General features: G+C 43.1%; 1 protein-coding gene and 1 long non-coding RNA gene across 15 annotated transcripts; one reads left to right on the top strand and one right to left on the bottom strand.

Moving 5' to 3' along the window:
- Positions 1–23,140: 23,140 nt before the first annotated feature.
- HIC2 (HIC ZBTB transcriptional repressor 2) lies at positions 23,141–95,539 on the top strand. Of its 14 annotated transcripts, XM_085593107.1 has the most exons (5): positions 23,141–23,276; positions 62,719–62,788; positions 85,783–85,926; positions 87,355–87,487; positions 92,036–95,539. In XM_085593107.1, exon 5 carries the CDS (start codon positions 92,072–92,074, stop codon positions 93,782–93,784), a length of 1,713 nt encoding a protein of 570 aa, XP_085449233.1. In that variant the 5' UTR covers positions 23,141–23,276; positions 62,719–62,788; positions 85,783–85,926; positions 87,355–87,487; positions 92,036–92,071; the 3' UTR covers positions 93,785–95,539. The 14 variants fall into 14 exon arrangements, with proteins under 14 accessions (XP_085449233.1, XP_085449232.1, XP_021405675.1 ...); XM_085593106.1 differs by lacking the exon at positions 62,719–62,788; XM_021550000.4 differs by lacking the exon at positions 87,355–87,487.
- Positions 95,540–105,900: 10,361 nt separating this feature from the next.
- LOC146766003 (uncharacterized) lies at positions 105,901–121,470 on the bottom strand. Its single transcript, XR_014958660.1, has 3 exons — positions 121,347–121,470; positions 109,328–109,489; positions 105,901–107,434 (listed from the first exon to the last, which is right to left on the bottom strand). It is a non-coding gene; the product is annotated as an uncharacterized LOC146766003 (long non-coding RNA).
- Positions 121,471–144,179: the final 22,709 nt, after the last annotated feature.

Below are 144,179 nucleotides of genomic sequence, written 5' to 3'. Positions count from 1 at the left end.
GGGTGGTTAAATTCTCAGGTTTTGAATTCTTGCAGGTGACTCAAGGAAATAAGATTTAGTGGCTTTAAAAAAATTATTACTTTTAAGAGACAGATTGCAAACAAAGGGCTGGTTCCTGCTCCTGTTGAAGGCATGGAGTTTAGGCACTGGAGTTCATTCCTGACTGCCTTAGGTGTTCAGGGAGAAAGAAAGAAGTAAGAGAGAACTGTAAGGCTAAGAGCAAGCACTGACTTGCTGTAAGACCTTCATGATTACCTCTGAGGGGAGAAACACAGCTTGTAAAAAAAATTATAAGAGGATAACTGCACCTTTTTCATGAAAATGAGCAAATTCCAGAGAGTTTCTTCTCCCTGCTATGCGATTTGCTTCAGCTTTATTTCACGTGCTGTCTCACACAATAGCCTCTGGGGATTCTCAGGGAAAAAAATTTAGCTGCCTCACCTTCTATGCCCAACTCCTGCCTTCCTGCAAGGAAATTATTTGCTGCTTCCCTAACAAACCTGCTTCAGTTGTCACTGTAGGTAAGGTTATGTCAACACTTATATTATAAACTCCTCTTGTCAGGAATTTACAAGTTGGCTGTAAAAATTCCCTTTGCACTTAATTCTGGCAGAGATGAAAAATCCCCAGGAGCACATTAAAAAAAAAAAAAAAAAATCAACATTTACATATTAGATTTTAACACTTTCCAAGAAATGAATACTTCAGTGTTAATGCAGACATTGCATGACCAGGCAAAGATCTAAACAAATGGGTTCAGTCAGGAAGGGAATCCTTTACTGAAATAAGTCACCTTGGAGTGCCCTGCACACCAGTGCTGCAAATATGGAAATGTCACTCTGAGTGCCACCAGAGGAATAAGAACAAAAGTGCTCTGGAAAAAAACATTACACTATAATGACAAAACGCAAGCCATCCTGTTATTGAGGGATACATCCTGTCTGTCTCACCAAGAAGCTGAGTTTAATGTTTGAAGGTTTCACTGGAGTAGAGGAAGGATTTTTTTAAAATCTGTCTCAAGTATTTATCTCACCTTCATCCTCATCTGAGCCCCTCGTAATCACCACCACATTTAGCTTTCCTGGTGCATTACTGCCGTTTATTTTCATTTCAGAAACAGAACAGTGATACGGAGAAAGGTTAAATGATTTGCCCAAGGTCACAGAGGACAAGCCTCTGCTCTGGGAAAGGCACTCGCCCATGTCTGGGATCCACCCCAGCAGACTGTCCATCCTCTCATGGCTTGCTAAGGGGTAAGGGCAATTTATTGTGCTTAATACAGCTCTGAGCCGGCAGTTTCTTTTCTCTTCCTCAGGCTACTCCTCGGCAGGATTTAACAGCTACTGGCTTCATTCTCCCTCTCCACTCCCACCCTTCTTTCTTATGGGTCTAAGAGGAACCTGAAAAGGTCTGATTTTGGATCTGAGGAAGTGTAGAGAGCCTGAATTCTTTGCATATAAGAAGTGTTGCTGTGTAGAGGCTGAAACAGAGACAGGGCAGGATTTGCTGTATGCAGAGAGGTGTGTGCTTTTACATTCTGTCCAGTTCCATATTGAAAAGGAGGACTACATGGCACTAAGCTAAACTCTGGAAGTCCTGAGAGAAAAAAAAGGGGAAGGCCAGGAAAAGGAAAAAGAAAATAATAAGCAGTAAGTGTTTTTGATACAGTCTTTAGTTCATTTTCAAATGCTATAGGGAATCAACAACTGAAAGAAATTATAATAATCCAGTTAGAACTAGTGCAGCTTCAATAAGACCACATTTTTAAAAGTATGATTCCAGCTCTCTAAACTCTTCCACATATTTAATGCATGCAAATATCTACACTCATGTGTATGACTCTGCAAAGTTATGTTTGCAGCCTTGCAAACCACATTTTAAACAAAGCCTCAGATCTCCATCTTTTTCCTCCCCTCAACTGTTCAGGACACACACAAGGAGTGCTGCTTCCTCCAGTGACACCAAACAGGACATGCACTAAGCTGGGACATCCCAGGCCCAGCTCTGAGTGAACAACAGTGTCAGTCTGCCAAGGAAGGGACCAAATTCTGTGGAACAGAACAGGCCCAAGAAGCACAAAAGGAATTTACAATGCAAGATTTTGGTAATATGGTCCATTGGCTTTTGATAATAAAAACCACATTGTAAATGGCCAAGAAATTATTCTTTAAAAGGCAGCTGTAGCCCATGTGTATTAACTATTTTTCAAAGACATTTCCTCTGGATTTTTGTTACCTTCTTTAATACATGTTTCCAGCCAGAAGAGATGTTATGCTCTGTGGGTGAAACATAATATGCATTTTTAAAACATTTATAAATATGTATACACCCTATGGATTCACATGGCACTGTAGGAGCTGTGTTCTGGTCTGCAGTCTTTAAAAATTAATTACAAATATACCAAGGTGTATATTCAACACAATGCATGGGGATTTAGTCACATAAATTTCATTAAGGCTGATGAGAGGTGTGCAGTTAAAGCCCTGCATATCAAGACATCATGCATAAAGAAAAGCCTGTCTAATTATGTATTTACTTATTAAACCGGAACAGCTCTGAAGGGCATGCATGTTTATCTAATTTTATTTATTCCTTTTCAAAACAAATGAAATGCACACATAAGCACACATGTGTGCACACACACACCTTATATTCTACAGAATATGGAATTTTAAAATTTAATATGTTAATATGTTGAAAAATCAATTAAAATTATTCTTCAGCTATTGTTATTTTTTGTAACAAGCAAGATTAAAACATCCCTTGAGGTCACAAACTAGGAATGTGTAAATAACCTGACTATGTGAAATGTCATTTTCATGGTATTAAAGGCATTGGTGGCACATTTTAGTAGAGTTGCAATTATGACACACAGTACTCAAAACTGGGAAATTCTCAGTTCCCCTACCTGGTTTCCTCAGGTCATCCTTTTATCACCATAAAACTTCTTTTATTAACAGTGGGGCATGTAGATGGCACACAGCCTGCATTAAGGTAAAGCCTTGGGTTTAGCACATGCATGTGGGTAGAAACATGAATGTTGCTGATTTCTGAACATGAAGGAATGAGTTTCATACAACTGTTTAGTTTCTTCTCTAGATTACTGAATGGCTCCAACATGTGCTTGCTGCCAAGTTCAGGATCCGAAGATGTTGCTCCAATGTCTCTTCTGAACACTTTGATGCCATCTACTAGATCATTGTGTTAGGGGCCAAGTTAAGGCCAGCAGGGTAAAGGCAATTTATAACCCACATAGTGACATCAGTCTAACCTAGCAACCTCCCTAGCAACACTGCCAAAGCATCACAATGTGGCCCCCATAGCTCAGATGATATGAAGATAGCAGCATTGTTAGGGTGGGAGGTTGCCACTTTGGCCTAGCAACAAATAACAGCCTGACCTTGGGATCTATTGAAAGCTGAGAAGCCAAGCAGAACAGAGGGAGAACCATCAAATGAAAGCCCAAGGGTTCCTGTCTATTTATTTTATGTAACCTAAACAAATTCTTCAGAAAAAAATATGGCAATGCGTGCTTATATATTCAACATTGCTTTTCAACATGGCTTGTTAAGAGATTTTACATTGTGATTTGGAAATCACAAAACCTGTGTGCAGAGAAAGGATGAATAAAGAAACCACTACAGCCAGTTCAGAGTGGTGACAAACAGGCTGCATGTTGCTGTAAAAGTGTGCTGATGTGAGGGTTCCCACCCCCAGGTATCACATGGGGTGATCTGGGAGCCAGTCACACACACACTGGGCTTTGGGCTCACCCAAGAAATCCAGCTATAACCAGCTTATTTGCAGCATTTTGTCACTGAAAATAATGAAATGGATATAAATCACATCCTCCCCTTCTCTTTCTTTTAGCTGTCCATTCAAATAAGCCCCTTGTCCAAGCCATTGTGCCAGCTCTGAACAGGCAGCTGCTGAAGCAAGGTAACACCTCTCTCTCCCAGATACACATCAAGAGTAGGGCATCCTCTAAAGACACCCTGAGGAGCTGGACCTGATCTGCTTGATGTTTCTAGTTTCTAGCAATGACCCCATACTCCTGATGTTTGTAAGTGAGTACCACATACAGCATCTTGACAGTGACTCAAAGACAACTGAGAGATACAAATGGCAAGTATGGAAAAAGCAAGAAATGCATTTGTTTCTGTACTGGTGGCCCTGAGCCAGGGTGTGGTGCTGGAGGTTGCCTGATGCTGAGCTTACAGACACCATTTGGCTTTAAGAAAATATAAAACAATATTAGCCTAACAGTTCCTAGAAGAATCATAACCCATGGAATTTCAAAGCTATCCTGTACAGTGACCACTTCTAAGACAAACTAGTGGGGACAATTCACCTCCCCCTTCTGGTTTGCTGGCTTTAAGCTACAGCTGGCTAGTGCAGAGAAGCTCAAATTGCAGCTGCCTTCACCCTCTTTAGCTGTCAAATAAACAGATGACTTTGGTTTGCAGCAATGGAACATTGAATATATATTTTCAAAAATGCAATTTCTTTTGAAATTTCAATGAAACATGCATTCACATATGTGTAGTTTTGCATGTGGGTGTATGAATACACACATTTTTATATAAGTACATTTTAAAGTAGGTATTTTTCAACAAAAATTTAATTCCTTCAATTTTTGTGTGTTGTATAACACTTGGTATAACTTTCAGTTTATAACTTCTCTTGAGAGAAGAGCCACAAGCCACAGATAGGCAATTGTCTACTTGTAGCAGCCTTTTACAAAGGGACTGATGGAGCTGAACTGGACATGGTCTGTCTGTCCTGATGTCACTGCTGCAGTAACCATAATTGTCGTGTGGGTAACATGAAGTCAGGGGCAATTTATCTTATAAAACCTTAGTGCAAGTTTCATCACAGAGCACAGCATCTGCTCATTAGCTCAGTTTCTGTTTCCAGCCAAGACTGTGACACATTCAAAGGCATTGTATGAAGTGTGTGAAAGTTTACTCCTTTGGATCTTTCTTAAATTACAAGCTTTAAGTATATTGAAAAATAGAGAATAGTGGGAGAAACCTCTTGTGTTAGTGCCACTTTCTCCATTCCACACTTTTCCAAACCAACCAGCTGAAGCTTTTTTAACTCCTTGGCTTTCCCATAACAGCCCTTGCTGGAATTGTGTGTATTCAAATGGTGAAGAAGAGGCTGCAGTGGTATCCAAACAGGTGTGCCTACCTCCCTACAATGCAGAAGTGCTGGAAATCCCACAGACATGAGGGAAAAGGAGATTTCAGCTTTTCACAGTGCTTCCCAGCCACACTGCTCTGTCTCCTTCTGCTGCCATCTCTGCACGAGGGTGTCCTCAGAGGTTAACTGCCAAACTGTAAAAGAATGTGAGGAGAACGGGAAGGGGGATGAATTCTTACAAACTGACCATATTACTTTCTCCATGTATTTCCTGCTAAGCATCTTGGAAAGTGCTGATAATCTTTCTCAAGTCCTAATGCTGGCTACAGGTTTCCCCCACAGGGCTCCACATCAGCCTGAGCCCTCTCTCCCTTTTCCATGTAGTTTCCCTCCCTCTTTGAGCCATGCTTCCTAGACAAGGGAAGGGAGCAGGGTGGGGAAGCATCTCCTCCACACAGGGCTGCCAGGGAACCAATGGTCAAAGTGTCTTTCCCTCAGCATCATATTTTGCCAATCTGTAGAATAAAATGTGTGAAATACACTTGCAAAAAATAGCTGAGAAGTTAATTTCCTCCTCATTCCTCATCACTCAACAGCTCTGTAACTCCAGCCTGAGCTTTCACCAGTCCCAGCCATGGTGTTCAAAAGCTCCAGCCCCAGCGCTGGCTGTTCTCTGCCCTCCCACTGCAAATCAAGCCCTGAGTAAGAGCCTGGTGTAATGAGTAACCCAGAGGAGATTCATTGGGACCAACACCAGGAAAATTACATTATTTCTCTGCTTACACAATTCATCATTTTGCCAGTTCTGAAACTGAGTAACTTTGGCAAATATCAGAGTGAGTCTCAGTTCCTTAGAGGAGACAAAAGACTTTACCATCAATATTTCCAGAGCCAGCTGTATTTTTAGACAATGGAGGCTAGGACTGCATTGTGTGGGTTTCTGTATGTGTATAAATTTAACATTCTAGATATCCATGTTTTTTTAAAAATGTAATCAATGTCTAAAAATAAGTGCACCTTATTAAATAGTTAAAATTCCTATCCTTCCCTCTAGAGACCATGCATGACTGGCATTGAAGCTGGGTCACTGCAACCAAAAGAAATGAACAATTCTGATCAGCAGACCCTGATTGCATCAGTGAGCTGGTGGAGCTGAAGAGATTACACCAAAACTGGGATGTTTGGATCTGGGTTTTGTTCCACCACTTAATGGCAGATGTAGAATCTGGGATCCTGTTTAGGTAGACTTTGTCTGCCAATTTAGGTGCCTCTTTGGTGTAAATCTGAGTAAGCATCATGCACAACTGCTGGGGAAAACTCCTTCATTCTAGCCCAGGAGGGAAAAGCAGTGGCCCGGTATTTGTGAGAGGAATGCAGGGATATATAAGGCTCTCCAGTGGCTGCAGTTAATGCCAAGGTCAGCTCCAGCTGACACCCGTGCCTGGGGATGTGGGGGAAGGGATGGCTGTGCTCTGCGGCCAAGCCACAAGATGTCAGGAGACTGCTGTGCTGTGCTGTGCTGAGCTGTGCTGAGCTGTGCTGTGTTACAGCTGTGCTGTGCTGAGCTATGTTGGGCTGTGCTGGGCTGTGCTGAGCTGTGCTGAGCTGTGCTGGGCTGTGCTGAGCTGAGCTGTGCTGGGCTGTGCCACTGATGTGCTAACGCTGTGCTGGGCTGTGCTGAGCTGTGCTGGGCTGTGCTGTGTTACAGCTGTGCTGGGCTGAGCTGTGCTGGGCTGTGCCACTGATGTGCTAACGCTGTGCTGGGCTGTGCTGGGCTGTGCTGAGCTGTGCTGGGCTGTGCTGAGCTGTGCTGAGCTGTGCTGGGCTGTGCTGAGCTGAGCTGTGCTGGGCTGTGCCACTGATGTGCTAACGCTGTGCTGGGCTGTGCTGAGCTGTGCTGGGCTGTGCTGTGTTACAGCTGTGCTGGGCTGAGCTGTGCTGTGCTAACACTGTGCTGTGCTGTGCTTTGCTGTGCTGAGCTGCCCTGTTGTACTGTTGCACTGCTGCCCTGGCAAGGCATTCTGCACCGGGGCCTGGGAGCAGTCTGGAAGCTCCTGCCATCATTTTTCATCCCTCCATGCTATTCTGCATCCTTTCCCACTGCCACTCTGCTTGATGAAAAGATGTGAGCAAGAAAATGAGGAATTTCTCCTTTTTCACGACTTTCCCCAAGTCCCTATTTTACAGCTTGCCAACTCCTTTGCTGTATATCTACATGCAGGTTCCTCTCTTATATCTCACTTTACATGGTTAATTGTGTTTGTATTCTCCACAGGGTTCCTGGCATTTACAGCACACTGTGAGGTCACTGATTCGCCACTGTGTTTTCACAAACCTGCCTCACCATCCCCATGTAAAACTGAAAACGAGCTGAAAGTGAGAAAGCAGCAGTTTGCAGGAACGCTCACGATGAAAGGGTAAACAAGATCTTAGTCAGGACTGTGCCTGGGCTTGCATCCAAACACAGTGTGTTACAGCTTTAATATAAAGGGATGGCTGTAAGATGCATTTCATTCTCGCTGCATGCACTCTGCTAGTGAATACTCTGATCACCAGACACTAACTGTGTGTTGTGCACAAATTCTGCTGGTGGAATAAATCCTCTTCCCACAATTACAGTACACCCCTGTGCCGGTTTTTGCATGTCAAGCTGCCATGTGTGTTTCTAAAGCAGCAATGGCAATTCCATGAGGTCCAGTTCCAGCAGGTGGCATTGGGGGTGTGCACAGTTGCAAGGAAATTTCATCTAATTTAACTTCTTCGAAATATTCCTTCAGCTCTAGTCTGGTTCCTAATGAATATCTATCTCATGGATTGATAGAGCACTGTCCAAGTGACTCCCATTTTGTTGCCACTGTTAGATCAATCCCCAAATGGTGTCCGGCTGCATCCCTCTCCCTCTCACGCCAACACACTGCCACATACTTGCCTATTCTTCTAGAATGAAACTCTTTTATGGAGAGGTAATTATTCCAAGTGCAAAGCTGCTATACACAGAGGATATGTGTGGCCAAGATCTGCACAATTCACAAACAAAACTGGAAATTTCAGGGCCCAGTTCTTTATTATTCTTTTCATACCCTTGCTTTGGCTGTAAGGTATCAGCCAGCTGAATTGGTAACTCTGATCACTCTCTGTGTGAAGGTGTAAACAGAAACACAAGTCAGTTACATGCAGGGAAGAGTCAGTCCCTTATTTTTCCACACTAGAAACTGTAGTGCCCTACATGGAAAGTGCTGCAAAAGCTCAATGGCTTTAGACAGCTCCAGGTTTAAGACACTTCCTAGAATATGTTATGCCAGATTTCCCAAATGGTTGCATCACTCCCCACCAGCCAATCTCCACTGACTTTGTTGAGACCTGCTAATCTAAGCTGCATGCCAGCATCAGAGGTGCCTTGAGAGCTGAAGCAGGGCCACCCAGAGTCTGGAAGCTGCTGTGAAGCTGAAGGTGCTGTGTCTGGCCATCCTTATGAAACCTGGTGTTCTGCTTAGGAGTCTGTGCAGCCAGGGATTCACTGTTTGTTCAGCACTGCATCACCTGTGCCATGCCATCACTTCTCCTTGGGTTACAGAAGTTGTGAAAAACACATTTTAAAAACTTTGCTATTGTCCTGTACTGCTATTAATATATGAAAAATAGCTTTCAGAGTCTCCTTGCTGCTGAGCTCAGCTCTGGTCTAGCAGGAATCCCATCCTGTTCAACATCTTATTTTGCTTCTGTATTCAAGTCCCTGAGTTTCTGGATAATGAATGGATACAGTGTAGCCCCCTTTTTGATATTAAGTGGCATCTGCACACCCAGGTCTTGGATGTTATGCTAAGAGCTCAAAAAATCACAAGACACCAGAAAAAAAAAAAAAAAAAGATCACCAATATTGTTAGGGTGATAGCTCATTTGCCAGTGACATAAAGAAAAACAACACACCCCTCAGTGTGTCATGCTCCAGTTTCAAGAAGATTCAGTGCCATGGGTGTTGAGGCAGAACGCAGAAAAGGGGGTCAGATACAAAACACAGGTATCATCACATACACAGGGCGTTTGTACACATTAAACATTGAAATGTTCCGTTTGGAAGTGACTGGAAGTTTTCATTCCACAGATTTGGAGTAGCTGTATGAAATGACAGGAAACCCACCAAGTTCATGTTCATATAAAAAAAAATACATGGACAGATGGCACCTTGTCTTTCTGGCAGTGTCAGCAGTTGGACAAGGATGAAGCAGGTAAAATGAGTGGAACACAGGCTCCATGGCTGCCACTTGTAGAGCTCCCCTGCTAGAAGTGACTTGAACAGAATTATGATTCTTTCTGAATAAACTGCAGCCCTGTCCTGTCCCCTCCATGCCCCCCCTCTCCATCAGGCCTGCAGCTCTTTAGTGGGACAGCATGGGATCCCTGCATTGTCACTCTACATTTGGCACTTGGAACTAGAAAATTTCTTCATTCAGCTCTGTGAGCCCAGTGCCCAACTGGGCAGTCATGAAAATGAGTGCTTTTGGAAACACAGTGTGGGGATGAGGGGAGGCAGGAAGTTAATAAGTAGTGAACACTGCAATTGAGGAAGGAAGATGTTCACAGGTAGGATCCCACAACCCTGTAAATCAAGTTCTCTGTCCAACCTGCTACTGTAGCTGTGCATTTGGTGTTGAGCACTGATGTGTAAGAATGAGCACAAGCTCTGCAAGGCAAAGCTGCGAATCCTGAGCTTCTGTGCAATGGCTCTTACCCTGCATTTGATATCATCATCAAGTAATCATATTTTAATGAGGGGCTAGAACGTGCTAATTGTTTTTCTTCTGCTATTCTACATGGTTGCAAATTAAAGGGACACCAGGAAAGCAAGAATTACAGCCCTGTGTTTTAGGATGATGTACACTTGCTCTACACAGCTTGATGTACACTTGCTCTACACAGCTTGAGTGTTTTGTCACAGCCACTTTATCTGTACTATGTGCTTTGTAGCCTGTGGCTCATAACAAAAAACTAGATGGATTGCTTTTGTCATTGTGGCACCAGATTGGTGAGGAAAATACTTATGGATTTGGTAGCTTAAAGTGAGTGTACATCAGGAAGTTATGGCATTTTAAATTTATCTTAAGAGCACATTTCCTGAGACTATCTGGAGAAAAGCTGCTACATACCAACTACACTCTCATATTTTAAAAAGAATTGCAAGAAAGTGAATATAATTCCAAGAGGAGTTGCTAGGTACAATTCTGGTGCATAACCAATGTAAATTTGTCTTATGTTATAAATGAAATATTTGGTTTTGTAAATTCTGGCCCCTGTTTCAAAAAATCTATAACTGATATTCTGGGACACATTTTAGAATCTTCCACCAAAAACTGCTAGGAGTTTGGTAAATTCTGACAATTAAATTCTTGTATTTCAACTAAGACCTTCCTCTCATGCACTGAGTCCTCAGCACACCTCAGGCACTGCAATACCTTCCTGTCAGAGCTCTCTGGCATTTGCAGAGCTCTTAGAAATGGATTCCAACTTGAAGCAAAATTTCTGTTGACTGGTAACTGGTCACCAGCACATGGTGGTGGTACCTTGTGTGAACAACAAACTGAGGGCTGGCTGCTTGCAGGGCTGCAAGCAAGCAAAAATAACATTAATTTCTGTGATATTTATTTCTGTGTCCAGGATAAGACAAGGGAATGAGACACCAGGTTTGAAAAAGCTTCCCTATAATTATTGGCAATTAATAAAAAAAAAATTCTTATCACCCTGTAAAACCTTGCTGTCATATATGACACTAAACATTTGAACAAGGGAATTTTCACACTGCACAGAATGATTTAGCACTTTCTTACTTTTTGGGAAAGTTTTTTAGCAAAGCCAGCAGTCTGGGGCTGAGTACTGGCATGATGGATCTTTTTAGAAATAACTGTTAAAAGAAACTGTGTTCTGCAAGTCCAACCCTTTTACAGGGGAACAAGGACAGCAATGTGTGAGCACTGCTGTGTGCTGTAGTGTGGTTTTGTGCCTCGTGTTGGCGGAAAAAACAAGTCGATGGTGGCACAATTTGTAAAGCAATTACTGCTCCTGGAATTGATAGTCTGGCGCTGCTAACTGGGTCTAACGGAATCAGGTGTTTGATGGCAGCACTGCCCAAACTAGGACAGACAGCAAATTAAGTGCTGTCCTGAACAGCAAAGAAAACATGACTTTTTTTTGCTCTAAATTAGCAACACTGTAGTTTTTATTTGTATTTTGAAGGCTTAGATAGAGAACAAAGCAGTGTATTGCTCTGTGGTCAGTTTACCTTAAAAAAAAAAAAAAGCAACAATGCTAGATTGAAAAGAAAATAAAAAGTCACTGAATTTGCTCTTGCATGGAAAAGACCACAAACTCTGGGAGCTCACTGTGCCATGTGACCGACCTTCCCCTGCCCATGGATGGTGGATTATCATCAAAGCTATTTGGGCATATGCACATGACCTCCCAAAAATGTGCACTAGCAAAATATACCTTTTCTCAAGCCAAAAAGGGAACAATTTTTTTTCATAAAAGAGACCTAAGACTTGTTCTTGTGCTAGTGATTGGATTAGGTAATGACTAATTAGATGAGGTCATCACTTTCTATGTCATATATATACAGTATTTATGGAGAATTTACTCATTCTAATTAACAGAGTAGAAATAGTTTCTTGACAAACTTCATTTTCCTGAAACTAAGTGCCTTAAATTTGTTCCACTTTTGATCTTTCTTTGGTGGCTATGTTTGCTTTACATTAAAATAACTTCTAACATTCCCATTAAGGATAATCCCTCCAGCAGCCACAGTATGACATTTCTATATTAATCTTTTAAGCATTTTAGAAAAGCAAGGTTTCATGTTTTAATAATCACAGATTTTTCCTCTGAGGAGTTGTAAAAATTTATGGGGCTTTTCTATCCTATTTGACTTCCACATCTTTAGAGTTTGGTGCTAATGGCCCATTCAGCCCGCTTACTCTTTGACTCCTTCTTTATTTCTTTTTCATCTTCTTACAAAAGAAAAATTGCTTCCGTGCCTTACGCTGTTGCAGATGCTGTTCAAATGGTAAGTAATTTCAATTCAACTGACTGAAAAAACCTCAGTTCACCCTCATCTCAGAATCACTTGGGGTCTCCAATGTAGACATGTGCTTACAAATACTTTAATTCGTAATTAAGAACACAATGTAGCCAGTTGTTTAAAGCAGAAAGAGCAGCAACATCAATATAACTACACACATTTTTAACAGTGTATCATCTCGTCTTAAAAATATTTTCCTGCTTTGATATTTTATTTCATTCTTGCTTTTTTAGAAGAAAAATAAAAGATGAAATGAAGTAATAGGTGAGCTATCTTTATTGTAATTATAAGATTACCATTAAAATGGCTTGCCAGTGCCCCTGGAAGCATTTTTGTCCCACACTACTCATACTTTGTTCTATGCAGAGCATAGACATTGCAACTAATAAAAATCCAGCCATGCAATCACATTTACAAAACAAGCAAATTCCTCACTCTGTCACTGAGATCTCTCACTGCTCATGCCTTCACTTCCTGCAAGCCAAAAAATCTCTGCCCTTTTGGACAAAGTAATTTCCGAAGAAGAGAGAAAACATGCCTGCCTTAAGTCAAGATTGCCTCTGGTGATTTCCATTGCTAAAATCCCTGCAGAAAAGGAGCTGTAGCATCTCAATTAGGCAAGTCTCAAAGCATTTGTGGTTACAGAAAATAAAACAATATTCTCAGCTCCAATGCAAGTGGAGACAGTGAGATCAATTTCGTGTGAGATGTTTCACTTGATTTGCTCAAGCAACAAACCGTCAGAAACAGGAGCTTACTCCTTACTGAAGCCACCCCCTTGTCTGCCCCATAGAGAACCAAGGGGTCAAAAAGGACTGAGAGGATAAAGAACAGAGCAGTCAGCAGCACATCAGAATGTTTGATAATGGAAGAAACAGGAGTTTCAGGGGCTGGGAACACCCACAAAGGAGAGTGTAGTAACTACAGAGGAGTGGGAAAATGTAGTTTCTAGTGCATATTCAAGACAGTAATTGAAGAGATAAGTGCCAAAAGATCTGCAGCATCCAGAAATTGTCAGAGTTATCTTGCTACGGGTTCCTCACTGATCTTATCCTGAGTGTTTCATAACAGATGAAAGGATAGCTGCAATGCCTGTTTAAGAATAGACAAGGAAAAAGCAACTCTGTTTTGTACCAGAAGACTCAAGCCCTGTTCAAAACCAGCAAGGGCATGGTGGCAGCTCAGTCACCACCAGCAGCATCAGCCCTGCTCAATGCCCTGGCAGCCAGCAGGCAGATGGGTCTCCCCTCTGTGATTTACTGCACACACACAAAGCTGGAGTAACTTGAGTGCCTCCTGGATGATTTATAGAAGCGTGGGTTGCTCATCTAAGCAGAGAAGTGGGATGCAGAAATGCTTGTGCTCTAACCAGTTTCCGATGTGGAATCCTGCAGCCCAAGGCACGTCAGGTTGTTTCTCAGCCTCTGTGCAAGTTCCCAAATCTCAAAGTAAAGCCCAAGCCTTTTTAGATGTGCTGTTAAAGATTCCAAGAGAAGGGAAAGAGCTTGCAGAAGGGCCCAGCTGTTCCAGTCTCTTTTCTCCTGTGCATGCAGCTCTCCCCTAATGCAGACCCTAGGAGCGAGCGAGTACTTGCTATGCATGGAGGTGCAGGGGTTTCCTTCAGGAGCCTCTGGGAGAGCCAGTGCAGCGTGTCTGTTGTGCAGGATACAAAGGGCAGGCTTGCTGTTGTTCACTGGTTTCACAACCACACAATTCTGGTCCTTCATCACTCCAGAATCTTCCTTCAGCCCTTGCTTGTCTGAGCACTTGGAACAAATATTTACTCCTTTGTTTCTTTATTTGTACAATTATAAGTGTAATATTTCTTGCTTTGCATCCTTTTCTAGTGTTTGCAAAGCCACTGGAAAATGCTATATTTTTACTGACAAGGTAAAGATATTTTTCAGCAAATAGTGTTGATGATGTCTATTGTTTTGCTTTCTATGTCAAGGTTGATCTTCAGTGCACATTTGGATAAGTAGACTTGTTACTTGGCAAATGTTATACCAAGGAGTAGGGTCAGCATTAGGGTTTAGAACATTGAATTTGTCAGTAAAATTTAAGCAAAAGTTGAAAATATTTTCCTCTGATTCATCCCAGAGACCTGCTAGGGACACTTTCAGCCTGTGAACATCATATGGGTGGTACTAGGTAGCCACTGTGGTGTCTTTTGTGTTCCCAGTCAATGATATCTGCACTTGCCTGTCCCTGCACTATCCTGTCACCCATCACTGGTTAGAGCAGGCTAAAAGCTGCTATAAATGATGCACTGGCCCAAGGGCAAAAGAAGAACATCAGGAATTCCACCTTTAACTGGGATTCTAGTATGCTGCTTTTTTACTTGCATTGTCTTTAAGCTAAAACAAGAATGCTGCTGGAGAATTGTGCCTCCAAGAGAAACAGAAAGAAAAGAAACCAATGCAAATACTAAAAAGAGGGAGCAGCAGAGAGCTGGTGAGCAGAGAGCTCCCCATTCCCATGCAAAACCTCTGAACTGGTACTGGAGATCTGGAAGAAAGCACCACTCAGCCCTTGGTGCTGTTGCAGGAGATGAAACTAAAGTGCCCCAAACATTCATAACCAGCCCTCTGTCTGTCCCTGAAAAAACCCCAATCTCATGTTCTTTGTCCCCTGAACTATAGTCACCTTGCATTACACGGTAGGAAATGACTGGCCAGGCTTTCCATTGCCGCTGGCACTAATCACAGAAGATGAATATGAACTGACCAATGGTGTTTATAACCTTGTTTAACAATGTCAGGCAGTGGGCTGGAGTCTCTCTCTCTTTCACCCATATCATTCCAGTGGCTTCAGTGCAGTAATTTCAGACAACTTACCCCAGCACCACTGAAGTCAGACTCAAAAAGAAAAGTGCTTTTAAGACAGAAAAATCCAACCACATTTTTGAAGAGTAAAAAGAATGAGAACTATCAGAACCCTGAGTCAGAAGTATAAATAGTGAATTTCTTTGCTTTGCATCTCAGGTGTACTCATGAAAACAGCATAGTGTATATTAGAGTGAGAGTGTCTGGTCTCTGAAGCAGATCCCCTTGTCAGCATCAAGCAAAACATGTTTCCCCGCTGTACATTTTCATGAACACTTGAAAAATCACAGTAAATATGGTTCATATAGGTAGCAAACATGAAAATATATCTCTGGTGGTAGAGAACCTTTTATCTTGGGTCACCAGTGCCCTGCTGGCACTGTAATATATTTATTTTTTAGCATTCAGTGACCTTTGATATCAGTAACTACTGAGGCTGCCAATCTGCCCATGGGCTCTTCCATGCCAGTCTTTATCTGCTTTGTATGCTGGGCAGTCTGGAACTGAACTCTGCCTGTTTGTGAAGAGGTGGCAGGGGAGGGAGCAAACCCTCTGGGGACTCTGCCCTGTCAGTGTGTGCCTGCATGTTCTGTGTGTGCCTGAGTGTGTGGCACTGATTCTGAGGCCCCTGACACTCAGCTAATACACACCAGTGTCTGTGTGCATATATTCAAGGGCTCTGCAGTTTCTTTCTCTCATACAGTATGAAGAATGGTATTTGCATGGCTGTTGGATTTAAAGGGCAGCCTTCAGCTGGACTACAACATACCCAGTATTCTGGTGTCCACTTTGGATGGAAAAGAGTCTTTTTGTAGTTCTTGTGATTATCTTCTCTGCCATACTAATTAAAAACACTGCTGTGACCTGTCCAAAATCAGAGTGCTCCCTGGGTTTGTACCTTACCCTGGGCAGTGCCAGTTTTTGGGGAGTTTGCACCGCCCAGTTCATTTTTTTCAGCTAAATTCCCAGGTGGAGAGGCACCTGTCACCCTGATCCAGCTGTCCCAGCAACAACAGGACGTGGCTCACGTTCATCTAGAACATGTTCTCACTCACTGAGAAAATGCCAAGCTAGGAGGGAGGAAAAGGTGCTTTTTAGTTAGACTTCCACCCACTAAATCAAGCTAAAATTATGTCTGCCCTTTGCTTAAGTGCCACTGCTTGAGAAGCAATCTCATTACGTGTGGTAACGTGTAAGCTTTAAAGCATTTAGCTAAAACCAATCCTTCTGCTGTCCCCTGGTCACCAACTGGCAACACAGCTCCACACTGACACCACTCTGGCAACCTGTAGAGTTTGCCCTCTATTACATTTTGCTTCTATAAGCACAGCTATTATTGGAACTGCTTACTTGACCATATTGCATGCTTTACCTCCATCTGACAATAATTCATTCTTCCAGCTTGCAATATTAATTACTTATGCATACTATACACACTGCCTCTCTAAGTACATACACATGAAGAAAGGAAAAAGATTTTATGTACAGCTGAATTTGGTGGTGGTTTTCCTATTATTTTCGCCTAACATGAAGACAAGAAGAGATTTCTATGACCTGAAAGTCATAGAAATACTCAGAAATGCAGCATACCAACAAATACTGGCTGGCCCTGTGGGTTATTACAGAAAATACAAAATATACCTCTGTGTTTCTGTGCTTCCCAATAAAGAATAGAAGAAAAACTTCATCTAAATATATATTTTTGGGTATTTATGTGTGTACACGCACATATATGTACTTACACGTTAAACAAAAAAACCAAACCAAACCAGACAAAACCGGAAAAAGACAAAAAACAAAACAAAGCCAAAAAACCAAAACCCAAAAACAACAAGAACAATAAACTTAAAACCAGAAAACCACAAAAAAAAAAAAAAGAAAAAAAGAAAAAAAGAAAAACCCCACTGCTATTCAGAACTTTCTCCTGCTGCATGAAGTTCTGAATAGTTAATAGAGAGACTGACATATCCACACAACAATCCCTCTTATCCTAAATCAAGAACCCAAAAGAGGCAGGATAGCCCTCCACTCTCAGGGAATCTTCCTCTTTTCAGTGCCTGCAGAAGAAGCCCTGGATTAGATTAGCTTGAAGAAGATGCTTAATTTTCAATTGTTAATTGTGAAGCATATTCCAAATGTATGTTTATTTCTGTATGGAATTGCATCCCATTTCTATGACTTTCACCTTCTTCCAGCTCACCACAATACTCTGATGCTGTTAATGATGTTGCCTCTTGACTCTTTCATCAGAACATTTATTTTCCATTCTCCATCCTAAATGACAATAGATCATTAGAGTGGATATTAAACAAGTTCAATCTTGAATTACTAGAAATCTCTATCCCAATAGCAATTTATTGGCATCTCTCCTTCAGTACAAATTCTTACACATTTTTCTGCTCTTGTACTAATCCCCATCTTCTCCATCTTAATGAATAACTTCCCATGTGGCATCATATCAAATGTTTGACTAAAATCCATATAGATAAGAACTACTGCATTTCCCCTTGCTTAGACAATCAGTTATCTCTGCAAAGATAAATTGTCTAGGACACTTGGCAAAATCAGCATCCTGCTTGCATTTTATCCTGTTTATCTTCTCTTGCCATTTTAAAAAATATATATATTAAACATGTTAAATACATATTTATAAAGTCTGAGGTGATCTCAAAACCAATAAACTCAGTGGCTTCTTAGAAATCTTTCTAATCCTTTTAAAAATTAAAGTATTATATCTACTATTTTCAAAGCATGGAAGAACAACCTCCAACTCAAAAAATTATTTCAAATGGTTGCTATCAATTTGGTACTAGTTCCATTGGAGTTCTGGGAAAAAAAATACTGGTCTCTCTCACTTGAAAATGTTAAGGTATTTTAGATTTGTTTTTACTTTTATTGTGATAACTTCAATTTTCATCGCCTCATTCCAACTAATGATGTCAGTTTTACTCCCTTATTCAAATCCACTGTTTCTCTTAAAAGCTATGACAAAACTTCATTTAGATCTTGGGTACAAAAGTATTTTTAATAATTTTCTTGTCCACTCTTCAAAGTAGCACCAGTTCTTTTCCTGTTCCCTGTTTATACATGGCTGAAGAAATGTTTCTTTTTTGTTTTAATCTCCTTTGACATCTATTTGAGACTTATTTTCAGCAAATCTCTACTCTGAACACTCACAGGTGGTGAGTTTGTTCATCACTTGTTTCCCTTACTCTTACTACTCTCCCACAGCCCAGTGTAGTGATGCTGTTGCACAGACTACATTAACTAGCAGGGTAGACACAGTTTAATACAGATGTTTTGGAGATAGGTACAGAGTGAACATACTTGCAATGAAATTCACAGGCCAACAGAAATCAAAGATCTTGTTATAATGGAAGGAGTGTTTTTATCTGATTAGAGTTGCAAAACCCCTTGTCTCAGCCCTGACTATGCCAGAAAGCTTCAGCTTCTAGCAACAAAAATAGTGCAAGTTTCTTCTTTTCCAAGGAAATGAAAACTTCTATCAGAATGAACAGAGGCAGAATTGGACAAAATAGTACCTTGTACAAGCACTAAACCACTAGCCTAGATTTTTAAACTGCTACCTTCTATTGTAATTTTTGTTTGTTTCTTTGTTTTTGTTATTGGGTTCTAAGCTCAAGATTTTGAGCAGAACTCTCACAAGGCAAACCAGTGCAGAGCTGAGGGAACCTGTGACCAGCCACAGCATAAAACTAGCTCTGAAGTGGGGACCTTTGTGGCAATTTTTGATACTAAGTAACCGTCTTACATTTACTATTTCTGATTTTTCTTCATTATAAATGTATTTCCAAAAATATTTTCTTTCCCTTTTCAGATGTGGAAAAATTACTTCTCAAATTAGTGTTCTATCAAGTTCTGCATTAGTAAAGCCAGGTACAGATAGGATAAATTAAGATATAATTACACAAAGGTCGTAATATAATGCTCCGTGCAGCATCCGCTGACAGCAGTCAAAGACCAGAAGTAGCAGAGTGGGGAACCCAACTAATCCAGTGAATGATGAAGGAGATTTACTGAGGATGGACACTCAAGCACAGCACACTTGCAGGTTAAGATAGAAAAGATTTTCCAAACCCATCTTAGCATAAAGTTGGAATCCCCTCCATGGGCACTTCTAAGTTTGTCAGACAAGACCTTCCAGACACATCTGTCTGACTATAGAGGAATATTGCTATGGAAGGGACAGTGAAATAACTTCTTCATTTCATGAGCTATCCCCAGCTGTTCTGATACTATTCAAGCACAGTTTCCTGGGTCATTGCACTGCCTTTCACGATGCCTCGTTCAGTTCCAGACTGACATTCTGGCCCTCAGCGTTTTTCGTGGAGCTGTCAGGACTCCCCCACTGTAGAGAAAATGAGTGCAAACCCCTGCTAGGAAACTTTGTTTCAATATATTTTGAGAGGTAAAACATTATCTATTGTTGAGGAGTAGGCTGGCTACCTTTTGCTTTGACCTTGCTTTAAGACCTAAGCCCTAAACTGGCATTCTCTGCCATGTATATTTTGCTTAGTTCCTTGAACTGCAGTTTTTTCTTTTCCTGTGAGCTTTTCTGCCCAGCTTTACCCATCGGTTCGCTACTGTAAACAACAGTTTGCCTGCTAGATGGCACTGGCCATCCACCAGCGCTGGGACTGAAGGCAGGTGGCACTGAAGAGCCGTAAGGGCACACGGCCACCCTTTGGTCGTTATTCTGTTTACTTTCTGCAATGGCATTTATTTTTTGCTCAGATTACTTCACTCCTCACCCACAGCACTCCCTTGACACTACAATAATTCTATCCATGTCCTCTTTCTGTTCTAGGATGAGTATAAACTTGCTGTTAGCACTGCTACAAAGGGCTGGAGCCGCTTCTGAACCCATCAGTTTATTGAAAACTGAAATGAAACCAAAGCCCTGAAGTTCCTCTGGGTTTCAGTCACTGACTTCAGACTAAGTATTTTGCAAAGAATAACTTATTGGGGGGGCGATACAAGTAATTAAACTTGTCTGCTTGAAAACAGCATTACAGAGCTATTATGAACAGATACTAAGGACAAAGATACAAGAATGGTGTGGAGTCTCCTTGTTCTTTGGATTCTGTTCTTAATTCTTCATATGGTGTTAGGGCAAAAATCTGTTTGTTATAGCTACCTTGGATGTGTTGCATTCAATATACTCATCAACACACCAAGGAGGAAGTTGAAGCTTTCAACTGTGTCTGCAGAGCACCCAGTACAATTCACTGCTGCCACCCTCTCCATGCTCTTTTTAGTAAAGTACTAAAAAACTCACAAACAAAACTAGACAACAAAGTTAATGACAAGTGTCCAGCAATAGAAAAGCCTCTTTCTTCAAAGTATTCACAAGCCCAAATCATCCTCCAGAACATGCCCATTGTGCCAGAGTGTCTGCAAGCAGAGTGCCACCATCATCCTTCTAATCCAGCCCTTCATCTGAGCATGCTGTTCTCTGCACCTGAGCAACCCATTTGCTTTTCACACACAGGGGCACGTTTTACCAGCACCAGATGTGCCCACAGTGGGTGTGATTTCTCAGAACTTGAGGGTGTACCCTCTGTTTGGATGGCAAATTCCCTGGCTGTGGTTGCTTGGAGACATTACAGGTATCACGGTATCTGCCTTGCGTGCCTGTAGATGTTTTCCAGGTAGGTGTGGCCATACTTCAACTTGGCTCATCAGATTCTCCACAGATGTCCCTGGTTCTAGTGACAGTGCCAGGTCTAACTTTCTCATTAGTTTTTTTCCAACCTTATAATTATCACCTATATATGAAGCTGAATGCAGTGCTGCATCATACCATATCATTTCCAGGTGCCAGACACCTAATTTCTATCTTTTTTTTTTTTTTTTTTTTGGCTCCTCTCTACTGAAAATATGTCCATCTCTCCATTTCCTGAGGGATGCTGCAAACTGATCATTCCCAAACCTAGAGAAGATTTAAATACAAGTAAGGTTTTTTTTTTTTTTTTAACCTTCTGGTCACATTTTAGGATGTTTCTGTCCATCTTCCCAACCTTCTTTCTCCCCTTCACTCTCAAAAGTTAACACCTGCCTAGCAAAGTTGGCAGACAGGCTGAAATGCTTGTGCCTCAAGCCATTCCTGTGAAAAACCTGGCACCTTTGTTCAAATGTCTGATGAAAGCGGGTTTGAACAAAGATGTTGGTTTGTGAACTGGCAGAGGCACACAGATTGCACTGGGGTGGAAAACTTCAGCGGAAGGAAGGAAGATGAGGGCAGATGGTGGCATTGTTGAGGTCTTGAAATGCCACACAAAAATTCACAAAAGTGGGTCTTTCTGAACTTACCTGAAAAAATACCTATGATGATTTAGCCCCTGTTTAGATAGTGCAAGGACTTCTGTGTATTTGCCTACCAATTCCTCTGGCACAGCATGAAACAAATGGTGTGAAACACCTCCCTAGGTATTTGCAAGGCCACTTAGCTTTAAAATACAGCTCTGACCAGCACCACCGATCTTAAATTAACTTTCCCGGTGGGGGAAGAGTCTTGAATTGATCCTTATCTACTTCACTGGGCCTTGTGCTGACAGTCAGGTTTGCTGTTCTCACCACTTTAGTGTTCTGCTCTTTATTGGGTGTACTGTGAACAAACCACCAGTCCAGACCCTTCTGATATGGCTGTTGTGATTTGCCTTATCTTTATTTGCTCCTCAAGCCACTTTGGTAAAGCTGAAGAAACCATGTCCTGCAAAAACTTTGAACTCTGGATGAGCAACCAGAAAATATCTTTATTATCAGGGATGGAGAGCTTAGGCTGCAGCTGGGATCCAGCTGAAGGGCATGCAGACTGCAGGGATCTGCACAGGAAGTGGCTGAGAGAGTCACTGGCATTGTGGCTATTAGGGAATTATTAGACATGTGTTAAACGTAGGCTTAGCTTCACTAATGAGTCGCCTTGCTGAGGCTACAGAGAATTTTGGTTATGGGTGGCTGTGAGGACACAGAAGGAAAGGAAATATCAGCTCATACTTGGAGCTGCTACAGTGATTCCTACATGGGATAGTGGAAGTACTCCTGTGCATGATTACAATAAAAATGTTTATATATTTCTCCTGTTATTACAGATTAATTAGCTGTGGAAGGGAGAGAGGGGTAACTCAGATTTCTGCTCAGTTATACTTTGTGGCAATGGTCAGTAAGATTAAGATGTAAAACATTAAGTGAACTTATAATTTTACAAAGTAATAGGTTGAGTTTGCAGGCTGGGCACACTCAGTGTAAGCATCTGAGTAGCCCTTCTTACTCAGTGTGATCACTGATGTGTTTTAAGTTAAACGTGCATGGAAATGTTGCAGGATCAGGGACGCATAACACAAATAACTCTTCCCTCCAATATACTTCCATAATTGTTATAGAAATGCACAAACCAAAACTTCAGATTCTGTGGGTGCAAAGGCCATGTCTGTATCTGTGCCCTGAATGATGCCAAATGCAGTGACAGTCCTTAACGCACAAATATGAGCGACAAAAAACTAATATGCAAATAGTGCTATGTGTGATGTTTCCTAAATTTGTGTGTAAAACTCATTTCAGATTCCAACACATGTACAAGCTATAATCTATATGATTTCTCTTAACACACACTTAAGAGCTCATCACTGATGGGAGAAATAATCTTAATAAATGCGTTTTTCATTGCTCAAAACCTGGGAAGGAGCAGCAATATTTGGGTTACCGAGAGGCAGTGGTCAGGCTGCGGGCTGGGTTTCGGGGTGTGGGTGGCAGGGAAGGGGGGGCGGCTCGGGGTGGGGGAAGCCCTGGTCCCTCGATGGGAATTACTCAGATCCCCGTCCCTTTCCCAGCCCCGCCGCCGCAACATTTATTGCAAAAGCAGGAAATTGCTTATTACTAAACTAGCTGGCAAGGGAGCAGAGCCGATGCTGTTCCACACTGGCACAGCACTTGCTTAGCTGCTGCTTTCCCTGCTTCTCCTTGTTCCGCTCTTTCTTCTTCTTCTTTTCCCTCTTTCTCTCCTCTCTCCCTCGCTCTCTCCTCTTCTTTTTTTCATTTTGGCTTCTATTCAAATGTGGGTCAGGGGTGAGCGGCTCCCAACGTCACAAGCTTGCAAGATGGCGCTGGGAGGAAGGCTGTGAGATGAGGAACAGGCTGGTATAAACCGAGAGGACAGGAGAGGGAGAGGAGGAGAGGGGAAGGGGAAGAAAAGCTGCTGCTCCAGATGCAATAAGAAGGTAACGCGGCGCGGGGCGCGGGCGGGGGCGCGGGTCCCGCGGGGCGGCCGGGCGCTGCCGGGCTCCGCGCTGCAGCCCAGCCCCGCTCCCCCGCTCTTTATTTGCAGCCCCGGTGATTTGCCCATCTGCACGGGTCCGCTCGGGAGAGTCGCCGGGGTGGCGGGGGTGTCCCCTTGTTCCCTGCCCTGCATCAGCCGTGCCCGGCACCGGCGGTACTTCCATTGAAAAGACCCGAGATGGTTTCTCTGCTCCTGCCCCCCTCTCTCCGTGCCCCGGGCCCCCTCCCCTCGCTCTCCGGGCGCGCTGCCCCGTTGCTTCGGGGCCCGGGGCGTGCATCGGTGTGCTGGCCACCGTGCCTGTCTGGAGCCGCAAATGTTGGTTATTTGGTTGAAGCGGCTGGAAACTTTCCCCCCCTCTCGTGCCATTTGTGTGTGTGCGCACGGGTGTGCGCTGCCCCTTCCCCGGCGGCAGTGGGGTCGGGGCGGGGGCCGCAGCTGCTGCCCGCCGGGGCCGGCCAGCGTGGGGCTGACCGGCGGGGCGCGCAGGCAGCCCCGGAGCAGTCGGCTGTTCCCCATCCCCATTCGTCCCTTCAAGTGAGCCGTATTGTATTTTATTTGATTTCATTTTTTTCCCGAAAGGAGGGAGCGGAGCCCCGGGGTGCCGGGGGGCGTGTTTGTGCCGGGGATCTGGCCGCATTGTGGAGAAGAGGGCAGGAAAGGGGCTCCCGGGACTTGCATCGCCTCCTTCCCGCCCCCCGCGGTCCATCCGCCGGGCTGCGAGGCGACGAGCCAGGCCGGCATCCCCCAACCCCAGCGCCGGCCCCAGCCCCACCGAGCACCCCCTGCCCTACCGGGACCGCGGTGAACTTTTGCCCTGGCTCCCCCCTTCCCCGCCGCCCCCCTCGGCTGCTCGGGATCGCGGAGGGAAGGACCCGCCGGCCCCGCTCGCTCTGCCCGTCGCTGCGGGTCTCTGGCTTTTGTTACGGCCCCATCTCGGACGCAATGGACGGAGCAGGATCGCGCACCCTCCCGCGGCCAGGGGCTCCCCGGACCCTGCCCGCCGGCTTTGTGCCCCGCAGGAAATGCACGTTCCCCGGCCGCGCTAGGCAGCGTAGAGCTGTCCACCCGATTAAAAAAAAAAAAAAAAAAAAAAAAAGAAAGAAAAAAAAACAAAAAAAGAAATTGTACGTCCAGGCTGGCAATATTATTGCCGAGGCGCTCGACATCGCAATTGAGGGAACCGAGAAGGCTGGTTGTACCCGCGGCTGCCCGGTCCCGGGAGCACGGCGCCGCGAAACTGGACCGGGCTCTGCATCTCCCGGCGCGCCGGTGCCGGTGCCAGCTCGGCGGCGGGGGGAGACGGGCTTTTTGTGTTTTTCTGGTTGCATTTAAAAGCAAAGCAAAGCCGGCGGGGGAGTGGGGGCGGGGGAGGCTGCGTGCCGGCCCCCTGCGCGGTGCGCGGCCCGGGGAGCCCCGCGGTGCCCGCAGCGCCCAGCCCGTGCCCGGCCCCCTTGGTACGGGGCGAGAGCCGACGGAGAAGTCAATTATTGACTTCTGCTTGGCCGGGTCCCAGGTGGAAGTGGGCACGGCGGCGGCGGGCGGCTCTCGGCGCGCCCCCCGTTATCGGGGCCGCCAGCCGCGCTCCTCCCGGGGGCTCCGCGGCCGCCGGACACCGCGCCCGGCCCCGCCGCCGCCCGGGGAACGCGGATGTACACACGGGGTCTGGGCACTCGAATCTTTCTGCTGCGAAATCTGCAACCTTTGAGAACTCGGGTGGTCTGGGCACTTCCAGAGACGGGTAACTTTGGCGTTAGAATGTGTGAGTGGGGCGGGGGTATACACGCATTTACACAGAATTAATGAATTATATATGGAACCCAGTGTTTTAGCAGACGGTTACCGAAATCACTCAGGGTATTACTTAGTTGTTAGAATAAATCTGAGAGAGCAGCCAAAAACCAGTTAAGAGCATCAGAATTACATTCTGCTAATGAACTGTCCTGTGACTAAAACTGGTTTAAATTTGTTGTGGAATGCTGTTTATATTTGAATAGCTCCCATGTTTTTCCAGAAATTAAGGGGAAAACAATATGCAATAGTCACTTTCATTGGAAAATGTCAGAACTATGAGCAGATGTTTGCTATGCTTGATAAATACAGTGTATAAACAATGAATATTTCAAGATGAATTATTGCTATTTTGTATTACTCAGAACTATTGTATATACTATAGCAGCTCTGGAGAGAAAGCTGTAAATGACTCCTTAAGATTTCATAGCAAATCTTCGTGAGGAAAATGACATACGGAAAGAAAATTGACTTATTTCCACAACTGCAAATGGCCTCCTTTTTTCGCCTTTTCATTAGCAATCTAATCCTAAAAGCATTAGGAGCAATTATTTGCAGTGATGCCTGACATTCTAGGTCTAATTATTTAAATCAGTTTAACTTTTGATGGTTGACCCATTAGGTCAAATCTGTGTGCCCTTTGTTATATTTATTTAAGAAAAAAAAAAAAAAAAGAAGGGGAGGGGGGGTCTTCAAACTTGACACCTGCTACTGACATATCATTTTAGCTCTGGAGGAGATCAGCATTAAGAATAAGCAACCTCTTACATTTGTTACTTTCCATTCTAACATGGGTAAGGATACCCTGTGTAAGTGCCTTGTTCTTTGACATCTAAAATCCATTGCTTAATCATGACAGACTTGTGTGGCCACAGGAGCACAAGCAGGAGTAATGGGAGAGTATGAGGATGTGGCAGGTTTTCCTTATGTCATGCTTCCTAATCTACGTGAAATGCAGATGAGACGCACACATAAAAGGGATGGTTTTTCAGTTTTGTGGGGACAAGCTTCTTCCAAGGATGTGGGAGAGCTCTAAATCTTTAATGCATAAGGAAGTAGCTCACGTTAGTATTCACATACGTTTCTGGGGGGAATGACTTATGGATGTGTAGATAGTAATAAGTATTGCAAGATGCTTGAAGCACTTGGTATCACGTGATGTGCTGTAGTGTCAGTGCTGAATTGTTTGGCAGAAGCTGATGTGTGACAAGGGGTGGGGGGAGAGAGGAGAGAAAGAGAAGGTGAGAGGCCTTGTTCCAGAAGGGTACATGTTCAATTTATTTTGATTAGTTGTTTAAAATAACTGGAAAACAACATAATGCTAAGCAGTTTGGCTATGTAATGGATTAAAACTCTCTAAAACAGCCACCACAGCCCAAAATTGGTGGTCACAGCATGAAATTGGAAGTTGTGAACAGCAGATCTTGCAATGAGAGTTGTCGTTTTCTAGCATCTTTACAGCCCATAGTAATTAAGAGCTTCCAAACATAAACTGTATGTTATGCATTCCTCTGACCTTGCAGAAAATAGTATGTGGCTATTCTTTGAGCTCCTCCTGCCTTCTTTGATGATAGATGTAGGGAAATGGGATGATGTTTGAAAAGCGAGGTGCATTTGCCTTCCTATCAGAACTGTTTGTGCTGACTGCAGCATTTAACCCTGTCATCCAGTCTGATGAACATATCACAGCTTGACAGCCAGAGGTATTGGTAGGAAGAGGTTGCCATGTTTTCTCTACAGAAAACCAAGTTTCCCATACCCTGACCAAATCGGACTGATAAAGCACATGAACAACACTGCAGCTTCTGCCAACAGCCAGGGAAGAACATTGCCACAAAGTGACATTTCAGTGCTGCAGCAAATGTGGTGTTGGAGTGGAAGAAAGCAGAATCACATTTGTGCCATAGCCATTATATTGGCTGTATTGTGACAGGCGAAGCTCAATGGGAAGGGCCCATTTCAGCATCAGCAGAAATGCCTTCCCTGCTGGGCTTGGAGAAAAATTAACTGGGCTCAGCTGTGGCATTGTAACAACAGAGTGTCAACCCAACCATAAGCAGGAGAATATATTTTAAAAAAATAAAGATGACTTCTTTGGTTTGGTGTGTATTGAACACCAGTGACTGAGCCATTAGGCCTTCTTATTTTGGTTTTTGCCTTGCTGTACTATCAGGAGCAAGGACAATGCGTTGCAAGAGGGATTTCACTCTGCTGTGCAGTAGCTCATTGGCAAAGAAACTGCATTGGTTTGTTCAGGTCTCTTGCAATCAGCAGTGACAGTGTGCTTACTTCTCTCAAAAGCAGCAGGACAGTGTTAAAAAGATGTTTCTGAGAGTTATATTTTCTTGTTCAGTTAGCTTCTTCAGGTTCCCATAGGATGCTAGATTTAAGCTGGGTTTCTTTCCTTAAAGCATACGTGTATTGTGCTAGCTGTCCAAACTTGTAAGTTACTCACGCTTGTTTGTAATTCCTGGAAAGAAATTTCACCCTCCAGTGCTGGCTCCCACAAAACAAGGAAGAAATGAAACAGTAAAGTCAATCTTGAATTTTAAGCTGATACAAAATGAGTTGTTACAATAGCTGTAAAGGATGAGGATACAACACAGCAATAGCTGTACCTGCTGTAAGTGACAGGTGGGAGAAATTCTGTTCTTTTTCATCTGTGTTTGGATGATGGCCCAGTGCTGGCTACAGACTGCAATCCAGGATTAATCCTCACATAGTGTTTTCTTTCTATGTATCAGATTTCTCATTTTGTTAATAAGCACAGCCTAGCATGCACTTCAAGTCAGCTGTTCTGGAGTGGAAGCAACAGGGTTTTGCGTTATTGAAATGATGGCTCTCATGCTTTCCTGGAGCCCGTATTGTTTGACTAGGGTAGGGTGGACAGTGATCCTTGTAATCACAAATCCTAAACAGGGATTCTAGTTACTGATTTTACTTAATGGAAAGGGCTGGGGAGTGTAGTTTATCTAGGATTACATATGTATTATATCACATTTTCGGATGCGCACCCTGCGGATTTGAAGGGGCTAAAGAGTGATCTTTTAAACTGAAAACCTTAAGCGGGCATTTGGAAATGGACCAATTGTAGGAAGCTTCCTTCACTTTACTCTCTCTAATGGAGAAAAGACAAACTGAGCTGTCCTGCAGAAACAGCCAGAAGAAATGCACTGACAGCTAAGTTGGGAGAAGGGTCTGAGTCTTCAACTGGCAGAAAGAAGAGTTTAAAGAAGTGCAGAGATTGGTTTCCTGCTCAAAACAATCACCAGGGAACCCTCCCAGTAAAAGCATCCCTGAATACAGGGCAAACTTCTTGCTTCTGTTGCTAGGTGTTCTGAGAGCTCTGTGCAGGAGTTAGGAACAACTCCCTTGTGTTGTTCCAGCTTTAGATACTGGATGGAAAAACGTGTCAGTGTTGTCCTCACCTAGGTTCTGGATGGGAAGTAGGAAACATTTCATGTCAGTACGCTGGCCTGAGGCATTTGCTGTCCTTCAGTCCCCTGGGTAAAAGAACAGGGGATGGCTTTCCATAATATATCAGTTTGCCCTATTCGCTCCCTTCCCCCACTGAACCAAACACTGCAAGATAAATTGTCTTCAAATCAGTCCTTTGCCACGAGTGTAAAAAGAGATACACGATGGAGTGACTGGGATAAACAACCTGACTGCTCTTCATGCTGGGCTAGTCCCATTCATTCCTGGACCTGTTTAAGATGATAGGGGTGTGCAGCAGATTCCTTCCCCTAAATGTGTGCTCATTTCCTGTTGTATAAAGAGCCATTCAGTGAGGGGATTCAGTTTTCTAGGAGTCACATAAAGACACTGCCATGTAGTGGCAGTAGACACTGCCATACTTACTGCGTTTCCATCTGCTGTCAAGATACCACTGGCCTGTTTGACAGTTTGGAAATCTTTTCTATTGTTCAATAAAGAACAGAATAGAGTAATTTGTATTGCCAGTTTTAACTGAGAATTGAAATCAGCCAACAAGAAACCTTATTTTAAAGCTTGCTTGTTTGTCTTTTTGCTAGTTACTCTCCTGCAGAAAGACTGGATCTTGCTGGTCTGTACCTATTAAAACATGTTGATGTGCAACTAAAATAACTTTAAAGTAAATGTCATGTTAGGCAGAAGGACAGGGTTAACACATTCAGGCTATGATTCAACATGCAAATCAGAAACAAAATTAATTTACTATGTTATTGTTTCTGAGAAGTGACTCAAGAAACTTCTTATATAGCATTAAATTCAATGAAATGTTAAACTTGAAGGTTTTAAAGTGTTAAATATAAATATTTGTAAAATATTTTCTTATCAAAATACTTTCAGATCAAAATACTTTCTGATGACCTCCTGAGGTCGCTTCCTGTGTGACTTATTCTGTGATTTTTATTCAGCTCCAATTTAAATGCAAAGCAAAATAAGTGTTATTTGAGCAAAAGTGAACTGATTATTCTCTATTTTTGCTGCTCTTTCCTGAGTTTGAAACTAGCAGATACTAGTTTCTAACACCTAGTTTTCATTTGGAGGGAAGTCAGCTTTCCCGCTCTTCTGCCCCTCCTCAAATCTCAGTTGCTTTCTGCAGTCTGAAATAAGTGGTTATTGAACTAAACTGAAAAAACAGCTTCTCTGTCCCTTTGCAAGAGGCTCCTGGTGAGAAGGGCTAGAGTGCCCAGAGTGGATGGAGCAGTGAAGTAGTGGCTTTTCCGTGGAGGGACAAATTGTCCACAAAACTTCACTAGGAAAGACATACAATTGAATAATGCTTTTTTAAAACAAGGTCTGTTTGAAAGAAGGTTTGAAATTATGACAGTGAGACAAACTTGTGCTATTTTTATTTAATGTTGTTTCCTCTATCCCTGGAAGGGTGAGGTGCTTTGTTATTCCTAGTTTCTGTTTACCCTTATAAAGTATCCAGAACAGTCCTCATGTGGAACTTTTTGCATCAAACTCATCAAGTCCTTGAAAAAAGCTCTTTGTTCTTTTCTAGGCAGCTCAAATGTTCTTTGATAATGTGATATTAATGACATGATTAAGTCCAGTCTTCAAAGAAAAACATGGATGTCCTTCTAGGCGGGGAAAATATCTACCAAAGTTGTAGATGGCAAGGAATCCACTAAAAATTATAAATATGTGTGCATAGCTATGAAGTGTACATAGCTAGAACCATAGAAATGCTTCAAATGTTAGCAGAGTGATGTTTGGCTGAGTGTTTTTTAAAAGTAATGTAAATTATGACTTGAAAAATTTTACCCAGAAAGCTTGGTTATAAGCATTTGCTTTTATGAATTGATGCAGTGGTTGAATATTTGCCCACATTTAATTCTTTTGGGTGAGCTTGTGGTCCAAGGAATTCTGTTTCCCTCTCTGATTTAAACTTTCCATGCTATGGTCATGAAGGAAGTTAAGCAAGTTTTTTTCTTCATCTTTAAAGTATCGAGAATATAATGTCCTTGGGTTTTTTTGTGTATTTATCTTATAAATGCTCATCATATTTAAAAGTTTGCATAATGGGACCCTGACCTTAGCAACACTCTGTAAATGCTGTCATCATGCACATAATTCTAATAACTCTTCAAAATGGTAAAGTAGCCAAAGGACTAATGCTTTAGGATTATGCAAAACCCCTGACGGGGGAGGGAGGCTAGAGAAGAAGTCATGCTACATTTCTTAGTCTCCACTGCACCTTATCAAACAAGGTTTCAAAATTGCAATGAAAATTGAAACATGCCAGCTATAAAAATTACTCTCTTTTTGCTACAGCAATGGAAGTATTAACGAGACTACGTTCCCCTGCAGTGAGCACTGGGAGTTTTTGGAAGGTCTGTTCTGCACTATCAGTCTCTTCCTGAAAATAAGTAAATGCCTCTACATAATCCCCTTCAGGATGCACCAAGCAGCAGCTTGTATTTTTGTGTCTTCCCTCCCTGGGTTGCATGGTGCAATGCCAGCACATGGTGTGATGCAAGAGTCTTGGAAATTCTTGGAAAAGCACTTCCGTTTGCTCTAGGTAGAAATTGTGTTGGCAGCAAAACTGACTCTGCTGTTTACAAGCTGGCAGCATTCTTAAATGAACTCCAAGAAAAGCAGTTTAATGTATGCGGTTCTGCATATCCATCCAAATGCAGAGGTGTTTGAGACTGTTGGCCTGTTATTATGGGTGGTGCCTTGGAGAAGGAATGTCTTGAGTATTTGCCCAAGTGTGGACCTCTTTTTAGCAGCTGTAGTCAGCTGGTTTATTCCAGTCAGGCTGGGTCTCCCAGTTTCTGGTAGCTGCTTGCAAGGTGATAGGTTTAATTGTTGTATTGATATTCCTCAGGTCATGAGTGAGGGAAAAAGTGACCTAAGTCTGGAGAGAGGACCATCAACTTCATTCTGATAGCCTCTATATTGGTGGCTAAAACAGAGCTGAGTATGAAAATTTGTTTGCCACAGATAGGTTGTTTGAATCTGGAAAAATAATTTCATATGTCTGTACCTCTTCACCTCTGCCTGTGTAAAGCCATGGTATTTTGAAGATGGGCTGAATTTCCATTAGCATTTAATGAACAGAAAATAACAATAGTAACTGCTATTTTCTAATATTGCACCCTGTTAGTTGTGCAAGAGGATTTCAAACTGAATGCTGTACTAATAATTCAGAGTCTTGTAAGTGGAACCAAATGCAGAGAAAACTAGTACTTTTGATAGAGCTGTAGTACTTGAAATCATGCATGGAGGTGTAACTAACCATAGAGGACAGTCATGGAAGGAAAATATATTTTAAGACTCCTGCTGAAACACTGATCATTGTAGTATGGAATTAAAATATTTGCCTATCCAGAAAAGAGATCCTTTCAACTCAAAGATCTCACAATGCTTTCATAATTAGTAATCTGTGACTTACAGTTTTGTCTCTGGCATATTCAGTTAACCTTTTCTGAGATGTTGATATGGCTTTCTGAAAGCTGCAGAAGAGTTCTTCCTTAACGGAACACAAGCCACAGCCATAGCCCAGCAAACCAGCTTCCACTCCAATTAGAGCCAAATGACTGATAATGCACCTCAGTTTCTCTGCTTCATTTGTAATAAATAAAACCTCCGTCTCCTTTCCAAATTTTGAGAGTTCATATGAAGTGGGACCTGTGCTACATGACACCAACTGTTCCATTTCAAAAGACTTATCAGTTTTCTACCTAATGCCCAGAGCATCCAATGCCATATGCCAGAGGCCAGGGATGTTCCCTATCCTTTAACTGGTTGGACGAGAAAGGGGGAAAGGAGTCCAGGTGAGTTCAAGCAAGTTTCCATGTGCATCTGTGCTGCCATTATTCAGAACATTTGCTTATTTGTGCTCGCTTCCTCTGTGGTTACACATGGACTTCTGCTACCTCTGTGTTTATCTAAAACAGCTTGGGTTGTACTCTCACCAAAAACTGAAAAACCCAAAGCACCCTCCCTAAAACTTCCTGGAGCAAAAGCAAAGCGCATGCCCTTTTGAGGTGGAGGGGAAGTCACTGCATTTCAATGGTTTTGACCATCAAAAGTGGTGAGTGGGAGGGTATCTCACAGCATTAGTGCTGTAGATTGACTGGCTGGGGTCACATTTTTCTAAGTGAGAAGGTAGCAGCTGTCCTTTGAGGCATGCAGGATGCAGCATTTCAGGGGAACTTGCAATATTTTTTCCCATAAGTGGGAAAAAAAACTGCTCCATGCTGTGCCAGGCTGCTGTCCCTTGCCCCTCTGTGTCAGGGCAGGGGGAAAGGGGCTGGGTGCCCATCAAGAATGCTTCTGATGGCACAGAGAAAACAAGCCTCTTCTAAACTTACACATTACTGGAGACTAACCAGTCAAGTTTGGTGCTTTAACTTTAACCTCCCTGTTTTGTAAATCGTCTGGGAAGGAAGGATGGCAGCATCTCAGGTGAAGTCCATGTAATGCCAGGGTGTGGGATTTCTGTAATTCAGTGTCTGTTGTACTGTATTTTAAGAAAATGCTTGAAATTAGAGAAGTGGAAAGATAATATGAACATAGTAGTTTTGTAATAAAACAAAAATATGAACAGTGCAAACTGGTTGTTGTTCAGATCACAGTCTCCAGGGAAAAATGTCTTTAATAGATGTCATTGTAAAGGTAATGCTGCACTTGGCACCAAAAATTAGATTTAATGCTATAAATGGAGATAAAGCCCATTGCAGCTTACAATATACTTCCAGACAATGTCCCCAGCTAAAGAGCTTGCAGTGCAAGGCCCAAATAGGTGCTGTATAGATAACTGGCTGGGGGGGTCAGATTCTGCAAACGCTTACTCAGGCACTTTGCTTGAACTCAGTGTGACTGCTGGAGTAAGAGCTTGCACAATCCAGCCCTAGGAGTGGGGCTGGAACCTTAAAGCTGTTGGGTAAAACAGAACTGCTTGGGGGAGTTTATTTATTTTCCAAATGCCTGGTGAGGCAGGCTCTAAGTAGAAGCCCACTTCCGACCCTGACTTGCATGTCTGTTTATTTGCTGTAATCACCTGTAACCTGAAATTGCAAAACTCCTGTGGATACACTGATGATGCCTTTGTAAAGTTTCCCTAGCAAAAATTCAACTGGATTTTAAAAGCATATGATTCTTTCAAAACACTTAGCTATAAAGTTCAGTCCTGCCAGCCTGGTGGGCTAAGAACATTTTGGTAAAGGTCAGAGGGCCACATTGAATGCTATGGGTCCAATTTCCCAGGATGATTGTTGCCTGTGCTCTTTGAAGGGAGTGGAGCACCTGCAAATCCCCTTCTGGGGATTCCCTTAAAATGTGGGGAAGCCTCCAACAGGTGTGTAGAGCTGGCATGGCCTTGGCCCAAGGTGGGAGAGGTGTGGCTGGGACACGTCTGAACCTGCACTTGGACTGGAGCAGGGAATCAAAGAGGCTGTTAGTGGTAGCTGTTCTCAGCTCCTCTCATTCCCCTGAGCCCAGGGAAGGGATGCTAACCTTCACCAGCTGGAATTCAGAAGCTGTTCTCCGTGGTTCTGCAGCCCACTTGGAAGTAGCAGTGGGCAAGGGAGTTGCAGCTGCTTGTCCCCCCTCGGAGAGGCAGCGGGTTGGCTGCCGGGGCAGATGCTGACTAATTGTATCAGGAAAGAAGTGGGAGGCGATACAGCTGATTCAGATCCCCGCTTTAAAAACCCAGAGCCTGGCTCAGTGAATGCCTGATTAATGTATTTTCTTCTCAGATTCATTTGCTTTGAGGTCACAGTTCAGAGACTCAAGAGAAAACAGGCAAGAAGTTACGAGCCTCGCTGGATGTGTGACACACTTGCTGCCTAAGTGCTCTCTGTAAAAGGCTCTGACACAGGGAAGTCCCAGATAGACTGTGGTGTCAGAGAAGGCTCTGGCTAGCAAGTCTGCTTGGGTAGGGGTTTGAATCTTTATTTTTCTTAGGACGCAGTTCCCTGGCTGGTTTTAAGAAGTTATTCCTTCTGATGGGTCATTGGATCTTCTTCATAAGATCTTTCTGGCTTATTTTAAACTTAAGGTTAACAAGGCATTTCTTTTCCTTTCATCTGAGTAGGAAAAAAAAGCATGGTCATTCATAGTAAGTCAGTCTCTACAGTGAATAACTGAACCAAAAAAAGTCCAACTGGAAGAGTACATCAGTGCTACTGAGGACAGCAGACTTTTAAATTCTGCTCATCCCCAGAAGTCATAGAGAAAAAAAATGTTTTCTCTGTCCTGCTTCTTGTCAGCAGATTTGTCAGAAAGAAATCTACCTCCTTCCCAATCTAGTTTGTAGAGTGTATTTGTTCTTCAAGAACAAGTCAGCACAGTAATCCTGTTTCACGTTAAATGTTATGAAATATAGTGTTAACATTTTAGCCCTATACTGTCAGGAAATGGGATTTAAGATTTTTTTTTCTTTGAGTAAAAAAGAGTTCAGGAGTAGGATTTAAAAATAAGAGATCCTTACAATCCTCTCTCTGAGTCAATTTTCATAGCTTAATCTTTAAATTAATCTGATTTACCTATTAAGCAATTTGGTTTATGATTTTAACTATGACAGTCTTTAAATATAAGTTGACACTTCAGATTCCTATGCTGGCATTGCCTCCTAGTCCATAGTATCTGCTTATTGAAATTTTGGTTATCTAATCTGTGGGATTCTTTTCTTCTTCCCAAGTTGTGCACATACTTGTTTTTCCCAACCATTCCTACATATTTGCTGTATCACTATAATCTCCTTGTTCCCTGGGCTGTGTTTATTCCTATCTGTTTTCTGTGTCTCTTTCCACACAAATTTTACACCGTGCTTTGGGCTGTCCTTCATAAATCCAACAGTAATTTCTTCACTGTAAGCTACTGCAGAACTTCAGAGACCCACCAAAATAGTTGCAAGTTACATTCAAGCAAGTGGCATCTGTTTGTGCATGGAGACTCTTTAAAACAGGATCTGTCTTTAAAAACTCTCTGCAAATGCTCTTTCTTACTATAATACTTCAAGGCTACTTGCCACAAGTATTTTTTTCCTGACTTGTATGAAATTGAAATCCCAGTAAATGAAGTATCAATGCAGATGCATTTAGGAACAGGGAAAATGAAGAATTTTCACTGTTAATTGCAGGAAAATCTGGGTGTTCTATTGACAATGGCCTTCAGCTTAGTATTAGACTTTTTAATATTTGATTAATTCTTCTGGAGCAGAAGAGTCATATGACAGAGTTTTAAGGAATAATTCAAAAGAGACAGACTTTACTGTATTGCTGATTTGTTTTGCCAAATACCAGTGGTTAGATTGAAGCTCCTGATTGTACAATTCCCACTTACTCTTGACATCAAACATCCAGCCTATGTCAAAGTCTTGCTTTCTAGAACTGAATGTCCTTACATCTAGGGGAAACTTGTGACTGATGGAAGGTTTGATATCAAATGCTCTCAAATCCCACTGAAATCAGTAAGCTGAGAGTGCTGATTCCTAAGATCAGGCCCAAGATCAAAAATGCAATTTGGAGATCATATCCCTCCTGCAGCTGGGTCACAGAGCCTTGGAGAGATGCAGTAGATAGTTTTGTTCCCTGCCAGGGACAGTCGTGAGCCCTCTCATTAAATTGTTCATTATTTGTTTTACACATATGTGTATTCTTTCTTTGCTCAAAATACATACATGTACAATACCAGACATGAGTGTGCAATAGCTGTCAAGGTACACTTGACATTCAGTTACCACAGGAAAAAATGGGTTTCGGTACTTAGTGCTGAATAGCAGAGGCCAATTTATTGAGTTTTTCTATTGCAAAAATGCTAGGTCTGAATTTCTTGAACAGTGTGTCTCTAATGGCCCAGAGACATGACAGCACATGTGAAGCACATGAAGGGGAAGACACAGGACATGAATTTTTCTACAGGTTTTAACAAAGCCAGAATCTTCCATGCCCTCTCTGCTCTGCCACACAGAACAAAAGCCCCAGGGGTTTTGTTTCTGAAGTCATTTGAGAGCTGCCAGCACAAAATGAAAGCCCCAAGGGTTTCTCCAGTCATTGAAGGGGCACCCACCACCTATAAATGTGAAAATGCAACTGAGCTGCACTTTGAAAGTGAGAGGGCAGTGGCCTGGCACAGTCACTGTGGGAGTCACTGAACTAGCAAGACTGTCACAGTATGGAACTCCTGAACTTGTGCTTAAAGTAATTTGTTTAAGCAGTATGTGACTTACTGCATGCTGCTGGCTCGTGGGCCCCACATCCTTAATGTTCCCCTCCCACCTTCCCCATATCTGTGCCTAAGTCAGCTCCCCTTTGGGGACTCTTGATGTGGCACAAAACTTGCTGGAAAATCCTGAAGTCAGGCTTAACTTCAGACCCGGGCATGTAAGATGCCTGGCTCTAACAAGAAACGTGAGCTTTCCTCCACTGATTTTTAGGTGGGACTGCCACCACGGGGTCTGGAGGTGGGGGCTACATGGCTCCGTGAGCGCAGGGCTGGTCCCAGCATGAGCTCCATGAACAGATGTGCCTTGGGAGGGAGCAGCTGCTTTCCCAGAGACCTCAGCTGCAGCTCCCCTTGAGCAAGCAGGGCTAAGGCACCATGGCAGGAATGGGAGGGAATCCTGGGTAGTGCCAGGGCTCTCAGAAGAGCAGTGTGGGCAATGCTGGGGCACTCAGGAGGGCAGCATGGGCAATGCTGGGGTTCTTGCTTCAGCCCTTGGCTGCCTGAATTCCTGGCAGGCAGAGCTGCTGCGTGGTTGCTGTCACGGACAGTTGCACCTGATGTGTGGGAGTTACTTGGCACATGGTGGATGTAGTTTCCCATTGATTTTTGGTGGAATTGATTTATAGAGCTATTTAATGGAATTGATTCTTTTTACAACTTTTTTCCCCTCTTAAAGACCAATTGTTTTTCTTGAGTGATGGCTGCAGGTTTGTGTTTATGTATTAATATGCTTGTGCATCCACAGTCCCAACTGTGTTCTCTGTACTCAAACTGCAAAAGAAAGTCTGAATCTGAAATGCCATCTTAAATTTTAATATTACGTTTGATGTATGACCTGGGATAAATTAAAACGTGCTAGAACTTGCAAGATGGAATCCTAGTGGTGGGTATAACCACAAAGCAGTGTTCTATTAAGCCAAGGACTGTCGAGAATGTCTGTTGTGGTTGTGTCTGGGTTACGAGTGGCTCCCTTTGGTTTAGTGTAGGTGGATATTTTTATTCCGCCTGGCTTGTGAACAAGGGGATGAAACTTCAGAATTTACCTACAAGAGGAGCAAGGCTCTGCTGACTTTTCCTTTACAAGCCCATAGGTAGGAACCACATTTTTATCCTAAACTCAGTATTTTTATTGTATTTTAATGTATTTCATTGATTGTTACTCCAGAGTGTTTTGTATTAAGGAAACATTATATATTATACCTGGAGTAGTACTATGAGAAAGTGTGAATACCATCATTCTCTGTTACTGTTTGTACTTTGCAGGTCAGTTCTGTCAGTAAGCTTAAGTGGCAAATTTGAGTTGTGGTTTTGGGATTCTTTCTTATTCCTTTTCTTTCTGTCTTTCCTGTTTCAAGAACACTGAAATAAACATGGGCAGGAACCTTACTCTGGGTGGGACTCCTGAGCAGATATGCCACTCAGATTTCCAGATCAGAGAGATTTTAAATCTCTCTCTGTGTGCTGAGGGCTTAGGGTCCAGCTAAGAACTCCCTGTCAGGATACAACAAAATAATTTCTGAACCAGCCAGCACCCAAGTCATAAAAGAAATTAGTAATCCAAAAGTACCTCCTTGAATGGCAAAGTAAAACAAACATCAACTGTCACTGTTGTTGTGTGTGATCCCTGTGTGAAATTTAGCTAAACAATTTGGCAGCTGAATGTAGCACTAACTGGATCTTCCAAGTGGTCCGATGTGAGCCCAGTACATTGAGTAACCTAGTTATTACCACAGATGTCAAAGGGATAGAGACAGCAGTAGTCAACATCCTATTTGAATAGAAAAGCTCTGAACTTCATTACTACTTATGAAAACTTCCACCCATGGCCAGCTGTAATCTGGAGCCATCTAAAAACTGCTGAGAATCCAGCAGGGCTCACTCCTGTGCACCTACCTTACACTGAGTTTAACAGGATAGCCAAGAATAATATCATTAGGACGCTGAGTGTGCAACTGCTGCAGGAGTGGGCTGTCCATGTGAACAAAGATTAGCAGGAAAACTGTAGATGGGAGATACATGATGCAGAGCAGATAATAGCAGGGTATCCGGTTGTCTTGTATCTGCAGCTCCAAATACCACGCACCATTAATTTTGGAAAAGGACTCCAAATGTAAGCAAATTGCTTTGACCCAGATTTTAAACTGGTAAAGGAACCTGAATTCACAGGCAAGGCAATATGGGCCCTTTAGCAAAACATGGTATTTAAATGTGGCTTGCTTAGAGAAACTTCCAACAATAATCAACCTTCATGCTGTGTCCCAGAAGACCACCAAGACTTTATTCAATGTCAGAGTGATCCTAAATGCCAGTCTTTGAGAGGGAAAACTGTAACCTTGCTTTGTAAATGAAACTGCAGCAGTCGAATTATACTGTAGTTTTACAGAGGAGTTTTATATACCACAACCACATTGTAAACTAGATTTTGTTTGCTTGGAATCATCCTAGTGATTTGTACTCTGTCTCTGGCAGATGTGTCTCTCTAACCATCACATGCCCTAAGCAATTACGCAGAGTTAACAAAACCTAGAGAAGGCAACTGCTCTTATCTGTCTTGCCCCATGCCAAGTCTTTGCCTCTACTCTCTGCTGGGAAATAGTACAAATTCCAGGCATTCTTTGGAAGGGAGAGGGTTAAATTTAAAGAGAAGGGTATCTTGTCTTTCACCATTAGTGGGGTGGAAAGATTTTAACTCTGCCTGTTCCTCAGAGGTGCTCTGTGTGATGATATGTCCTTGTGGGATAGGTTGGATGGTAAGGATCTGTACTGCAAAGTTTCTTCATTGTCATATGGTCAGATTCAGGACATGAGAAGAAGCATTTACATGAGAATAAATGATTTCATAGTTGGTGTTATGTAAATTTGACTATGTTTGGCTTAGGGACTGCAGAACCCTAAGGCTGTCACTGGGCTATACCAGCACAATCTCTTCCCTGAAGAATGTTCCAGTCTAAATAGTAGGTGGTAGTAGATAGTAGATAATAGTAGATAGTAATAGAGGATAATAGTAGATAGTAGATAGTACAGCTAAAGGGTAGAGAGGAAGCAGTGACACAAACAGATGCATTATTTGGCCAAGGTGGTGTGACAGATGTAGAGAACTGGGAGGAGAACCTAAACTCTTTCAGTTACAGTTTACTTTGTTGCCAGAATAGGCTGCTGTTATTATAGCACTCTCTTTTTCATCCTTACTTTTCCAACTAAATTAACTTTCCTTGCCTCAAGGACTGACACAGTCCCTGTACAGTCTTCTGGCTATCTTAGCTATTCCAGAGAACTGGAACTACAAGAACATAAATAAGTCACTGCACATTGACTGATCATTGCTTACTCTCTGTTCTTGGGGCTTTAGCTCATGGCAGTGAGAGGTAACCAGTTACAACCTAGGACAAAGCCAGCCACACAAGTAGCAGTTGCTTCTGGATTTGCACAGCTACTCATCAATCCTGCTTGTTCTAGAGATGCCTACCTTGCATTTTGGTCTGCAGGTTCCTGGTGCCAGCCCGCATGGGGTGAGGCCAGGTAGCTCCAACACCACCTCAGGCTGCTCTGGCTCCACTTCAGATCTTCATGGGCGCCTTGCTAGTGTTAAAAATGCTTTGCCAAACTTCTACTATACAAAGTGTTTGAGGGACTGCATTTCTGTAATGCCTGGATTTGGAAAGTTGTGAGATGGAAACAAATATTCTCCAGAAGATGATAAACAGGACTGAACAGTTACTTACTCTTTGTGTGTTGCCTTGGTAAATTTAAAGACTTCCAAGTCTTAAATGATGCAATAGCAAATTCCTTACAAAAAATAAAATGTCTGTAATCAGATAATGGTTGCTCTGGTGCTAGTGGTAATATGGCATTGAATATCTCTTGGTTTGGCTTCCACAATTCAGGAGTGAGGGAAACTGGAATGGTGTTTACTGAGCCAATAAACTTCTCACTAAACATAATTCATGAGCTCTAGCTGGCTAATAACCAGGACCTCAATGCTCTAACAGTTGGCCCCATACATCTTAAAACAAAGCTTTATTTGAAGTGAAAACTTTTAGAAAAATAAACTTCAGGATTTAGTGGCCTCTAATATTGTCAGCCTCCACAGGCCATGAGAGATCTCATAACTAGAGAGTAGGTTTTAAAATATTTCTATTGCAGTCTCTTTGACCAATGATGAAAGACTGCTTGCTCCAGAGATTGCCTCGGCATAATTTTTTGTTTGCTGTTTTCAAACTTAGAGGAATCCATATTCTTCATTTAAAATAGCACTGTGCAGGCAACTTTCTTCTCCATTTATGTTAGAAAGAGTTTCTGTGGCCATTTGAGTGCTCTAAGTAGTCAGCATTCTTCAGCTCTATCAAAAAGGTGAAGAGCTGAAAGGTTTACTCTCTCTTAGATGGCATTTTAAAACCTACTTCCGTAACCTTTCCTGCAGTCCTAGTTTTTCTCTGGAGAGATCTTCATCTGTATAGGTTTATTTAAACACTTGGTAGAGTATGTATCAGGATTTCCCTTCCTCTCCTCATGAATGAAAACCTGTGCTTCTGCAGGTTCACTCAAGGAGTGCTCCTCCTTGGAGCACTACAGAACTTCAGATCTGGATTGGTTTCAGATGCCCATCATTTCCCTCTGTGTAGAAGAATATTCCTGTGTTCTGTGTTTGTTTAGTTTCTCATGAATTAAATTTACATTCTTAAAGAATCCTGAGCAGTGCTCAGAGGGGTGTGCGTGAATGGTGGCTCTGCTCTCTGGGGCACGTGTAATTTGTACTGGGGCAGAGTAGTTAATTTTTAAGGACTGGGAATCACTTCATTTAGATTTCTGCTAATGGTTTTACCTTCTGGGGAAGCCTTGCCACTCTGTGCTGCAGCTTCTTTCTTGGATGGAAGACGGAACAAGGTCTGCCTGCCTCCTGTCAGATACTTTGAAGTCTGTAGATGAAAGATACCATATGAATGCAAAATACTTGCCAGTTAATGTCAGCAAAGTCATTTTGCTTGTACCTTTATGAAAAAAGCTTTATTGTCAGCTTACAATGAATTGATCTGCATATGTACCAGTAGTTCTTTCCCTTTTATTTAAGTATTTTGGAAAATTATATTGACTACCTCTCAGAAACATACAGAGAGGTTAAATAACAAGCAATAAAAATTATCAAAGAAATTTCTCATCATGTGATACCTTGAAGATAATAATATTTTGAAAGGGAAAGAAAATAACAACTATGCACAAGGAGTTTCTGCTAAATACTGTTTCATTGCTGTCTTTCAGGGATTATTTTTTCATGCAGAGCTAAACCTAGTTCCATCAATGCATAGAGAAGTTCTAATGTTATACACTGATTTGATAATATAATTAGTGTCTTGGTCCATTGATGCAGACCTCTACTGTCCAAAACCAACATTAGGTTATTAAATCAATTCTCGTATTTGTTACAGTAATAAGATAAAATAGCATTATTTAGATACCGCTTGTCTAAACTTAGATAAGTTGTTCAACCATATCTCTGTTTGCTTATCCACATTCTTCTTCTGCTTTTAAAAACCAGCACAAATTCATGAGGCAGTTGCAGGCTTTAGATTTCCTGGTCTTTATTGTTTGGTGTGGCAAGGTCTTCCCTGTCAGTTTTTTGTGTCTTGTCTGTGTGGCTCTGCCTCCCCTGTAGCAGATGGGCTCTGAGGAAATGAGGGCTCCCGTGGATAAATGCAGCAGCAGCAGCTGCTTTCAAGAAAGGTATCCATGAGCAGGCCACAAGTGAGATGGTGTCCAGGCAGCTAATCTGGACAGATATCTACTGGCAATTTCTGCTGACACACAAATCAGGAGACCTGGAATTGATGGCTAAACTGGCACAGAGCCAAAGTCAACAGAGAAGAAGTTTTAGGCAGAAAGGCAGGTCTGAGTTTCCCAAATTACAGTTGTCTTGGGAAGCTTGGGAGCCTTATGGCTCCAGAGCAGGAAGAAAGAGGCTTTGCCAAATGCCCATTTTAAGTATAAATGCCCTCTCAAGCCCTTAGTCCATAGACTGATACAGTTATTTAATATTCTGGTGAGTTGACTTACTCATAGTTTGTACAAATTGGTTTTGTAGATAACCTCTGATGAGTTTTATTTCCTGGTTGGTTTCTCTTTTTTTAGGTCTAGAGGCACAGATCCTGTAGGACAATGATCGATCCAACCTGATGTTAAGGGACCATGGTGTCTAGTGAGATCTGTTGTTTTAAAATACTATATTTTGTATCAATTTGTGCTGCAGACCACAATTCTGCAATGTCCCTTTGTTTTGGAACACATTTATTTGCCTGGGAACATCCTGCTTCTTGCACGTGTGAGGACTTCCAGGATGAGGGCTGAGCCCTGCTTAGCTTTGTTCCCAAATTCTGCAGTGGAACACAGGACTCTTTGAGAGTGCAAAGGGCCAAGTTGTGCTGCTGTGTGCTCCTGGTGTGCTGCTGGCATGACTGTGCAGGGCCAGACAGGGAGGGAAGGCTGTTTAATGGGGCCATGTGTTATTGGAACTTGCCATCTAACATTCCTCTCTTTCCCCAGTGTGTTCTCCCCCTTCCAAGCTGGAATGCAGTAATTGCCATACCAGAAAGAAGCCATGATCTGTCTGTCTAGCCTGGCATCCTTTCTCTAAGACAGGCAAACACCAGATGCTTGAGGGAAAGGTACAAGAACTCCTAAAACAAACAAATATGGTATAACTTGTGCATAGAGGAAGTTGGTGGTTGGTTTATGCCCTGAGGTGGGGGAGTTTCTAGCCTTTACATGAGCATGTAGCTGGGTATTCTCTTCATATATGACAGACTTGCACTCAAGCCACTCCCTGCCTCTGGAGTTGGGTGCCAAGGAGCAGCACAGATCAGCTGCACCACTGCACTGTGCTGGTGTGGTCCTCAGTCCCCAGCTTTTGCAGCAAGGGGTCTGAGCTCCCATGGTGTGTCGCTGGTATCATGGTCTGCAGAGGATTCCAAGAGAAACTGTGTTCCAGGCAGTATTACCAAGTGACAGGATTTACTCTGTTCAGTAAAGTGTGACCTGAGCTCTGTCCTGCTCCTGTCTTCTAAACACGAGAGCAGGACAGTTGGCTCCATTGGTGCTCAGTCAAGGCCACCATAAGAGACCACTGAACCTCTGTCACGAGTCACGATAACGCTGCTATCTGGCTCCCTCCCTCCTGGTGCTCTCCAGTGGCCAAATCTTTCATCACAAGCTGCACATGCAAACAGCGTGTCCTGCCACACAGGGACCTTGGCAGGATCTGGTGTGAAACAGCCTCCAGCAACTGAAAGCATGTGGAAGAGAGGCCTGGGGAGAAAGGAGAAAGACCTCAAGTGATGGCTTCATTGTCTGGTGCTGATGTATCAGTCAGTAATATGCAGGACTTGTGCTCACCTCAGGGATGAGGAAGGAGAGAGTGCTTTTTTAAATTATATATTGCTAATTCTTTCCCAACCAACGAGCCTGGGATTTCCTTCCATTCTGAGGCAATACTTTCATCTGTCTCCTGTTTAACAATCAGAACTTGCTTGAGAAGTTGTTTTTCTTTCTTGTGGAAGATTGCATTGGAGCCAGAGCGTTGTTTACCCAAGATCTATAATAAAAATTCTTTATCCTTATTTTGCTTCCTCTCCAGCTCAAAAAGGGGTGGCATGGAAGGTAGTACATATTCCATAGATAAGATCTTCCAGGTTCAGCCTATTTGGTAACCACAGTTACCAGACAGCTCTGACTTCAAGCAGTTGGTCAGTCTCCCTTGTGCTACCTGGACTTCTATAGTCTATGGATTTGATTTGCTGCAAGCTCTCCCAGTGGTCCCAGGTAAACTGAAGCAGAGAGGTTGTGTCTGTTCCCAAACAGCAGTTAGGGATTGAAAATTACCTGTCATTTCTCCTCTGTGAAGTGATTTTCACAGAGCTGTTTGATGAAGAAATGTTCTGTCCAAGCCACTATCGTGGTTGTGGTATTTTATAGATGAAGCTATAAGAGGTCCATACTACTTAGTAAGCTGGAAACTTACCTAGCTACTAACAAACAACATAACAATCTCAATTCTAAAACTTGAGAATTATCCTTTCTGTTAGGTAGTCAACTCAGTAGCTCATGGTCTGGTTTAGATCCAGGTCCATTGGCAGACTGCAGTTGATGTGGCTTGAGTCTTGTCTGGCTTTTTAAAATTCATGCTGTGAATTTTTTCTTATGTGCTGTTGTCTTTTCCCATTTTTTTATTATATCAGTATTTATTTTTCTTCTGATACTTTAAACAATGCATATGGTCTGATAGATTGAAACAAAAGACAGATGCAGAGCCAGATGCAAGTTTTTTCTAAATGCAGCTTTAGATTTGCAGACATGGGTAATTAGAAAAAGAAAATGTATCATTTTAGTTAGCTTATTTTTAAGTGGTGGGAAATGAGCATTTTTTAGCATGGAAGTGGAGAGCCTTCCTATGCCACATTCAGCTCCAGCATAGCATGTAACTTCATCATTTGTGCAACCCACTAATCCCTGTGTGGACATTCTTATAATTAAAATGCTTTTAATTTAGTAGAACAAGATAAATGAAATTAAAGTTCCTTTTAACATGGAATGAGGGTGTCTGTACAGAGATACAATGTGGTTTAGCTAATTCACTTTGAATTCACAACTTTAGTTAATCTGAATTAAGTTTCCCAAGTCCTGCGTGTGAAGATATCTTTATTTAGAAAAAGCTGCTGTTGTGGAAAGAGCAATGGGCTCAGCCCTGTCCCGAGGCATTCTGGCATGCAGCTTGCTTGTTCCGAGACGGAGAGTTTCTGGGCATTAGCAAATTGTCTACCACATCCTTTTCTTCTCCTCTCAGAATGCCTCTGTGCCACCTCCTAAAATTGTGGTTTCTGAGCCATTACTCTGAGTAACTTGCTCTGGTTGTATTTGCTGTGCAGCTGAGGAAACAATATTTCAGCAAGTTGTACCATTTTGGAGCAGGGAAAGTGAAACTTGTCCCAAAACCAGTCATGAACACATCCTTTGATCTGAAGGGCCTGTCCAGTGGATATTCCCTACCCAGGCCAGGTACAGAGCAGGGAGCAGGATGGGGGATCTCTTGTGCACAGCAAAGGTTTGTGCCATAAATCCAGAACTTGTGTTGCATATAATTTAGAAGCATGAGAACAACTGTCTTCTAGGGCCAGAACGTAGCTGAGAAGCTTGCTCCTGAAAATTTGCTTTTCTGCTTGGAAATGATCTTGTGGTCATGTTATATTTTTCTTATGAAAAGAGAAACTGGTCACATGGGTCAAATACAACCATTTAGGACAAAGCCCTAAATGAAACTTACTGTTTGCCACATGCAAGGAGTGCTGGACCATGTAACTCTCACTGCAAGATTCACCCAGTTCACTTTCTTATAAAGTTTGTTTTCCAACCCTTGTCTTGATGGGAAATTGTTCATAGAATAGTTGCATTGTTTCACAAGCTGCTGGTTTTGGTAAGAGATCAACTGGAGGGGGATCACTTGGCTTTCTCTAAATTTTTTCAGTTGGAATTTCTAGTATGTTGATCACAGATATAATGAATAATGGGTAGGAGATAACAGAGTAAAAATTATTTTATCGCACTCTGTCTTCGAGTTGGGGTACATGGATGGACACAGTGAGGAGGAGGTGGTTTTCCATGGCCCAGCTGATGAATTCAAGTTCCTTCTACCTGGCAAAGTTCTTCCTGACACACTGAAGTCTCCAGAAGTCCTGAAAGCATCATGCACTGTGCGTGTGTACTATAAATAAACTTTTAAAAACATAATTTAAAAACACCTTTGGCAAAGCACATGTTTAACTGAAACCTGTCTGGTCAAGGTTGACTCAGTGGTGTAGGATGAAGATGGGGAAAGAGCAAGTGGGAGCACATAAATGAAACCTGCTGTCAGAGAAAAGCCACTTGTTTGTCATTTTCAGGCTGTCCAAGCTCTTGGCATGTGAGCTGTGGGAGATCCCTAGTGGCTTTCTGGATATTTGCCCTTGGCATGCATGTTTGTGAGTGATCTGAGATTTCATTAACAAAGCTGCACGAACAAAGTTAGTTAACCTGTTAGAAAAAGATCAGATGGCTGGGAATCATAGTTGATTCTCCAGTTCTAAAAATCCAAACAGCTCTGGCTGCAGGTCTCCAATCTATTAGATAAAATAATGTCAAGAAGTCCTCTTAATGAATTTTTATGTGTTCCACCCACAGTTCGTATAGCTGCATCCCTTTATTTTGAATGGACAATTCTTTTGATCTGTACAGAACCAGAGGTTTGGGGAGATGAAACTCTCTCAGGGTAAATTGCTCTGATAGTATCTGTGGAGGTATATAATCTATATAATCTGCACTGCTGCTGTCTCAAAGCAGGTCTGACTTACCTGCTTGTTTTTTAAGTTGTATGAAAACATGATGTGTCTTCAAGCAAGAAAAAGAAGTCTATACTAAGGCTTCTGTAGATGGGGCATTAAGGGGTTAAAGGCATTGCCCAGTCCCAAGGAAGCCTGTTTCAAGGCAGGCATCCACTGGAATAAGGTTTTGCTGCAGACACAGGCTGATGTGCTTGCAGCAAGGATTGCAGCCTTATCAGTAAAGATAAACATGCAAAGGCTTCCAAACCCCTGTGTCCCTGCCACTTGTTTGGGATCCTTTTCCAGAGACCAAGAGAAAATAGAAGATCTTCACCAAGATAGATGCTACTTTCAAAGGGGGCAGCCAGCAGACTTTGTAGACAGAGACCATGTATTACTCTGTGGTTTGGAACAGGTACAGGAGATATTAGTTTACCTGATTCAAAATAGTACTTGAGACCTGGCAGTGTCATGTGGGGTTGGCCCTTTCCCCTCACCCATCAGTCTTTTGCAGAGTGTCCAAATGCTGAACAACTCTGAGTTTTGTTGCCCTCACTGAGTTACTTGCCATAGCTAATTTCTGCTGCCAAGCAACCTCCAGGCTTTACTATCCATTTGTTTGCCATTTCCAGCAAATACTTTGAATGTTACTTTATTTTAATCCTGGTGCTGAGAGGAGGGGAGTGGAGATAGTGTTTCTGTTAAAAATGCACAGGATCAGCTACAGAATTTTTGGGCACAGAAGAGGCCATTTGAGTTGCCTGAAAAAGCAATCACTATGGTAATATTACGTGCAATTAAGGTGTAGCCTTGAAAATAATACACTTTTCTTACTTCTCTCTCCTGTTCTGTCACAAAACACAGTAAAGCAGGAGATGCAGAAATCAAGCACCTGGCTTCTTGAGGTCAAATTCCAAAAGTCTGCATTCAGAAATGCAGAGATTATTCCAGATGGGTGAGAACTGGCACTCTTTTTCTGTCCAGGAAAGTTTGTGCCATTCTGCAGGCTCAGCCTGGGTCCCTCTGTTCTGCCACTGAGCCTGATTGACACTTACATGTGTGTGGCCTTTTTAAACAGTGGTGGACTTAAGTTTGAAAATCCAGACATTTTTGGACTGTGACAACAGTTGGTATGGTGTTTCAATGTGTATTTTATTTTTTAAAAATTATATATACTATTTTAAAAGGGAGCGTGGTAACTTACTGCAAAAATAAGAGAGGAGCGCAGTTTACAGAAACAATTTAAAAGTTCTCCCAGCTGAGTGAATCTTTGAGTGTGGAAAAAGAGACTTATTTCAAAAATTTCTCTTAAACTTGCAGTGTGATAGATAAAGCTAGTTCTGAGAACGTGAAAATGTGGGCTCCATGTGCTAAAGCTATTTGAAAAGAGGTGTGAGTGAAGGGGCTGAGGTTGGTGTGAACGTCAGACTTCCTGCCTTCTGCACTTTCTGTGTCGCAGCTGTAGCACGTTCATAGTGTGGCACTTCTTTTAAAAGGGACTCTGACTAGCCCAGCATTTCAGGGAAAGACAAGCTGCAGCCAGAAATTCTGGCCCATCGCAGGATGACAAGAGGAAGAGCTTTTTTACTAGCTTGTGTTTGATCTTAGCTGCTTTTTTTCTGCTCTCAGTAGCATGCTAATGATACCTGTGGGAGGTGAAAAATGGGTGAATTCCTGCTAGGGTGCGGACAGGTTCGCAGTTTAGTTCTTGTCCTCTTCTTCCCCTCTGGTAAAAATTTTGGGGGCTGTCCCAATTACATAAAAAGGAACTTTTTCCTAGAATAATTTCTGTCCTATATCTGCTGAGGAGTCTGAATCAGAAAGGCAGTAAGCAGTTGACTCAGTTTGTTTTGTCTCCTCTCCCCGCTTCTTATGTTTGAAATTATGAGTATTTATGGGAAATGACTGGCTTGAAAGTCTAGGACAAGTCTGAGCTGCCCATAAGCCATTCCTTTTCTACAGTTCAGTTTTGCCTCGTTTATCCTAAACTTTGAAGCTGAAATGTCAAGTGCATTCTAAATCCTCTTTTGTTTCAAACGCCAGTGTTGCCAGTTTCACATTTCTTACTCGTGATTCTCTACGTATTATGTCCTTCTGGGTATCAGAGGACCCAGCGGGGTTGGCAGGCTGCACCCTGGGTCAGAAGGACAGGGAGATGGTGAAACAGAAGAGTGCCAAACCTGGAGGCAAATACACCCCAGACGCTGCTGCTGCCCAGGGAGAGGGTCTGCAAGTCTGAGATAAGGGATGGAAGGGGATCAAGAGGGATGGGTGGGCCCCCAAAAGCGGCAGTGATCTGGATGCCAACATATCTTGCTCCAGCTTTGCAAGGAGCAGCATGCAAATGCTTCAGAGGGAGGGCTAGTTGTGGTCTGTGGTTTAGGGAGTTGACACAAATAGTCTCTGAACCCTTTTTTTATGGGCCTGCAAAGGAGTGCTCTCTCTGGGGAACTGGAGCCTGTTGTCCTTGGTGTAATCCTTTCTTGCTTAGCAGGTTCGAGGCTGTGCTCAGAGCAAGCAGCCATGGCTGGTTGACAGAAGAGGGGGGTTTAGTATCCTACACGTTTTGTGTTAGATTAGAATGGGAATGTTGGTAATTAAACTCTTGGGTCTTGGTTTCTGTTCCTAAACTACTGCTGTAAATCAGCAATTGAGTTCTGTGGCAGGCAACCTTTGACAAAATTTCTGTGCCCAATAACCGTGTGGGCTAGGCTATTTTTAAACCTCTTTCAGTAAGTGCACTGTGTAACATTTTTGTGGACAGAAAATACAGAACAGCATGTTGACCTTCATTGCTGATCAAACTTCAGTTGCACCCGGATATAACTGATAGCAGATCTTACCTGGATTTGCTTTCTATTGATGCATGTAGGTGGTCACATGGAGGAGAAGTGAAATATTTCCATAATATATATATATCACAGATACCTGGATGGAATAAGAAGAAATTGAGAGCGATCACTACCTAGAACTAAAATACCAGCACTCCTACCTGGCAAAGCACTGGTTACACTGATCTCCCAGCCTGCTTCCCTTCCAATTGGGAGTTCTACAGGGATGACCAGAGAGAATCTTAGTGATACTATAGAGAAGCTTGTTGGCTTAAGAGGGCATATGTACATTTTTGAACAATTTGATTGTGTACCTTCTTTGTGGGAGGATCCCTGACCCTATACAGAGAGAGACAAATGCTAATTAACTTAATTCTGGGAACAGGAGGTGGTATGACCTTTTCCAAAGTGATTCTTTTGGGCTAGAGTTTACAGGGGGGTATTTGCTAGGACTGATGCCTGGGTTTGCTATGAAAACATTATTCATACAGAAGTGTAAAATTCCCTGGTGTGGCTGAGGAAGAAGTTAACATCCCAATCTTTCTGGTTGGGGTTCCTGGTTCCTTGTCTAAAAATTGTTGGTGTGGTGTCCAGATTTATGTTATTTGGTATCAAAACACAGTTACATTTTCTATCATATCTTTTAGCACTGAGCAGAGCAATTAGATACAAGTTATTATTAGACTGTTGTTTTGGACACCACTCACTGGGTTGTGAACACCCCACCTCCTATTAGCAACAAAGGGGAAATTAATTTCTGAGAATTATTTTTCTGAACTATCAAGGTGTTATTTATTCTAAGCATTTTCCAAATTTCAGTAAATTTTGCCAAAGGAGTGGTAAGGCCTCTTAATGCCATCTCTTTGCTGTGCTCCCTCTGAGCAGCTCAGGGACACAATGACAAGCACTGAGTGTGCCTACACCATCCGTTTTTTGTTCTTAAAACCAGCACTAAGCAATCAGTCCCAATAGCTCCAGTGTAGACAAAACCAGAGGCAGCTACAGCACTGCCTTAGCAGCAACTGCAGAGAGCAGAGCTTATGGAAATGTGCCTGAGGTGAGCAGGACAGAGGGCCACTGGTCTGACTCTGCTGAGGAAATGAAATGCAGCCCCGGACTGGAGGCAAGTTGCTGTAGACCCCCTGGCTGGCCACGTGTCAGGCTCACAAAGCATTTAGGAAGCCTGGCTGCAGAGAAGTAGGCACAAAGCTGTCCATGGTGTCTTACAGCCGGAGAAAGGTAGGAAGGCAGCTGATAAACCTGAATTTTCCTCAGGCAAAGAAATATCTTTGCTCCCTGTTGCCTTCTAATGTATTTTTAAAAACCCCAACAAGGCAACTCTCCCTCATTCCCCACTACCACCCCCAATAACAAAGAAGCACAGGCTTAGTGGACCCTAAGAGAAACAAACCTAAGCGCCTCTTTGGAAAACACTGCTGAGGCCTGCGGCCATCCCGCATTCCTGAGGCGGCTGGAGCCTCCTCCCCAGCGTGCCTGCCCAGCCGGGCAGCTCCGCTCGCTCCGCGGCCGCTCTGCCGCTGCTCCCTCGCTGCACCAACATGCCCGCGCACAGCCCCCGGAGGGGCTCGCTCCTCTCCCCGCCGTGTCCGTAGCCACGTTTTGTGCTGCCCCTGCTCAGGGGAGCAGAAGTAGCACCTTCACTATGCGGCATTTTCTGCCACATTCATTCAAAGGACAGCTCCATGTCTGAAGTGCTGCCAGACTGAGCTAAGAGCACCGCGAAGCAAACAACTGCCACATCCTCATCCTGCTTCTTGTCACGGCACTGCAGTGGAGCTGGAAGTTTTTCAGCAATGTAACTAGGTAAGGGGCATTAATTTTGATGAAAATGAAGGGAAAATTCCTATTTCCCAGTTGGTTTGACCCCTATTTACAAAGATCTAGTAATGCATGTATGTAGAAGAAATATTTACATGAGTGAAAATGTGCCCTGCTAATATTAAAAGGTGCACGGTGGAATTTTGCCTAAGGATAAAATGTCACTTTAATTGAAACTGCTGTAACTTGATAGGGCATATCCACAACAGTCTTGAGGATCTACTTTAAAATACAGTTAAAGACAGAGACTACTCCCACCACTCTGTCTCTTAGAGCTACATGTCCTCTTTGATCCATCCATGGTGCTTACGATTCCTAAGAGACATGCATACTGCCAGTAGTCTGAGCTTATTAATATTTATATGATACCTTTCATCTGAAGATGTGTGCTTTGCAATTATTAATTAAAAACCATTTCACAAAACCCTAAAATTTAGCTCCATTTCATAGCTTACAAAACGAAGACCAAGAAAGTTTGTGTGTCCTTTGCATGAAACAAAATGAGATTAGGAATGTGGAAGCTTGTCTGCATGGACTTCTGCTGTGCTGTACTTCTTTATCTTTCTTTTGCCAGTAACTTTGGACAAGGCAGCACAAGTTTCCTTTGACAATAAAATGCACTATGAACCTGTACTACCTAGGCAATACTGACAAGAGCAGTGAAAGGAGCCTTCTCTTTCGTTCTGGTTCTTCATACAGTACTTGCTTGCTTTTTAGAAAGCTTCTTAAAAATGCAACCTGGAAATGCTCTGTCAGCCTTGCAGACCACATCCCCAGTGAATATTTACTTGTATATGTTAAATCTTTCCCTTGCACACTGTAGTTTAGTTCCCATGGTAGAGTAGACAAAAGGGATGGTGGGTTATAATCCACACCAGACATGGGCCCGTGGGCCTTCTCCTCTCAGTCCTCCTGGTGCTTATGGAATGAAGGAGCTTGGCTCAGTGTGAGACTGATAACGGGAGGAAGGGCTTGCTATGCGATTAGACCAGTTCACTGTAAACACCTAAGTTGCACAAGTGGCTCAAACTTTGATCTTTTTTGTTGTGGAAAAGAAATCTGAGACTCTAATACCTGCCCTCAGTCACAAAAAGGGAGGTGGACATTACTCAAGCCCAGCTGTGGAAATGTGAATATAGTTAAATGTGATCAAAATGGAAAAAGCACTTCTTTCTTCTTTATCCCCTGCTCCCCAGTGTACTGAGTACTTTTACCAGGGGCTCCTACTCTGACTTGCCTAGCTCTGTGACTTCAGGCCCCAGTCTCACACCTGAAACACTCAAATCCAAATGCTCCCGAGTGCTGTCTGGGATAAGGTTTAAGCCACAGGTGTAATTAAGATTTTAATTGGTAAGCCTATTTGGTATGGGGCACACCTAGAGCATGCAACAAGCTGGGAGAAAAGTGATCAGTTTTTCCTGGCATGCTCCTGCAAGGGTTAAGAAGAAGCTACAGCATTTGTGATTTAGTGTAACAACTCTCAGAACAAGGTCTTTGTGGATGCATCTGGCTGTCCTAGTGAGGTGGGCTTTGATTTTAATTACAAACCTGGTAATGGATTATCAAAATTATGTTTTTGCTGAAGTCTTGGGCACACTTTTCATAGTCCTGTCTTCATTTTCTCTCATGCCCTCCTTCCAAAATCTGCCTGTGCAAACACTGGAGCAAAAGGATAAGTTTCATAGGAATGTAGGCTGTTAACCTGTGGTATCTTTTACTATTGGCATTTAGGATTTTGATTAGATTTTTAGAGGAAAAATGTCATAGTAGGTTGTCTGGTAAAATGCTGGTGAATATTTTAAGATGCAAATGTTCATAGGCATTCAATGAGCATAAGAAAAAGGGGGGATGTGAGACTTCAGTAATTCCTCACCATTCTGATTTTTTTGCACTGTGTCATAGCTTTGCTTTTACAATCATTAGAACAGCATGAGACCTTTGCTTTGCATAGCCTTGAGTTCTTGGGCAAGGATTTAAACATGGAGCATTAAGACATGTTAGTGAACATGTCCTAATTAGTCGCTTCCTTGGCTACCACAACCTCAAAGGCCACGAGCCTTACCTACTATTCCTCTCAAACACCTTCAACAATATAGTATTTTATCCTAGTCTAGACAAAGTCTTAAGGGTTATGTTGTCTAGTCAACTAATCACTCCTTTTAGTGGGAAAACTGCTTTTCCTTTAGGATTGTTTCTCTGTTTTTTCCTTCTTGCTGTGTCTTTTCTCCTCCTTCCCTCTGCATACCTTCCCTGAAGCTACTCCTGTTCCATCTGCTCTAATGGAAGCATTAACTCTTTAATTGCTGATTAGGAAAATCTTATCACGTGGGCTTTGCAACAATACAGTGGAGTGGGAGGCAAGAGGAAGGAGATGTGTGAGTTCCCAGTTCTGTATCACAAGCTGACCTGGGAGAGCATTAGTCATTCTTGACGCCATGAGGGTGTTTAACATCTCTTCAGTCTAAGGGGTACAACAGTTGAATGGGATTGGGACGTACCTGAGCCCTTGTCATCTCTTGCTGCTGAACTTGCTATTTGACCTCCAGCAAACTAGGCTGGGCCTTTCATCACTTAAGTGGATAGAGGGCAAGTACTGTAGCTAAGTGCTTTTTGATTCTTAAATGCAGAAAACATATTCATGCAAAGGACTAGTTGCTTTTCTTGTATAGTAAGAAGTACTGTGAGGTTTTGAAATCTTTTCTGTATGTTCTGCACCAAGTTGCAGAGAGTGAGATGAGAAGCTGGAGGAGATCTGCAATTCTCCAAAGGCCTTTTAGCTCAGCATTCCCAAGCAGACATATGGGGCTTTTGCCCAGATGACTTATTTCCTTGTGTGATGCAAATTCAGCTGGTGGCCCCCTTCTCTCCCCCTGGCATCTGCTATTCTAAGCATTCGCGTGGGTTATCAGCATTTCAGCTCCTCTTTGCACTTCCAGCACCCAGTTGCCACAGTGGGGTGTAGTCTGTAGTAGGATACTTGTGAAAACTCGGCAGACTCGGAGGGGGCTGTGGGCGATGTGGTAAGAAAAGGTGTGCAGGTGGACTCTGCAACCCACGTAATCAGTCTCTGCCCTGAGGGCTTTCTGTGGCTCGTTGTAATTGCCAGTTTCTCACTTGGCTTTGCAGGATTCTGAAAGTTGCATTGGAGATGGGAATTGGACCTTTTTCATTCTGTTGAAAAAAGAAAAAGGACTGAAATATTGGGATAATTGGAGAACTAATGAAATTGCCATTGTAAAAGACAAGCAAATGGCATTCTTAGCAATTAGCAAGGGAAAGCATTTCAGTCAGACTGAAATGATATTCTTAATTGTTTGGGGAATTTATTGTTAGCAGATGTTTAATTTCCATAAGCAATTAATATTGGGAAAGCTTAAAATTGTTTTTATGTTTATAAAAACCCCTTGTATTTTACTTCAGTGGTGGAGTAACCACTCACACAATGTCTTCTCAAAGACCCACCCCACAAAGACCAGAACTGGCCTTGTTGATTCTTTCAAAGAAAACATGGGTGTATGTGTAGGAGAGTGCAGAGGAGAGGGTAACTCTATGTATGGGCACAGAATGGAAATAAAAGGATAAAATACCTTTGAGGAAAGGGACGAAACATGCCAAAATACTTCTCTTGCTGTCTACCTCTATCACTAAACCTCTACTTCCTCTCCCCCAACCCCATGTCAAAAAAAAAAAAAAAATCCATTTAGAAAACATCCTTGCAGATCACGTGGCAGCTGGCAAAGGCTGCTGCCCCTTCTGCCAGAGGCAGTTTAGGCTCTTGAAACAAAGCAAACTGGGTTGAAATTCTAGGCATTAAAAAAACTAAAGCAGCTGCCTCCCTGACATCCTGGATTGGACTCTGATTTCAGTTTCGCTTCTACTAGATCTTGGGTAATGTCATTGCTACGGTGTAACTGAAATGAGAACTGGGGCTGCTAATCTTGACATTGGGTCACCCAGTGGTAATCCATTTGTTATCTCTGTTACATTTGTGGGAGCACACACAGCCACTCCCTTTAGACTGCAGTAATTTATTTGGCCTATTTTATGTCTGATGGTCACTTGAAACTGTACCTCCTGCCTGTCAGCAGCTGTAGTTGTTTTGCTAAGTAACGATCTAAAGTGAGACTTCCTTGTGCAAATGTGTATTTTAGACACTGTCACCAGAAATCCAGTGGCTCTCCTCTCTCCCTGTCCCTCTCTCCCTGTCCCCTTCAGCTGTTTAGATTTCAGGACACATGGCTTAAATGAACGTATGCTTGGAGTTTGCAAAATGGCTTGAATGACAGGAGAAATCGGATCACACAATGAGAGTTCAGAACCCAGCCACCAATTGGTACAGCAGGAGTCTGCAGCTTTCTTACGCTCATTATTGTCTCGGCATAACATCCAGCACTGTGTGTTTCTCACGTCCCCTCAGAAAAATGGGCATGCAGTGGAAAGGAGAGGGCGGAGGAATGTCCCCCTCCCTGGAGCGGGGCCCTCAGCCTCCGCTCTCTGTGGTACCCCCGAGGCCTGCGGGGAGTGGGGTGGAGAAGGGCCTGCACACCTTATTGTGCCTTCTTTGCTTACGCTGGAGAATCTCCAGCTTATCCTGCCAGTGCAGTGACTGCATGTGGAGGAGGGGGAGAGGTTGTGTTGCAAGCTCTGAGAAAATTAGTTGTCTCTATTTTATCTTTTGCAGCTGCAGCACTTTTTTTTTTTTCTCCCCTCATCATTCCCCCCTCCCCATGCGAGTGGTATGTCTGAACCATATCCTTCAAAACCAGTTTTCTAAGCAGATTAGATGGGCAGCAGAAACAGCTATGCAATCAGGCAAAAATGTGCACTCAAGCCTTCATTTCACGCAGTGGCCAAAGCAGTGTCTACCACCTGCATTTTTTTACTTCATTCTCTCCCTTTGCTGTTATTCTGTAGTGCTGTTGTCTGTCACTGTTGTAGACTGAAACAAAATGCTCCTTCTCATCCTTAATTATATAAAAATTAGGGAGGGGAAGGAAGTTGGGTTCCACACTAATACTCATTAATATGAAACATAGAGCATGCTCCCAAGCTGGCATGCTTCACCATGCAAAGTGACATTTGCTCCCTGTGAGTGTGGGGAAGGGTAGGGTAATCTGGGGATTACCCTCAGGTCCTCTAAAACCAATCCTCTCCTGACCAGTCTGGAAAACCAGTGTCTCAGTTTACTGCTCCTTTGAATTCAGTATACTGCCCTGGACTGACACTGACAATTTGGTCTCTTGGTACCCCATATCTTTCAGTGCTCCATATCAGCCTTGTTGCATGCTAGGAATCTGACAATAATGGTCTTCACCTGCTTTGAGATATCATAGGAACTCTTAAGCAATGGAATTGGTTTCATGTCCGGTCTCTTATAGGAGCTGTATTTGGGACTAAGCTCTCCAGACAAGTTTGGAAACCTTATGTCTTGTTCAGTGTGGGTGGAAAATAGGGATTGGTTAGTGGGCTGAGTGGCAGACCTGAAGAAGACAGAATTGAGTAAGGCTTGGCTGTCTTCCAAGAGAGGAAACAGAGCAAAGTGTCCCAGGAGCCAATTGTTGCTCCTCTAGAGGAGAGGCAGGAACCCAGAGAAGATGATCAAGTAATGTTTCTTACTGTGAGTCTGGAGAAGCAGGGAAGAGAAGTTGTATGACAAAAGTAGAAAAGAGAAAGTAAGGGTTGAGGTTGAGGGTGGGGGAAGAGAGGAGAGAAAATAAACCTTTTATTTTCTATAGAGGGTATGAAGAAAGAAAGAAAGAGAAACTGAACTGAAAACTTTGGTGTGCTTTGTAGGGTAAGAAAGAATTTACTATATGCCCAGACAGAGAAAATTTGATTTGAAATACTGGTAGAAAACTGTGCTTTTTAACATTTTGGCATAATGCACTTAATTATCTTCTGCTGATCTATCAAAAGACAAGAGTTAAAACTTGCAAACAAGAGAGACTCAATCTTGCTGGCAAAAAGGGGGTAAAAAAGTGGGCGGAAAGCTGGTTGAATGTGTCAACCACAAAAGCAGTGAGATACAGTCGTAGAGAATTCAGGTTTTAAAACACAAGGAAATTGTGCAGAGATATTTCTCACACTGACTCGTAAATAGCATCTTTGGGTGTGCAGCACTGCCAAATTTACCCTTGTTACAGGGGCAACTTACAGTAAGTTCCCACCATAGCCCTACACCATCTGTTTGAATTACTTAGAGGAAAGGTTTGTCTTCTTATTCCCCTTCTATTAGATGTGACAGATTAATGTCTTTGAGGGCAGATCACTGTTAGGCTAAATCTTTCTCTGATTATGATTCCTTATAACTATAAAACAGTCACAAGGTTATGGGTTTTAAAAAGAGAGGTTTATTGCAATTCCTAACACTGAAACTACAGGCTAAGTGTCTCTCCTTTTCTTTTTTTTTTTTTCAAGAGCAAATCAAATCCATCCATACAGACACACACTCTGCCTTCTCTCAAATATATAGACCCGGGGGAAGAACACACACTACAAGAGCTTCATTATAGAGTCTACAGGAAAACTACTGAAATAGCTTTTTGTGAATGCATACAAATCTTCCCTCCAAGTCCTCTCCACTTGTTTTAAGAACTGTTTGCTGAGCATGAGTTGGTGGCACCCAAACATTTGGGGTAGAACCCAGAGCCTTCAGCAGGTCCACCAGTGGTTGTTTCTACCAACTGCTCATAAAAGCTGTGCCTGTGCCTTGGCTTGAAGCAGCAGGGTGAACTGGTCAGACATCTGTTGTGAGCTCCCTGGCTCAATACTTGTCAGACTCTAAACTTGTCATTAAACTCAGCTGATGAACTAAATCCCACAGTCCTTAGCTCATGCCAGGAGCTGTGCAGGAGGCAGAAGGGTGCTGATATTGCTATAATTTAAGTTCCCTGCTGAGGAAATTTCTGCAGGAGTGAGATTTGTTCATGGTATTATTTTTAAGCCAGCTTGTAAGATTGCTGCTGTGGTCAGTAGGAGATTGCTCTGAATTTTCTTTGGAGTGGCTTTTAAAGGGAACAGCATAGTGTCTTTAAAATGGAAACCTTGTTTTTCTCCTAGAAAAGCACAGTGCTAGATTTCTGATCTCCCGTAAAATTAATTTGCTTTTACCAGAAGTGTTACATTGACCTGTCTATGCTGCCTGAATGGGAATACCTCTTTGTTTTGCTTTTCTCTAACTGATCTAAAAGGCTTCACTTGGGATTGGTTCAAAACATTGCATTGGATTCCAGGTCATCCTTGACTGCTCAGAGAGCTGTTGACTGAAGTCCCTATTCTGCTGGACTCCAAGGGCCCTGGCCTTCCCATATGGCAGCACAGGTCTCCCAGGGACCATGCTGTGCCACAGGAGACCTCAGTGTGTGCTTTGGGAACTGCCTTCCAGCACGGGAGTCTCCTCCAGAAGTGGGGCCAGGGTAACCAGGCTGCCAAGCTGAAGTGACTGGGGCAGTGCAACACTGTGGGAAGAAAAGCAGCTCAACATTATACTGACTCAGAACAAAATTTCTCAGGTCAGGTCACCAAACCAAAATGAACTAACTGTGGTTTCAGTAATGCAAAATATTCCATTTCAAATGACACAAAATGCACTGGTGTTCACAAATAGGTTTCCTTTTTTTTGTTTCTTTTTAAACTTGTGAACTTCCATTCTACATAGTCTTTAATTTCAGTTTTTCTGCCCGAATTGGGATGAGAGCAAATGTTGAAATACTGGAATTTCTTCCTTTCTGGGGAGGAGGCAGCTGGTGAGTAAGAGCAACCAGTTTCTGGGACAGCTGACTCTGAAGCCCTGTACACTGGAGCAGAGCAGGCGATGGAGGGGCAGATAGGCCATGGAGGGGAGGGAACACACTGGCAGGAGGGAAGTAGGAGACAGGAATGAGAAACAGCAATGAGGGCTAGAACAAAAGATGAGGAGGAGAGAGCAGAAGTTTCTGCTTGGCTTCCTGGGCTGTAAAACAGCTCTATGTCTGTGCTATTACACTGCTGGTCGTGCCTGGCTCAGCACCCTGTGCTTGGCTGAGTGTCCAGCAGATATGTGGGAAGGTGCCACAAGAGCTCCTGTCCCAGAGCACAGGAGGAACTCCTTGGAGAGGTCAGGGCCTGGGTGAGGTAGAGCTGGGGGTCACAGCAGTGCATGGCCAGGCACTGCTGCAGGGTTTCACTTCTGCTTGCAGAACAGTTGAATCCTTCTGTGCAAATGGAATGGGGTGAATGCAGGACCAAAAGCTGAGCACTTCTGAGTTCTCATCCCGGCTCTGAGCAAGGCACTGCAGCCCTTGAGAGTCACAGATTCTCTGCCACTGAGTCTTTTTCTGCAAAGCAGAAAGCAATACTCTTCTCTGGTGGGACTAGGAAGGACACTAGTGACTGTTCCTGACACTGCAGAGTGTTTATTATTTAGCAAGTTTCTTGACTTTTAAAAATAAACCAAATTGATACACTCCATCCATCAGCAGTGCCCTCGAGGAATGAGTAGCTAATTAGAGAGCAGGACTTGTGAAAAGACAAACCTGGGTTATGCACAGAACAGGTTTCTCCAGTATTTATTGCCCACGTTACTGGCCAAGCTTCCTTGTAAGTAATAGTCAAATAATCGGCCTGGGTCCTTTTGTGAATGGCTTGAGTCTGTGTGGTCCCTCCTTTGTTAGAGCAACTCATGGCTTCTGAAAGCTTCTGCACCCCCTGTTCTGAACAGCAGAGCCTGGTGGCACCAGCTGCTTCTGCCTGGAACAAACATTTGCATGTGGCATAAAAAGAAAAAAGCTAGTTTCAAAATGTATTTTCTTTTCTTTATGCCCTCATTTTTTAGCCCTAGCTCAAACTCTGGAAATATTTAAAAGATTAATATATTTAGCTTTTGCTACAAGCATCTTTTAAACAAGTAAAGCTTAAAGAGGAAAGAGAAATCTTTCAGAAATAAAACAGCAGCCAGTGTTTGGAAATATTTTAACAATAGACCATATGGGAGTCCCAAACTATTAAGCTTTATTATTCAGAAGGCGGAAAATGTGGTTTGATATTCAATTGATATACAGCATAAATGAGAGCCGCAGACTCGGCTCCCTTGAGCTGGGATTCAGATGTTCTCTTGAATATAATAACCAATGCTTTGGCCTAGTTCCACAGAATGCATCCAGTCTGCTGATCACCAGCCAAGAAACTGTAGGCTTTTTTTCCCCTTCCCCTCTCTTCTCCAAACTACTTTCCTCTCCTGCCAGCATGAGCTTTTGGCCTGAATATAAATCTCCTGATACTGGATGTGTATAGAAAGTGGGGAGGATGCTAATGGTGCACAGCAGTGGAGCTGTGTGTGTGCATGTGTGTGTTTGTTTTTCTTCTGCTTTCATGATAAGGTTTTCCCCTCGCAGTGTGCTCTCAAGGGATTACATTGGTCATCCCAGGTGGGAGCTTCTTTGTTCATGCTTCACTGTTTGTTTCTTAGTGCTGTGGGAGCAGGTGAATATCTTTTGGGGTTACTGTGAAGTGGTGCCAGAGACCATGAGAGCGTGGATTTATTGGAGGGAGAAACTGGAAGTGGTTTCTGTTTCTTTCAGCTTTTTTTTTTGTTTGTTTTTCCCTGGTTTGATTAGCATATATTTATATTTTCTCTTATCCCTTTCTATCATGTCTCTCTTAACTTTCTCTCCTATGGGGAAAAGAACCCATAAGAGCTGCTTAAAAAATATTATGTATTGTGCTGGTTTTGCACACATGTACCACACGTACATGGACTAAGATTGCCTGTATGCAAAAGAATGCTGAAAGATTGATACTGTGATCAAGTTATGGCAGGCTGGATCATCTATTTTTTGCTACAGGATCCTTTTGGTACTGACATCCTCAGCTGTGTTGGGTCCTATCTTTTCTATCCTCTCAGGATCTCTGTGGTTTGTGATTTTCCCTGAGTAGGCAGGAGACACCAGCATTAAGGTATCTTGCATTTTTCTCTAGAAGTATGGTGAGCCCAAGAAAAAAAGACTCCCACTTTACATGTGAGTCCAGGAATGCCTCTCATGTAGAACACTGGAGAGAATATAAATTATGCATTATGAATATGAAGTTTAGTTTTGGCTTCTGTCTTTTCTCCATTTCTCTTTTCAGTTGTTCATGATAGCTTAAATTTTCCGTATTTTTGTCTCAACCCACACTCAAATTTTTTCCTTTGGGGAAAACTGGAGCAAAATCAATTTTAGTGCAATTTTTCAAGACTCCTTGACTTGCGCTTACATCTGTTTGGTATGGGGGAGTGGAATTTTATCATAAAACGTTTGATTTATTTAATGTATTCAATAAGCATCAAAGATGTGCCAGGTACTTTCTCAGACCTTTTGGATGAGAAATCTTGCAAGCTAAGAACTTAACAAACAAAGAAGTTCCAGAACTATTTCCCTGCTGTTAAGATCTCCATGTATCTAAGGAATAAACCAAGTTTGAACAAAGCATATCCTAAGACTCATAAAGTACAAAATGTCACAGGCATTACTGATGAGATCTGTGATTGAAACAACTATTTTTAAACATATTTCCTGATCCTGTTATCTGGCCAACTTAAACTCACTTGAGATGTACCCATGTGGCAGCTCTACTTTCACAGAATTCACAGAATGACTAGGTTGGAAGAGACCTTAAAAGTTATCGACAAACCCATGCCATAAATTCATTCATTCCTTGCAACTGTGAGTCTGTTTCTGTTGGTGAAGCTGCTGTTAGTGGTCTGTGATGCTGCACCAAGGGCTCATGTAAACAGGGTCATTGATTGAGACCAAGGTAAGTTACAAATTGAAAGGAGGAGCTATTCTCAGTTAACTTCATCATCTTAATGAAGAGGCAATTTGGAGTAGTTAATAAGGAATAGCTGTTCTGGAATAATCCCTTTTTAAGACAAACCCTCACTGTTTCTATAATTGCATTCCAGGAAGCTATTCTGTTCTGAATCAGCATGGGATAGAGTGCCTAGAAGACGTTCAGACCAAGCACAGCTAGCGGTGAGTGGGCAATACACACCGGGATGCCCTATTGCAGCCACTCCAAGTGAGCAGAATAGCTTAACTGGTTGTCTGTACATCTCTCTAAAAGGCAACTGAAAGCAAACATGAAAATCATGGTAGAGAGGCCTCTGTCTTAGCAGGGATGAAGTCTGAGCTGTCTGTTACTGTCTGAGCATTAGCCTGGTGTTACGGACAGAATGCGTGTCTCAACCCGTAACTGATCACAACTTGATTAAATGCTGGGGTGTGGAAAGGACTTGTGTGCTTTTTCCCAATGTGTATATTTACATCATTATGTGGGAGCAATCAATTTATCAAACCCATCTGATTATTCAATAGTGGGGAAAGACAATTGGTTGGAAGAAAATGTATGTTGTTTTTAAGGTGGATAGAAAATTGTTTTAAAATAAATTCACACAATCCCTTTCTTTTGAGGAGAACAAACTAATCAGGGTAAGGGAAATCCAGTAATTTATAATTGCTAATAATTTAAAATGCAATGAAAACTTTCCTGCAGCATAAAATTTTGTTCTTGTCCTTGCCAAGGAGGATGGGCTGGAGCAGAGGTGGTGCTCTTGTTCTTCAGTACATTGTAGTTGTGATATAGCTGTTGCTAATTCATAGTTCTCTTGACTTTTGGAATTCCTCCATTCCCTTAAAAGGGAAGGTGGCAGCCTGGAGTGGAGAAGCTCCAACTGCAGCCCTCTGGATGTTAATCCACCCGACTTTCTTAAGCCTCCTACTTAAATCATTATCTTAATGAATCACTATTGCTGCTGTCTTCAGTGCTACACAGGAACATGCAAATTTTAAACAGCCTGGGGGAAAGCCCTTTTTGTCTGTAAAGTGCTCTGATACTTGCATTTAGATGTTACCATGATAGGTACCTTGGATACTACTTTCTGCCTAAGATAGATCCTGGGATGTAGCTCTCCCCAGGGCCTGCTGGGCAGCTCTGGGCTCCCCCAGAAGGGATGGATGTGATGATTCTGCTACTGACTGGGAGCAGCAGCTTGAGCTCAGGTGGTTGAAGCCAGATCACTCCACCATTGTCCTTCAGCTGAGGGCCTCTTGCCTGTGCTTTTCTATAGCTGCAGAATGACAAGGAGATAAGAGGGACCCCCATCCTCACTCCCCTTAGCTCTGAAATTGCCATTTTCACTGCAGGCAAGTTTCTTCATCTCTACACTTGAATTTTTTTCACAGCTAAAATAAGCCATGCAAGTGTTCATGGATCAACTAAATTTTCTCCCAAGTAGGTATCAAGGAATTTGATACAATAGGAAGATTACCAGCTTGCTAGAGAAACATTTGTTTAAGGAAGAACTGAACACAGCAAAACCACAGTGAAGCAAATTGTCTCCAAGACTTTTAACATTGTGTTGTCCAAATTTTAACTTGGTGATTCTATTTGGCTACACACTGATCTCTGCTCACTTGAGCTCTCCAAGCTGATCACTTGAGAAATCTTTATTTGTAAATGGTGGATATGGAAAGAGAGCCATCTATAGCTGTTTCAGATGGCAAGTCTTTGTGGTTATTTACAACATGTATTGAAAGATTTGGTTATTTTATTCATTAAACCAAGAGCTGGAGATGCTGTTTCATACAAATGTCATAGATGATAAGAAGTACCCTTCTCAAATTGCAGTAAATTTATCCATCGTCCCTTTTCTGAGGCTTAGAAGTAGAGTCCTTTCCTTTCCTTTACTATGGGTGACTTTTCCTCGCTACTAGTAGTTCTGCTTCTGGAGCAGGATAAATGTGGAAGATACCAGGTGAACAGATATCCTTTAGTTTCAACTAGGAGAGGGTCTTATTAACAGAACTTAAGCTTAAATGCATTTTCTGTGATAACATTATCAGTTGTCAATTCCTGTTGGGAGAGTTATGCCCACAAGAGGCCAGAACATTTATCTCAAGGAGGGCATCCTCATTCCCTCATTCTTCTCAGTCAGATATTCTATGACACAAGTTCAACAACTGGAGCTGGATACATTCTTCTTAGTATCTTCTCAGTTGGTTACCAAAGAAAGGAAATGTGAACAAACAGTACATGCTGACTTTTTGTAGCTCAAAGCCTTGACAGGTGTCCCAGGTGTAAGGCAGGAGATATGATCTGCTTCCTCACCTGTTTGTGTACTCCTTCCTGGAGAACAGCAAATAACTAGTTCTGTGACTCAAGTGACTAAAATTTTTTTCCCTGCTTGGTGTAGCTCTGAACAGACTGCCACTTTCTTGTAATAGTGTTTAAGGCACTCTTTACAAACTGCTTTACAGTGATAACTTTTCTGCTTAATGTGAGCAGGCTGTTGTGTTCTCTGTGTTCAAGCTTCTGGCTGTTTCTGATCCCTCATGGGATGGCAGCATTTTCTAGTACAGGAGGTTAATTAACTGAGGAACTATCTCTCAGATTCAGCACCATGGGAAGTGTCAGAGTAGGGATTTCAGAAGAAATACCAGAAGGGAGCTGTACATGTGTGTATAAATGTGTGTGTGTTGTGCATATATTTTCAAGGAGAAAATAGAGTTGACTGACATTTGAAGCTGAGTGCAAAACTTAAACACAACTTTTTCTCATTCCAGTCTTGGAAAGTCATGGTGATGGATGTGGGCAGGTCTCTGGCTGATTTTCTGAATTGCCTTTATATCAGAACTCCGACAAGGGATTTGATGCAATTTCTCATCCTATTGAGTAAAAGGATGTTCTATCCCACATTGTTTCCTTAGGAAACTGAAGGAAAGGTATTCTTCTTCACAGATTGTAACACACCCAGTGTATTTTGCAGACACTGTGTGCAAAATATTCAGTCAATGAGATATCCAAAAGGAATGTTTCAATATGCCTTCAGCTTTTGCACACTGTCTTATGCTCGTGGGTAGTTGTAGATTTTTGTCAATGTACAAAGGTTATTTCTACAGTTACCTCATTCAAATTCAGAGGTTTGTAACTATGGAAGTAAAATGTGTCTCTGCTGTTATTTTGTTAATGTGTCTTGAGCTACTTTTGTTAACTGTGTGTTCATAAGAGTCTGTTTGCTCTAATTACCTGCTTGGTTTTCTGGTCGGGTATGCTGAGATTTATATTTCAGTTTATAATTTTGGTTTTTGTTATTTTTCTCCTGATGTTTTACTTACAACTGTCTGCCAGAAATTCTGAAATTGTGGTCAAACAAACTGCTCTGATGTTTCCTCCCAGTGTTTGCTAATTCAGCAGCACTTGAGCTGCTTATAAGAAGCACAAAGAAACTGCAGCTGAGGACTGTGAATGGCAATGCTGTGTGAACAAGTGATGCCCATAGCACTACACAGGTAGAGGGATTTTAATCTGCAAGCATATCTGTCATTAATTTTAAGGCCTTTAGGAACCGTGCTCTCTGCTAAGAGAGGGGAGATAAGCCAAGCAATTATGTGGAGCAACTCTGTTTGGTGAAGCACATCTTTTGGGATTAGCAGGGGCTCATGAGGCAGGGTAGCGATTTGTGCATTGCACTGCCAAGTCCGACTGATCCTTCAGGACAGTCACTGTTATGTGGGGCCTCCTGAGAAATGTCTTAAGACTGGGATATTGGCTGGGACAAGACTGAGAAAGTTTCCTTGGTTTGTCAGTATAGCTTTTAATGCAGCAATGCTCCTCTCTGCTTGCTGGAGAGAACCATGTCCTTTGTGCTTCTCTGCTTTGTGGACTTTCTTGCTGGGTGTACACGTGAAAGAAAGTAGCCATGAGCTTTGAGTGACTGCAAACTGCTGTACTTTTGGGAAGACTTTGAAAAATAGCAGGAATTTGAAAGCTGAGATTTTGACTGACTTGAATTGGGTAAAAATTTTGAGAGAACTCTGGCAGTAGTTGTTGGGACAAGAGAAATGTCACCTGTTACCTCAGCAGACTTCTTATGAGCACTCTGAAGTGAGTCCCCAGAAAGTTCTTGCGGAGAGACGAATGGGCAGCTGGGAGGAAATGCTGTACTCATGAAGAAACAACAAACTGGTAACCGAACAGAAGCGATCAGTGTGCTGCTGGGTAAATCCGTAGTGTGCCAGTGTCTTAGGCGCTGTGCAGTTCTTATCACCACCTTCAAAGGTAGTGGAGGGCTGGGGAAGGTTCAGAGAAAAGTCAGTCCCTGTGATTTCTCTTTGCCATAGAGAAGAGATGACTTTTTACAGAAATACAGATGCGTTATATTGTTGTGAATGGAAAGGGGAGTAGGGAGTGATCCTTCACAGTTCCTGTGTTTGCTAAATTGATTCAAAGCAGGCAAAGAGGAGGCACTCTGTCAAGCAGCAGTTACCACATGAAACTCATTGCCACAGGGTGTTATGGATAGCAGAAGTCTAAACAGATTGAAAAATCGATGAAGGACAGATAAGTTCTTATTAAAACTGATGGCCTGGATGCAACCTCTGGACCAGGAGATCTTTAACAATTGCACGGGGTGTAAGAAGGGAAAAGACTGTCTGTATTCTATGTCATTGCTTTTCCTCCCTCTCTGCTGTCCCTCACTTTTTTTTTTTTTTTTTTTTTTCTTTTTGGCCCTATTCTGGCTATTGCTGAAGAGTAGAGAGAGATAGACCTTTGCTCTTCTAACTTGGCTCTTTTTATAGGTCAAAACTAGAAAGGAAACCACTACCCTGCAGTGTAGGGAACTAGTTTTGCCTTTCAGCCTACAGGTAATGTAAAGCACACTGAAATTAAGAGATCAGGAGTCAAATGCCTAAAAATGTGTTATAAAATGCCTCTGTAGCTGCCATCTTTTTTTAAAATTCTGAGTTAACAGGAAGCTGAGCTTTTTAATGAAGTGCAAATAACTACACTGTTTCCAGTTACTTTTTGCACTTTCTCCTCTCAGTGCTACAGTCACTGATAATGCACCTAATGACTTGGGCATTTTTAACTCATCTAGCAGTGACACCTTGGGTTGGAAGCTGAGGATGGCCACCCTCCACAGAAAGGACTGGGAGGAAGCAGAAAGTTGGGAAGGTGGCTGAAGAGAAGATAATAAAATCCTTTGTATATGCACGAAAACAGGAAAATATAACACAGAAGAGGGCTTGTAGCTGTGACTGCAGTAGCAACAGTCGTTTGATATTTGGGAGGTGAAAGAATCAGTTTTACATTTTGCTAGACGACTGTACTGTAATACAGCAGTGCCTCCTGGCAGGGAGAGCAACGTAATGTAAAGCAATACGGCGTGGAAGAGCAGTTGGAGAGCTGTCAGAAGCTGAGTAGCTTGGAATGCTTCCACGAGAAGCTGGGAGCAGCGAGCTGAGCGCTGCAGCGTGGCATTCCCCTGCCCGGGAGGAGAGCGGCTGCAGCGCAGGCGTCACTCGCCACCTTCCAGCACGGCTCCTCTCTCTGGAGGAGGCTTTTCGAGGCAAAATAGCAAGAGCTCCTTTCTTCTCTTGGGAGATTTCTCTTCCAGCTCACATTCCAGGCAGTCCTGGGGCAAATGAGTTTGTACCTGTCAGCTGTCATCACCTGCCACATAGGAGTACTTCAGGGCACAAGGCTGCCAGAGGGGTAGCAAAGGCTCTCCAGCGTGGGGTGCTGGATCTCTGGATCTGATGGGGTGAACAAGGAGGATTTTTTTTTTTTTTTTAAATGCTTGTGTTTCAAGAGGGCTTTGGTGCAGGGCATTGGCTTTTATTCCAGTTTTTAGATTTTGGATATACTTAGTAGTCTTACTTGTGGTTTTTACCTCCCCTCTCTCCTTGCCCCCAGCATTTTCCTTCCCTTCAAGTCCTCTGCCTTACTCTGTGCATTGCTACTATAAATTGCTTGGTATGAAGGGTCCTGTTTCTTACTTGAAGCCTCTGGATGCTATTAAGTAATTGGTGGAAAAGCTTTTTTAAACATCACAATCCTATGCTATTTTTTAAATAGCCCTTTGAGGTGGCTGAAATGCTACTGAAAGACTACTTTCCTTTAATACCGGACAAGGAACTTCATTAGGGAAGGGAAATAGTGTTCTTACTAGACTATTTCCAAGTTATAAGTCATCTTTCTTTTAAAGAAGGGATGTGCAGTTTTATTCCCCCTGGTTGCTTCTCCTGCTACACCAGCAAAATCACTGTTTATAGCAAGGAGCAAAGGTTTTTTGGTTTTATTCCTTCAGTGCATCCAGACTTAGTTTTGTCAAAAATCCATAAGAATGGAACGATGCATTCTGTGCATCTGCTCTCTAGCCACAACTCGAAACCAGCAATGCTGGTGAATTATCCTGGGAGATTCTCAGTGTCCAAGCTGCACACATGACAGTGGTCCAGCATGATGCAGGACCAGGGCACCGTGTCCAATACAGCACTACGTCTGCTTTACCACCTGAGCCAGATTACTGGATGATGAACATGTGGCCATGGGTGAGCTTGAACAGCATCTTCCACCATACAGTTGATAAAAGGAAAGATTTAATTTCAGATTTCCTAAGCTTAATAGGTCTGTGCAAACAATTAAAATGTGAATTTTGTAAATGGAAGTGCAATCTTGGGAAAGAGTAAACAAATAAGGAACTTAGTCCAGAAGTGGTTTGAGTAATATAATGGATTATGAAGGCAAAAATGAATCTCAAAGTAGCATGGGAGGGTTCCATGAAAGCCTGTTTCTTTTGCACTTTGCATATAACATTGTATTTGATCAGGTGAAGATCTGTCTTCTGTTTCTCTGCCATCATCCTGATGGCAAATTAAGCTTATTGTTTTGGCATGTGTATTAAGGTTTTTCTTGGAAATAAGAATTTTCTCTAATATAAATTACTAAACAAAATGTGGACAGAAGCAATCACAGCCTCTCAGTACACAGGCCAAGAAAAATGAAGCAGAATGTGTATGGTAGGAAATGGATGCATCACCTCTTACTTCTGTTGGTTTTAGTGGTCTCTGATGTCAGTTTGTGGGATATTGCACAAAAGTCAAATGCACTGTAGATGTAACAATTAAAAGCTACTGAATTGAACAATCTTTTTAATAACTAGGAAGAGAAACTTTAAAATACAATGGCTGCCTTAAGCAATTTTCATAGATCTTAATGAGCTTAGATCTGTCTTTATTTGGGCACTGCTTGTGTTCTGCCAAAGGTTTAAGACAGAATGCTCAATTGCAGAAAGTCTGTTCCTGTACATGAGGAGCAAGAGTTTATTCTGCCTTTGCAAGGCAACCTTCAGGCTGTTTTTTGTAGATTTAAAAAAAAACTTTCTCAGTAAAATATTTCAGTTGAGAAAATAAGGAAAGCTTAAGAAATTCAGGATGCTTGTTCTCCTTGTCTGAGCTGGTGGATAAGAACTAGATCTAATGGGAGGCCAACATCTGGTAGCTCTAGATTTTGAAGGACAAGGCAATGTGAATTCAGTTTTAAGTCATCAGCTACAGCTTACTTTTCTTTATGAAAGAGTTTGTTTTAAATATTAAACATGTTTGGACTTAAGTGCTTAATATGGTAGATACAAGAATGAAGTAAAAAATTCTCAATGGATCATACTTTTTGAATTTTCAGGCATTATGATTCAAATGAGAAAATGTCTAATGAAAGTCATTGGCTGTTTATTAAAATTATAAAAAGAAGAAAAATGTTAGCTGGATAAATACCTAGGAAATGAAATAAATGTTTCAGTTGGAGATAGTGCTGCTCTAGTTAGCAGAAAATAAGACCAAATTGAGAGCAGATTATATTTGGTTGCAAATCAATATAGTTTAGTAGTTACCAGCCACTGATCATGCTTCATGACCTAGAGTGTAAATGTAAAACAAGAAGAAAATTGGTAGCTTTCAATTACTTTTATTTAAATTCAGTCTCCTCTACCACTGAATGCTCCCTGAATAAATAAATAAGTAAAAGCACATTTAACTGCTGGCATTGCCCTGGCTTTTCCTGTATTTGCAATGGTTTGATACACAGATAAACTCTGTGTTCATATATGAAGTCTCTAATGGGACAGTTGATCTCTTTTTTTTTTTTTTTCCCCCTCCCCTTCCTCTCTCATTTTCATTACCCTCCCTGCAAATGGGGGCAAGTGAATTTTGAATTTATTATGTTTTAAATATTTCTCAAAGTATATAAGGCTGATGATATCTTTGGCCTCCTATTTTCATCTATTCTGTATTCTTGATACAAACTGCAAGAGAGTCCTAAAGAGGTTTTTCCTATTTTATTCCTGGTCACGTGTTTTTTCACTGCAAATTTGAACATTAAAATTAATTATGGCCTTAGAGACAGAGAGTCCAACAGTGAAATAGCTTGTGATTTATTTGAACTCTGAAATTCCACCAGTTAAAGTTGTATAAAACTTTCCAGTAGTTTATTTATATATTATTTTAAGAAAAATCACCTTAATTATGAATCTGGTTGCTCAATAAAAAAGAATAGCTATCTGGCTAATCACTGCTGTGCTCTAAATCATTAATTTTCTTCTTAATAGCAGCAGGATTTTTTCTATTTTCTCCTTTAAAACTTTTTCAATTATATAACAAATGTGTTTGATTTATGGGGATACTCTCTAGGATTTTATGCCCCAAGACAGGCACGTCATGACATAGCTGGAGGTTGGTGAAGAGCCTCAGTTGGATTAAAGGCTAGCAAGTACTGACAGGAGTAGGAGTTGATAATTTGGATGGAGGCCCATACAGAGGTGCATGGACAGCTCTGTTCTCAGCTACTCCCACTTCAAGGAGTTGTTTTGTTTTGGTCTCACTTAGAAATTCACACTTTCCTTATGGGAATACACAGCCCTGGGTATGCAGAGGGGCTGCTCATAAGAAGGCCTGGTTTTCCCAAAGTCTGAAAAATTTTTGCTTGTGGAAAAATGAAGTGAATGATTGCACTCCTGTACTAAATGTGGAGATTTTAAAATATGGCTTCTTAAGTAATCCTTTCTTCATTAGGTGTGTCACCAAGTCTCAAGGTTCCTGGAAGTACACATTTTCTATGTGGCACAGTTATGAAATACAGGTAGACCTCCATTTGTCTGTCTGGGGACCCAGACCTGCTTTGTCAACTTGGTTTCAAGTTGCTTGAGAAGTACAGGACAGTCTGTATTTTAAGATTTCCTGACAAATGTGTCAAGTTCAGAGTTCTTACCAGGCTGGCTGCTAACTGGCCAGGAAGTCCCTAACACTGTGGCTGGCAAAGAATAAAGAAAACGTAAAGATGCTAAATTTTGGTTATGGGAGGCTGTTCAGCATTTAAAGTCCTGGTGTCTGGGAACATGGGGTGGCATTTGCAACTGATGTTTGCCTGGTAGTGAAGGACTCAGCATAATAAATAGTTGGCTAAGTAGTAAGAGTTCACCTGGCAGTTAATGCCAAATTTTATGACTATGGACTTGAGGCCTCTTGAAACTGAGAAATGCCAGTAACAAGAAGGTGTTTGTAGGGGTAGATGGATTTGGGGGACTTTGAGGTCCCGCTCATGTGTTTGAGAATGAAACATCATGGAATATCCTTATTCTAGATTTATTTTAACAGAAATGGCCAGTGAGATGAATGGGATGTAAAGTATGTGAGAATTTTGCTTTGCTTCCAGCTTGCACTGGACTGATGAACTGATTTAATTGAACCCTCTGTTTCACCCAGTTCCTTGAGGGGTTATAAAGCAGAGGTGGACTGAAAAAGTACTTGAGAATAACATTTAGCTCGGCAATGCCTTCATCCTCAACAGCTGATTGTAGTGCCTGGAGCTAGTTACTGTAGGGATGAGCAGATAAACCTGATGTGCACTGGAAACTGGAATTAAACAGTGTAATAATTAATGGATGTGATAGATTCCCCGTAAGTTAGGCTTTTCACTGAGATTGGTCCATTCATTTTTACTCACATACAGTCTCTCCTAAAAGCTGTTGCAAGAATTGTTCTCTGGAAAACGAAAGCACTTAGGCTGCTAAGGAGGACTGAGAAGCGCCCTGCAGGGCTCTACCTCTTAGCCCATGTGTGCTGCTCAGCAGCTTCTCACATCTGTTGGTGCTCTGGCTCCCTGAGCAGTACTACAAAATCCCTTTCATGATGGATGGCATTGGGGCAGTTCTTCATGCTGAAGAATTCCTTTGAATTGTGATGCAGAGCTATAGGCAAAACCAAGTAGCTCTTCCCTTTGTATTATCTGTGCCACTCATGACACAAAAAATGTCACGAATGTGTTTGCTGCCATAAAAATTTTCTTACTATCTCTTTCAGCTGCTTAGGCCAGCAGCTAGCATGCTCCAAGGTTAGTGATGAATTAGGTTGAAATTGCCAAGGGGTGTCTTTCTGCACTGACTTGAAGATGTATGAGGCTCTCTCTCCTTTGTTCTTCCTTCATCCCGCTTTAGCCATACCTGCATTGTGCCCTGTCAGCATTTTCTGCTTGGGAAAGGCTGAGTAGAATTTCCTCTGTTAGCCGCACACCTGTTTTTTTTAGTTAAAGGAGGTCTTCAGCTTGCCTATTTGGCATAAATTGGTTGAGAATTCGCTGGTAAAAAGCGCAGGGGAGGGAAAGAAAAGGCTACTTGGAGACTGCGCTCGCTGTCTCCCGGCAGTGCCCCCTTTCTGCTCTGGAGGTCTCTTGCTTGTCCCTGCGCTGGGCCGGCTCCTGGAGCACAAGTGCCCGGAAGCAGCAGTGGCAGGGTCGCTGCATGTCTGTCTGTCTGTCTGTCTGTCTCCGGGATCATGTGGCAAAGGGGCCGTGCCTGCAGCGAGCGGCTCCCCCCGTGCAAGGAGTCACAGGACACCGGCGGGGGTAGCTCCAGCTGGTATGCACTGGTACTAATATAATCCCGCAGGACTGTGTCCATGAGACACAAGTGTGACATGCGAGGTATTTAAGGAGACACACCTGTTCTAGGCACAGGCTGGATACTGCATGCCTTGGAAATGCAAGGTTTTGGTGGAGCAGGGAAGACGCTCATTTTATCCTCAGGAGGGCTTTGCTTTCTTCTTTCTCCCCAGCTGCACATTATTTTATAATTCTCTAATATTAGGCAGCCCTGTAGCCTGTTAACACTGGACTGTTTCAAAGGCCAGGCTGGTGTTTGCAGAAGAGAACAGCCTCTGGTCTGAGTGATGATTTGGGTGTAACTGCTCCCAAGAAAGGGCAGAGAATTCAGAGAATGTCATCTATGTGTGGGGTTGGGTTTTTCAGTCCTTTAGATAATTTAGATTTTGTGTTGTGTTTACCAGTATTTTTATTATAAGGCCTCTGTGTTACAGTTTAGGGCAGTAAATCATGTAAAATTCATACCATCTTGCAAATTTTGTGCAAAAATATTTTGTCACTTTGATTTGAAATCTCTGAGTGTATTTCCCTCTCTTCTTCCCATCTGCCCCCATCCCAAAAATCACTGTGAAACAGTTACTCTCTGTAAGAAGCAGCAAGTAAATACAAACTAAATCTCATGGTTGCATAGCATAAAGAATTAAAATGCTTAGATTTTTACCTCTTTTTGAAGTTTATCTGACACTTGTTTGGCAGAGGATAATATTTTTTTTGCTATTGAAAAGGGGATTATTAAGATGAAGGAAAAAGAAATTGCAGGGTCTGTCATATGATTTGATTCCATCTGTCTGTCATATCTTTCAAGTAGAATGGAATTCTTCTCTCAAATTTGATGTGCTTTTTTTTGATGTTAATGTGAAATCTCCTGGTTTGTCTTAGTCTTGCTCCACATGGCTCTTCTTTCCATGGGTTCCTGCTCTTGGTGAGGTGTTAAGCACTTGTTGGTTTGGGACAACTCCCAGGATTGGGGCCAAGGCTTCTCCTACATTTCATAGATTGTTGTGTGGAAATATTAGCAACTGGGCAGTCTTTCCCTCCCATCCTTATTTTAAATAAGATTTTCAGGTAAACATTCCGTATGTCAATTGTTTGCAGAACTGAAGTAATGGCTGGTGGAAATAAGGAGGAGGGTTGTGCTCTAGGACCTGGTTAGTTTGGGCAGACAGGTATTTTGGGGGGAAGGTGGTAATTCTCTTCTGTAACAGCTTTGCACTCTGAGTGTGGTGGTCTGGAATAACGAGTCCCTGAGTGGCTGACAGACTCTCCTCCTCAAAAACTAGAGGTTGTTGGCAGAGGAGGAGACCCCTCAGCTCCAGCCTCACTTGGCCCATGGGGTCACTGACCCTTATGACAAGGGGGTATAAATATATATTTTTTTAATCCTAACCTGAAAGAGGACTGCAGCTGTATGCTGGTGTTCAGTTTGACTAGATCCAAACCCTCAAATAATTTTCCTCCCTTGTGGGCAGACACATTTTTGTACATATGAATGTAAAAATACCTTTGATTAGGCTACTGAGAAGCAGAGTATCTTGTTCTAAGGAAAGAATCATCCCCCTCTAGCTGTGGTGCCTCCCAGGCTGGCTTTGGGCCTCTGCAAATCACAGTTTGCTGCATAGCCTAAGGTAGACACAACCTCACTATCCCTGCTAGCTGGTAAGAGTGGGTTCTCCCTCACCTCTGTTTCTACTGGGTTTTCCCAAAGTTAATATCTGTGCAATCAAAAACTGAAGATAATTATTCTGGGTTGGGTTTTTTTGTTTGTTTGTTTGGTTTTTTTTTTTTTTGGGGGGGGGGGGTGTGGGGTGGTTTGGTTTAGTGGTGTTTTTTGCTCCTTAACTGCACCCTGCAAAATGTCCTGGCTGAGTTGTTTCCAAATACTGGCATCTTCAAGGAAGGGGTTATAAATTGCTAATTTAAAGCCTGCAACAGGATCATTAACTAACCAGTTTGATGTAAATGGCTTAATGGGGCTTTACTAGCCCCTTTGAACTTAAAGTACCACTAAAAAGTAAACTGTAAATACCTTCAAGGAATGTAGTGGCATGTTTGAATGTGAAGCTGCTTGGCTGTAAGGAGCAAGCCTGCTCAACTTGCCAGGAATCCACTGGCCTGTGTGACAGCAAACATGTCAAAGGGGGTGAGGGGGCCAACTAGACACCCGTTGGGGAAGGCTCTGCAACTACCTTGGTTCTCAGGAAGCACACACAGTCTGATATATCAGGCTTTCAAACCTGTCCTGCCTGCTTTGGAAAATTTAAATCACAACCTCAGTTTAAACGCAACTGTAATGAATTTCATCAGGATTGAAGAAAAAAAAAAAAAAAACCAGAAAAACCAAAACCCTGAGGGGGAGGCAGCCACTAGAGTCCACCCTAATTTTCCTGCAGTTCTATTTGCATTAAGGTCTTTTGGCAAGTCCAGGCAGAAACACTGATTACACTTTGTTTCAGAAGACCTTGTTACCAACTGAATCTGCTGAGACAACGTACTGCAGCCCTGTAGCAGATTCCAGTTTCTGATGCATTTTGGGGCACTTTGGGGTGAATGTCCAGACTTTCATTCTTGCTGGGCTGTTACAGAGTTCCAAAGGAGGAAGTCAACAACAATTAATTACCTAGAAATGAAGGTCATCACAAAGTGGAAGCATCTTGTGTAGTTAGGCATTGATGTCACTTTTGACTGTGGAAGCTGGGGTGTTGGAGAGTTTCAGGCCCAAAGGCCCACAGGAATATTCCCTTGAAGCTCTTCCTGGTCCCAGTGCTGCTCTGCTCTGCCTTCTCACTGTGCATGCACCACACAGTGTCAACGATTCCAAGAACCTTTTCTTCATTGTTCCTCTGTCTCACCGCTATCTTTCACCTACTGCCAGCAGCCTTCCTGGATACCAGAGGATGTTTTGGGGGTTGAAGCACAATCCTCAGTTACTGCTGTGACCTCTGATACGTAGGATTTGGCTTTACAGCCAGCTTTGTTCAGGACTGTTCCTGATCCTTGGCCTTGCTTTGCTGCCTGCTCTGTTGTGCTGCCCTGAAGACCATGGGGTTTGTAAGGCTGAGCCAACTGGGGCTGATGCAGAAAGAAGGCAAGACCTGACCTTTTAGGTGGTGGCTCTGACTTGGATGCCCTAAAACAGATCATGATGCCTCATCCTCTGTAATGATGGCTCTATTTTTCTGTGGTTTGGTTTGGAATTTTTTTTCCACCTGGTAAGTAATGTATGATTCGCAATGTTAATCCTAGCTTTTAAAAAAGCAGCATAAAAGCACTGAGATCTGTTGTAGTGGGCCATGATGCAGAAGTGCTACATCTTATTTTAAAAGCCATGTCTGCCAGAGAATTCAGCCCTGCACTTTAATTACTCAGGTGTCTGTTGTATGCAGGGATCAAAATGCTCTGCTGTGGCCTTTAGAAGAGTTAATAACATGGCACTTTGCTGTTACGTGCTGACTGAAGCAGTTGGCACCATGGTAGTACCTGCTTGCTGTGTGTGGGTTGGGAGCACAGCACAGGATTAATTTGGGGGTGTGTTGGCAAGGGTCTGTCAGCAGAGCTTGCCCAGCTGCCTGTGCTATCCTGGAGTTGTTAATGCTTTACTTTTATAAGCACTAACCCAGAGCACATTTTTAAAAATTCAAAATGCTCACTGTTATAGAGAGAGAGAGACATTTGCAAGCAGAAGAGCTCTGTACACACAGTGTTCATGACTGGAGACTCCCTTCAAGGAATGCCACAACACCTCAGCCTGCCAGCTTTGCTATCTTGGCATCTGACTGGGAAATGCAAATACTCAATCTTAATCCTTCATTCCCACATGCTGACATGTATCCAAGGGGAACTTCTGTGAATGTTGTTGTCATTTCCATATAACTTCAGCTGCTGCTTTGCTTCCCAGAACCTCCCCACCATGTGTCTCAGTGCAGTGTTTTCCAGGTCTTTTGGATTTGTTTCCCTAATGGAAGGCAGGCTTTAGTGTGCATGTCCTTATCAGAAATCTGGGCAGGGGAGTTGAGGGCATTTTCAGTGAGCCCACAGGTGACACCAGGCTGGGTGGGAGTGTTGATCTGCTGGAGGACAGGAAGGCTTTGCAGAGGGATCTGGACAGGCTGGATCCATAGGCTGAGGCCACTTGGGTGAGGTTCAACAAGGTTGATGGGAGTTGGTCTCTTCTCCCAGGTAAAAGCAATAGGGCAAGAGCAAATGGCCTCAAGTTGCACAGGGGAGATTTAGGTTGGATATGAGGGAAAATTTCAAGGAAAGTGTTATCAAGCATTTGAACAGGCTGCTCAAGGAAATGGTGGAATTGCCATCCCTGGAGATTATCCAAAGGATGTGTAGACGGGGCACATGGGGACACAGTTTAGAGGTTGACTTGGCAGTGATAGGCTGAAGAAGACTCCTAAAATCAAGTCCAGCCATTAACCTAAGTGATTCTGTGATTTTATGTGGAGAAGAGGGACAAAACTTGTGATCGGGTTGTTTTTTATAAGGCTCTTCTCTTTCTAATCCCCTCCAACAGTTTTCCACAGATTTTTAGATTCCTCACTAAATCCTTTAAATAATATGATAATTAAAAATCCCCCTTCTAATATACATTTTGTTTTGAGACCCACTAAACCTGACAACTAATTCTGGTTTGTTGGCTTAAGAATCATAGGAAAAATATAAGTAGAAACCCTGGGCCAGGACTCTGGACTCTGACTATCACTAGAGAAAGAACAAATTATGTGTAATGCTGTTTTCCCGACCTCTCCTCTGTTTTTAGAAACATGAAAAATTTCATCTAGCTATTGCTTATGTTAGAAAGTTGTGTAAAAATTAGAACATAATGAAGACAAATTTTAAAGTGGTGTCTGCTGCAGTTCTTGGATGTGTCGTCTCAATTGCCTCCTGCTTAGAGAGCGGCTGACAAATCCAAGACCTTTCCCAACATGTCAAAACCAACTTTTTCAAAAGATTCAGTAGCTGTGCCAAAGCACCTTGCCTATTTGTAAGCAAATGTGTAGGGTTGGGATTGTCTCTGCCAGGGCCAGCATTCATGCAGCTGGCTCTTTTAAATCAAATTGATTAATTACGATATACCTCCTAATTTTTCAGTAGGCAAGTCCCTGCCATTTCTTGCCTGCACAAGATTAAACTTTCACATTGCATACCCTGTTATAAGACTTTGTCTGGAGTAGGTTTGGGTGTGCAGTGACTGCTCCTGGAAGGGTCTGGGGATTTGGCATTACTGTCAGGCTTCTTGCATGAGGTTCCAGATAAAGTAGGTGTGTGAAAGCCATATTAGCATCTGTGGTGGAGGACACCTTTTGATAAGAAGGATGTGACTTATTCAGGTTCTTCAGAGGTGTTGACTTGTTTGGTTTGGGATTTTGAGGTGGTTTTCCTGCTGTTAAAACATGTTCTTTGAGTGAAGTGCCTGCCAAGAAAATGCCTGGAGAAGGCAATAGATTAAACCAAGGTGGACTGACTTGGTGGGTTCTGGCTGGCATCAGAACATCCCTATGGCTGCGGAGGCACAAGCCTCAGGATGTGTGTGTTTCCGAGCACCTGCACTGTGGTGTAACAATGCCACAATTTATTCAGCCCTTCTCTGTGACAGAACTGCATGTGGCTGAATAATGTGCAGCCAGGGGCTGAAAGCAGCTGGATCCTAGATACAGGTGTTTGGGAATGCACACTGTCAAGAGAGGCTTTAGTCCAAACATATCCTCACTAAGAGTACTTTCTGCATCCTCTGGGCGTCTCTTGATGCTGTTATATCACTGGGCTCTGCTGGAAGTGGTAAGGATGGAAGAATTTTACTTTTTCCTTCCACTCTAAGGTGTGGTATTGATGTTTGTTGTGGCTGTGAGCAGAAGTTTGTACTTGTATTACTCCTTGGGCCAGATTCAGATCCTATTTATGTAGGTATAAAACTGCTGTGTTGTCCCATCTGTGTAAGGGAGGTTCCAGCCTCTCTGGCTGTTTTTAGGTTTGGCTCTGCTTGGTTTTTTGGTTGGTTTTCTCCTTCCTTTAATTGCTTTCCTTGCTGACAGGGGAGAACTCCATGGGAAGTGATCCAGCAAAGTTTTAAAATAACCTTTTAGTGTGGGTTTGGTTTTGGTTTTGTTTTTTTTTTAAACTCTTGCTCAAACTTTTAAATATGTGAATTGTCTCTGTGAATTCTGAGTGCCTCTGAAACCTGCCAGCCAAGCCTAAATCTTGCAGGAGGTGTGGCCACATTTGTGTTCTCAGAGCTCTCTGGCACAGACACCTGGTACACCTGTGTCTCCTGCTAGTTTCAGTACTGTCATAACTTCACCCCTCATGCCTGTTTCTCTGGTACCTCCTGTTTTTCCCAAGGTTATCTTCTAAAAATAGAATCTGTTACAGATTTTCACTCCCCCACACCCATCTTGAGGACAATAATTACCAATGAGATGATTTTAATTATGCTGAAAGGAGGGTGATGCATTTGACTCTGCTCTTTGAGGCATTTTTTTTTTTTTCTGGCAGGGAAAAAATTGCACAAATTGCTTAGTAATTTCCTTAGGTGACAAATATAAAGCGAGTAGCTTTTGAAGTACTTAAGCTTGAGTAGTTAAACATTTGATAAATCAAGGGTTATCTGAAAAAAAAAAAAATTGTGATATTTTGGCACCAGCAGAAGTCAATGCAAAGGTCTCAATTTGAATAGAAAATCTCTTAATTTCCTTAATTGTTGTTAAACTGGTAGAGATAGCTGTGATATCTGTGCAGAAACCAAAGCCATGCTCAACCCAAGTGAACTGGGATGTTTTGGATGATGCAGTTATCTGTCAGCAGCCAGAAATGAAAACATTTAGAGCATTCATAAGACAGAAAAAAACTTCTCTAAAATGAAAAAAAAACCCAACAAACCTGAATGAAAGCATGTAAGTGTTTGAGTGGATGATGCTGACTTTACTGTCCTCTACAGTATGCCTGCAGCAGCCCAGAGCGTATTGTCATACAAACCAAGAGAAATAAAAGGAAGATGTCTCTACAGACTACATGATGGAACTGGTGAGCAATTGCTCTGATAGTAGAGTGCTCTGTGTGTGCTAATTGCCTACAGATAGAGATGCTGTGTAGAGGAATCATTGCTGGCACACTGACACAGACTGGCAAACTAAACTGTTTAGTGGAAGGATAAGAATCTACTACAGCTCTTTAAAATCACCCTCAATGTGAGCACCTCATGATCAAACGTTACTTTCTCCACTGTGAGTAAAAGCATAGCACATTTCACAAATCATCCCTTAAAATAAAACCAGATTGGTGCATAAGAGACCAAGTCAGCACAAGCATGCACTGTGCTATACAAGTAGCACTGTATGTTCTTAGGCAAGAATGTACAGTGCTACTACGCAGAGTTCAGAATGAAATGGGAACAGTGATGGTGCTTCAGGTTTTACAGCCACCTCTGTGCTTGACTTTGACAATTATTTATTACCACTAATATTGTGCTTTGTAAATTTATACAGTGCTTTATGAAGTAAGACATGTTTCCTATTTTAAAGATCTTATAATCTTGTGGGCTGATAAGGGGTGCAGATTATCCTTTGGATGTTCATAAATAGCATTAGCGCTAAGAGTTTTATTAGCGCTGGGTCCTTTCAAGCCTGTGGGTCTTTTTTTTTCCTTAACAAGACTTCCCTAGTCAGGTGCTGAAATAAGGATTTTTACAGCATGATGTTCCAGGCTGGAATAATGTGGGCATTCTTTAGTCTTGCTTGTAGTGAAAGAGCAAAACCCAAGCAGAATCCCAGCACAGTGGCTGTTGCTCTGCATGGGTTTAATCCACAGCCTTTGCTCGCCTCTCTGAGACCACAAATCTGGAGTTTGGGGGATGGCAGCAGAGAGCAGGCTTAGGAGGTTTGTGTGTGTGCTTGCGTGTGTTTTAAATAAACAAACAATGCAACAGCAACTACAACAAATTGTGAGCGGTGCTAATTTGTTATAGTGCTGTCTTGCCTTCTGGCAGTGTTGATTTAGGAGAAGCTGAGCAGACTGGAATGGATGCAGGGAGCTGCTGGTTCTCTTGCTCTGTATATGGTTCAGCATAAAATACTTTTAAGGGTCCTGTCCTGAGGAGCTTTCAGATTACAGGATAAAGCATGTACATAGGCTGTCAATACCCTTTTCAAAACCAAATCTTGAGCAAATGTACCTTTCCCCCTGCCTTGTTCCACCCGTTCTACTTTCTCAAAATGAAGTTTTAAGTCTTAATTCATGACAAAAACCTATAATTTGTGTACTTTGAAGACTGCCAGGAAATCCTTTACCTTGACAAGAATAGCATGTAGGGAAGGAAGGAGGAAGATCCTGTGCTTTGGACTGTAGCAAAGTTTTCAACACCTCATGACCTTGCTGGGCTGCCTTTCATAACGTGCCTGGGGCTATAATCCCCCAGGCTGGGAAGCTGTCTGTCAGGGAGGGCTGGCCAAATGTGCCGGAGGTATCTGCAGCCCTGGACTATTGCTGTGCAGGGCTGCAGGACAAAGCCAGCAGGATGGAAACCTTGCTGGGAAGAGATGGATTTTGGAAACATACGTAGAGTCACCTCCCTGCAGTCTGTGAGCTGAGTTTAAATAATGCTTGAAGTCTCAAGTGAAGAAGACGGTGGGAATAGAACAGTCAAAATAAGAAGTAGGGGTTGAGGAAAAGGTGCCAAAGAAATGAATTCTGAAAGTGAATATAAACTGTGCTTTCCCATTAGGTCATCTTCAGCTTGGAGAAATTTGGATGCAATACAGGCAGCTTGCAGAACTTTTGAGTCTGTTAGGCCTTCTGCTTTTACAAGCACTAATGGCTTTCTGGCCTCTTCTCATTTGCCAGGCTCAGATGGCTGAGACTTCTTGGTGGCTGCAAAGAATCAAAGACAAAGGATTCAGGGTGATGGGTTAAGCATATGACTTGGAGGGATGTTTGGTAGGCAGTACAGTCTTAATACTGCTGGGACCAATTTTTAGAGTGCTTTGCTTGAAAGACTTCACCGAAGTGAAACTTAAAACCAAAGATTTCTTTGCTAAGTATAAGGCTGTGTATGGTCAGTTTTGGGGGAAAAGAAAAGTGGATAAGTGCTAAAAGTGCTTAAAAAACTTAAGGTATCATTCATATTAAGAACTGTTGCTGGATCTACAGATATGGGTAAAGGGAGTGAGATTTTTTTCTTATTGGAATAAAGCAAGGCAGCAATGCTTGTTTTGTGTGCACTGTGCTCACTGCTCTGGCTTATGGTGAGAGAGATGACATTTTGGTCCAAGACACTACACCCCTCAGCATGGAAACTATAGCAAGCTCATGATGTTGGCAGTATTGTGTATGCAGATGCTCCTGTGCAGACTGGATCACTCTGCAGAAACATTTGCTGAGTCCACACAAGAAATGAAAATAAACAGGCCGATTGGGAGGATCTTTATCAAACCTGTTCCCATTTTTCCTAGTACTCTGAGGCTTTGTTTGCTCTAACAAACCATGTAACTAAGGAGTCTGAGTCACAGTCACTAGTTCCAGCTGCCTGCCTCATCCCTGTCCTGGAGATCCCTCCCCAGTTGCAAGGACAGTTGAAAGGGTCATGCATTTGCTCCAGTATTACTGCATTTCACAACCTGCTATCAGCTTGTACCTGTGGTGACTCACAGCCCTAAAGCAGTGCTGCAGCTGGGAGTGTCCTGTAGGACAGTCTTGGCTGGAAGAGGGTCATGACATTCTTCCTCCTCCTCCGTGCAGGTGTGCTCCTGCCCTCAGAGATGCTCAGCATGAGGTTGCCACCCATGCACCCCCTGCCAAGTGGCCTACCTTACTGAATTACAGGGCTCAAGACTGACACTGTCTAGGATTAACTGAAAGGTAGCAATGATCCTTTAGTCATGTCCTAAATTCTTGCATTGTAAAGGGAGAATTCTGTACAGGCTCAGAGGTGGCTGGGAAACAAAAATTTTGCTTACCAAAGGGGCCTTCGAGCTACTTCATTCAATATGTTGTTGTTCTTTTCATGCAGTAGGGAGTAAATAAATGAAATTAGCATTGGACATTGGAGCTGCCTTTACTACTTGCAATGCAGGTACAACTAAAACTGAGTTTGCTCAGTTGTAAGATGAGAAGAGCCCAGAGTCTACTGCTGGTCACTCAGTGGTCACAAGCTTCTGAAGCTTTGTTTTGTGCCACTGCTCTGCTTCTGAGATCAACTGTGCTCTGCAGATAAGCAGGAATTTTTAATGCCAGATTCTGGCTGACAAGATCTGCAAGGTCCATGCCTCTCCCCTTCTCCTCCCAGTAGAGGTTTGGGTAGTCCTAGTCTCCTGTGTGTCAGCAGTAACAACAAATGTATAATATACAAGCACTCTGTTTAGGAGTTGGCAGGAAGCTTTATTTCTGACTGCAGTGAGATGTTCTAACAGTAGGAAACACCTTTGCTTGAAGCAGTTCTCCGCTAAATTCTGCCCTAGAGGAGAAATACAACTATGGGGAAGAGCTCTTACTTCACAGAGGCAAGAAGCAAATTTGATGTAATCTGGGTGGGAAAAACCTCATGTTTGAGCTGCTGTTCAAGAAATACCTTTATGCACCATTCAGCCTGTATTAAACTGAAAACTGCTGGTATTGCTGAGGGTTTTGCAGAGTTCTGATCCTGGGAGATGCAGCCAGAGTTCAGGTGCCTCTAATGCTGTGCAGAGCGTGATCTTCTGGAGAGGGGGGAACTCCAAGTTCCTGGGGCTCTGGCCCATGATGCTTTAAGTGTGGTAGTTAACTGTGGGTTGGCCTGTTCATGCTGGCATTGGTCTGTTCAGACTAGTTTCAGCAAATGCTTTTGGTTGAGCACAGTCCAGGTCAGTAGGCAGTTGCTTACATTTCACTTCTTCATTGTATTGACAAGATTTAAAAATCTTCAGCCTACAGCAGTCAAAACAGGGTGATCTGAATACAAAAGATCTATTATTTCAGTGTGAAAGGAGTTTGGTTACAGAGTTGTGGGGATAAGTATGCAGGTGGGAATGATGGGAACACTGTCCTGGGCCTAAGCCCAGCAGATGTTCAGGAGGAATGAACTACCTTCTTATACTCTGTCCTTTCCATGACAACCTATTCCATTTCTCAGACCTGTGTCCTCCTTTATGTTCTCTCTCTTTCAACATAAAGTATTATAGGTCTTTTTCATTTGGCCTTTTATCTTTGAAGGCTGATAATCAATAGTATTCTCATTTTTTAAATGTAAGATTTCTATCTCCAGAAAAACAGCTGGAGACATGCAGCCATCAAAGTGATCACTTCACCATGAGGATCTAAAAACCCGTGTTAGATCCCTGCCAGGCTGCAGGTTTATTTCTGTATGTTTTTTGGTGGGTTTGGGCTTGGTTGGTTTGTTTTCACTGGGGCAGTATCACCACTTGTAGAAAGTAACCTGTTCTTAGCATCTGTCCTGAGACTGCTCCATGATAATCCTGCTGGAGCTGATTAGAGGAACTCCATGGGAAGGATATGCACTACAGAGGATATAACCAGCCTGTCAAACCTAGGGTAGCTGTGATATGTGCCTTTCCCTGACATGGAAAAGATGATATTGCTTTTTCCTTTGGGCAGGGGAGGATGGAATTATAGATCTTAAGTTTTGCGACGCTCATACAAGCTGCAGTTCACCATGAATCAACTTGATCTCCAGTCTCCAAGAATGGAGATTAAGTTATCAGTGAAGCATCATTATAAATAGGAGAGGGTATACAGTGTCGTCTTCTCTCACCTTGCACCGAAGTATCCAGCCTGGTCCAATGCCATAACATCTTTAGAAGATATTTTCAAAGGCTTGGGAAGTGGGACAGGGAACTGGGGACAACAGAGCAGATTAGGTTTGAAGTGTTTCTTCTGCTGCCTGTACTGTGTCGGGAATGAGACCAAAGCTCTGGCACCAGGCTGCTCTTGTCATAGAGGCATTTTCTACATGGTGATGATATTTCATTGCCTGAATTTCTGGGCAGAAGGAAGCTGGTGCAGACATCGTGGGATCTGGTGGTTTTGGATACATGTGAACTGGTCCCCCTGAAGCTCAGTGCTGTTGGGAGTCATGAACATAAGTGGCCAGGGAGCATCAGTAAGAAACTGGCAGAGTACTTCTGTTCTGCTTCCGTCACAGTTCAACAGCTGTGGGGAGATGGGTGGAGGGGAGGTTGTTCTAGCAGTTACATATTTAAGGCAGGTGGCTGTTTTAAAATGTACGTTTCAATTTTGATTGCAGTATTTTAATTGCATTTAACAGCGTCCCTGCTGGTTCTCCATTCTGCATCCGTGCAGCCACGTTCTATTGATGGCCTGTTGTGATTTCAATGGAACATCATGGGATGTACCTGGCACGTCGGGCAGCACTGGATGGAGGTGCCTTTAGCCCAATGTACCTGGCATGGTAAGCGGCAACCAAGCGGTTAAATCTGCATTCTACTGCTCACAGTTTCAGCTTGTATAGCAAGGTGTTCCTGCTTTGCTGCAGTCTTGCACTGACTGGAAATCAACTTTGCTCTCCTGATTTTAGTGCTTTCATGCACAGAGCCCCTACCCTTTTCACCCATGCAGATTCCCCTTCCCTGGGAAGTTTGCCATGCAGTAGAAAAGGGCCTAGCTATGTCAAGCTGTCCTTGTTGTTCTAGACTATGAGAGAAGGGACTGGGAAATCATCTCACTCTTTTTTTTTTCCTCTCCTTTTTGGGCCAGGAGCTGGTAGCAGTTGAGCAGGTATTGCCCATGTCCCAGATATCTAAATGTTGCCGCACAGAGGTACCAGACAGGTGCTCATGTCCTTAAGCAAAGCTGTTTCGTTTCTTGCAGGAGTTCTGCAAGAGTTGCCTTGGGGAGCTGGGAGGGCAGCTCTGCATGGACTAATTGGAATGTAACAAATTAAACAAGTGCTACTTTCAGTTTGCTGATGTGGTCTCCTCTGCAAAATGACCCTCCATCCTCCATTTTCGTTCTCTTTTCCATGCCCACACCTGCAACATCAGTTGCACATCCTGATCTGTCCTGCATGTTTTCTCTCCCTCCCCCAGCTCTGCAGACTTCTGCCTGAGTAGCTTCACATGTTGGTCTTAGCTATTTTAAAGTGCTAAATATTTGTGTGAGAAAAACAAGGGTGCTGCATCCTGTTTTCTGCTTGAGCCTTCTTCACAGAGCTTTTGCTGCTTCACTGCTAGTGATGAAAATGCATGTTTGTGCCTCAGCTTCTGAATTCTGCTATCTGACTGCTCGTAGGGGCTGGAGATAGGGAACCATTTGGACTAACAGTTCCAGCACTTCTCCCCATGCTTCTTGTGAATACCTTTAAAAGTCATGGGCTAATGACCTGCCAAGTGCAACTCCTGGGGGCAGGTTAGTGGCTGTGAACCATCCTCTACACTGACACCTCTTAGGGTCCTGGTTCGGTTGGGATGTGGGGAAAGAATGATCAAATGAGCCAGTGGGGAACAGGAAAGCTCTCTTCCCAGTGGGGTCATTAAGTGCTCCAAAAAAAAGTTGGTTCATCTGAAACTGAAGGGTGCGGAAGTCAACCGTTTCAGTTTCACTCAGTTCCAGCAGCAGCTGGACACAGCATTTTTAATGTCATAAATTGGTGGGAGAGAGCAATGTAGGAAAGAGTGGATTTCATTTTGTCTTGTTCTTCTCCATGCTCACTGCTGCAGTGTTTGCTCAGTGCAGCTCAACTGCTTGGGAAGGTGGAGAAATAAGTAAGCAGGCCACTGTCTTTTCATGGGTCTATTATAAGATACACAGTACACTGACGTTTTAACAGGATCTAATTTGATACATCACATCTAATCTGTTTGTTGGTTTTTATCTGCAGTACTGTTAACTCACTGTTCAGGTGCTTGGTGTCTAGCCTTCTCATCCAGCCACAAATCCTCTACGTGAAATGAGTGATTCCTTAGATCTGTTTATGATTGATTCTTTGCTTCACTGGTGTTGCTTCTTAAAAGGTAAACAATATTCATGTGCTGCAATCTATAACTCAGAGATGAAATCAAATAGCAGCTCCTGCCAGAGGTTGCTAAGATAATACATTTAGCATTCATTCAGCAATTATTTTTAGGTAGAGATTTAGTGATATTAAAGAGAATCAAACCTGTAGTGAATATGTAGATTTTTATACTGTTGAAAGGGGTGAAGGGATTTCTCTTCTCCTCTGTTTAGTAATTCCATTTTCTGTGGTGTCCAGAGTCTGTGCAAATTGAGAGCAAATGAAGTTTTTCCTGCTGTGTAGTGAGAGCAGCACAGCTCCAGGAGCAACCTGTGTTGTGCACAGCCTTGCTGCCCACGGGGTCACAGTGTGCCCGAGGCTGGGCACAGCAGCTCACAGTTACCCAGCTCCTGGGGTAATATTGTGTATTTAGATACTGTCGGCTCTTAGCTTGCAAAGCTTTGTTTGATGTGTGGCATCTGCTTGCAGCATTACTGTATTCTGTGATTTGTGCCCTGTACTTCTCATGTCTTTGCATGTGCTGTGTGTCAGTGTCATGGTATGGTGGAGGTAGTGGAGAGCCTTAGCCTCATTTCATTCCCTTCTAGCATGGGAGTATTTGAGCAGGTTCACTGCTCTGAAAAAAGTGTGTCTTGAATGCGAGGAAACCAAGCTGAATCTGGGAAAAGACCATCATTGCTCCTATTTGTCCAGAGCCTTCTGTAATCCTCTTTTAAATGCAAAGGGGTGAAATTTTGCACACCACATTCAATGTTTAAAGACTGAGGCCGCAGTGAGATGTTTATGTATTCTCGAGGTCTGGGGAGTTGGGTTTTTTACTAGAAATGCACTTCAGCCTTTTCTGAACCAGGGTTTCTCTGAACTGGGACTATATTTTCTCTGGGTTCTTATTTTTATTTTTTTTTTTCAGAAAACAGAAAAGGAAGGGTTATTAAAAATGATACTAAAATACAAGAAGTATAAACCCACTGTGATTTTTTAGGACTTTGGGGGGTTGCGGTGCTGTTATTCAAATGTTACAGTTTAAGAGACACTCTCTGCAAACTAATGGATAGCAAGGGCTTTCTAAGGCTGCACCTGCCATTTGTTTGGTCAAATAATTTTTAAACTCACAGTTGTCCTTGGTCCCATGCTTTCAGCTAGAAATGAGATTCTAGGAATGCCATGAGCTAAGGAATAATGCCTGCTTCTCTTCTGCTAACAACTTTTCCAATACACCTTTCCTCCTCCACCTCTGAAATGCATCATGGTTGATGAAGGGTTTGTAAGTAGCCTCTATGAAATATCTGGACTGGATTCATTTTTTGTTGAGGACTGCACAAGATACACAAAGCAGGTTGCTATAAGGCTTTTGTCAACAAAGGGACATCAGCTAAAGGAGTGTTCTCTAAGCCATGCTCCTGTCCTGGTAAAAGCCCTGGGGCAATTCTGACAACATTTTAAACACAATGCTCTAAGCTTGGTTGAAAGTTTTGGTGTCTTGATTCATTACATTATTTATTTGGGGTTGTTAAATCCATGTTGGACTTCAGCTAACACAATTATTTGATAGGCAGGGTTATACTGCTTACACTGTCCACTGTTTTTGAAATCCACTGAAGGTATTAGCCTACCTTATACATATATCCTACTGAACATGAACAGTTCTGTAAAATTTGACATGTGAAATAAATAGTAATTTAAACAACTTGTACTATGCTAGTTTTTATGCTGAAGAACATACTCAGTAATAGTAACATTTTTCTTGAAGGTCAGTAGCAGAATTAGAATTCTAATTCTGTTTCCAAGGCTTTCTCTGTAGGCTCATTACCTGGTTTCCATATCATTTAAGGCAGAAAGAAAAAAAAGTAAAACAAAAAAAAGTAAAATGCTAAAAATATTCTGCATTAATAACTGTTGTAAGCCTTAAGGCTTAGACAACTCAAAACACAGTGATTTCTATACCTCTGCTTTAAGTGCTACATCAGTGGGAAATAAGCCCACTTTAACTTCAGTAACATCATATTATTATTCCTACTACTTTGTTAAGGCAGAAAATATTGACTGTACTGTTTTGCTTCCTTTCCCATATTTGTCCTTTATGAAACACTATAAACCATAGCCAGGGATTTTGTGTGTTACATGCATGGAAAAGCACCATGATGTTTGTAGTAAAATTGTAGTAGTAGGCTGTTTCATGCTATCTTGAGCAGGATGCAGTTATATAGTGAGATGCTGTTAAGTTGCAAGCCATGTTTTTGTCCTCCCCTATCGATGTAGCTCAGTGACCCAGAATTAAGGGTTCTTACTGGCCTGGCTAGATAAAAGTGGGTATTTTGTGTCTCTGTGCTGCTGCTTCTTCCCCTTAATCAGCAATTCTGGAAGCAATCCACTATAACCAGACACGCTGCATCCTCTATCCTGCAACTCTAATCTGACTAATTACATCAGAACACTGTTTTTAAGTTCTGAGCACTGCTCAATGGAGGTAGCCCCTGTCCTGTCACATTTTCTGATTCTGCAGGGTGAGTTTCTATTCAGAAACACTACAGGTAAAACTAGCACCATGGCAAGCCTGTACTTCCTCCTTGGCTGCCACCCTTTCTAAAGCTATCGAGCTCTGGGAACAACATCCATGTGCACAAGGGCGCTGCAGTGAATCCACCATCTTCTTGGGTTGCCATCCATTGCTGAACCAAAATCAAACAGGACAGCAGAGCAACCTTTTTAGCTGTGGGTCAGGGTGATGAGCCAGAGGGATCTCTGTGGATGATGCTAAGTTAGGTGCTGCTGCACTGAAGAGGCACCAAGAAGTTCCACCAAAAGCATAAGCAAGCACCAGGCTGACCAGTAAAACAAGCGAAGAGCTGTGTCGTGCAGAAGAAGGGAGGCACCTGCTTGTTGGGAAAAGTACCAGGGTAGTCAAGCAACAATGCTGGAGGAAATATTTCATTTGTTTACTTTTTGGTAGCATTTTTTCATAAAACAGAACTTCTTTGTTGTGCAGAAATGGATTATGTAAATTTACCACCTTTCTGCCAATTGTAATCTTTCTATTTATCATCACATTGTAAGAATCAGGTTTGAGGGAAGCAATTTTTTATACTAACTGCATCACTCCTTATTTCTTTCTGTTGTGTACCTATACTTGGCACAGAGGGAACATAATGCAATCTAATGCTTCATCATTTGAACTCTGATGGGACAGTGTAGTAGCAGAACTCACAAACAATAAAAAAATTAACTGATGATGATTTTAAGGGAGATTTTAAGTTATTATTTTCTCTGTGTTTGTGGCTTGCTTCTCCTTCAGTAAGAGAAATGTTTCAATAATATGATGAACTGGGAAAAGAAGAAAGGAACTAGAGAGCTAAATGGTGATTATTGTTAATTTAGTATTTAATTCCTCCTTTTGAATCTCAGAAACTATTTAAAATCAACTTTAACAGACAAATGCTTGTAGTAGTTGGCACTTTCAAACAAACACACAAAAAAAAAAAAAATTAAAATTGATCTTGGATTCCCAAATGCAGTCCCAGATTGAATTCTGGGCTTTATGGATTGTAATAACTACCAAACATGCAACTGAAGTTAGTTCTGACATATCTCAAACTGGGTGTTTCCTACAGTCTATACTACTGGGAAGCCAAATATAAGCATCTAAACTAAAATACATCATGACTATTGTTTGTGAAATGCATTAATTATATGCAGGTAACCAAAATTTTCCTCTCTTTACAGTATTTCAGGATAGAGAAACTGTGACTTGAGATATGTTACTTGCCTCTATTATTTTAAACAAAATTATTTCAAAATTAAAGAAAAAAGTTTCAGATTTATGAAGACATTTGGTGACATTTAGCTAGCTCAGCATCCTGAATTTCAGCCAGTTGAGGGGCTGATTCTAAACCTACGTGTTAATGGCTTGGGATATGGACATAGCACGGGGAGTGGTTTTTAAAGCAGTTTTTCATACTCTTAAGGAGGCTTCCCATTCACACCTCCGTATGGGTTATTCCCTCTTCAATGGATTTAGTTGCAACATTTCATTTTCTCAACTCCAGAGCAGCTGGGTGTTATAAGATTTCAACACGTAACAGCCAAGAAACAAACTACACATTAAAGCAGGGAAGCTGCAGCTTATGCTAATTGTTTTACATGCTCAGATATGCAAATGACAGTGAAGTAGATGCTTCTCATTTCTTCCTCTTTTTCTAGCTTCTCATCCTCCCTTCAAGTCTGTGTCAGGAGAGAAGAGCTTTCCCCTGTACCTAACTATTGTTTTCATGCTGGTATCTTTTGAATAGTGATTCCAGCCAATGATGATTGCTTTTGTAAAAAGATAATTACAAATCTGATTTTTGAAATACTTGAATCCAGTCTTAGCATGAGAAATATTTCTCTCTGTATTCCCAGCAGGATCACAGCTTGCAGGGTTCAGTGTACTCAGATCTCCCTAGTCAGTGTCAAGCCTTACATAGCCTGCACTGTGTTAAACCAGTCTATTAAATGTAACCTGTTCTAGTGGAAAGAGCAAGCTCATACCTCTCATCCTCCTGTTTTTCAGGTGGTAAGGTGAAGGTGAAAGAAAGAGAAGGTGGAGATGGAACTGCCAAATCATGCCAAACAACTGCTACTGCAGCTGAACCAGCAACGAGCCAAAGGTTTCCTCTGTGATGTGATCATTGTGGTAGAAAATGCCCTGTTTCGTGCCCATAAGAACATCCTGGCAGCCAGCAGCATGTATTTCAAATCCCTTGTCCTGCATGACAACCTGATAAACTTAGACACGGACATGGTGAACCCCACCGTGTTCCGGCAGATCTTGGACTTTATTTATACTGGCAAGCTCTTAACGACTGACCAGCCTGGTGAACAGAACTTTAATGCTCTCCTCACCGCAGCAAGCTACCTCCAACTGCACGACCTGGCAGCTCTCTGCAGAAAGAAGCTGAAGCGGAACGGCAAGTCCTTTGCTAGCAAGGCCGGTGGCCTTGGTGTTGGGAGATCTGCCAGGAGTCAGAGACTTTCCACTGCTTCAGTCATCCAAGCTCGCTATTCAGGGTCAAATGAGGGGTTGAAGGGCTCGCACTCAAAGGAGCTGTCAAAGGGAAAGCTCTCTGATGATGAGGTCTTCATCAGCAGCTCTAACCAAGAGAACTGTCACTCCTTAAGCAGGGGAACCAGCAAGAATGGTGGTGGGAGCAGCAGTGCAAATGGGAGCACTGGTGACCAGGAGCTAGGCCTTGACCTGTCCAAAAAAAGCCCCTCACTCCCTGTTGCAGCCTCCCACGATGACACGCAGCACAGCGAAAGCCAGCAGGGCTCTCCCCAATCTGCCTCAGCCCCTGCAGCCAACAGTGCCTCATCGTTCGACGAGTCTGGCGTCGGAGCCCCCCACAGCATGGCGGACAGCAGTGACCCCATGGAGATGGATCTGAGCGAGGAGTGCCACCACTCACTGACAGAGAGCAGCCAGCGCAAGGGCCTCCGGCACTCGTCCCGCAAGAAGGAGTGGATCAAGAAAGACAACGCCTTTGACCGAAAGGAAGGGGGCAAAGACAGGGACGAGGGTGAAGGGCTGCCCAATGGTATTCTGCTGGGGCCCTTGTCCAAGTCTGTGGAGAGGAGTCTGGCTGGGGCCTATGGGGCAGACCTGCCCTACCCATGTAAGGAGGAGGTAGAAAACGGTAAGGAGAACAGTGACGACAGTGGCCAGAGTGAGAGTGAGAGTGGTGGCCATACCAGTGCCAACTATGTCTACCGGCAGGAGGGGTTTGAGCCAGTGGCCTATGGTGACAACCTGTATGTCTGTATCCCCTGTGGCAAAGGCTTCCCGAGCTCTGAGCAGCTCAATGCCCATGTGGAAACGCACACCGAGGAAGACCTTTACATCAAGGAGGAAGGCACATACGGCAGCAAGGATGAAGCTGAGGATTTGTCCAACCCCAATCAGTCCTACGCTGCGGAGTCCCGACCCTTCAAGTGTTCAGTGTGTGAGAAGAGCTACAAGGATCCAGCCACGCTGCGGCAGCATGAGAAGACTCACTGGCTGACGCGGCCCTTCCCTTGCAACATCTGTGGCAAGATGTTCACACAGCGTGGCACCATGACACGGCACATGCGCAGCCACTTGGGGCTCAAACCCTTTGCTTGTGAGGAATGCGGGATGCGCTTTACCCGGCAGTACCGACTAACAGAGCATATGCGTGTCCACTCAGGAGAAAAACCTTACGAATGTCAACTGTGTGGTGGGAAATTCACCCAGCAGCGCAATCTGATCAGCCACCTGCGAATGCATACCTCTCCCACATAAGCCAAAGACTCCAGAATGAGCTTCAAGCCCATCCGCGGTGATTTACCTTTCTGTAGACTTGCTGCTTAAAAAAAAAGAAAAAAGAAAAAAAAAACCAACAAAAAAGGGGGCAACTCCCCATACTCTGTTCAGTCATGAGAGGCCTAAACAAATGTAGCTTTAACATTTAAAAAAAAAAGTTCATTTTTTTTCCTTTTTTTAAAAAAAGAAAGGTCCACAGCCAAGCTGATGCATTTAGTCCCAATCTCCCTTCAAATTTTGATGACCTGGCAAGAAATGCCTCTTCTTTTTGCACACATCGATTTCATTGCCATATTGCTTATTTGGAGCAGGTAGGGGGACCTTGGGAAACTTTCAGCCTCTGCTGGCTCCCCCTCCCTGCCTCTTTCTGTGTTCCTGTCACTGTACTCACTTCCTTTTAAAACCAAACTCAGTAGGGGTATTTCTTGCCATTAAAAAAAAAACAAAACACACCTTTTCAGTGGCCTAAGTAGCTGTGAAATAACAGCATTCTCAAGTGCAGAAGCTGTGTCTGTGGACCACCTCACAGGGTTGGCAGTCCCTCCAGAGACCGTGGGAAAGCCACAGCAGTGGTGGAGCCCACCCCTGTCCCCCTGGGCTGGCGATGGTGTGGGGAGCAGCTCTCAGGGCTGCACCAGTCCCAGTACTTCACTTAAACAAATGGCGAAGCCTACCTTACCATCCCTCCCCATTTTGGTTTTCATCTTTGTCCTTGGCACACATAACCACGTGCCACTTTCTCCCATAAAACATGCAAACCTCTTTTGCCTTACCCATGACTGAACAGGGACTGGATGCCCTGGGAATTTCTTTCAGTGAGCAGGGGGTCGTCTTTACTTTTCTAGTAGTTTCGTATGAATATTCTTTGCTTAGAGGTACTTGTTTTATTAAAGGAAAAACCATTGTAACGTTTATGTGAATGTTTGAACTGGAAGGTCTGAGGTTAATTCTAGGGTGGGTGGGTGGGGAAGGGGGTTTGATGTAGGCTGGACTTGCTACAAGTTCCATAGGTACTTTTTTATTATTTTTTTTATTTTATTTTTTGTGTGTGTGTATGTTTTTAGCTTTCCTCCCTCACTAAAGAGCAAGTTTGTGTGGACAGACTTGTTACCTTTGCTACCTCTTAAATTCATGAGAACAATAAGATGGTTAGTGAAAGATTAGGCATTTTTTTTAATTGTAAGTAATTAAATGTATAAAAGTAGAAGCTAAATTAAAGTTAAGGGATTTTTACCACCCCGTCCTTCCATCAAAAGTCAACTAGAGAAATGTTAAAGCAAAGCTTGGCCAAAGACAAAGCAAAAAATACACTGAGCTAGAGGCTGTGTTGGCTGCTTGGACTGGCTCAATTTGCAGTCTCTTGGCTGTCTGTAGTCACTTTTAGATAAAGCAGAAAACTTCTCTGAGGTTTTTGGGCCCTTTCCAGCTTTGTTTATTGAGTCTGGATACTATGGGGAGGGGAAAATGTCCCCCTCATCTTCCACTCCCCCAGCACATCTGGGTCAGTCTGTAAACACCTGGCAGGACAGAGGGTGAGGGCATAGCAGCCTATAATTTACTAGAATCCAGAGTGCAATAAGGTGGGGGAGAGGAGGAGAAAGCAAACCAAAGTGTTTCATATCCTCCCTTTTAGACAATTTAACACACGCACACAAAAAAAAAAAAAAAAAAAAAAAGGAAAAAATGTAAAGAAAAAGAAACAAAATGTTCTTGCAACATCTGCCTAAGACATCACAGCCAACAGCTGCTATTGGTTTAGGAGAGAAGACAGAGAACTTTGCCCACCAATTCTTGGCCCCCTTGACTTTGTTGGCGTGACCTTGTGGAAAGCTATGGCTTATTTCAAGCCTCTCGTGACTGTGGTGGTAAAAATTCACAGCCAGTAGAATCATCCCTTCTGAAATGACTAAGGTTTACACTTGCATTTTTTCATTTGTTGGTTTTTGGTGTTTTGTTGTTTTTTTTTTCCCACTCAAACCAGTATAGTCTCTATGCGTAAGTTTTACCAAACCTCACGTTTTGTCTTTTTTTTAAAAAAAAAACAAAACAAACAATTTTTTAAAGTTTTGACCAAAAAAGAAAAAGAAAAAAATGAGCATTTTTGACTAAAACAAAGACATATAAGCTTCATTTTCTATTGGGGTTTTTTTTGCCTTTTTTTTTTTTTTTTTTTTTTTTTCATTTTTTGGTTTTTGGGTTTGTTTTTTTTTAAGGTAGACTAGTCCATGAGAAGTTTTTGGGTCAATTGACTGAACTGAAGAAACTGGAATCCAGGCTCCAAGCAATAGACAACCCAAAGGCGCTGAGCCTTGGCCTGGTGTCAAGTTACAGGGAACACTCGCCCCTCTCTAGCCGCTCCCGTGTGCTTCTCCCAGTGCCATTGTCCGCTTGCTCCCGGACGCCTGCGAGCCCTGGAGCGCGGGAGGGATGCATGGCCTTTTGGTTTTGTCTAATTGTGCTGAGACGCGCTGTTTTCTTTCCGGGAGTTAAGTGGGCTTTTAGCGTCTTTAGCACTTCCACATTTTTCATATATATTGAATTAGATTCTTTGTCAACCCTCCACCCCCCCCGAGGATGTCCCCAAAATAGTCTTTGGGAAGGACAGGGAAGGCCGTGCCATCCACCTTGCTCTCAGAGGGAATCTGAGCAGAGCCAGGGACAGCTGTGAAAGATGAGTTCCTCGGCACTTTCACCCCGCCTTTACCTCCCCTCCAGCCACCCAGAGCGGAGCTGACCCCGCTGCGGCTCGCCTTGGAGCCGCCCTGCCAAGGGCTGAGCTCCGACAGCGAGGGCTGCGGCCGGCCTGGGCGCTGGCCGTGCTGCGGGCTGGATGCGGCCCTGGCCCCGCGGTGGCGCTGGGGACGCCGGCTGGAGCTGCCGGGAGTCACCGTGAGGCAGCGGCTCTCCTGGGACCGAGCGGGCCGAGCCCGGGAGCAGCCCGAGGCACCGGCACGGAGCTCGTCAGCAAGCAAACCCCTGCTCCCCCTCTCTTAATTCCATTTTTACATGTGTGTGGTGATGTAGCTTCTCCCCCTGCCCCCTCTTCATTTTTTACTTAAGCCTTGAGAATCACGTTGAACTTTCAGGACCCAATGCTATTTTTTTAAAACTGTTTTTTGGAGCATCTTTTTTTTTTTTTTTTTTTAATCCCCTCCCCAGCACTTAAACAGTACGACATAAAGTCTGTGTACAGCAAGAGTATTGTACAAAAGGAAATTATGTTCTTTTTTCAAATAGCTGTGTAAAGTTGTGTTCCATAGACTAAGTATAAACAACGTTTTCCAAATTGCGACAGTAATAATGAATAACTAATAATACTCAAAACTTCAGGGACTGTTTCAGGCCTGCTTGGGGCCTAAACACTCAACTGCATTTGTACGACATAGTATTGTATCAACATTTTTCTGTATTTTAATGAGAAAGCAAAACACTAGTTTCATATTTAAGATTTTAAGAGTTTTTTGGGGGGGAGGGGAGGGAGCTGTGTTTTTGGTTTTTTTTTAAATTTTATTTTGAATTTTTTTTTAAATACACAAAGAGCCTCAAGAGGAAAAAAACAATTTAAAAGGAAAAAAAAAAAAAAGAAAAGAGGCCAGGCAGCTTAAGTATATGCTTTAGTCACTTAGTTCCAGAATGTTTTCGGAATAACAGGAAAAAAAAGATAAAATAGCAAAAGTTGTATAAAAGAATAAGAAGCTCATACCCAAATTCACAAAACTATTTTTTAAACCAAAGCACATTTGAATGAGTATGGAACCTCACTTGGCTCAGAAAAGTACTAATATATTTATCTCATTGTTTACATAAACTTTTACAGTTTCAGACCTCAACAGATCTAGGGGCCAGTCAAAATTAATCTTTGCTTTTTCCATTGGTTTGTCTCTGAAGGCTACGCAGTGTTCCCCAGCTTGGGAGGGGGAATCTGTGTCCCAGCCTGCATTCCAGCACTGCTCCGGGAGGGTGGGGAGAGGGTGGGCAATTAGAAATATGGCATGTAGAAATTTTTTTTTCTTCAATCCATGAGAGATGTTGCTGGGAGTGAGACCCAGGCACTATTGTAGAGGCATTCCAGCCTCCCTCTTTCTCAGAGGAGTCTGAGGGAACCAAGAGGGCAAAGGGAGATGCAAGAAGCTCAAGAGATAAGAAAGGATGTTAGATGTTGGGAGCTGCTGTACCCAGCACATCTCCTTAACTTTAGCCATGGGGAGCTGGGCTGTTTTCCAGTCCTTTACTGCAAAACTTCCAAAACCAAATTCCTGGCAAAAGAATCCCCAAAGGCCCAGTTCTGTGCACTTGGGGCTGTTAGCAGGAGCCACAAAGATCACAGAAGACACCAAAGAGCTATTGAGACGCAGCTTCTGTGAGGCTTTGCGGCCGCTGCGGCGGCAGAGCGCCGCCCGTGCCGGCCCGGCCCTGGGGGCACCGAGCGGCCTCGTCCCGTGGAGCTGCGCCGGGCCGGCCTGCGCTGGGCTGGGGCCCGGGCTGGGCTCTCCGGGTCCTCTGGGCTCCCTTAATGGAACCGCTGGACTGATTCACTCCAGACCTTACAGTCCTGCACAAAGAGCCCAACCAAAACTCCTAAGGCTGCCTAGGTGGAAACCTAAGCCGATCTGCATGGTAGAAGAGTTTAAAGATGACCAGTGAGGATGGTTTGCTAAAATACCGCTGAAGCCAAAAATAAAAAGGTTTAAGAAAGCTCCCCATCATTAGTCTTGACCCTTGGTAGCTTTTACCTTCTACACCAAAGCCACCTCAAACATTTGAGGGGGGGCTGATGGAAAATGAAATATTAATTTTGCCTGGTCTTAATATCTAACAAAGATGGTGCAAACACTATTTGACAGTGTTGTTTTTGTATCAATATGTATGTGCAGTAATGAATGTATTTATTTCTCAGATTCTGTATGCACAGTTTTGCAATGTAATTCAGAAAGTTGCAAACACAAAGATGTGTCCGCAGGGTCTTCTCTACAGGATTTCAAAAAAATGAAAAAATATATTAAAAAAAAAAGAAAAAAAAAAGAAAAAAGGAATCTCAGAGACTCAGCATAGCCATAAACCATAACCTGTGAAGACAATACAAAGACTGGACTTTTGTAGCTTTGCATAGAAGAGGAATTTATGTTTTGCTGTATTTAAATGTTTCAATTTACAGTGTCACTCTTATAAGATTCCTGTTTTGGTTTTTGTTTTTGTTTTCCTCTCTCTCTTGTGTGTGGAAAGCATTGTTTTCAAGCAGTGCAGGTTCAAAGTCTGGGTTAGCAGTATTTTACCATGTTGCTTCAGTTCTGAAAAGCAGGAATATGGGTCTTGACCAGAGGAACATCCAGTACACTTAATGAAACAAAATGAAATCAGAGGTGACTGCTGGCAAAATCCAGAGAAGGTAAAAGTCACTTGAGGAATAGCTGTGTGCTTCTGATTGCAGCTTGTGACTGAGACAAGTCTGTTGTCCTGCCTGAAGGACAGGATGTAGCTCCTTTTTAAAGTGTCCCTCATCCCTCACTGTTTACTGTGGTAGCAATAAGGATCTCAGAAGTGGGGAGTCGAGGCCTGGGATGGGCAGAGGAAGCTCCGTGCCAAAGCCCACAGCCTCTGTGCCATCTCATGGTGGGCCTTGCAGTCGATACTGACGCATCAGGTTCACCACAGCACAGGGGGGCTCGAGCCCCTGGGAAAGCTGTGCTTTACAAAGCCTCTTGTTGCAGTATTGGTGGAGTCAGCACCTACTACAGCCTTACAAATTAGCGTGAAAAAAGGATGTTTGCTGATTTCTGGATATTTGCCAAATTCTGAAACCTTTCCAATCAGCAGTACTGGAGTTAAGGGAAAAGCAAATAAAAAAACAAAGACACAAAACCTCCCTACGTTTTAATTTGGTTTAAGAGGCTCTAGGTAGCAAACATTAAGCTGTCCCCAGACAGCAGAAATGCTCTTCATTGACATGGCCCGTTTGGATAAACATTTGTTTAAGCAGGAATTTAAAATCTAAATTAACCCAGAGCTGTAATTCTGGAATTATTAAAGAGACTTTGAACATTTTTCTTAGTTTTCATTTAAGTAATTATTTGCTCAACATCAGTAAAGTCTCAATTTATTGTAAAATCTTTTCTTTTTATATGCTTATTATTGCACTCCAGAACTGGCCTTATTCTTGAAAAATAAAATTTAAGGGTTGCTTTCAATAGCTGAAAGTAGCCTTTTGCAGTGTTTTAAGTCCCATGGTACTTTATGATCCTGATTTTGGTGCAGGAGACAAGCAGGCAGAAGGAAAAGCTGTTTCTCAGCCCCTTTCCACTCCTCATATTTTGCATTTTTTCAGAGTAGGGTAAGAAATTTCACCTTTGATTACTTCCTGTTAGACTCACTAAATTTGCTGCTTTCCTTGCAAAAGGAAAAGATTTGTGAACCCTTGTAAGGCAATCCCAGCTCTGCTGTAAGGCTTCTAGCTGGTCCTCCAAGTCAGGAAGATTCCTTTGTTTCAGCCCTGGTTCATCTTTCTGCCACATCAAAACTGCTGTATATTCTGCTTTCCTTGTTTTAACTAACAACTCAAAGATCCTGAAACATAAGTTTGGAGAGAGAAATGCTTTTTTGTTCCATCGTCTCCTATTGCCACCATCTTCTTTCCTTCCTTCCCTAATTTTCCTGAGCATTTTAAAGGCCAGTGTTGAACACAGGGATCAGGGGATCCGTGTTTTTGGAACAGAGCAGCCCCTGTGGCATGTGGTGGGGCAGGTCTGAACCACCACAGCTGATGTGGCATTTGTTGGCAGTTAGGGACCCACTTCACAGTGCTGCTTTCTCTGAGGAGTGGGGCTGGTTTCAACTTCCTCTGTCACAAGTTACCAATCAAAGCACTCTGAGTACAGCTGTTCCTCTGACCTTCCACAGGACTTTTGACTGGCTGGGGATAACTTTTCTATGAGGAGAGGATCTTGTTCTGGCTGGCTGGATATTTTCCCCCCCATTTTTTTTTTTTAATATTTTTGATACAACTGAGAAAGGGATGTTTCATCACCCCTTTTGGTTTTTGTTTTTTGTTTGTTTGGGTTTTTTTTCATTTTGAGCCTTAACTATCAGTCAGTCTGGAAGCCCTGGATGTTTCCTGGGGAGGGGGAAAGGAGGGAAGGTCAAGGGAAAGGCCAACATTCCTGCTGCAATGTTCTGTTCATTTCCTTCAAGAGCTTGAATTCAGGTCAGAGCCACAATAGTTGTGGCTTCAACTCAAGTGTCATATAAAAAGATACAGAAATTATAATATGATCTCAGCATTCAGAAATTTGCAGTCTTAATGTACAGTGATGAGAAACTGTTATTTTATGATCTTTTCATTAAAAGCTTGATTGAAAAATTACATCTCTTGCTCTAGAGTTCACCTTGTTCCTATAGCTGACTCTCTCCATGTTTTCTCTTCATTTATTCTTGCCCACAGATCTCTGTTCACAGAGACCCCCCTCACATACACAGCCTAAAAAAGGCACTCAACCTTGCATTTTATGCACCTTGACACTTGGCTCATAAGCCAAAATCTGACACTTGTTAGAATATAAGAAAGGATGAATTGTGTGGGCCAGGCAGGCACACAGAAACAGTGCAGGCAATGGATAATGGACCAATCATGATTTCACTTTTTTTGTTGTGACCCTGAGCAAGATGAGGCTGATTTTGAAAACTTACTCCCGTTTTGTCCTAGCCACAGTCTGAAAGCAGCATTTGCCAGAGATAATAGACGGTAGGTGGACCTGCCAATCCATAAATCCCTCCAGACTATTTAGGCTCTAAGTGGAACTATGAAGAGCAGCAAGGAAGCTGAGGCAGGAAAGTTTCCTAAAAGAAATTATAGTTCTCCACCTATGGTGCAGGTAAAAGGGGTAAATGCTTTCATGGAAGATTAATGTAACTGATGACAGAAGCACCTACTGCAGATTACAACCCCTCCAATGTTACAATTCAGTAATCTTTCCTTGGCAAGGTTAAATGTGACCCTAGCAAAATTAATTCACATTTCCTGAACTTGGGTTCTAAATGGTATTTTTTTGGGTTCCCAGGCCAGCTTTTTCGATCTAAGAATTCTTTAATAAAATACCTGTTTAATTGAAACAAATAAAGCATCTTCATTACATTGCAAGCCTAATATTTTGTAGCACTTTTTAACACTACTCATCAGCTCAGTTGATTCACAGCTCAGTGCTGTTTCTCCCAGAGCCTGGTAGAATGCTGTAATATGCAGCAGAGTAACCCTGGTGTTGAATTCATATAGTTCATTTTTTTCTTTTAACACAATGCTGACTATATTTTAAAGTGACTGACTGAAGGAGCCTCAAGTTTAGTCAGTTTTCTGACAGGTTGCAAAGTCAGCAGCACTGGCAAGAAAATAATTTTTATTTGTCCTTGGAGATGTGTTTTACCCAGGAAGGTTAAAGAGAAGGACAAAAATGAACAGAAAAACAGATGAAGAGCTACAGAAAACCAGAGGCTGTTTTTCAACATCTCGGATGTGGTAATGAGGCTGCAGTCTTTTCCCAGCTACCAGTAATTTTTTCTGGTTTTTCCCTTTTATTTCTAATTTCTTCTGGAAGTTTTTGCTTCCTGGCTCCCGTTTCTCTGTGGCATAAGTGGTTTCTAGCATAGTTAAAAGATTGCATGTTCTATTTTACTTTCTTTGCCGTGGTCAGCTCCTTTTCATCTCATAAGATCTTGTAACAACTATACAAAACTCTTAATACAGTAACTCCCAACTGAAATACAGCTGCCTCTGCAGTGGAACATTGAAATATGTACAACTGAAGTGCAGAGTGCAGGATGTAAAGGATACCAGATATGTCTGGAATGCCTGGGAATTTGTACTTTCTTCTCTCTGCTTTCATTACCCCCGTTTATTGGTAGGATTTCTTTTCTCCCAAAGCCACACTCGCTTGCTTCCTCTCCACTACCCTTCTCCCTCTTGAAGAGCAGATATTGGGTCAAACCTTTGAATAGGTTTGGTTTTTGCTTTTTGTAGGAAATATTTCACCAAAATTGGAACTTTTCCATGGGAACAACTTTTTTTTAATGAGATTTTGTTTTAGCCGCTGTTGAGGTCCCATTTGGACTCTGCTGAGTAGATAAAGATGGAGAATGTTTGTTTGTTTCAAAAGAATCATCATGACTGGTACCACGTTAAGAAGTTCAAAAGGAAGGAAATTTTTTTAGTAAAGAATAATTTCAGGTCAGTGAAGGCCGAAAGACTAGCATCTGACTTTGAAAATTATTTCTAAAATATGCCTTTATCCTGCTTTGTATTGAAAATAAACTGAAGCACTAGAGATTTCATCTGCAAGTAATACTACATTTTCAAAAGGCCTAAGACTGCTGAAGCAGTTACTTACTATTAATTTTGTTTGTCTGGATGTCTTGCAAAGTTGTCCAGGTTTTAGCAAATTGATTTTGTGTGCACTTGTCACAGCCTGCTGTGTACCAAGTTTAGTGTGACCTGGCTTAAACCAGTAATAGTTAAAGCAGGTGCACTGCCATAGCAAAATGCATTGTTCTTTGTCTTGTTCTTTCCTTGTGCTGTGGGAGGCAGCTCCTGCAGTCCCCCATAAACTGCACCTGAAGAATCAAACTGGATCTTCCACAGGAGAGGTTGGCTGCTTTCAGCCGAGCCTTAAGTCTCTCACCCCTTCCATGGGATGTGTTTATCACATTCAGCTCCCAGCTCAGAACCATAAATACTCCAGTTTGCTATCTGGAACAAAATTGCTTCTCTCTGCACCTCCTCTGGGCACTGCTCTTGCTTAAATTCTGCAGTTTCCTCCCTGCTACAGGTCACCATATCACATCTTCCTTCCTTCCTTCCCTTCATGGCTCTGTAGCAGTGATCAGTTTTGGGTTTGCCTTTTTTGCCCTGCAGTTGTGCTGTCTTAGTGATGAACACTGTTGGAAGCTGCTGCAGAGCAAGGTTTGGATCCATATGTTTCAGCTCAGTAGCTGAGCCAGTTGTAAGAAAGCATGATCTCCCTGCAGTTACAGTGCAGCCACAGCTCTTAACACTGCAGAGTAAAGAACATCCATCATACTGTCTTCTGCTGTTCCAGGTGCTAAGAACAGAGACCAATGTAGCTGGCATGTATCAGCCCAGGAGGTGATTCATGGTGCTGCCTACTTCCTTTGCTTCTGCCTTCTCATCATTGTGCCCCTTTCTTTTTAGTGAGGAGAGATGTTATTGCAGGGCTCTCTCAGCAGAAGAGGATGATTTTTTTGATAATTTGGCTCTGAAGCAAAGGCCTAATTCTTCCCTCTCTGTTCTTGCCCATTCTCTCCTTCTTGTACACAATAATTAGATTTTTAAAAAACAGACAGAATCCCGCACCCCTTGTCTCTCGATCAGATTCAGCTGGTTCCTTTACTTTTCATTAGAGATTTGAATTTGATAAAAATTAGGAACTCTTCCAGAAGCCATGCTTGAAGCAAGCAGCATTTTAGACTAGTAAAATCAAGACACAGCCTTTTCTTGATTTCAGAGGACAGCAGTAGCACAGCAGATTCTAGCTCTAAGATCTTTTGGTCAGTCTCCCTTCACAGTCCCCAGTCAGGCCCTGGGGATTCAGACACAGGAACCTGGCCAGACAACATAACCACATCCTCTGGCTCTGGCTGCAGGGAGCACTTTATGAGCACTAGGCAGAACTGAGTTTCACACCTGGGTAGATGCTGCTGTTCTGCAGCCCTACAGAGCTCTGTGCCTTTGCAGTAACAGGCCTGGCCATTCAAACACCATCTGGGACTGGCCAGACAGATCTGACTGACTGCAGGACAGTGGTGAGAGCAGCATCACCAGATGTCAGTTTTCAGTCTCCCAAGCATCTGTAAAACGTGCAGAACTCAGCTCTGGGTTTCTAGCCTTGTCACCAGAGGCTCTTGCTACCCCTATCACCGGGCAGCAGCCTCCTGCCAAGTGCAGCTGGTCCCCTTGCCACAATAGCAGCCAAAGGACAGCCAGAGAAGATTGCACAACCAGGCCTTGATCTGTATTTTCCACTGCTCAGCCAGAAAACCCCTCCTTTTTTCCAGCACAGCTGTTTTCCATCTCTGCTCAGGAAACATGCCCTGTTTTTGATTCCTGGTCTTGCTTTATGAAGCAATCATGGGCAGGCTGTCTGGGTGGAATGGGTCACAAAGTAGTGGATAACTCTGGATTCTCAACGCCAACACAGAACAAAGGGGAGCTTTGCCAAGGCTCAGGTGAGCCTGGGGTCAGCACACAGACAGGCTACTGACGTAAACACAAATGCAAGGTTTTCTTTCTCTGGGCTGCAGTGTTTGAAATCCCCTTCCCTCCTTTTCCTGTCCTGCCTGCTTGCCACAGCCTTTTCCTGGTTAGACCCATGTTTCAGTAACAACATGTATGGGTGATGGTGTCACTGTTTTGCTACATCTTACTCACATAAACTCCTAGACCATGGTGGCTGTTGTTTGTAAGCTGCCAGCCTTGTACAGCTCAGTTAATAAGCTGCCAGTTTGTACCCTTCTAGGCATTTTGGGTGACAGTATCAGAACATGCAGCTACAGCTTGGTAATGGCAGCCCTGCTGTTAAAGACACTTTAGCCCGTGGTGCACACAGAGGGTGGTGGGGTGGCAGGCAGTGCTGGAAACCCAGGATGAAGTGCAGGCCCGGATGTGGTCCACTCAGGAACACCAGCAGCCAGAAACACCCTGGCATTGCACTTCTTGGCTCTCTCCCCAAAACACTGGAAGTTAGCCAGCTCCCTGGCCATATCGACCTGGAAATTAGCTAGCTTCCTCAAGGGTTAAGGCATTAATGTTAACACCATCTATATTAACTAAAAATAATATGTGTGCAAAAACATCTGAGTTACAGCTGTTACAGGAGTCCTACCTTGCCTTTTCTGAGTCCTTTACATGTGAAGTGTGGTCCTGTAGAGCAAAGACCTATAAAGTGTCTTTTATGCTGGAAGTGGTAGAAGGAGAAGTTACAATGGACTTACTTGGAGCTCACACAGAGATGCTTCAGAACAGGCTTTGTAATCACAAAGGGCATATCAAATGATGGAGGAGGCTGAGCATTTATTATTTTTTAATTTATTTTTTTCTGTGTAGGGTTGGGCTAACAACCAGCTGGGTACTGTGCCTCTAGGTAGAGAAAAAGAGACGGGAAGCAGAGTTCTGCCTCCATTTCTTTTATAAATTTACATTGATCAGTTCCTGGCTACTCTAACTGGTTTAAGAAGGTCCACACAAAGGACTTAGTGCCGTAAGAGGAAGGATTCAAAAATCATGGAATTGAATCATTGCTGCCATCACACAAGCCACAGCCTGCAGCAGCAGCTGATGTGGGCAGCAACTCAGGAATCTTTCGCTATAGCTACTTCTTTGCTTTTCAGTGGGAGTCTTTGTCGCAGGACTGGGGTTGCAGTGGGAACTGGAGGAGAGGAAGGAAAGCAAGCAGGCTTAAAGCTCTGTAGCAGTGCAGTGCAGACCTACCAGCTGGCTCTTCCAGTCTCCAGTGCAGTGCAGACCTACCAGCTGGCTCTTCCAGTCTCAGGATTCACACCAGATTATGCAGTAGCAGTTTAGGATGTGTACAAACACTGGCAGGAGGGAGAGATTCCAGCCCTTGGTGTAAGCTCTGCCCTAGCCTGGCTGCACAGCTTTGCTCCCAGTGGGGAGGTGTGTATCTACCAGGGCTTGTCACAAACTCCCCCTCCTGACAAGGGATATGAGGTTCCTCCTGTCCTTTGCTGTATATGTGTACACACAATACAGTCTGTGAGTATCTTGTCCCGCTTCCTCAATTTGAAAGCAAAGGTCAGAGGGATCTACATTATTTTAAAGAGCATTTGGCTTATACTTCTGAGCTTCTTACAAGATGGGCACCTTTCAAACCTCCTGACCACTGTGAATGCTTTCTGCAGAGGCAAGCTGACTTCCCTTGACTCAGCTGGAGTGCCCACCTGTGCTCATTGCACTTTTGCCCTGCACAGTACTGCTCCACCAGCTGGCATACTACAGAAGACCTCTGACTACAAAGCCCAGACTAGTTCCTGGTCCACAGTAAAACGGTAATACAAGTAAAACAACAATTTCCAGATAAAAAGGTAGCCCAATAGTAGCTCATGCAGTCTGTGGGTCACACCATCCCAGCAGCATGGCTCTTTCACACCCCTAGGAACCAGTGAAGCAACATTCTTGAGCAACAAAGGGAAGCATGACACAGTGGCACATAAAATGAACTTGTTATACTTCTTCCACTGTCATATTCTTTCTGCTGGGCTCTGATTTAACCTTATCTCCAATGCCAGGACCTTGTCTTTAACTTAATCCCCATTCATTTTTACAGTGTCATTTTCTTTTGCATGAAGCACAATTAAAAAAGCTTAGGGAAAAGAAAGATTCGCTTTGTTTTGATGCCAAATCTAAATGTTTTTCTTTTTTTCCCTTTTCAGTTTTCTAGTCTAAACAAGAGATGACATACCTTTTGAAAAGCAGCTTTCCTGAGGTGGCTTGTGCCCTGAAAACATATACAACTGGAAGTTCCAGTGCTCCAGAGCAGCTGTAGGTGTTTTTACTGCCCTTGGGTAGCTAGAAGAAGAGTTGGATCCCATGCTCTATGGCTTCAGTCTTCCCTAGAAAAGGCAATACATGAAAGCATCAGCATCTTGAACAGCCCTCCTTGACATCTCAGTGAGTTTACTGAGATATTCAGAAAGGTGATGCTTTGACAACCTGATCTCAAATCATACAGTATAGCAGTAAAGGTAAGAGATCTCTTAATATTGCAAGTACAAAGCAAAGCACAAAGTTTCTCCAAGCCTTCTGAACAAAAAGACCTATTTCTAAAATTTTGTGTAGTGACTGGTTCTCCCTGCCTCATTAAGGCTGGAGAAAGGAAGAATTAAAGTGCATTTCTTTTATATGAAGCAAAACAAGGCACTGTCAGCTGCTGGAAAGCACTAAGTTCTTCAGACAGCCTCGAGATGCTTGAAGGGATGATCTGTGAGTGCATACAAAAATATTTGCAAGCAAACTATGAAGCCTGTTACAAAACCAGAGAGGTTTAAATTGTGTTGCCCTTCAAAGAAGGCCTCTTCTGAGCAAAATTAAGTAGCATCCCATCTAAACCATGACTGCCTGTGTCACTTTAAGCTGATGGAATCAAACATGGGAGTGTAACCATGCAGTGGGAGGGAGTCTTTGATCGTTCATTTAGCCTGTTGTTCTTTGGTGGTACCTGTTACAGCCAAAGCACTCCATCAGGCAGCCATGGGGATGGCTGTTTTAGAAGTGTGCATAGCAATAGGAAGAGTTAGCAAAGCTATGTCAGGTAGCTCTAGTCCTTATCCAATTGAGTTCTGAAAATGTGCAAAGTTCAACTCTAGTTGAACTACCTGTTCCAGTGTTTAACCCACTCCACTGTAAAGTCCTTTTCCGTAGGTTGAGGAGTTTGTCTAGAATGCCACCATTACACTTTTCTCCCTAACATGATGTGTGGAGGCTCCAGACCATCAGGAAAATCTCCCAGTCACAGCACTACAAAGGGAGTCTGCAATGCAATTATGCATGGGCATACAGGCTGCAGGGGCCCAGGGGTCTGGAGTCAACAAAAGGCAGGGGAACTGGCTGGGCCTTGTCTTTGTCTCTCAAGGCCTGTGCCCAGTGTGCTGCCAACCATGTTTGCAGCACATGTTTTTATCAGCTTCTTTCCCCTCCTTTCAGACATTAGATAATGGTCTGGAAAAGCCTTCCCTCTAGAGATATCCTGGTCTCTGCTGCTATGCAGCTAGCCACCTCTTCCTCTCAGATTGTCAGCCTAGGACTGTGAACAAGCCCCATATAAAAGCTGCAAAGAGCAATCATCCTCTTGTTCAGGTCTCCAGCTTGTTATGGAGTGGCTTTGTGCAATGCTGAAGGCAAAAATGGCATGGATGCTGAGCAACAGGCGTGGTATGGCACAGAGTGAGAGAGGGCCTGAGAACAGTCATAATGCTGAAGGCAAGGGTTGCCCCTCTTTGCCTCTTGGGCAAACTGAGTCTTAATGACTTGATGTGCTTTTAGAGTTTCAAGTACAGGGAAATCCATATTTAGAAAGTGGCAATAGGAAGAATTCAACTAATTACATCATATCTGCTTTCACTCTACCTTAAAGAGTACATGGGGCCTTGCTTTCCTCTGACAAAAGGGTTAGGGACTGGACTTGTATTAAGTTTATTCTCCTGGCTTTGAAAGGCTTAGTTATAGTAGGGCTGAGAGCCAAATGCAACTCTGTCTTGAGCTGTTCCTTCTCCTCCCCCACTCAAGAATGATCTTTAAGCTCTGGACCCTCATCTCCACCCAAAATGACTGCCCTGATTTATTTAATGCTTTTTTGTTGTTTCCTTTTAAATCACTCCTAAGCTAAGCTTTTGTTTGCCAAGTTTTCAGCCTGGAGCAAATTTTTGCAGTCGAATTATAACCTCCTCTGCTTCCATTTGAAAAATAGGTGTTTTTCTGGATAGGCTGCTGTCCCACCCATTACTCACCTTGCTGCTGGGAGGCAGGGGTGATGGCAATCTTTTTAAATACCAGCATCTGAAAATTCAGTGTCACAGGCATGGGCACACATCTGGTTAAAGCATTTCCTTTGTATCTTGGCTCCAAATCCTTGGCTGAGACATCTCATGGCAGTAGATGTGTCCAGGGAGCTGAGAGGGAGGGAACAAAGGACACAGAGTGGTTAGGTTTCTCAGAAAGGGAATGGCTGTGGGCTGAGTATAAAGAAATGCCAGGAGCAGAGAGTCTGCTCTCTCAGCACGTTACAGGGTTTGGCTCTCCAGGGCAGTGTGAGGTTCACCCACACTTGAGAAGGCGCCTCTAAAGCACAGGCTGCAGAAAGCAGAAGACTGCTGAAGCCAGTGCCTTCCTCTGAAGGAGCAAATGAGAGATGGGCTGAAAAGGTGCTATGACCTGGAGGCTGAGGGAGACTTGCAAACTTTTTATCCTCAGGGATTTTGGTTTCACAATTTAGAACTCAGCGAAAGCCTAAAAATCCCTGTTCAGCTGCTAGTGAATTCCCAAAGCTGATTTTGAAGCCAGAAAGGTTCTGGAGAAGATGTTTTAAAGCAATAAACTTCATCTCCCCAGCTGCCTGCTTTACCAGTGGGATCTATTCCCTCTTGCTTACTCAGAGCATGACTAAAAATGTTATCTGTGGTCTGGGACAGGGTGTGGAAGGGTGCAAGTAGGAAGGGAATAAGACATATTTGATGGAGAATTCTCTATGGATGTGTCAGATCAAGATTTAAAGGCTTTTGGTGGATTACAAAGGTTTCTTGTACAGGAATTGATGCCCAAATTATTCTGCATTATGACCTTTTAATATTTTTATCAGCTTATTTCCCCTCCTTCCACAAGATCAGTTAACAAGCAGTGGTTGCCTCTCTCACTCCAGGGAGATTGCCTGCCTTTCCACCACACGCCCTCTCCTAAGGAATTGCTTCAGGTTAGGAGCCACTTTTTACACATGTTGATGTTGGCAGTAAATTATATGATTGCAGGGCACAGGTCTTTTAGACAGGCTATTGACAAGGAAGAAGAACAACCACGAATAGAATAACAACAAAAAGGCCAATTCTGGTACTGAGCTTCCCTGCAAAGAGCAGGGCTGGACCCAGGACTAGCACTGAACTTTGTGACATCATCAGATGTGAAAAGCTACAAAAGATGGTGCATCATACCTTGTGAGACAGTCAAAGGGTCAGAAAACCACAAGGTAAATGAATTTCTCTTGCTTTTTAAGACTTAGAAACTAGAGCGGGGGCATTAAGAGTAACTTCTTCCTGCAGGCAAGCTCTCTGCTGCATATGAACTCCCACTGCTTAGGGAGTCACAGAAGCTGTCACAGAGGACAGAAAGACTTTCTGGTCTATCCATCTGCTTGCCCCAAGGCAGGTCAGCTCTGTTTGCCATTCTTGACTGAAATTTTTATACTGTTTTAAATATTTCCTTCATAGACCCCCACAGCCATCTTTTCACTTTATTCCTTATTATTTTTTACTGCTATAAAGGTTTTCTTTTCCAAAAGAAAACCTTTGCTGTAGCTAAAAAATCTCAAAATTTTATCCCATATGTTCTGGACATGGAGCACAAATTATACCCATTCTCCTTGTATTATCTGTATTGTCTCTCCAGCCCTTTATTACTCCATGATGTTATCACATTTCTCCTTCATTCTTCTTGTTTAAGAGTGCCAGGCTCTCTCAGTTCTCCCCTTCTAAACCTCCTAGATGGTCTTCTCATATCTTCAGGCAAATGCCAAGCTTGTTATGCGAGAGAGAATGGCACAGCCCCATATTTTAAGGCAGGGGCTGAAGTGTAGCTACATGCAAAATTATCTGAAATAACTGGGGTAGCTTAAAAATTTCTTCTCTCCAGAGACTTTGCTGCAGTACTACAGCTCACCCTTCTCCCCAGATGAGAGTATCAATTAGTCTGCAGGCTGTTTCACATGGCCTGGAAAAAAAACCCAAAATATGGAAAGCTGCTTTCAACTATGGTATTTCCAGGGACCCGTGAGAACTTCCAAAGCTAGATTCACCTCCCAAGCCAGCTTATCCCAACTACCCTCTGACATGTATTTTGCAAGTGTGCTTACAGGATCACAGAATTGCTGAGACTGGAGGCAGCTCTGAAGATCATCTAGTCCATCCCCCTTGCTCACAACAGGCTCAACTACAGCGTGTTGAGAACAGTCCAGTTGGACTTTGGATTACCTCTCAGGATGGAGACTCCACAGCCTCTCTGGCAAACAGTTCCTATGTTCAAACACCCTTACAGTAGAAATCACTAAGAGTCTGTCTCTGTCCTCTTTATTCCTCCCAACAACTATTTATACAAATCAGCTAATCATATCCAACTCCAAAAACCTTTTTGTCTTTTATCTCCTCCCCATGTCTTTTTCCCATTAATGCCTGCTCTGATCAGCAAAGCAGATTCCAGTTTTAGAGAGCTGCCAGGGAAACACACAGCAAACCACTCAGGTGTGTCCAAGTATTTGCTCCTGTTCTGATCATATCTACATGACCAAACCTTGTTGCACTTCCCAGTAACAAAGAAGCAAGGATGCAGGCAGCAGAGCTATCAAAGGCAGCATCAGAAAAGAGGGATGAAGAACTGCTCTACTCATTTTCTGTATCACAATTTTGACATTCCTTTAAAAAGACACCCCCTCCCCCCACCATTTCCAGAAGTCTGCAGGATGATAGATACTTAAAAGCCCATGTGTAAGGAATCTTGTGATGCCTGTCTGAATCTAAAGGCAGTTTGAGAAGTATGACTGGCTGACATCTCAACAGAAGGTAACTAAGAACCACAGTTCTGGACAGGGTGGGAAAGGGTAAGAGGGCAGCAGCCCAGTATCTTTCCCAAAATACTGTATTTCTTACCCAGCCTCCAAACTGCTATGCCAGCTTTTCCAGGGAAGGACTACAGTAGAGACAAGATGGGAAAAAACTCCTGCTCCTCCCTCCACTCTCAGTTCTCTGCCAAGAGCCCAAAAATTGCACCAATTTGACCTTGCCAGACTTTTCAAGGGAACAATTATGTGGGTCTCTGCCATTATGCCTTTACATTTAAAGTCTGCAGCCCTTCAAAGATGTAGGCTCTTGCCTGGCTTACACTGCTCACATCAACATGATATGAATGAGCTACAGGCAAAGCAGGGCTGGGACATGCATCCTTTGCAAGGGTTGTTGGGGAGCAGAAGATAATCACAAACCTCTCTCTCCCCACAAGGTGAAAAGCTTTTCAAACCATGGACACTCTGGACTTCCCCCTTGTCTAAAACCTCTTTTTCCCTGGAATATTTATCTTTCCTACATTTCCCTTCAGTAATAATCTAATCAAGTAGAATTCTTCTGGTATTAATCAGATGAGCAGGGGAGCACTTTGTGGTTAATATTATCAATTGAGGATGTGAGGAAGGCTTTGACAGGATTACCCTTGGAATTTGCCATTTATTAACTAGGCCATTAGCTAAAATGGCATGGCTGGGGTGGGGCTGGTTTTGCTTTGCACAAGGGAGATGTCCTGGTTGAGGGTGGGGAAGCTGAGGGTGGTGGAGTTCTGTCTCCATCTGATTTAGAGATCTCAAACAGCTGTTCTGGCAGCCCTGAGATATCTTTCTCCATCTGTGCACCTTTCTTTGATTTCATAATCTCTTCCCATTATTGGGAAACCATCACAAATCAAGCTGGAGACTGAGCTAGGAGAGCTTGCACCACCACGCGTAGGCTTGTGGTCCTGACCTGGGAGGACAGGAATGAAACCCTGCTGTTACAGGCTGTTCTGCTATGGAAGGCCAGAGAGCTAGGTTTATAAACAGAGGCATATTAGACTTGCAGAAACAGCTGGCATACAAGGCACATGCAAAAGTTCAGGCAAGTGAGGAAAACAAACCAAAGAATTTGTTAAAAAATGTATTTTCTCTCCTTGAAATTTAGCGCTGCTCTTTGCACAAACCAGACAGATGGATACCCATGGTCAGGTAATGGAAGAATACAGGCAAACACTAAACAGGAATCATTTTTTTTTTAAATATAGCTGCAACATTCTTTCCCTCCAAGCAGGCTTCTGTCCCAGATTCCAGAGGTTCTAGGCATCATTTGCTGTATGCTCCAGGCAACTTTACGCAGGCTTTTGCTAGAGGGAGCTTTCACAAACTTCAGCCTCAAAGATCACTGCACCAGAATAGACACAGAGGCACTCAGTACTAGAAGTCACTGGGCCAGGATGCAAAGGGTCAAAGAGTGAACAAAACTCCTCTAATGTATCATGGGGTATATCTTTCTTTATTCCTCCTTCAGGCGGGAGCAGGGAAATAAAAGAAGACCTCTATTCGAGGCCCTTTTTCTTGGTAGTACATATCAGGAAAGACAGCAGGGACTCCCTCTGACTGCTATCCCATGTGATGGCAGAAAGGTGGTCTCTAATCATCAGGAACAATTGGAACACAAAACTCCAGATCAGGGATTCTGGGAAGAGGACAACAGGAGCTTCTCTTGACAGACACGAGTCAGCTCCTGAGAAGTGTGAGTGTACCCCAGGCAAGGGGCAGGTTTGAAAGCTGCCTGTAAATAGCATTTCCTGCTACCCCTTCTAGAGACAAAACCTGTGGCTGGATGGAAGCAGCACAGTGGTGTGGCCCAGCAGCGCAATTTTTAGATCCTTATAAACCCGAGAATCACAAAGGCATCAATTTAGAGCTTGCAGCAGCTCTGGGAGTTTGTGCACTGTAGTATCTGTCACTGCATCCACACACCCCACAGCATTTGTTTGTCATGACTCAGTGGAGTAACTGGACTAAGCAAGGAGCAGAACTGGACCCCCACAGCGCATTTACATGTTGTTCTTTTGGACGGAGCTTTGAATACAGAAAGATAAAAGCCAGCATTAGTTTCTAAATTCTGTCCTTCCTGGCCAGCTAAAGAAAGAATTAGCACTAGAATCTAAACTGTTGCAGGAACAAAAGCACATCCAATCCATGCAGTCACCTTTGCTTTGATGCACACAGAAAATATATTTATGTAATTTCATCCACTCTCCCTTGAAATGTGGCAGTTATGCATAGAAAGGCCTGAAGAAGGAGGGTCTTGAAATCTCTGTATGATTTGTAATTTATAAATTTCCTAGATCACAAACCAAGATTTTGAGTTAGCCCTTTACCATTCATTCAGCACAAATAGAATTAACTGAAAATTTAACAGCTTCTCCATAACTTCTCACATTGCCTGTGGAAAAACCTATCAACTTATGTCTCAAAGTGCAGGTGTAAAATTCCTGCTTCTCAATTTGTTCCAGCAACTGCTCTGATGAGGGAACATCTCAGAAAAAGTATTTCTTCACCAGATACTTTGCAAAAGTATGGCTCTGAACCCAAATTCTCTATACCAAAGTAATCTTCTTCACCTTACACAGATCATTTAGTCTTCATTTAGAAAGAAGGTTATGGGTTCTCCTTGAGGCAGTTTGCTCCAAAAATGTCCACCCAAAAGATAAATGAAAAGCCAAAAAAAGTCAATAAAAAATAGAGACTGAACCTAGCAAAACTGCTGTTGATATTCAGGAGGAGAAACCACATGCCTCTTGCCTGAACAATTTCCAAACCATAAATGATGTTTAATGTGGAAAAAGTCATAAATGTACAAAAGTTACTTCTAAAACCAAAAACACAGAATTTCTTACTTATGGCTTTGATGAATGAAGTGTTTTGTATTCTGGCGTCATGCTTGGCACTCTAAAGAGCTTTTCTGCTAGCTGGAAATTAATGGCACTGCATGTTGGCATGTCCACTGGCTTTGCAGCAGACTGGAGAGTGCCCTTCAGGATCCTAACACAGGCTGTCTCTGTTGGCTGCTCGGCAAGGTAGAACATGTTCTCCTTGCATCAGTCGTATAGCACAAAAAAGGGTTAAATAATACTAAAAATACTTTAAATGGTGCTGTGCATTATGTTCTTTTGTGCTGTTGGCTCCTACCTGTCTTTCAGCTACTACTGTCCAATTCAGGAAGAAACAATGTGTGAATAAATCACGCACAAACCAGAAGCGACTCACACAAAGCAAAGCAGATTAAGGTATTTCAAAGGACACAAGAATTAAGGAAACAGTGCTTTAGTCTCTTGTCTGGTACTGTTGATTTGCAGACATTTCCAAGTGTGTTCCAAAACTATATTTAAAATAAAGCTTTTAAAGTAAACAGTTTTCACCGGGTGCCAAGATTGCTTTAATGCCAGAACAGAAAGCTCTGTCTGACACACGCATAATTTTCCAAGCCGGAAATATAACAAAGCATTTAATACAACAGACATCATTTGATAGTCTCAACTTATACTCCCACTTGGCAGTGGCAGTAACCAGTCTTCCATCAACTGCATCCAAAAATGATGCTTGCCTAACTTGTTATCATGCAAAACATTAATGGGAGTATCTTCCGCTTTTGAAGTCCCTTGGAAATGGAAACATAGGCTGAAAACTGCCTGGTACACAACCATGCAGAACATCTGAGAACCCTTTTCAGGTGGAAGCAGACAGAAAAACACAGGGAAGCAGAGCTTTGCAGCCTTTTCTGTACTGTGAGTCACACCATGTACACACAGGGGATCCCTGTAGGGGCCATGGGGAACACAAGGAAGCAGAGCCAGTAACTATTTTATGGAACAACCATGCTGGAAGAAGTCAGCAAGCCTGTAGCTGCCCAGTCAGCTCTCCAAAGGCAGCTGCTGGCTGGTCAGCACACACTGTTCTGAGAGCTATATGCTTTCTTTTTTTCCCTACCACTGGTTACTTTTTGTGTTGTGCAATCCCAAACTTTAGTACAAGGATCTTATTATCTTCCCGGATCAGTGAGTGGCATGGGTTCTTCACTTCTTCACTTAGTATGAAAGAGAGCTATTTTAACTCCTTCACTTCAAAAATGCACATATTTTTGGTTATAAACACATGTATGACACCAGATCCGCACGATAAACAACATTTGATTCATAGTTTTCCTCGGGTTAAGTGGTTTTAGTCGGAAGAAAATCATAGCTGAAAATATGTGACTGTATTAAAAACACACCAAAAATCATACAAATCACAGTATGATTAGTTTAATGACACTTGGTGATGATCTGTAGCCTTGCCCCTACACAGAGAAAAGGCACATTACCTACCAATGGATCTTTCTGAGCAGGTCCTGGTAGTTGTTTTCATAATTTCTAACAACCAGTGACTCAGTTTTCCTTTTCTCCTCCTGCACCTCACTGAGTGAATTAAACAGGCTGTCAGTGGCTCAAGGCCAAGTCCAGCCTTCTCTCTCTGACAGCACACTTCAATTTTGCTGTTCTAGCACTTCTTGTGGGACAGGTGCCCAGTAAGGGCTTTAGAAACCAGTGTTTACTATTCACGAGAGGAAGAAATTCAGGAAAAATACTATCGCAACATCCTTGACAGGAGTTTTTTATAACCCTCTTGTTAAAGTCATGTGCTTTTGGTATGGCAGCCTTCTCTTTTGGGGTCCAACCCATTCTAGGGTTGCAATTTTCTGTGTGCCTGGAGTGAACATTCCCTCAGGTCTGGTAGCATCCAGATGCATGGCAATGTTCTCCCTGGGAAGCAGTGACTAATGTGCTCCTTAAAAACAAATCGTTAGTTCCAAAGTATGTCAGAGGAAATATATTCCTGAACTTACCCACTGTAGCATACCTGGTCTTTCCTTAAGGCTGCAACTGAAAAGACCCAAATCCTTTGTGTCTCAGCAGACTCTTAATTCCTGAACAGGGAACAAAATTGAGTGTCCCCCCTAACAGCTCATTAAGTTCTCTCTTTTTTGCTGTCAGGTATTTTGCTATTTCACTTCTAACAAGTTTTCTTTTCAACAGAAGCAACTCCTACATCACCTTAGAGCTGGTGCAGCTGGGTCAGAGTCTGTACACACAGTGACACATCATGCACCAGATACAGAGGGAATTAGACTGAGTTCCACAGGACTGAGGAGGCATTCTTCAGCATTTTCAGTTTTGTTTTACTTTCTTGATCACTACTGAATGCTGCTCCTGCTTCTTATCCATTTGCAATGTGCCTGCATCTTTAGTGCTTCTGTACAGCCCTCAGCAATCCAGATGTTGCTACCATGCTCCAACCTGATGCTTGCTGGAAATTGTCTTTTGTGGTTTTCCTTTGCTTTCCCAAAAGACTGAGGCACTTTTTCCTCTTTGCTTTTTCTCAGCTATCATATATGTTTTCCCTCACATCTTTTAAAAAATTGCCATGAAAACAGTCCAGTGTGCAACACAGCAGCAATCTTTGAGTAGTCATTCCTGGAGCTGCTACAGAAACAGAAGAATTGCTGAAATAGAGTTTTCTGACAACTTATGGCTCCTCACCTGCAGCCTGGGGCACACCACCTGAAGCTGCTATCATAATGCCTTGTCTCCTATCTCATTAGGGCAGAAGGCAAATTGCAGTTCTTTATTCCTCGGCACAGATCACAGAAGTATCCTGAATAAATTCCCCTTTTTTAAAATATGATAATTTTATTTGGAGACTGATTCCAAACTTGTTTCAAGAAATGCTTTGGAATGAAGAATACAGTAGTATACATTATTCAAATGGATAAAGATCCTCACCACTGTAATGCTGCACTCCCTTTCTTTAAAAGCTGCTGTTAACCACTGAATGTTAACACTCTTTTTTTTGCCCTAGTTGGACAACTCCATGATTAAAACTACACTCATTAAACATGTACCAAGAGACCACAAAAAGACCTCCCTTATTTTCAGTTAATTAAACATATTGTTAAACAGAGTGCTAAGATTGAGTCTGAGATATCAAATGCAGAAGTCCCCAGCTTCAAATAGATCAACGGACAAAAGCTATGAGTACAGCTTTGAGTCAGTGGAAACATGGCATTATTTCTACCAGCACTGTTGAGAGCACAGACAGGTTATAATACCATAGACATTCCTGAACCCCAAATTTCTTGAAAAAAGGAAATGATCCATGGACTAGGCCCAAAGCTTTCCAGTGAAGAGACACAAGTTTGTCCCGCTGCCACACAGACTTTGTTTGGTGACTAAGTATGCCTGAGTATCTTGTTAACATGCCCTACAATCTTGAAAGCTGACCCTTTGCAATAAGAAGTGTGACAAAGAAACAAGCTCTTGAATAGGGAAAAAAGGCTCTATGCCCCAAGCACTGTAACCCGAATAAGGGGCTTTCTGAAGGAACAAAGCTGCTTGTACACAGGTGCCTGCTCCTTGAGTCAACGGGTAAAGTGCAAGCCAGCAACACTGTTGGGAATTGGGCAGCACAGGAGTTTGAAGCAGAGGCTGGTCTGCTTTGTCTCTCGATGTCACAACAGTTCCTGAAAATTTCAGAGTTCCAGGAGAGTTGCCTGACTTCCTCTGAGCCGCTGCCTCCAAGCTGCATTCGCAACACTGGCGGCCTGTGTATTTCAGGAATGCAAAAAACTGGCACAGTGAGGTGTATGATTCAGCCAAGATGATGTGTTGGGACATGACTGAAGTTAATTAAAAGGAGCTTAAGACAGACAGACAAAAAAAAAGAGTTTGCAAGACTTCTTAAAGAGCCAATTAATTATTATTTGTGGCTGCACACGCCAGCTGGGCCACAACATGGAATCTCCCCAGCCCTTACCACTCACCTCAGAGTCTTTATACAATGCCAAAGAAAACCCATATGCAGGTCAGCCTTTGGGAGCTCTGGACTAAACTCCCTCCACTAGAGCTGAGCAGAACTTTACATTTAGCAGAACAGTCTTGTTTACACCCACAGATACATGCTTGGTCTAAAGAGTGGACACAGAGCAAGAAATAAATGATATCTTGGTTGACACATAAAAAAGTATGGGCTCTGCAGAGCGGGATGACCCAGTGACAACTGTCTTTGTAAGCATGAACTGGAAAAGAAAGGACTGGCTCCACCTGGAGTCAGGGTGGGGGAAGAGAGAATAAATGTGAATAATTTTGGCCCCTCTATTGCATGATAGTGATCATTTTCACTGCTGCACAGGGCACCCATACTTAAAGAAGCCTAATTTCCCTGAACACACTTCCAGACTAGTTTCCTATAAGAAATTCATTGCCTCATTAGCAATTCCCTAAGACTCTAAATTCTTTTAAATTCCCAAAGACTAAATTCCAAGTCCCAGGTCTACGGACCTGAACCCTTCATTACTTCCCTGAGGACAGCTAAGCAATGTTCACATGTGTGAGCAATTCCCTTGCTTTCAACTCTCTGTATGTTCAGCCAGCACTGTCCCAGAGGCACAGCTGAGCAAAGACAGGAGCGGGCCTTGCCCAGCCTTGGGAACTCAGAGCCACATCACTGCACAAAGACAGAGCAGTCAGAGCTCTGGACTGAGCACGTCTCCAGACAAATGCTTACCACACTGCACTTTCCCCACTCTAGAGGACAGACCGTGCTTAGGTCTGTCAGTAGCTGACATGTGTGTTTAACAGGAGGCTACAAATTTCAAGTGGCTCAAGGTGGTTGCAGTTTCCAAGGCTGCCGTGTGTGTGACTGGCACGGTGGGGCTGCTCCTGCGGCAGGGCCAGGAGCCTCCCAGCGCTGCAGGCCCCACACCTGCTCGCACAGCCCTACCTGCACGTAGACCTTGGCAGCCCCTGTGGCATTTGCTGGGGTGGGGGTGGGAAGACCACGGTGTCATTTACACACAGGTTGAGCAAACCAGGTGCAATCAGTTTGGGTTTGGCTGAAGAATCCTCCACCCTTCTCCAGCTATTAACCCCTGCAGTGCCAAACCTTTATGCATGCCGAGGGCAATGATAGCATTAGTCTGCAGAGGAGGCATCTGTAGATCAGTCATCATTCTCATATTGCCAAAGGCAACACAGGGATGGGTCATATTAAGAGAAAGATAGCCAGCCCTCCAGCTACTGTACTCTTAAAGTTATTTTAATCAAAGCAATAAATATACATAGTCAATATAAACCCAGTTGTCATCTGCAAATTGTTTCATTGTCCTGTCAACTGGCCTTGGACAAGCTAAAATGATGCATGACAACCCTTTAAAGAGCACAGCATAGGGATCAGTATGTTGCAGATGCAATGGGCAAGAAGGTGGCAAACAGACAGCTGGACAAGCCAAGCCTTTAGGACGGGGAAGCGATGCAGCATTGCCAGTGCACTGTCCTGGGCCAGAGCTGCAAGTTCAGTCCAGGTCTGTCCCATGGCAGAGAGACAGACTTGGGATCCATGGTCTGAAAATTGCTCTCTGGAACACCCACCTTCACACCCACTGAGTTCTCTGGTTTGTGAGGTATACATCTTGCAGCTCTCCAGTACAGGAAGATTTGAGTATGCAGTTTGTAGGGGGTGGACAATTAGCAGACCCTGACATTAGGGGTTCATAAAGTCAACCAAGGGCTGCTTAATCCCAGTCTGTTATGTTCCTCAAAATTAATACTGTAATAACAAAGTCTTAATTTCCCTATGGGAAATTGCTGAGTGCAGATTCAGTCTGTAGGGGACATGTTTACAGAAAGGTCTGGAAGAGCAGATTTTATTTGAGTTTCTGTTTCCAGTTGTTCTTCTAAACCTTTCACAAAGGATTGAAGAAACAGGGGAGGGACTTGGGGGGGGGGGGGGGGAAGTCCCGATTTAAAGTAGCTTAACACCTTGCTGGATCCTTGCCGAATGCAGTTTCAAATTAACAACTCCAAACTAGCAGGAAAAATGCTTCTCTCGACCCCTGGGGTGGTCAGTGCAACACCCAAGCACTGGCACAAGGCAGAGCTCAGATTTGACACAAAAGGACCGGGTTGCTCACCTCTCTCCGGGGCTGAAGCCCGGGGAAAGGGGCACTGCTTCTAGAAAGGGACAAAGACAGCCAACCCCACAACAAAGAACACTTTTCAGCAGCACATAAAAGGAGGATCTGGCTCTGCCCCTCCGGCCAGACCCCACCCCTCGCAGCGTGGAGGCCTTGCCCCAGCCAAATCTAATCAAGTCTGACACACAAGACAACACGGACGGACACTTGCCTTAGGCAGCCCCCTCCTCTGCTCCTCACCCGCAGATCTCCCCCCGACGCACAGGGCGCTTCCTTGCTTGAAGAGCTCAGGCCAGCCCACGGCCCCATCCCTGCCGGCCATCACCCCCTCCATCGGCCAGGCACCACCCCGCAGCCCCAGCGGCCCCCAGAGGCTGAGGTGAGCCCCCTGGCACCACCAGCCTGGACCTTCGCTGCACTGATGGAGTGGCTCTGCTCACGTGTGGGGAAAGGCAGCCCCGACCCTGCTGCAGGGGGGCACGGGCATTTGCTGCTTTCAGCCACAACGGAGGTTCCCTTTTCCTTAGAGCCTCCATAACTGCCCCCATGTACCTGGAGGAGGCTTTGCTCCCCAGCTCTTATAGTTTAAAGTGCAGCTGAGTGTTGATTAAAATACACAATAACTGGGCCAGATCACCAACAATACAAGTGTTCCTTCAGATAGGAGAAAAAACTCACAAAGCTTTATAACAATGCATTTAAGCATTGCTGGGACAATCAAGTAGCTGCTGAAGGTAGAAAGTAGCTCAAAGCAGCTAGACCTGTCTCATAATAGCAGGGAAGGCTGAACATTTGCTAAAATTGTCCCTCCTGCATTATCTACTCCACTCTTCACCTCAGGACTCAGAATGCTCCAGAGTGGGCGAGAGTCTAGCAAGGAAAGCTGAATAAGCATTGCTTGAAAGGGAGGAGGCAGGAATTCACCAAAGTGAAGAGGAGGAGGAGAGAGCAGAGGCTGTTTTTAGAACTACTGGCACTACCTTTGTCTGCAGTAGCCAGGAAACTGGTTGGAAGCCCTATGAGTTGAGCAAGACACCCAGACCTGAGAGCCAGAAGAGGAAGGGACTTGGCAGAAAATTCCCCCGCAAAGCGAGGAATCATTTATGCAGCAGAATATTCAGCTTGGCCTTACTGCAAAGAAACTCTGCCAGATACCTGATCGTGCCACCAGTATATTAGCACTCCACTCCCCTGCTCTAATATAGTAATGAATCTTCTTCATGCACTTCTATCTTCCATTTGATCAGTTTTACACAGCTTCTCTCTAGCCCCAGTCTTCCTTCACTGCCCTGGGGCCATCACAGCGTTCTCCCAGAGCCACGGTGTCCCATCCCCCCGACTCCCAGCAACCCAGCCTCATTCCTTCCACATTTTCCCTTTGGGCACTGTTGTCCCACCCTCCCTTTGAGAGTCTCATAGCACATGGAAGGGTGAAAACCACCACTCTGGCCCTCCTAGGGTTAAAGACAAAGAGGCCAAATATCAAAGAGACAACTCAGGGAAATTTTGGCACCTGCAGGAAGCTGAGATAACCTGGCTGATGCATTGCTAAACTTACTGCTTCAGTTTATCTTTACCCTTCCTCTCTGAACTAGCTGCGTGTAGCTCACTCCATGGTGCAGTGTGGCATAAAGCCCTGGGTATCCAGAATGTCTGCAGGAGACAGAGCAGATAGGGGAATATTCTATCACTGCATTTTCTTACTTGCTTGCACCACAAAAGGAGAGTGAGAGGCTCAGTACTAGGCCAGCTGCAGCACCTGACACAGTATCACAACGGAATTAAAATGCACCTTTCCACAGTGCAGGAAGTTGTCAAAGGCTGGTGGTGCCAGCGTACACCGATGGGCAAAGTCTGAGAGGTTTACACCCATGCCAGCCAGACCTTCGAAACAAAACAGTGCCACTTCAAATACATACAGACATCTGAAAGCTTTACTGAGGAAGTAAGTGATAGTCATGTCCTTGTTTTCTGAATGCATTTGTCTCTTTTCTATTTTAAAAAATGAAGCAGAATAGTTTTAAGTGTTAGAGGCTTTTTCAGGACACAGCCATACACCAAATAATTTCCCTTTGCTATAGTCCATGGAAACAAAAGTAACCCTTTTAGAAAGATTATAGTCAGCCGGTTAGAATGTGCGTATCTCTTCCCAACAAACACAGAAAACATAAATCTACACTTCAGTTGAAGTCCTGTTTTAACATGTCATCTACTAAGACTGTCAGTTTCAGTCTAGCTATGAAAATCTGTTGCTGGAGGAATGAAATCCTAGCTGAAAGTCTAGAGCTAAAACTTAACTATCCTGGAAACATTTGTTAATGAACAAATGACACACACTAGCATTCACAATTGTATGTTAATTATCCTCTGTGTTGAAAAGAAACATAAACATATCCAAATCCACTTGGTCAGTGCTAAAAATTGAGTCAGAAGAAAGTTCACTTTGGACCTGATACTTGCCACACTGGGTTTGAAGTTATACAGAACTGGTTCCAGACCTTTTGTCCAACAAATCCTGCTGCAGACAGGACACTGCGTTCTTTCCCTTTTAGAATAAATGCTTGCACAGGGAAGGCCTTGTGCCCACCTAGCAAAGTGGATGACACCAGCAGGTATGGAGGGAAGCACAGAAATGGATTTTTGATCATGGCTAAAGGGGATGACAGATAAGCATAGAAGTACAAACTTTGTTCTTGGATATTTCAAATTAGGAAAAGTCTGTTCCTTTGGGTCCATGCCTAGTTTTTGCAAGTTCGCTGGACTACCATCCTGTCTTTCTTTCCAGGCACTCATTCAGGCCATTAGTTTAAGGCTCCTTCCTGAAAGGCACCAGGTACTGGGGGTAGGTATGGTGTATTTGTTTGTTTGAACTCTCCTTGCAAAAACAACAATAAAAGAAGGGAAGACCATTGGATGGCTTCAGATTTGCTTTCCAGCATAGTATGACTAAGGCAGAGAGGCAGCCTGGTAAATACATTCAGTTAGGACTCTGGGGTGGGACAAAAACATACGAAGAAACTCAATAGAAAATAAATAAGATACATAGAAGTTTCCAGTCATCAGCAGAGTGAAGAAACAGAGACTAAACAGGTGATTGGGAGGCAGTTTTTGTGGACACAGTCTGGAAGGGAGGAGAGCCAGGAGTTTTATCTCCAGGCATCTCCAGGTACAGTCTATTAATAGGGACCCAGCAGACTGACAGACTGAAGTAATAGGTGAGAAAAGTGAGGGCAGGAGACACAGAACGGAGAATAAAGCTTACTTGGAGGTGAGTGGTCCAAATGCTGTGCTGGACCCTGTTTTGGTTATTTGTTGTTGTGTATCTGGAGATTTCACATTGGCTTCCTGGAAGTTTATAGAATTCAGGAATCTCCTCCAGGGAACTTGCTGTGCCTGAATTGGAAGAGCACAGTGACCAAGGTGAGCTACAAGCAGTTAGTGGGAGGTAGAACAGAAAAGGTTCTGTGAGGATGAATATGAGGAGAGAAAGTATCTAAGAAATACAAATTGATGCTGGTTTGTGGGACAGAGAAAATCTGAAGAGGAAAGGATAACAGACAAAAGGAAGGTCCTAGGAGAGAACACCAGTTCTTTGAACTGAAATTCTGCTTTACTTTAAAACACACACATTGCAACAGAGATGCGCATACGCACACACAAACAAGTCAAGTATCCACATGAACACAGTTGGTTCTGGATATCCCTTCTTTCTTTAATTGGTCCCAGGTGAGGCATCAACAATCACATCTGGAAATTTTTATACAAATGGCAGGAAAGCCAATGACTCGGGTCACAAATATTTCACGCTCTCTCTTTGCCAGAAACACGGGACAAATGTGGTTTACATCTGCCTCCCTATAAATACACACACACTTGCAAGGTTCTGTGCTATGGCAAATACTTGTGCATGTAAAAGCAGAGCTGGTCAGTGCTCCTCCCATCCACCCAAAGGAGGTTCAATCAGAACTAAGAAACTGGATGCTGGGTGACACCTGCAGTCCAGGTCAGGCCTATTGTCAGTATTAGGATCAAGAGATGGCAAAGACATCCTTCCTTACTGGCTGTAGAAGCAAAACACAGAATCAAATTACATGGATGAGCATTTTCAAAAGCTGCTGCAGCCCCTGCCTTCCAGACCCAGACTCTCCATGAGACCACAGTGTCAGGCACACCCAGTTTCTGTCTGACATGCAAACTCAGCTTAACTTTCAAAAGCTCACCTTTCAAGGAAAAAAGCTACTGGGTCCTCCCTTAATCCCCTACTCTTCTTGCCTCAGGTACCAGCTACCACCTGAGTTTATCCACACAGAATCAAGGAGAAACTGTAATAGTTTCTTGTTTGTGATGCACCAATTCAAGCAAAACATTGCCTGACTTAATTAGTTCTACCCAGCATGCACTAGTGCTTCAAAATGCTCTACAAATACAACTCATCTCAGCAGTAAGGACCAACCTCTTGGGCACCAGAGGATGAACTCAGATCAGGTTCTAACAGTAGCACTGTTTCCTAGCAGAAACACTGTGTTCAGCTTCTGCACAACTACTCTGTGAGCATTATAATTGCAAGAGATGGACACTACCCGTGTCAGCAGTTTTCAGAAATACAGAGAAGCTGTATTTCTCTTCAGTGCTAGCTAATTCTTAGAAGAACCACAATATCTTTGCTCTTCTGAGATGTCCTGCTAGTGTAGGTGATGCTGTTGGTACTTGGCAGTAGACACTGGTTTAGGAGAACTGAGAGGCCGGCTGGGTGTGCACAGCAGGCAGAGCTGGGCAGGGACAGCTTACACACCCCTAATGAGCCAACTCTGATCCTATCTATGGCAACTTTGTGCTGCTCCAGGGGTAAAGAGACTGCAGAGGTGACTTCAGCAGATGTCAGAGGGAAATTCCTAATGCCACCAAAGCAATCCAGTTGGCATTTTTTTCATTCCCTCTGCCTGCCCTTGGCATAATGGATGTGCTTTTACAGAGCTCTGCCAACTTCTGGGTAGCAGGGTATGACATGGCTTACTGCATTCCTAGAACAGCCTGGAGTCTGCAGCTCTGAACTCCAGGATAATGAAGCTGCTTCACAGGCTTAGATTAAAATAATTTTCCCTCACTGGGAAGATTGCCTAATGCTAAAGACACAACTTTACGTACCACTGAATGTCTACTGTGTTAAGCTTCCTACCATCAGATTTTGTAATGGACAAGAACCAACAACACCCAGCTACCGTATCTCTTGGGGTTGATATTTTCCCTTAATCTGTGGCATTTAGCTAGAGCATCTGGCCATATATTCTCTCATCTAAAGCTTTAAAACAAATTGGAAAGTTCCATGTATGTTCAAGTAGGAGTTGATCCCTCACGCAGAACAGCACAGCAAGATACACATTCTTTTAAAGTCAGTGGAATTCCAAAGGCAAAGCACTTAAAATTGACAAAATGTCATCATTTTTTATTCAATGTTTAATTAACACATTCAATTTACCTCTACTCTCACTGTTACAAGAGAGATTAATAGCTTACTAATTTTAGGTGTTTTTTTAAGGATTAAAGAAATTTGATTAAACATTTCATCTCTCAACTGTTAAATCTTTAGAGCACTCCATCAGCCATGCTCAAATCTATGATGTTGCTGGTACCTGTCTGAACCTCTCAAGTCCAGAACAGGTGCTCCCCTAGCAGGTACCTCATTTACCTCATTCTCTTTGGACCCCTACAAGGGACACTGCTGAAAACAGGATCACTGAACTGATCAATGAGTTTGTCATGGGTGGCTCATACCACTTCCTGGAGCTTTCCAGAAGCCCACTACCACGCTGGCCAACATGTCAGGACCAAGGAAAACTGAACCAAGTAGAAGGATGAATGTTTGGAGTCCTTGCTCCAAGTGCTGACAGACAGTGCTGTGCTCTGATTTATTCTCTGTAGCCTTTCTAGGGACACATATTGAAATTACCTCCCCACGTGTCTCATCTGGTATGCCACAGGTGTGAGGCTGTTGCTGCTCTTAACATCTTTTAAGTGTTCCACCAGATGAAAAGATGAATTCCCTTTGTTCCTTGGAGATGGAGTTTCTTTCATTTCCTGCATAAGGATGCAGTCCACACTTCCAGTAGAGGGAACAGATGATGTAAGCCTGGAGGGTAGGAGTGCATTTGCATGGGATGGGCTATCAGGTGGGTTTGCACAATTAATCACTTACACCCATCGAGCTGTATAGGACTGGCAACAGCAGCACTGTTCTGACAGGGTGCTCTGTATCACAAGAGCTCCAGAGAAGAAAACCATCATTTCAAACCTCTTTACTCTCAGCCCATGGAAGGAGTCCCCTTAAAACCAAAGCTGAATGAAAGGGCTGTGATTTTAGCTTATTTGCATATGTGATTATGTAAATCAACCTAATGCTTCTTATCCCAAGGCAGCAGAGCTGCCTGCAGAAGAGCCTCCAGTGGAGAAGATTGGATTATGGAAGGGGACATATGCATGAAAGCAGGTCCAAGCTGCATATTTAGAGTTCGTCAGCAGGCACCTGGAAAAAAGGGGGATTTAACCCTTCACTGTCAGAGAGACAAGACAGAAAAAACGGTGCAATAATCAGGGAGAATGCTTAGATATAATGCAGCAGCCTGTATTTTGTGATCACTTGGACAGCTGTGTGCAAAAGGGTTAATGATCATAAGCCAACAGAAATCAAAATGGTGAAATATTTCTAGTTCCAGGATCCCAAGAAGAGCCACCTCATTCACATATCATTGTCACCTTGTGATGTGCACACAGTACCTGCTTGTTGCTCACCAGCATGCCCAGTACCCACCTCCTGAGGTGCATGTTCAGCATTCCCATACAGCTATCCTGTATCCTATTGCTGGCTGGGCTATCATCTGCTCCAGCCTTCCAGCTGCCATCCCACAGATGCAACATCCAAGCCAATGCTAGCTGCACTGCCCAAGACATGCCACAGCCCTATAACTCTTTAACCTTTTATTATGGATCTGCCTGCCTAGCACCCCACTACCGCCCAGGGGTACTGTCCCAGGGCAGTAACAAAGCAGCTTTTTATCACTGAGAGGCTCAACAGGCCTCATTGATGTAGCAGCAGTGCTGGGGTTAACACAACCTGTCCAGCATATAGGCATCTGTAGGAAGGGGAACATTTTTAATCCTGTGAAGAAACTGCTGCGTGGATGAAAGAAGCAAAGAGACCAGGCCATCTCCATCTACAGGAAACAGGAGCAGCATTCAGGGATGTACAGAAAGTGCTACATAGTATTTTGCAAGCTCTAAATAATCTCTTACTAGAACTAATAGGGCATCTCTCACAAAAAAACCCCAAACAAACAAACAAACACCACCAACAACCAAGAAGATAATTAAAAGTAACAAAAGGAAAAAGAACTGGCACTTCTAAAGAACATGGCTAATATGAATCAACCATTTCACAAGTACTAATTTTAAACTGACTACAGGAGTGACAATAACTTTAGGATTCCAAGTAATGTAACAAAGCAAAACTAAATATGTCTCTGGATTTCTCTTTGTTCTAAAAGTTGAATCAGGATGATTTTGGCCAAGAGTCATTCAGCTTCTAAAGCCAACTTTCACCAATTTAAAGTTTCTAAACCAAGGGAAATAAACTACATTCTTTGGAGGAATTTTGCATGTGTGACAAAAATTCAAAGCAAAAGGTGTTGTGTGGAGGTAAGGTAGGTTTTGTTTTGCTAATCCTACCAAGACTGGCAAAACAAGGGGGGATTGTAGCAAACTTTAGGTTGACCCAGACCAGTAACATCTCTTCAAGTTATTCTGTTGTTACCTGCCCTGGGTCAGCCACCCTAATCTATCCTTTGTGAATATATGGAAAAGCACATACAGCCACTGACACTGGCTAACTCTGAGTCATTTTTCTACTGTTATCAGGACTGAGGTGAGATCAAACAGTGCCGAGTCAAACCCAAACTTCATAAAATGGCACTATTGTGCACAGCCGTGGTAGTTCCAGAGGACCCACTTCAAATATCTGCAGTTTGAAGCGTAAATTAATAAAAGAAAATTCCTTCACTTACAGGATACCTCATCCTCCTAGCTTCCTCAGGATCATCAGATTTGATGCCCTCAAAGACTAGTTCAAATTCAAGATGATGGAGTATCTGGAATGTATCTGTGCTTGAATCCTGCAGTTTAGATGCCAGCTTCCTCTTCTGTGGTGGCAGTACCTCTGCAAATCATGCTCAGAATCAAAGGAACAACCAAATGTGTGTTTGTTTTCATTATCTTCAGAATTAAGATTGGTGATTAGGTGGGGGTTTCTTGCTGCACTGCTTTAGCCATAGCACTGTACTGATTCCATGGTAGAAGGGATGACACCAGAGGAACAATATCCATCTAGCTCCAGCAAAAGTATTCTGGCAACTTGCAAGATAATTACTAAACTTCCACTCATTTTCGTTTTTTTCTCACAGTGGAATTCAGGGTATGTGGTGGTTGGAGTCCAAACAGCCCTAGAGGCTTCTATGGGAGGGACTGCCAGTCATGGTCACTCCAGAGAGGAGGGAGAAGGCTACAGAAAGGAAGGAATCCAGCTGAGGGAAGGAACATGCATACGGACAAACCCATCCCACTGAGGATTGCAAAGAGGAGCAGCATGCTGAGTTCAACATATCCTGAGGGACAGAGCTTGGAAGCAATGAGAAGGTCTCTTGGATGCAGTCAATAACAGCAGTATGAGCTGGCTGCTGGCAAGGGCTATCGATGGCAGCATTCACACAATGCTGCTTTTTCCCATTTTGAATGCCCTCTATCAGGCTTGTACCATTCCAAAGTACCAAGACCCTATATACACTAAACATATTCTCTTCAGCCTCTTCAATGTTGGCCATGGACCTGTGCTGTTACCTGTATTTGAGAAGGCCTGGGAGCAGCTCCTGACAGTTGCTGATCTCTGCAGTCAGGAGCTGACAAAAACATGGCAAATGTGGAGACAGCCTGGCATGTTTAACCTACACCAGCTGGAAAAGTGACTGCTGAATACTGGAAATAGCTTTATCCACAGGGTTGGTCTAAGGCAGCTTTTGTCAAACTGACCAGCTTTGTGCTCTAACAGTAGGGTACTCTGTACCTGCCACTCATCTGTGTGCCCACAGCAGGTTAAACAGCCCAGGGTCAGGGTGTGCTCTCAGTGCAGCTGCTGGAGCACTGGCAGTGCCCTGGCCCTAGCCCGAGTACCAGCATGAGGCAGCCAGCCTCAGCCTCAGAGGTTCGACTCCAGCAATGCCTTCCCATTCCCGGCTGGCTGTCTCCCATGTGGCGACGCATAGCACTATTCACCCGACTATTGGCCCAGCCCAGAACTGTTTTTATTAGAAAACACTAAGGCAAGCCTTTCCAAGCCTCAGAAGAATCATCTTGTAAAGATCTGGGCTTGAGATGCCAAATGATTGCTGCTTTGGCGGAGTCTGCACATTCATTTTTTATTGGTCACAAACGCTTTCCAGATGCTGGCATGCTGGCTGCAGATTGCAACTCTGGGGACTTGGCTCCCAGCCCCAGTCACTTTGTTAAACTCTTGACCTGCTGTGGGTTAAAAGAAGAGGGGAATGGGACTGAGTCACCATGAGGGCATTGCTAAGAGAGAGTTCTCACTACACAGCAGAGACCCATTTCAGCAGCTTTCTGTGCTCAGCTGGCATGGAAAACATTTAAGGTGGTCCACAGCAATCCAGTTCAGCTGCCAAAGCTGGTGAGAACTGCAGCATAGCACCAGCCTGGGCTTTAGGAGCTGGGGCAGAGAGGCTGCCCTGCAGCTGGATTTTCCACATTGCAGCCCATACACTTTCCATCTTTTTTTTCTTCTGCACAAGTGGATTTCCCATCCCTGCTGCAGTACTAAAGCAATCCTCTGAGCCAGAGCCATGTGCAAGATCAGACTGAAAGCTGAAGCCTGGAAACCTTCCTTGGATTCAGGTTTCATGACAAGCCTGAAGCTTGTTCATCAAGAAGGTTTGCAAACCACTGGGGAAAAAAGGCTTTCTGGATTCTCAGTTGTTGGTGTCCCAAGTAAGGGGGGAAAATAAAATAAAAAAAAAAGGAGATGTGAACAAGCAGAAGGAAGCACAATTTTAATGGATCTGTTTGATATTTTTCTGAGTGGAAAAAAATTCCCTTTGAAAAACATAGCTGTTACAAATCATTGTTTTTTTTTTCTCTCCCTCAATAGGGCAGCTTTTAAAAAGCTAGTATTTTGCACTTTTAGATAGATTTCCTAACTGAAATTCTGCAGCTGATGACTTTCTTTAATCTCAGTTTTCAAGAAGAAAAAGTTATCTCAAAACCTCAATTCAAAGAGAACACTTTTAGCTGAAATGAAATTTTTCATGCTGCTTTGAAATATGCAGCCAAAAGCAGTATTTCAGAAAATGTATTTCCATTCAGAACTTTTGGATAGGAAGGAAAACAGTTCTTGATAAGATCAATTGACCTGAGCTTTGGTGCAGTTTCCCCTTCTGCTTCTGGGGCAGGGGGTGCTCAGGGAACAGAGACCCTGCACAGGTCCTCTGCCCATGATACCACCTCAAGGTGGTATCTCATCCTGCTCTCCCACCCACTCCTTTTACAAAGTACTGCCTAAACCACAGCTCTGAGGAGCTCCTGGGCTCTGTGCTTGGGCAGGTGATGAACTGTGCTGGATGCCAGGCAGGACACAGACAGGATAGGAGGCTGGTACAGGAATGTGCAGCACAGCTGGAGATCAGCTTCTGCAGCACTCACTCAGCGAGGTGGTGCTGGGAATGGCTCCCTTCAGCTGGGAAAAACTGCCAGCAGAGGTCTGCTTGCTCCCCTCCACCCTGCAGCTGGGGATGGAGACTTTCCAAGATGCTGATAGAAGCAGGATGCTGAGGGACATCTGGGTGAATCACACTGCTCTGGGTGTTGACTTCTAACCTTTCTTCAGACCTTCATGGGAACTCGATGTCACCCACAGGCGTTCATTAGAGCAGGCAGGGTCACAGGGGCTTGAGCAAAAAGGAGGGAGTGAATGAGCCATTCCTTCTGCTTAAGCCTCCAACAGCCACCCAGGGAAGAGGTTTCAGTGGGAGCTGGGATCTAACTCTTTGTACTCATCCTCAACAGAGGCCTGCCCACAGCTCTCCTGCCCACGTTTGCAGGCAATGCATGATCCATTCAGCACTACTTGTGCAAACAGAAAGCTCTGCAGTCCAGAGGGAGTATTGGGGGAAGGTTTTATCCGATGGATCTGGTCCAGTGATGCTAATTAAATCATCACATTAGAGCTGGGGGCTTTCTTGAGTAAGCCTTACCACTTGAGCTGAATTGCATCTCAGTTCACAGCCAGGTGTGCTCCCTGGATCCAGAGAGCCCTGCCAAACTCATTTCACTTGTGATGCTAAGGCCAGCTCCAGCACAGTCTCCAGAGATGAATAAAACAGGGGAACAACCCAGTGTAAACCTGAAATCTTTTAGATTCAGCCAAGTGGAAATCCAGCCTGACTCCCCACCCAAAACCAAACAACTGAGAAAAAAAGAAAAAGTTTTACATAATAATCTCTCCAATGTTACAGCAGACAGTGTTTCTCCAAGGACATTATGTAATGTCTCGTAAGGGCTTTTAGCTGAATTATCAGGTGACTTGCACAATTACTAAAGAGAAAAACAGAATCACAGGTGAGCAGTAGGTATGAGAATACACATCTGCCTGTTATACATTAGCAGCTGGAGAAATGATTCAGATTCAATGAGATGCCACTGGAGATAGGCTCATACTACAGACCTCAGGTTCAGAGGACCTGGAGCTATTTCAATCTGACATTCTGGCCCAAGCCTATCTTCTCCAGCATGAGGGAGGACCTCTCCACAATCCTTTGTTGAGGGACAGACTCTTCAGGGTGAATTTTCCTGCCACCTCAGATCTTCAGGCCTTTACAACAGCAATCCCTATTCTGAGACTGATTGTGTCACAGTGACAAAAAAAAGAGAGCTCTTGGCTATTTCTTCTCCCACAGTCCAAGGATGGGAAGGATGAAAACATTCCAAATAACTCCCACTACATAGATGCTGATGTTTACTTCCAGGCTGTTCTCTCCCTTACCCCTTCTTCTCACTCAGAGCTATAGAGGTACAGGAGGAAGGACGTGCAAACACAGCCAGTACATCAGATAATACAACCTCTCATACCAGTTTACTGACTTCTGCCTCACAGCAAGAAGTAGGGAAAAAAAACCCCATTAGCAAATTCTGCTCCAGAATCTCTCCCTTTGGAGGTTAGGAACCTTCTAATTACCAGCTAAAGTTACTACTGGCTTGATGATGCCCATCTGGTCATGTGTCAATATTGCCTTTCGTCTAAGCAGTTGTCCTCCTGCTTGGCATTTACCTCTCCTTTTTCTCCTGTTCTGTGTATTTATAGAATTTCTCTAGGTCTTCACTTCACCAGATTAAAGTTCTATTAAGGGCAGATTTATCCAATGGGTTTTACATTTGCTTTTGCCATACATTGGTCTGTATTTGTCCAGCTTTGATGTTTGAAAGAGGCAGCTTTGTTTTCAGATCAGCATTGTCCTTTTAACACTTTGTTGAAGAGAAACCTTACAGCTTCATGAAAGCAATGAATCCTCTATTGCTATGCAGACGTGCTTTGCAACAGAATAAATATTCACATGAAGACAAATCTACAAAGTGCTATCAACATGGTAATTATTGAAGCAAGGGGTAGATATTAGCACACTGAAGGCAGGAGAAGAATAAGGTGGATGGTGCTGTCTCAACTACTGTTGTTTGAAAGAGAAAAGACACTTGGCAGAATGAAGAATTAACTTCCAGAGAAATGGAGACACTGAGTACTGCTCTTCAGCAAGCCCCTAGGCAACAAATTGATGAACTTCTCCTACATAATATGAAAAAACAAGTGTTGCCAAATTTTTTAATATTTCAATGTATTTTCTGTAGATTATTCTAGTAATAGCAGAGTGATTCCTCAATTGGAATCATAGAATTTTTACCACAGGAAACATAAACCCTTAATAAATCCCTCACTTGCACCATAATCAAATTGCTGGTACCATAACCTTTTGTGGTAAAACCAGCCCGACCAGCAAAGGCAAATGCCTCTTGGGTGAGTACATGCCAGTCTCACATGATGTTGGGATGAGATAGGAAGGCTTTGTCCTTCTGGTTTTATGTTCCATAATGCTTTCCAGTGTAGTAATACAGCTTACATGCATACTATCCTCTATCCTGTGAGTGCAACACAGAGATGTATGTGATATGTGATGCATTTAATCCAGTATGCAGCTGGTTTAAATACATCTGTGACCTGCATTCCCATCAAAAATCACCTTATTTTCCATTTTCTGGCCAAAATGTTGCTAATAGTTTGATGTAGTTTCTGGTGGAGACATTTTAAAGGATAGATTTTGTACATGGCTATAAACTAAACAATTCCATTGACAGCTGGCAGAATTATTCCAGATTTCGCTAGGACAACTGATATAAAATCTCAGCATTTTGTGTCCCTCTGTGTGTGAAGTCTTATTGGTTAGCTAACTTTTGTATTTCATCTCCGAGGCAGTTGAATTAGGCTAGGGAGTGAATAACTGAGTTAACCCATTACACTGTGTGGCTTCCTACACAGAGAGCAGCACTACACAAGAATGTAGCCTCAAATAATTGAAGGTAAGTGCAACTCACTAGGTGGAATTCTAGGAGATACGGTCAATCACCCAGGAAGCTCTAAAACACATTCATGTGTGTTTAAAATGCACTTGGTTGTACGTTCTATAAATTGCAGGACTGTTCCGAGCAGGGCAGCCAGGTTCCTCCCGGCTGAGGATGGGTGTGCTACCAGCGGCTCTCCTGCGCCCCCTGCCAGCTGTTCCCTTTATTGCAGAGCATTTCTAGGATTGCCAATTCCCACTGACACCTGTGGGAAGGGAGCATGGGTGGAAGGACAACCAGGAGAAGATTCCTGTGAATGAGCTGGGACGAGCTGGTTTCAGCTCATGCTACTCATACTGGCTACGACTACTCCATCACAGTCCACTTGCAGGCCAGAAAACTTCATTTTGTTTCCATTCTGGAACCTCATCCTTGCTGTGTTCCACTTTGGAGTGGGGGGAAAAGTATGGCTCTATTGTTTGTGCCTTGACTTGCTCTCCAGACTTATCCGCATCTTCATGTCAACACAGACACAATATATAGCAAGAGCAAGAGATTCATATCACATCTCCCTGAAATTCTCCCACTTTGAACTCTGCCAGGTATCACCATCATCATTATTACTATTACTACAACTATCTTAGCAGGTTTGCAGGACATACCACTGCTAACTCATGGATCCAGTGGATGCCAGCCCTCAGCTCTGGTGCCTCTGCACAAATGGACAGTAGCTCCCTTAAGCAGCCACTTGGCCACAGCACCTCCCTGGACCAACAGGACCTTCCAGCAGGAGCTCCTCGGTGCGTGCAGCACTCTGCCTTTGGACCAGGGCATCCACAGCTCCGACATCAGCACCTTGCATCTCACTGCTCACTCCTGTCCTTTGTGACTCACCATCTTGCATTCACATCTGGTTCTTTGCAAACATTTCATCAGGAATAAATAAATATATATCTGCATCCATAGGCAAATACCCAAACCTGTATCTGATACTATCATGCCAACAGGGATTAAGAAAAGAACAGTGGGATTGGAGCCCCTTATGAAGAGGTGAACATTGGTGTTGATATAGACAATGTGTCATCCTGAACTGAAATGGGAACAGGCAAGAAGGAGAAGAGCCCCTTCATAGATCCCAGGGGACAATATTTGTAAAGCAATCTCCAAATTCCCCTCCAGACATCCCATTTAGGATTCATTGGGTTATGGAGAGAGAAGGTGGCCTAGAACACCCCCATAGATTAGGGAAATGTAAGTATGACTAATTCTAGTCCATCATACCTCCCTACCTCTGAAAAATAAAGAATAAACACTGACTGTCAGGGAGCAGCTAGCAGCTTGGGACTGAGACTTCATCTCCAGGAATTTTTTTCTCTTATCTCTTTGGTGACAAAGCAACAAATTTCTCTCTTAAGCATTTCTTGCTTGCTTTCTCTATCACTCCCTTCCTCTGAAAGTGTACAATGAGTCAATTGGATAGCAAATCAAGAATGAAAAAGAAGAAAAATTCATTAGAAGCTGGAGAGAGTAGATATCTACCTTCAGTTGAGGGGATTGGCATGGATTCTTACTCATAAAGATAAGCCTCCACAGCTGTAGTTCTAGGAGGTTAGATCTTTCTCCAAGCACGATAAGTCTCAAGCCAGTGGATAGTACAAAGGGAACAGGGATTTCCCCAATACTGGTACACACTGTGTTATATTCCACTTTCTGGAAATATATAATGGATGAATTATAAGCCCTTGAAATCTAGTTTTCTAGTACAAACATGGGTAGATTCTTGAAATGGTTATATTGTAGTAATTACACCAGATAGTGTTGTTTACTAACTGCAATAATACACCATAATAAATTATAACCTACCTTTATATTATAATACTGTACTATGATTACAGCTAAAACAAATATTTTGCTGAACTAATGCAACTAATTTAGCACATATAAAAAATCTTAGCCTAATTTCAGGTTTCACAATTGCAGAAAGTGCCAAACCAATTTGAAATCCATAGGCAAAAGAGAAAAGATGAGCAAAAGGGAATGACCTTGCAGAATCTGAAGGAAAATAATGTCATAAGTGTTATAAAACAGTGTGGTTGAAATGGTCAAAAGAATGTTTGAATTGCCTTTCCTGTATAGGATTAACAAACTCAGCAAACTGCACAAGTGCAGTGACAAGGGATTTGGTCACTCTTGTTTAATACACATACACCTGAAGAACACTAAGTAGATAAATCTCTGAGAGGGACCCATGCTGTTGTAAGAGCAAGAACTATTGTAGCCATGCTATGATCTGCTGTGTTCCTGCAGAGGAACATTCTGACTATTCTACACCTCCTCTAACGCCCTTTGGAGCTTTGAGGAACAGTGAGAAAACTCACAGAACCATGACAAAGCTGTTCACACCTAGATCATCACTCAGGTGCCCTGGTAAATAGTCATTGCTAGCAGTGCTTCATAACCCTCAGGACTTGTGTAGTTTTTTAACAGGTGGTAGGTGAGTTAAAGCAGGAGGATAAATTCATATTCAGGTAGAAATGAAAACATTTCCATTTGCTAACCCTAAACCTAAAATGAGTGTGCACAAACACACTCATACACCCCCCCACACACACTTTATCATAATGCTTTCCAAACACAACCTTGCTGCACAGTGCATCACAGCTTAGGGATAACTACTCTGAATGCTTTAGGACAAAGATTGTTTTTTCCACTCTCCAGTCTAAGATTAACAATATTTTGCTCCTGCCTGATTTTGTTCAATGACAGTCAATTCCAATATTTGCAGTTAGATGTAAATCAGATTTTTCAGAATGGTGATGAGTTCTTCTAGTATCCACTAACTGCAGTGAGCAGTCTGGAGTGGTCTTCCTGGCCTTCAGAAAACTGAATATGTCATCTCTGGGTTCTACTCCTAACCCTTTCTTCAGCAGCCTTTCATTTGCTTATTTCCATCCTGGATCCACCCTATACATAAAAAGCTTAGCAAGCTACCATGCAAACTAGCAGAGGTTTAAAAAAAAAAAAAAACAAAACCTTATATGCAGGCAGAGCTACAGTTAACATGGTTTGGGGTAACCCCACAAAACCAAAAACTCCAACTTTGGAAGAAGTGCAATGAATTTTCCTGTACCATTCCACACTGTCATAGTTGAAATGAAGACATAAATAATTTTCATTCTTCCCAACCTCACCCCATTCAGCTCAGATGTATGAGAAACACCAATGGTTCAAGGCATAAGACTGAAAATTGGGGTGTTCATTCTTGACCTGGTGGGTACATACACACTTAGTCTGGAATATCATAAGCACAGTTTGCCCTGAAGTCACTTGTAAGTAAATGACCTTGTCATTGCTTTCCACTGCCACTCAAAGCACTGTTTTACAGGTGTGGAAGTGCCATTGGACCATGAGCTCTGCATCCTTCCTTTGTAGTGAGAGGAGCAGGGTAGGGTCTGCCAGTGCTGAGCTTCAAGCTGCTGCAAGTATATTTCTACCATCAAAGTGGATACTCTATCTCTGCATTACATTGCAGTCATTCTAAATTAAGAAGAGAGGAAGAAAAAAAACCATGATTGGAGACCGAAGTTTTTTGAAAGCTGAGATTCTCCCCTTCTGCATGATACCATCTCCCACATCAGAGGAAGTCCAATAGCCGTGGGCTTCCCATCCATCTCTGGCTCCTAAATAGCAAAGCTGCAAACAAACTCTAAATTAGGCAATGACTTCAGGTAAAAGCAGAATTACCACACACTTGTCAAGCAGCCAATTCAAAGCAGCAAGACCTGAGGAGGAGGCTGAATGTTTGATGGATTTGCTGGCTTGATTGGCTGCCACAATGCCCAAGATGACCGATGACACTTTCTTGGGCAGGAGCCATCTCCTGCAGGGCCCACACCCTGAGCAGAGGCTGCTCTCCACCAGAGCAGCTGGCTCCTGCTATGGGTTTACTGGCTGGATGTTTTGCTCCTTCCCAACTTCTAAAACAGGTCCTGCTTGTAGGGGGGTGGTGTGGGGCTTGATGTGTCTCTGGTATTTATAATTACACATTTATTGAGCTTGTGCAATCCTAACTCCAGCTTCAGGCCAAAAGTTCATTGCTAGAGGGGTTCAATAAAGAATTTCCTCCTGAGAATGGAGAATTACATCACTTGCCAAGTGTGTCAGGCGGTTTTCCAGCCTCCTGTTGGGTCACACCCATTTTGACTACTCTAGTGGATGGATACTGTACATGCCTGGCTGTATCCCTAAGCTCCATTGGATTAACTGGGTCTGTGTGCCCCACACATCAGAAAAATTGAAGCAAGTCAATGCATAAGGACCAAAATGATTTTCCAAGTAGCAGACAGCCAACTGTTGGATATTTTGCATGTATAACCCTTAAAAAATCAGATTTTTCTCTGCAAATCTCATCACACAGGCCTTGGTGACAATAATTGCATTTTTCTGCTGGCTTGCTTAATAATCTCAGGGACACATCACTTACCATGCTGGAGACATTTAAAGAGTGATGGTTCCTGCCCCAAAGACTTCAGTCCCTGATCAGCATGATGCCCTACTTCTTTCACATTGTTCTGTGGCATCATGATGAGCTGAATACATGATTATGTATTATCATCTTTCACTCAAGGAAATACAAATCCTGTTCCTTCCATATGCTGCTAAAAGATCATTGCCTGTCTCTCCATACACAAAACACATGTGTATGCCTGAAGACTCCAAAGAGAAAAAAAAACATTTCACCTGTAAGGCTCTTAGAGGATATTGCACCATGTTGGCATGATGATTAACAGAATAATCCCAGTGCAAACAGATAAACCAGAACTCTAACACAGACAGCTTTAGTTTATGATGGCATTTGATACTACTGTTGGTAGCAAACCAAGGGAGTGAGGCTAATTTTGTTGGCACTACCAAAGTTCATGTGAGTATAAATGCTCTTCCTTAGCCTGTCTATGTCAGCTGTCTTGGTGGCCGTACTGCATTAAACCTTGCAATGCAATAAACAATTTTTCAGATGGGGAAACTGGGGCAAAAGCCATATGTCTCTTAGGGGATCACATTGTGAGTGAAAATGAAGGCATGAACACCTCCCTGTTGCTAGTCTATAAACTTAATTTGCAGACCACCAGCTCAATGGTTTCCTCTTCACAGGTGTATGTGCTGAATTATGAGAAGCAAATTACAGGAAGATATGGATTTTAGTAGAACAGACTGGAGTGGAGGAATTAACATGATTTAATGGGTCATTTGCAGAGGAGAATTGGCAAACATAAAAACAATCCTATTCAAAGAAATTTAGCAGATGAACTAGACCCTAATTGTAGACAGATAGATACACTGCTGGAGATACCAGGTGCCTTTTCTCCCAAGGAAACAGCTCAGTGCTCACAAGCCCCAGAGCTCCTGCACTCAAAAAGGAGCAAGAAACACACAAATATTATTTGGGAATATAAAAGCAGCACAGTCTGGTGATTTCTTTTATAGCCAAGTCTGCCAAAATCCACATAACCTTACCAGCTCAAATCCTGATGAAAGAGCACCCTTAGCTCCCACTGCCCAGAGGGAAAACTGCACATACTAAGAGCTCTGCAGTACAAGGCATATGAGTATGGGTATGGTAAGGATTACTCTAACACCAGGACCTTCCATTAGTTCAAGGATCTCGTGCAGTTTCAAAGTTCCTGGAGCCAAAAGCCCAAAATAACACAGTTTTTTCATTCCCCATGTTGCACAGCCTGGAGCCAGCCTTATGTCTGGGATAATGGCCAGTAATGTTTCTGAATGTTTTTTGGGTCCTGACAGAGATTTTGAGCTCAGCAGATCCTCATGACATCTTCTTGTGACTTGAGACTGGCTTACTGCAGCTGAGGCAGGGCAGCAGTATCAGCCGTGTAAGCCCCCTAACACAGGGCACATCAGCCATGTCAGACACCCATCTGGTCTGAAGAAAATGGTCACTGAAACGTTCTGTTAGTCTAATAAACATACTTACTGGCACAGCTTTGCTGCCGAACCCCCTGAAATATATGGCAATGTTTTCAGAGACAGACACATAAAACTCAAAAACAGGGGCTTGAATGAACCTTCAAATATAAATCACATTGTTGCTGACCAACTGTGCCAGACCACCTTAAATAGACACTGTGCCCATCTGCTCTTCCCCCCTCCTCCCCCACACCTCCTCCCTCAGGGTTGTAAACCATCCTGCAATATTTAAAATAGCATTGTTCACCTCCCTTCTGATGCCCCTGGACCATCTGAGTGGCTATATATTCTCTCTGTGCTGTTTGTTATTCCTGAGGACATGCACACTGCTGAACATACTAATAAAAATTTCATAAAAGAGGTTGCCAAAGGGGTGTCTATGAGGGGATTTGTAAAGCTTGCTCACACACATGCACACCCACACTAACTCGCTCTCCATTCACCATTAAGAAAGGACTGCAGCAGGCAAAAGCAAGTACCTCTGTACAAAAAAAAAGAAACGTCTCTGCTCCTGAATGGGACCAGGCAGGCTAGGTAACAAAGATCTGTATCATCCAGTGGTTCAATATACGCAAACACAGAAGTGTGTTCCTTTGCAATCTCCAGCAACTTAAGTGAAAAGCAAGAACTAGCAAGAAAATGCCTGCACAAGGCATGGCAGCATAATAGTGCTGCGTGTGCATGATGGGGTAGTGCCTGCTCACTCATCCCCAGCGTGCCTGCTCGTACCTTTCCTGAGTGCAGATTGAAAGGACAAGGAATAGCACTGGCTGGAAAGTATTCCGGAAGAGTGCACTCTCCCCCCAGGATGTTGTCTGCATCCCAGGACTAAGCAGAGTAGCACTGAAGCTGGTACTTGAGTCTGAGCATATACAGATTTTAAGAAGAGCTATATAATAATTTGAAGCACTGAGCAAATCCGTTAGCCACTGACTGTCCTGCCTCAAAGCGAATCAGAATGATGTCTCATAGGGTGGAAGGTATCTAGGAAAGTTGGAAGTGCTAAGGGATGCTTTTTGGTGATTCGATTTCTTTTCCTCTTTCCATCTTTCCCTAGATGACCAAGTCTCTGCTCAGTGGACTTAACATTCAATTTCAACAGTCCTTGACTGTTTGCTCAGATTTTTGGGGCAGGGCATAGGATTAAAACATCTTTTAAAACTCTTTGAACTGGTATGTGTGCAGTATTCATCAGATGCTCTGCTCCACTTCTGTGTTGGTGGCAAAGTCACATACATTTTTATCTGAGCTGTATCTCTTTCTCCTGGCTGGGAAATGCAGTATAAATATATGTCATTATAATCAAATACAACAAGAAAATAAACAAAACCCCAATAACATACACCAGTGCAAGTTTTAACTGTACTAAAAAGGTAGAGCATCTATAGAATTGTAAATAAATGACCTAGAGAAGTCAGGGCCCTTATTAAGGCAGACAATAAGAAATTATTACAACACAGGTTGCTGCCCTCTCAGTGACTAACAGCCCATGTGGAATGGTTATGGCAGAGCATTCAGTAACACATTAGGGGTATTTTTATTGTAACACATATTTACAGGCTTCATGATTTCTCTTGTAAATACCTATTAAGGAAACGTAAGTAGTCAGCTTTCAGAGCTGGGCCTTGAATAGTTTGCAAGTTTTACCTTGAATGCACAGGGACAGTCTCATAGGATGGAGAGCTTTCTTTGTAGTTGCCACAATGGGAAACACTCAGAAAGCAAAACACCCAGCAAGTATATAAGTAAGCAGCAAGTTTAAAGGAACCAACTCTCTTAACACTTCAGAAAGAGGACTTAAAGAACAAGGACTTAAAGACAGGACTTTAAAGAGGACTTAAAGACAGATCTTCCTGTGATGAGACCTACTCCATTGATATATAGCTATACAGAAATGGACATTTGGGTGGGCTGGTGGTCAGGTGCCTCAATCTCCAAGGATAGATATTACCTTAGATAACACCAGGATGTGTGTTACCTTCTGTTTCAGTTTTCAACCCAAGAAGTCTCGTGCAAATCTATTGCTGTACCATTGCAAGCATCAATAATTATGACAAGGCAAACAGATTCACACTGTGTGAGGTGCCTTGGCCACAATTTTACTCATATACAAGAATATATTCACTAAGAAGAATTATTCTTTTCTAGATTAGAATCTCTATGTGCTGAATAAACCCTATCCATTCACCAGCTCAGCAAGCTCCACGTGTGTATATTTAAACACAAAATGTGCAGATGTTCACTGTAATTTGCCTTGCTGAACATCATGCCTATTTAATCAATTTTGAAGGTCAAATATATTTTAATATTTTGGCAAACGCCTTTGGAACCAACTTAATTGAACACAGTTAAATTGGGCAGTAAGTTTTCCTCAAAAATGCTTACAACAACTAGTCTGAACAATTAGCTACAGGCTTAGATGGATGCAGCTGGAGATCTGGATCTGGGGTGGCTGTGCTCTGCCAGACCTGTGCTGGCTCTGAGTGAGATCCATATGGGTGCCTGTGCTGCACTCCTGGCAGCACACCACACACTGGGGACAATGAGCAGCAGTACAAGGTGCCAAGGCAGAGCACAGCAAAAGGAGTAAAAACTGCAGATTTTAAAAAGTGTACAAGTTTCCTAAGGTAAACTCATCTACAAAATCTCTGAGGATCCCTGTCAAGAGCATCACACATAAAGGTAAATGAACTATTAGTGCACCCAGGAAGGGAGCCAAGGACTGGGATTGGAGCTCAGTTATTCGACTTAGAAGAAACCACCTTCATATAAAATGTATGCTCATCTCATGGTATACATATGTAACAGTGCAGATGCTCTGCTTTGCTACACGAGTGCTCAAGCAGACACCTTTTGCATGTCAGCAGGAGTCTATGCAGCTTTTCACGTGGAATGTACATCTTATTTTCACACGTCAGCTCAACAGCATGCATGAACACCAGATTGCAGGCACATGTGCATATACATGTGTTCTTGTGAAATACTCTGGCAAGTATGCAAGCTTTAGGAAAATGTTCTGTCAGACATTATGTTGACAGATGTAGAGGCAATGCATCTTCCAACTTACAGAAACCAATCCAGACAGCATCTTTCCATACACGAAGCCAAAACTGGAGTGCTAAAATTCAGCATTGACATCATATCCAATATTTTAATTGTTATCACTTGACCCTTTGGTCCATGCTTGTTCAAGGCAGCTTCCTTTTTATTAATATCTCAGCACACTGTGTGACACAACTTGAGTGTGTCCTAATTTAATTTTAATTAGTGCAGACTTTTGCTTTCCTCACTAATGAAACAGTGCTCATTATGAAGTGTAATTGAAGACCCCTAGAGGGAGGGGTGCCTAGAGACCTTATTGTGTTGGTACCCGGCATCCTGCCCAATAAAATTCCCTTCT

Source organism: Lonchura striata, chromosome 15 (assembly GCF_050655825.1).
Source record: "Lonchura striata isolate lonStrDom1 chromosome 15, ASM5065582v1, whole genome shotgun sequence".
Classification (NCBI taxonomy): domain Eukaryota; kingdom Metazoa; phylum Chordata; class Aves; order Passeriformes; family Estrildidae; genus Lonchura; species Lonchura striata.
The sequence above is the reverse complement of the archived record's forward strand: the minus strand, read 5'-3'. Positions and strand labels throughout refer to the sequence as shown.

Excerpts from the sequence above, each read along its gene's own strand:
- HIC2 (XM_077787305.2), top strand. The coding sequence starts at position 92,072 with ATGGAACTGCCAAATCATGCCAAACAACTGCTACTGCAGCTGAACCAG.